Source organism: Triticum urartu, chromosome 2 (genome assembly GCF_003073215.2).
Source record: "Triticum urartu cultivar G1812 chromosome 2, Tu2.1, whole genome shotgun sequence".
Lineage (NCBI taxonomy): Eukaryota > Viridiplantae > Streptophyta > Magnoliopsida > Poales > Poaceae > Triticum > Triticum urartu.
In genome coordinates, this window is record NC_053023.1 from 250,005,329 (window position 1) to 250,149,507 (window position 144,179).

Consider the following 144,179-nt stretch of genomic DNA (forward strand, 5'->3'; position numbering starts at 1 on the left):
GGGGTTCATTTCGGGCTGCTGCCGGCCCATGAGCTGTTCGACACGTTTCAGGCCCAACCTACATCGTGATTGCATGACGGCCCGATTATGTACCGTAATTTTACGGTTTGGCCGGTTTACTGCGAAGACAAGATATATATACAGTAAAATAACTGCAGCATCATGAATAAGAAAAAACCTAGACTATACAATAAAGAAATTATGGCATATTACATCCACTGGGCATCAAAGTTTGCCACTATGATAATAAAGCACAAGCAGACAACCGATTACATACACTGGGCATGAAAGATCGCCACCAGTGCAAATAAACACGCCGACAAAATAATATACAAAACCGACAGCACTTCAATAGAGTTCAGGAAAGGTTAGCCCTGCTGGGGAGCAGCAGCGCAAGCAGCTGAGAAAGATGATGAGATTGCGCTTGTTCAACACTTATATCTTCCTCACTCTGAAAGATAAACAAGCAGACAGATGACAGGTTTTGCACATAAAAGTATCAGTGCCGACAATTCATCACATTTCTTACTGACGAATAAAGTGACACACTTTAAATTTGCATTAACATAATATGGTATTGTTCAGGTCAAGACATGACAGGAAATGACATTGTGAAGGAGTTGGCAACTTCACGACACCACTGGATTACAGATCAAGAACTCATAAGTATCAATGGTTAGTGTGCTGTCAATTTATACCATTTCAGATTGGCAAATAAAGAGACGATTTAAATAATAGTAGAATGATATGACATTGTTCATAGTTAAGACATTGCAGAATATGTCATTGTGCTATAGTGGGTAGGTTCACCACACCACTGGATTACGGATGAAGAACAGAAGCATACATGCAGTGCAAAAGAAGATCACTTGCTCTGTATAGTTTAATTTACATGGTATGAAGAAGGAACTTGGTTGTACAACTGAAAACTTAAATTGAGAAAGGATAAACTTTTGTTTATGAACTACGTATAATAAACTTTAAACAAGCAATTTGATGCAAACACCAAAAATAAACAGCTGTTGCAGTCATGCCTAACCAAATATATACAACAAAGTTTGAAGGCTTAAGATGGACAAACTTACATTATTGGTGAAGACATGCTCTATAAAGGCCTTGTCCATGCTGATGGGGGGGGGGATTCAAGAAGTTTACCACAGAATCTTCTTCAAAAGCATTGCCTTTATTCTACATTTTGTTAAGAGTAAATATAGATGTGATAATATACGAAAAAATGGAGAATATTTAAGATAAGATGAAGAGTGATGCTACATAACCAAGTAGCTATAAATGTAAGTGCAGCGATACAGGCAAAAGGTACAGCCAAGAGCAATGCACAACTAAACTTCTTCAGTACCAACCTTATGGTAAGAGTAAATATAGATCTGATATGTAGAAAATGGAGGGCAAAGGAAAATAAGCTGCAGAGTGATGGTACATGAACAACTACCTGTCATTATAAGTACACTGATAAAGGACATCATGTACTTACAATAACAATGCAGAGCTAAAAAAACATTGGCATTGGATATATTCTACACTAATGTAACCATTCATACAGATCAGATAATTTGGAGCAAACAATTGATAAGCAAGCAATCATGCATATTGCTGTCACATAATGAACCAGGTATGTATGCAAGTACAGTGATATAGGACAACAGGTACTAACAAGAGCAAAGCAGCGGGCAACATATTTGCGGTATCCTGTCGTTCTTGTCAAACCGGAATTCTTCTTCGAGCAGATTTCCTGCAAAAAAGATCCGTAGGGCACATGCAGAAAAGTAGAAGTTCAAATTGTCATGTGATTTCATAGACAATACCTCATCCCGGGAACGAGACCAGTGCATAACAAGGTTTTTCCATTCAATGTCTTCTAAATTTAGCACAGGAGACTTCACCGGAAATTCGTTTATAGACTTGCCATCAAAGTGTGATTTCCTCAGGTAACACCGATACTGCTGCAATGCTTCCTTGAAAAGCACAAGCAAGCTTTGCTCGTCATGACTATCCAGATTGACCCTCGCCTAGTTACAACAATGTAATGTAAATCATTGATGTGTTCAATCAGCAGAAAACAGGAAAATAATAACCATGAATAATAGCACTTACATGTAAGTTGGACAGGAAGGTGTGAAAATGGTGTTTGTCTTCACAATAATCTTCCCATGATGGGAATATATGCACGTAGTCCCTAACAACATTGAAAGCATTGTCTTTTAAACTGGGAATAAATGGAATGGGATTCCAATCTGCAGGAATTAGCCGTCTCTGCAATTGGGATAGGTCTTTGGCCGGTGGACTTGCTGTACTTTTTGCTGGAGTGGGATTTTTCTGTGGTACAACTGGTGCTATGGCAAATGAAATCGGTATACCTTTTGCTGGAGTGCAGGTCCTATGTGGTGGGGCTAGTGGCATGGCCAGTGAAGTATGGGTACAGTCTGCTGGAGTCGGTCCTACGTTTTGTGTCACTGGTTGTACAGCCAATATTAGTGGGGTGCTATCTGATTTCTCCGGCACCACCATGTTTTTCAAGGACTTTGCTGGTGCTCCTTCAGGTTCGGCAATCACCCTCTTCCTTTTTGATGTCTGATGCACAAGAACAACATTTGAGTGGAAAAACATGGTATGATGACAGATGGAATATGTATTGATAATGGATGGGCATGGCATCTCGACATATATGATGAGTAAACTAAGCGGATGGTGGTGCAACAAAGTAGAAGAAATGCAAGACAACATATGCAAGATACGCGCTATCAATAAAACCTTGCCAAATTAGAACATGCACCTTGATGGGCGAACAGGACATGCCATCTGCCTTTGACTCCTCGAGGTTAGAATAGTCATTAGGATGATATTCTGAACAAGAATCAACATGTGGGGAGCGTACGAGTTTCATTGCTTCCATAATGGCACTCAATGCCTTGCTGCCAATTTTGTAAGTCATTGCAGTGTTCCACTATATTCTTCTGATGCGCAGATTCTGATATTCACTGTAATTGCGTATAATATCTGAGAACCATGAAAACATAAATAGTTGTGAGCTTATCTTTGTAATGCAGATGATATTCTAATATAGGGGCGCCCCTGTAAACACTTGTGTGCTATCACTGGATTCTTATGAGAGAGCTCATGTGTGCTGTAATATGGTGCGTGCATTTATATAATCTGGCACAAGTACACAAAAAATAGGCTCCAGAAGTAAGGATAGCTGGCAGATGATAGGTTCATAGTATACTGTATAGAGAGTTTATTGCCAAACCATGATAACAAGAGCACACAACAACTAGGCAGATCATAGGGGCTGTTTGGTTTTAGGACTAGCATTGCCACACTTTGCCACACATTTTTGCCAAACTTGACTAAGGTTAGTTCATCAAAATGAGAGCCACAAGTTGGCAAGCCTAAGGGAATCTTGCCACACTTTTTGTGTGTATTCCATGTGGGGTCCAAGTGTGGCTTGCCTAAGATGTGGCTTGAACCAAACACTCACCTAAGTTGGTCAAACTTGCCTAACCTTAGGTGTGGCAATCTTTGGCAAAATTAGTCACAAACCAAATAGCCCCATAGTGTACATAACAGGGGTACACCATAACCAGGATATATAAATCGGGAAAGTGGAACTGGCTGGAAATTACGGTGTTGTATTGCCGCTAGTAATTGAAAGCCTATCGATCACGTACAGGCCAGCTCTATCAGCTGTTGACTGCAGATGTCCCTGCTCCCCTTCCTGACAAGGAACATACTGTGCTTCCCATACAGAACACCGCACGGGCCGCCGACCGAACCATCGGCCCCACCGCCTGTGTTCCTCCGCCACCCCCACCCCCACCCCACCCGCGTCGAGTTTTCTTCGTTCGACGAGGCCCCACCACCGCCCCCCACAACCACCGTCCCCACCCGAGCCCCTTCGATCGCACCGGCGAACTCCGGCGAGCTCTGAAAAATCGACTGACCCAATTTTGAAATTTAGTCTACTGTGATTTAACTAGTATGGAATATAAAAGGGGAAAACCATAAGCATTGCGAGTACGGTGTTGAGCGTGCCATGGCGGATCTGAAGGTGCAAACCAGACAAAGGCAACTTCGCAACCAAGACAAGAAATCAGAGTAAAGCAGTGGTGATCTATTTTCTTGCTGTGATAAATAAGTTGAGCAGATACGAAAGAGTATCGCCTCTGGTGCGGTGCCGTGTACGCATCTGCTGAGAATTTGACGGTGCTGCGGTAGCGATGGCTGTCGGCGGCGTGGAAGCAGATCTAGGAGGGTAGACGGTGGCGGCGGGGCGCGGTGGACAAGACGGTCGTAGGAGCGGCGCCGGCAAGGTGGACGACGGCGGGATGAAGCGAGAGGACGGAATGCAAGGATCCCGGTCTGAAGCCATGGATGAGAGAGGTCGATCTCTTGTAATGGATGGCGGCGTCGGGGTATCAGCTCCGGCATGGTGGAGAAGGACGGCGGTGGATGGGGTGGCGGACGGCGGCGGACGGAGGAGGGTGGGGTGGAGAGGGTGTTTTGGCGCCCACGGAGTACGAATGGGGAAAAGGGAGGTAGAGAGGAAGGGGGAACCATGTATTCAGGGCACGCTTGTCTCAAATGCGAGGAAATTTACAAACTTAGCCCCCGTTTCAAATTTCTACTACATCACAGCAACACTAGTCGGTTGGGGATAGGACGGTAATCTCGCATACACCGAATATTTGCCGACGAGAGTTTGTTTTTGGCGCCCACCGTGTATGAATATGAATCGGGGGGGGAGTCGATTTCGGCCGAGGACACACTGTGTTTTGGCGCCCACCGTGTATGAATCCGGGTGAGAGGCGGTTACATCATGTTTGGGTGAAATGACAAACCTACCCCTATCGAGACCTATAGAAATCCAGCATATAGGCTTTGCGTGGCAGGGATAGGCAGTAGTGATTTCCATCTCGCAGATTTTGGTTTCAGGCGGTTACTGCGACTTTCCCCCCTTCGTTCAAATTTTGCAGAGTGCACGTTTACCGTGCCAACTCAATTCGAATCCCGTTTGTATTCTATTTTTTTTCGGGCGGGATCCATTTTCAATTGGAATTACATTCTATATACATCATTTTTTATATATACTTTCAAAAGCACAACACCATTTATACATAAATATGGTTTACAAATGGCATGGTCTCAGATTCATAAGGTTGTATCCATCAATTTGGATTTTCAAATATTTGAAACCACTTTATGTTGAAATCCAATGTATGCATTCCTCACTAACTGTCTCCAATTAATGTGTGTTTCATGCAGGTTTTTTTACTTCTCAAACATGTATAATGTGTTTCACACACGCAACATATAGTGTAATCCCGTTTAGACATTAATTGCATATAAACCATGCATTGTTTGTAATTGAAGAATCTATGGATCACCAATATTGATAAACTATACAACATTACACGTGTGCCCAAATTCAAATGAATATGCATGTTTGATACACCAATTTGCGTTATGATATTATCGATGTCATGATCTCCAGTTTAAATATTTGAATCCCCTTTAATCCAGATATTCGTCTCATATATCTATCACTCATGCTTATATATGACTGTCTCTCTGGACCTATACGCGTTCATCGTCTCTCAGGTATCTCTCATGCTACCTGTATGTCGACAATGATCTTTTATCTTCGTAACACACTAACGATACTCTCTCCCTCGACCTTCATCACTCTATCTCTCTCTAAGTATATCTCGCTCCCTGCTATGTGTCTCTAACTATGATTCTCCATGTGGAATCTCTTTCTCTCACACAAACACAAAACTTTGTCTCCCGGGGTCTCATTTCTCTCTAATATTCCCATGTGTGCACTCGCACACCCCTCATACAGAGATGTCTTTCGCTCCTTTGATATGAGAACCTACGACTCTTCCTCTTCAATATCTCTTTCTCACACACAAACACAAACTCTGTCTCCCAGGGTCTCATATTTCTCCATTGTTCTCTTGTATGTCGCTCACACACACACCCTCTCTCCCTAGAGATATCTTGCGTTCCCTCGTATGTCTCTCTAGCTATCACTCTCGTTGTGAAATATCTTTCTCTCCCGCAGACACAAAACTCCGTCTCTCTGGATCTCATTTCTCTCTGATATCTGTTTGTATGTGACTCACACGCACCCTCTCTCAATCTCTCTCACACCCACACACATAACCCAGCCTTCTGATCTACTCGACTCCTATCTCTAACGCACACTAGGTAGCATCTTTATCTTTCTATTTATCTATTTCTCCATCAACCTTCTTTCTCACCCTCACTCTTGATTCCTATCATGCACATTACATATGTTTCTCTCTACATGCAGTCAAGTGCCCTCTCACACACATATATAACTTCACCCTTTGAACCACCCGACGGTCATCTCCAACACCCAAACTAGCGGATGTCCCTCTAGCTAGCATCTCCATCTCTGTATCTATCTGTAGTTTCTCCGTCAACATTTCTTTCTCGCGCAGAGTCTTGCTTCCTATCACCCACACTATATATGTCTCTCCATACATATGCATTTATAGGTTGGTCTCTTTTGCACAATCGTCGCGCCTCACTCCCTCTGCTCGCCATAGATGCATGCTCCAGCCCACGCCACTATCTCTTAAAGACAAAAACACATGCTCAATTGTTGGGACTTCTTCCATGCATTCTCACATGCATGCATATTGTCATACCGATCCGTCTCTCCCATGTCGTTGTTCTTATGACTTATGTCTTCTTTCTTTTATCTCGATCATGCGCGCGTGCACACACACACATACCACGTATACATGTATACCTCTCACACATGCACGTTCAAGGTCTCTATGTCTCCATACGTAGTTAACTACCCTCAATCCTAACGCCACATCGAATCGTTCTCCTCTTTTGTGCACATAACTTCCGCCTGGATGGGTAAAACACACACTCACACTTAACAATCTCCTTCTAGCTACCCCCGCCTCTCACTCTTCCCCTATATCCTCGAAACCAATAAGACCATCCCTTAGTTTAATTCCCGCCTACATGCACCATCGATATATAGTAGTCTTCCTCGGTGTCTCTCGAACAAACACGTTCTCTCGAAGTCGACTCCTCTCACGCGCACACACCTTCTCTTCCCTCTCTACGGGCATTTTCTCTTTCGCACCCCATCGTTGGTGGCCTCTGCCATACACATCACCTCTCTATGATGAAAGCCATGCACACTTAAATTACATCCGCCATAGAGGACCCCGCGACACACACACACACACACACGCACGCTCCCCCCCAAAACACACACACACACACACACTAAGACTCCATCTCTCTCTCTCTCACACACACACCCAGAGACAAACACACACACACACACACACACGCATGCCCCCCACACACTAAGACTCCATCTCTCTCCCTCTCTCTCTCTCACACACACAAACTAAGACTCCATCTCTCTCTCTCTCCTCTCTCTCTCACACACACACGCACACACACACACACACCCCACACACACACACTAAGACTCCATCTCACACACACATGCTCTAGGCGGAGCATTTGTTCCTACCACCCTTCATCCAACCTTACCCGTATGATAAACAATCACCTTTATTTACTTGCATAACATGGAAAAATTCCACTTTACTTTAGTAGTCAGCAAACTTATCATCTGTACCCTTATAAAAAAACGAGTTGGTGGTGATGGTGTGTCTGCCATCTTGTAATACAGACCGTATGATCTATATCTGAGGATAGAAAGCAAACTATGATAATTTTAGAAAAGATACCGGCACCTCTCTCCACATCATTATCTCTCGCAACCTCATTTCTCACCAATTAAAAAAGGAATAAGTCTCTGGAACAATCTAGCATGCATGGTGGCCGCTGCCGCCTGCCGGCGCCGTCCATCCCCATGCCTCCACCCATTTCGACCACCAGTCACCACCACGCTCCACTCCTCCTCACCTTATCTCTCATCTTTCATTTTTTCGATGACATTCTCGAGATACCAGTTTTCCGATAAAATTCTTGAGATATCATTAGTTTTTACACATGGGATTACTCCTGCATGGGTCAATCACAACAGGTGTTCTATAAAAAAATGCATATTGATGTTCTGTGTAATGCATGAGAATCTTGCTTGTAATTATATAACGCAAATCACGAGCAGGAAGTGACATTTTTTGACACAACCACGTTAACATGGCCACGTAAATCACTAGATAAAGTAAATACCATTATACTTATATCCCAATGCAAAAGGTTGAGTACATGTCCAAAGAGTAGAGTCGCACACACGCACTCTGTATCTCAGAATCTCTCTCTCACACACACACACCAGTTACGTGACGCCCACTTAAGCAGACACGTATGTTACAATTTGTGCACCCGCAGGTACACGTGATGCTGCGCATTTATTTAAGCCGGAAGGTGAACCCAAATAGTAGCTGAATTCATTCCCCTCCCGCCACCTCTTCTCTGGTCGCCGTCGCCCGGTAGCCATGGGCCGGCTGAAGGTAACAACATACGCCATACTCCCGCCGGAGCGACGCTTTAATATGGAAATTTTAGTGGTCATGCATGCATCTTTTTGTGCTAGCACTCCTATATAAGGGTTGACCGGTCGCTTCCCGCGAACGTGCGCGGGCGGTGGAAGAGGAAGGAGAAGGGAAGCGTGCTGTGGAGTAACGTTTTTTTACCACAATTTCTTAGGAAACTGAGTGCAATAATTGAGTAGTTTTGCAAACTACCAGTACTACACCTGAAACGGTTCAAAACCTATACTCCCTTGCCAGCGCGCGCTTCCCACGTGAAACGGTCAGCGTCGCCCTGGAGCGTCAGTGCCGCATTAATGCCCGGCCAGAGCGGAGGCGACCTCTCACTAGCGCCGGCTTTGAAGTGGCGCGACGGCCGAGAGAGCGCCGCTTCCCGGTGCACGTGACTGCTCTGCGTCGAGACTGGCCATAGGCCCTGTTTGGATCCATGGGTTAGAGTTAGTTTGAGCTAGTTGGGGCTCAAATAGCCCTAAACTATCCAAGCATGAGGGTTTAAATTGGAGCAAGTTGCACCGAACCCACCAAAAAAACTATCCCACCCAAGAGGTGCTAACTGGAGATAGTACTCATTGGGACCACTGAAAAATCACTTTTCTCTCTCCATGAAGTGCATTTATTGTCAATCTAACCCTGTCACCCAAACACCTCTTTAGCTACAGTTAGTTCAGGGTTAGTCATGAGTTAGTCTAACCTCTAGCTAAGTTAGAGTATCAAACAAGAGCAGTATAGGACATGCAAGTTGCTCAAAGCATACATGCAAATTCGTACATGAAAGGATTTTTTTATTTTTGAAAACGGAACATGAAAGGAATTTTTTTAGAATGCTCTTGGCATGTCGCTAACATGTGATAGTTAACCGACCTCAATAGATGGCAGAAACGCCAGCCCGCCGCACTTTGATAGAGACGAGGAGGGAGAAGCGATACAGGCTGCTGGATTACTAGAGATAGGTGTCGCACAGAAGCCAAGAAATATGGTGATAGCGTGGGTTAGCCATGTACTAGTATGATACTACACTAGGCTGCCGTGTTTCATACTCTTCCAGTCCACTGTGGAGATGATTGGTTAATTTTATATCGCTGAATAATATTAAATATTACGAGTGCAGACGCTCCACCACGAGGTTCCTTGCTCCTTCTCGGTCGTCCGGAATCTATGTTCTTCCACTCTATTTTTTACGTGAGCTTTTTTCATCCTTTTGCCAACACGCGAGACATCTAGCGTCAAGGTGCACGTGTTATGCAAGGATCGTTCCATCTATATGAAGAACACGTGGGACTGGAACTATGATACGAACATGTACCCAGGAGTGGACGTACGAACCTGAGTAATGTAGCGCAGTAAGTGAAGTAGAAAGGCACAAATGGTATGAACATGCGTGGCATATAGGGTGTGTTTGGTTGCGTTCTCGTCTCAACATAGTTGTTCCCTCTTCATGCATGCTCAACTCAACACCCCTCTTCATGCATGCTCTCTTCATGCATGCTTCTAGTGTATTTGTGCTAAACTAGTGTGGACTCATGCACCCTCCATACACTCTACCAAACACCCAAAAGTAGGTCGAGAAGGGAACTCTTGGGCGACATTTGTCTCTTACTACGTACTACCACTAAATGTTGTACGTGCAATGCACGGTGATGTTATGGAGTACGTGCCTAAGTACTCTACTACTACTATATTAGTTGGAGGCACATATTAACTTTTATATTTGTTTACGTGTATGTGCCCCGAGACCTTCCAACTAGACGTGTCTTTGTCTCCAGGTCGCACTTTGTATCGTTCATACCACTAAGTACTACTACGTGTGGTCTCCGACCCAGAAGTGGAAGAAGTGGAGACGCTCTACCACGCTGTTTTTTACGCTGGGCTCTACCACGCTGTTCATGTCCCACTCCTTTCACTGACGTGTGGGACATCCAGCACGTGCTGTGTTTGGCACCCTTCGTCGTAAGAGTTGAAACGCTAGCATTCATCAGAAATAAAAAATAATTATAAATCGGCAGTGATACTATTTTTTTGCGAACCAATCAGCAATGATACTATACCACGCGGTTTCCTTGCTCCTCGATATCGGAAAGAATACTTCCGTTCGCCAACATGTGGGACGTCGACCATCCTGGTCCACTTGCCATGCATGCAAAACTCCAAGGGAGTCACCCAGGTCGTCTCGCCGCAGTAACAATGACTAATGAGCCGTCAAATCACATGCCCACTTCCCACTTTGAAGTTGCTTGGACGAAGGAACCATCATGACTTCATTGAATTCCGCTTCTTGAAGAAAACTACTGTACCAGCAGTACCGCTAGCTACAGTAGTTACTCCAACAGAGGCCTCCTTTCGTTCATAGGATAGGAATATGAAAATCATAGGAAGTGAGATGACATGCATCTCAATTCCTATAGAGAAAGAGATGCCATTTGATGCTTAGGATAGGAATTTTTCCATTTAGTCTAGGCTAATGTACTAGTAATTTGCTCTAAAAACTATAGTAGTAACTAGTAGTACTGGTACATGCTCGTACTCAGACACACACACACACACACTAACTACTAGTACTACTACTTCTCACATGCTGGCCAGACGCCGTCGTTCTCCTTCCCGGTTTTGTCGGCGACACCCCACCGTGCTTGGATCTCCACCGACCTCTCCGCAGCAACGCGTGCGTCCTTTTCTTTCTTGCGGCGGCAGGCCTCTCTTTTCTTGAGTGCTTTCTGACTTTTCCGCTCCCTCTGTGCGGCTTTGGTCGCCTCTTGATCTACCGCCCATTCGGCCTTGGCATCTTCAAATTCTTCCCACATAGTTGTGAGGTCGCGAGCAGCGATGAACTCGGCACGGCGGGATGCCATCGCTTCCCTACCATTTTGTGTGCGGTCGTGGGCGTTGAGGAACTCGGCGTGGCGGGATGCCATCGCTGCCTTACCGATTAGTGTGCGGCGCGGTGGCATGAACGACGCTTGGTGAGAGCTCTGGGGTGGAGTGGCCAGAGAACCGTATAGTGCATTGGTTTGTCAAGAGCTCAAGGACAGAAGACGAAGCAAATTTGGATTCCCCTTCAATCCTGGTCATTTATTACCGAGTAAAATGCATTGGCGGTCATCGAACTTGTCTTGATAGCTCACTTTGATCATTGTATACGAGATATGGTGATTATACGGTCACTGGCTCAACGTATAGCTCCGTATTTGTCTGGTTGACCAGTCAAACAGTCCGCATGTGCCTCATCAGCTCGTGTTCTTTATCTATCTATGCGGGCCTACCTGTTAATGGAGAAAGAAATACTATAAAAACCAAAGTTATGCTAGAGTCCGGACCACTTCCGGAGCCCGCTCTCACCGCCCTGGCCCCTCAAGACGTCAGCTGCCCGCCGCATGCATGCATAGCAAGTAGTACTCCTTATGTGGAGGAGAGAGAGGCATTGACAAAGTCAAGGAGTGGGCTCTGCAAGAGCCCGTCTCTACACGTGCTCCTAGGTATAAAAAAATAATTCTAAAAAAGGCATAAAAGCAATTGTGTCTTAAAAAAAGAAAGGTAAAAAACATTTGAGAGGAAATAGATAGAGAGAAAGTGAGAAAAAGCTGTAACCTGGGCATTACATGAGGAAGGAGGGAGTGGTGCACATGCCAAGTTCACTGGGCTGCCGTGTTTCACACTCCTCCGTCATAACAGTGGAGACAATAGCTTTCATCAAAAATAAACAATGAATACTCGTTGCTCGTCCTCTATATAGGAAAGAATACTTTCATTCGCCGACATGTGGGACATCGACCATCCTGGTCCACCTGCCATGCACAAAATTATCCTGGTCTACCCCGGTCGTATCGCAGGCCCAACCTTTCCCAATGTAAGTTGTTCGGACGAAGGAACCATCATGGCTTCGTTGAATTCTGCTTCTTCAAGAAAACTTACTGTACCCGCAATACTGCTACCACACGCGAAGACTGGACGGCACTGTACCACTTCATATCACTGAAACCCACTAGGGCAAACTAGCCCGCCTAGGTCATCTATTTTGGAACGGAGGGAGTACGTCTCTGCACTGCTATGATTTTGTGTTGCATGTCATATCACCGAAACCCACTAGGCCAAACTAGCCCGCCTAGGTCATCGATCGCTAAGCTACAATTTTAGGAGCTAGGGCTATTGGTCGATCGACGAGGGATAAGTATAAGCGTACCACGAGCTCATCAGCCCCAACGTTTCTCTTCGGTGAGTGTTTTGCAAGTACTATAGCTCGCACAGTAGCTAGCCTACTAACACCAAGAATCATCAAACAAGCACTGCTAATATGATAAACAGTTCAAACTTACATCTAATCATGCCATATATTACATCAAAAGCTGGTGAGGATACATCTGTTTCCATAACTCGGAGAGGGTTCGCATGATTCATCGCATGATTCACTATCAAACAAAAGTAGCAAGATCCGCCCACACAAGACAGTGCACTAGCCCTAAGATGGTTTGATAACACGCATCGTTCTGGTAATTAAACACATGGCAATGCAAACTACCCTGAAGGATTAGCGTGACCAACTATTTCTTGTCATCGATCTCTCGGGCAATGACCACAACACGGACAACGGCATGGGAATCGATTTCTGGGGCGATGTATGCAGGACTGACCGCGACATCAGAATCGATCTCTAGGGCAATGTCCACAGGATGTACAGCGGCATCGGAATCGATCTCCGGGGCGATGCCAACAGGACGGGCCACGACATCGGAATCATCAAGGACGTCCACCGACACCTGCACAACCTTAACATATTGGCAAGCACATTGCAAATAATCAAAAACCATAACTATGGTAATAAGCCATTATTTTTTACCTTGTGCAGCTCACCGGGGGATCTCATCCCTCCGGGGGCCATCTCCTCGTCCTCAATGGGGCCCATCACCTTGCCAGGGGAATACTGCTTCTCAACGGTAACTATCTCCTCAAACTCGGTCTTGAGCCTCACATAGGTGGCAATCAGAGTTCCTGGGGTAGGCACGGTGGGGCCCTTGCCGTTCTTCCAACTTCCTTTGAGGAGTTCGTCCGCCAACGTCCTCAACTCTTTGGCCAATGCTTGTTTCTTGGAGTTCTTCGTCTCCATGGGTTGGCCCGCCAACATGGTCAACTCGTTGGTCGGTGCTCGCTTCCTGGAGATCGCTGTCTCCAGTGGGTTGTCCGCCGGCAACTCTTTGCCTAGTGCTCCAGGATCCATCAATGAACTGACAAACAAAAAGCAATCGAAAGGAAACCACAATCGCAATGAAAACGGAAAAAGAATAGGATGTGAGAATCGGTCGGTGCTTCGCAAAAAGAAGATTCTTGGAATGAAAATATAGCAGCATAACTGATTCGCCCACCTTTCCTTCGTCGGTACAGAAGAAAAATGGCAGAAGTGAGTAGCCTGGAGTGAGGTTTTCTTCAAGAAAGGGAAGAAAGGGCTTGAACGAGCGTTCCAGTGAAATGATGGTTGCTTCGTCCAGTCCAACTTGGAGGCCACCTTACCACTACTAGTAAAGGTGTGGGTTTTGTGATATGACGGGTCATGATGGCCACACCAGGGTTACAGGTGAGTCTCGACTGTAGCACCTCGCTGTGATTTGGTGGATGGCACGCGAGCCCGGATGTTTTGAAATGTCCCGCATGTAGATAGAGCGGCTAGTCATATAGGAGTGCTCAATATTGTGCACCGCGACCAAGGCGGAGAGGAAAACAAGAGAACTACGTAATTAATGCATGAATTTAATTAGGGTAGTTTTGTAAAGTACGAGATACATTACTCCAATCGCAAAATGCCTTGGTTCATGAGATTTGAGATTTGAGCCCTATAAACCGGAAGGGAGGGAGTACTGCACACGGTGTATTCTAGTCACTTGTTGAAATCTCTAGAAAGGCAAATACTCCTTTCCGGTTTACAGGGCTATACTACTCCCTCCGTCTAGGTGTGTAAGTCATCTTACGAAAACGAAATAGTCCCAAATCACTTAGGCACGGTGCATTAACTTCTACCTTGTTTCTTGTTTCTTGACATATCAACCAATAAGAGATGAGAGGTGTGCATGCTTTTAATGACTTGCAATGGCTAGTTCATTACATGCAATGCTATTAATTAGCAAATAAACATTGGTGACCCCAGGAGGAAACGGTGCTAAGCGCGTGGACCTATGCAGAATGAGTATCAACCAATGGATAATGGAGTTTAATTGTTAAACAATAGCAATTTTGTCTCATGCAAGAGCCTGGCTAGTACTCCAAGGAACTGCACCACGCGAGCGTTCGCAACTGCCATGTTCGGGTTGCGCTTGGCTCTTCGCCTCTTCGAGAAGACGAACAATAATGATGTTACTCCTACTTATACAGTATCGAATCCACTGCTGCATGTCCGTCCACCTCGTGCGGGAGGGATAGCGAAAGCTTCAACTTATTGCTCCTGCCTTTGCGTCCATGACAGGTGGGCCCAACAGGTGGTTGGCCCTCCTGTCATGCAGCCAAAGGCAGGTGCAGTTAAGGCACCGGAGCTCAGTCCGCGAGGGAGAGGGCATTGTAGTAATCAAATTTCTCGTTATTGTACGAGTTGATGAAGATAGGGGTTGCTTGCTTGCTAGGGTTTCTCACTACGTATATATAGGCCGGAGCCTCCGCGCTTGCTTGCTAGGGTTGCTCTATTCACACACTCTCATCCTCTCCAGATTTAAACAATATAGGGGTAGTAACACTATCTTTCTCCCTTCAAAAAACACTCGCTTTCTATCCTCACCGCTGGTTATAGATCCGGACGTATCCCCCTCCGCCGGTGAAGGGGAGGAGGGGCAGCGTTTAGGCCGTCGTCGACAGCGAGGGAGGAGACCCACTGCCGGCCGCACCGTTATCTCTGGCCAAGCACCGGCGCGGGAGGTCCTCCGATCCCTTCATCGTTGCCTGTGGGCGGATCTGGCCTCCCGCCGCCCACCTATCCACATCCCGACGACCTTCAGGTATATCTTCATTCAAAACCGCCTTAGCTCTACTTCCCCAGCTTGCTACGTCGCTGCATGTGCATCATTTTCTACCTCTCAGCCCCTCTCGATCGGATGGTCCAATGTCACATATTTTTCTTCTTCTATTGTTAGAGGTAAAGCTACTTCATGGAGTCGAATCTTGTACTCCCTACATCCGAAAATACTTGTCATTGAAATGGATGTATCTAGATGTATTTTAGTTCTAGACACATCCATTTTGATGACAAGTAATTCTAGACGGAGGGAGTACTTGGTTCAAACAAGAAATAAAGTGGGGGTGGGGGGAATTTAGTATGTACATCGGACTTGGTACAAACAAGAAGGAAAGGGGGTGAAAGTAGTACAGACTGGTCATCCAACCGGTCTCTTGGTCGAAAAGGGAAATATAGGGGTAACGTTGTACACAGTGGTATGACCAGGACTAGATTTGCTATCCACACATAGGAATAGGTGGCTAGAGTGAACAAAAATGGGACCAACCCAGATATGTTTCTTGGATATTTGTTTCTCGGGGCAACAAACTATGAATCACCACTTTATGCCCCTGTTTACATACATGGTGCTGGACTGCTGGTGCACCCACTGTTATAAGCCATGACAAGTTTAGCCAAATGTTTTTGCCTGTAATTGTTTGATACTCTGACTGTTTCCTGTGTGCCTTTTTGTGCAAACAGGGATATCCAATTCACCTGGTTGCTGTTGTGACCTTTTGGTGCACTGCACAAAACTCTTCTTAAAAGAAGTGACTTTTGTGCTGTTTAACTGGAATGTCAGAATGGAACAGTTGGTTCATTTTGGTGGAACTGCACAAAGGGAGATCTGTGTTCCAGTCCTCATCATCCATATTGGCGCCATAACCTTGCTTTAGGTAAGAATGATATTTAATGCATGTGTTCATCTCTATTTTCCGACTGCCATGAGAAAATAATGCTGTTTTTTACTAGTACACTTGTACTCCCTCACTGACAAAACCAATTCTGAATTAGAAGGCCAATCATGTACTTGGTTTCACCAACTGGTAAGGAGAAAGAGAAACAAAGCATGAAGAGGAAGAAGAAGAATAAACAGTGCCAAGGTGATCTTGCTGAAGCCAGAGGCCTCAGTCGAGGCCATTCAAGGGCTCCGGCAACGACTACCTTACATGTGAGACGATCCTCCAGGGAGCCCTTCCACTTCTGCTGTCTCACTTAATTAATTAGGAGTACTTAAGTACCACTAATTTATTACTGCCTAATTTTCCTGTTGGAGTTAAACAAATCTTTAGTAGGACCCTATGCTGAATCATGTACGTGTGTATGTTTGTCTATGGAGGTGAATCATGTGGTGGAGAAGGGAGGGAATATTATTAGTGTCATGACATAATAGTGCTATTGTTTTGCATGTCAATTTATTGCCATTGGTTCAATGAGGCAATGTTTTGCATATTATCCATCATGAATTTGACGCTACTGGTTGAGTAATATGCTAATGTCTTCCTATCCTTTCTCACTAAGCTAATGAAGGTTTCACCTTGTTCCTACTTGTGCAAACAGGGATCATGTTGTGCCAATCATACATTAAATGGAACTACACAAGACAATACAATGAACTGTATCCCAGCCAGTGCTTTAACTCTGCTGGAAGTTCTTGATAATCTTTCGATATAATCTCAGCACTAGTAAACAAGAGTGATTTCAACCATACATTTGAAGTGCACAAAAATATATACTATTGTGTGATTCCAGCGAGTGCTTTATCATCTCTTACGGGACTACATGAATAAGCTTTTTTTCTCAGGTTGGTACGGGCCTAAGGCCTGCATCCATATTAGTTTGCTGTCATCTCTATTTGTATCGTGCTACTGTCATGAGAAACTCCTTTATCTTTGCACGTTAAAGTTTTGCAACCTATGATAAATGGCAATGCTTTGAGTGTTGAGTTGAGCTAATTGGCACTGATTAAATAAACTAATACCTCTCTTTAAGCAAGACTACTATGTTGCTAACTTTACCCATTAAGATAATGAGGGTGCTTCTATTTGTTAGTGTATGTTTCATAAACTAGTCCCACTATTACAGTAATCTCACTCTCTCAATATATGTGCCAACAGGGATGCTTGATTTTGGTGGAACTGCACAAAAACTTTGGGTGCTTCATTGCCTCGACAGCTTCCGTCCTTTCCTGTCAGTCGCTAAACTCCGCATGCTTTCTTCCTTTGCTGTCAGTCGCTTGGCTTATCTCGGCTTCCAGTCAAAGGAAATAGTAATTGATATGCTACCTCACACAGGTTGGTACCGGTCTTTATCCTGATTATTGTGCCTGTCATATGTATTGGTAATTTGGTATTGTGCTACTATTTGCCAATTTCATAAAGGAGTAATTTGGAGCCTGAACTCGCAGGCAAATCATTACATCGGGTGATTTCAGTAGAACTGCACAAAATGATCAGATGGATAGGTACTTATGCTGCTGCTATGTACTCCAAAGTTCACTCAGACAAGCATCGATGTTGACAAGAAGTGCCTATATTCATTTGAGTATCAACTGGCGTGAACCAATTGTCAAACTCCAAGTGTTAGGAGAGTGAACGCCAAAAATATTGCTTGATGCATAGCCCAGAAAAACGCAGTCCAGTCTTTGGTCCCAACTTGTGCCTTTTGGTTATCGGCACATATGGTAGCGAACTATATGGCATGGAGTCTAAAGATTCCAGAAAAGTTGGTTGACACGTATATTCATCTGGCACTTAATCAGTCTGCACGCCAAGGATGCTCCATTTCAGTTAAACTGCACAAAAAATTTGGGTGGTTCATTTTCTCAACCGCCTCCTTTCTCGTCTTCAATGTAGAATTTTGGCGAGATACCGGACCAAGATGACCCAGTAAACTGGTTGGATGGAAGTAGTGGCCAAGTTGCTCAAACCTCCCTCGGCACGAGGCCACTATTTGAGGATAAACCTACAAGCAAAGTTCAGATTGTCTGTGCTGCCTCTTATGTACTCGAAAGTTTACTCGTACAAGAACTAATTTTAGCAAGAAGTACCTCCGATTGAACACCATTTACCAGTCTGTACCCTAGGTAATTAAAGTTCATCCATGGATCATATTGGCTGTCATCTCAATCATTTGGATGCATAAACATACTGAACATGTGTATATCTGAATCTTTTTGTAAATTATGTTTGAATATTGTCGTGTGATCTATCAATCATTTGGATGCATAGATATGCTGAGCTTGTGTATATATGAATCTTTTGAGTTGTTGATTGTGAATGTTGGCTATGGATATGAATGTGTCCTGTGAACCTGAGTTTGATATGAATGTTTACCTTTTCTGTTGTATTTGTGTGTGAACTTGTTAGTATGCCTACTGTGGGGTATAAAACGCAGGTCTCTTATAAAAGTAATGCTGTGTCCAATTTATGTTTTCCCTTCTAACCACATTATATATATTTATATTATTACTATTATCGTATATTTTATAGAGACTTATATATACATTATAAAAACATCCAAACTTATAAAAGTAAATGTTTAAGGGAAGTTGGCAAGGAAAATCCTGGTTGTTTCTGACTCATAGGCAAGGAAAATCCTGGTGATTGCGTACAAAAGCTTGCGAAGATTTTAAGGACCAATTTAATAATAACGCGCTCATTTTTATTTTGAGCAATAACTCGCTAATTTCTTAATTATATATATATAATGTGCCTCTCCGGTTTATTATTTGATATTAATTGCTCCTTCTAACATAACATTATACTCCCCCGTCCGAAAATACTTGTCATCAAAATGGACAAAAAGGGATGTATCTAAAACTAAAATACATCTAGATACATCCCTTTTATCCATTTTGATGACAAGTATTTCCGAGTGGAGGGAGTATATATAACGAGCCCACCTAATACGTGTATTCCAAGGAAGTGCAAATGGGCTGGGATTTCTTAGAAAATATAAATGGGCCTGATTAACGCGAAATTATTTGTTCACCCAGCCCAGCAAATGGACTATACATTCTAGAAAACATGGGTTAAATATATGCCACATTTTTGCAGGCTGACATGTGGGCCAATAGGTCGAAGCCTACGCAGGGCGTTGTCAACTTGGTCAACAAATGATTGTGTCATCCACATCCATTGGATTTATATCCAACGGCCGACATGCACCTTCAATCTCTCGTCTTCTTCCTCCAGCATCGTCGGGACCGCCTGGTCCGGCCTCCGGCGATTAGCGGCTCTGCTTAGCACGCATCGCTGCGAAGCGCTACCCCACCGCCGGCCAGGCTATCCCTCCACTCCTCGACACCTCCTGTTATTCTCCACAGACTACAGCCCCACGCCGCAACAGAACCAGTTATAACCCTTCTCCTCCTCTCAATCTATGACTCGACTGCCATGTTTTCCCATCTCCGAGTCATTCCTGTCCGGGGCATCGCCGTCGTCCACCGCCTCGCTGCGTTCGGTGAAGCGTCGTCAACAAACGAGAGTCATCGGAAGAGGACTTTACGTGGAGAGCCTGACGGCTGGGACCCACGAGGTCCATGGTCGCACGCAAGGAAAGTTCCGCCTTATTAAGCTAAAAAAATGTTTCCTCCACCTGACAGCTGGGACCCACCGGTTGTATCTTCGCACGGAAGGAAGTGCCTCCTTGTTTTGCGAAAAAAAATATTCATCCCGTTGACAGCTGGGACCCGTCAGATTTGGTGACTGACTTGTGGGCCTACTAAGCGGACGTGTACGCACGGCTTTGTCAACTTAATCAACAAATGATTCTAGCAGCTGGACAGTTGGATGTTAATCCAACAGCCGTGCTCCTTCTTCAACCTCTGTTCTTGCTCCTGTCTCCCGTGGGCGGCACCGCGGCTGTGCTGCCGCACACCCGAACCAGTGAAGTTTCCCACTCCTCTCCATTTGTGACTCCACTGCAGCTTAATAAATAGTAACGTCTTCGGTTTAGCCTGGTTTTCCGTAGATTAACCAGGCAATTCTCTTCTTCTTAATTAATCGACGAGGCAATTCTTTTGCCTCCGTTTCGAAAAAAATAAATAGTAACGTCTAACTGAGCCAGTTAGTTAGATGCGTACACTTGGTGTAGTAGGATCTTTATTTAGTTTGATGCATACACTTGTTCTTTTTTGGTAGCCCTTTTGTAATGATGGCTGATGTTTGGTTTGGAAGAGAGAGCTACGTCTTCACTCTTCTGGCCTGCTTACTGCTTCTGTTGCACCCCCAGCCCTGGTTGCTGCAGCTGCTGTTTTCAATGTACAATCAGTAGTATATTTCGTCTGTTGGTTGAATAAATGTGTTGTTAGAATGACAAACACAATGTTTTGGAAGTCGTTGCACGGTTCGATCCTTTAGTGCCCCGTACCGTACGTAGCGCATACTATTTATCATACGGAACACATTTTTTTTGAAACTCGAAACACATTTTCCACTTGTTGATAACATGCATCCCACTGATGAAGGCCCAATAGAGAAGCCCATAATTAACTGGAAGGGAGGCTCTCACATGAATCCGGCCCAGGTACATGCTCATGGTCCCCTAAACATAAATAAGTAAATAAATAAACAAATAAAGCTAAATGCTCATGCACCAGTTCTTTGGGAAAATAGGTAGCCCGGTATTTCTTTTTGAAGAATACCCAAGCTAGGCCTATTTGTTTTCTCTGAATTACTGGGCTGCAAATCTTTCAAGATGAGGAGGGATGCATTCCGGCCTGGCTTAAGAGTATGGTCAATGTCTGTTAAAAGTAATATCAAAAGGGGTTGAAAATTCCAAAAAAATTATAGCAAATGGGATATAAGTTTCTTTTTTTGTTCTTGTTCTTCACTGATATCTTATACCTATTTCATTGGATTTAACATGACATAGTACTAATTTATTTTTAAATTTGTTTTAGTATGGCTATTAATTTTCAGATTAAAATATTTCGTTCCCTAGCAAAAATTTGCGAATTTTGAAAATTTCCCACATATTTAGTTAATTTTTTGACCCTGGTACTGACCAGAAAATGGCCAGCAATTCTAAAAATGGAAAACAGGCTGCAATAAATTCCATATGAATTAGAAAATGAGTAAAAATATAAAAATAATAGCAAATGGGCTGTACACACCACAGATTTCGAGGCTAACTTGTTTACGCAAGGCTTTTCAATGAACACACGATTCAGCAGCAGTTAGTGTTGGATGTCCATCCAACGGCCGACGTGCTTCTTCAATCTCTGATCTTCCTGCTCCAGCCGCCTAAACTAGCGTCGATGGGACTGCCTGCTCCCTCCTCTTGTGGCCCGCTGTGATGCCGCGCAGGCTTCCCCGTCCCACCCTACTCCCTCCGCTGGCCTGGCCGCACGCAATCAACTGCCTCCTTATTACGCGAAAAAATGATTCCTCCCACTGACATCTGGGGCACACCGGTTGGGAGGCTGACCTATGGGCCTACTAAGTTGACGCATACGCAGGGCTTGTCAACTTAGTCAACAAACGATTCTAGCAGCAGTAACCGTTGGATTTGAATCGAACGGTCCTGCTGCTTCTTCAATCGCTGCTCTTCTTGCACCAGCTGCCCAAACTAGCACCGGGGAGACCGCCTGCTCCCGCCTCCAGTGGCCGGCTATGCTGCCGATGAGGCCTCATCGCCCCCTACTACTCCCACCGCTAGCCAGGCCATGCGGCGACGGCAGCCTCACACCGCAGCCGAACCAATGAACCCTCGTACTCCTCTCCGCGTGGGCATCCACTGCCGCGTCTTCCCTGACTCCGCGTCATCCCCTTCCTAGGCCTCGCCGTCGTCCACCGCCTTGGTGCTCTCGGCGTGGTGTGGTCAACGTGGTCAATGACATTCCATCCGAAGAGTACTGTACATGGAGAGGCTGACAGCTGGTCCACGGCCACACCCCAGTTTTTTTGTGATTTTCCAAGTAAGTCGCTTTGTCAAGCCTGTTGGGCTGCAAATCTTTCAAGACGAGGAGAGCTTTCATTCGGCTGGCCGAGAAAATGACCCATCAGTAATGAGAAATGGGCTATACATTTTTAAAACACATCAAACCGGCAATTAGTTTCAAATATCATTTTTTCATTTTGAGATTTGAAATTACATTAATTTTTATGCGTGGAGAATTTGTTGGATTTTATATTGATATACATTTATTTTTAAAATCAGTTTGAATGTGAGTCGAAATTTCGGGATTAAAAACAGTTCGGATCGCACCGAAATATGCAAAATTTCGTATAATTTTTTAACCGTGGCCACAATATGGGCTGTAATGCTAACAAAAAGAACATGGGCTCCAAAAAAAACCTTAATAATTAGCAAATGGGCTGTAAATTATTAGAAATAATGGCAGATGGGCTGTATGCTGTTTTCCATAGATTTGAGGCTTTCCTAAAAAAAGGTTGACGCACAAGCAGTGACTGTTGGATGGCCATCCAACGGCCGTCGTGCTTCTTCAATCTCTGCTCTTCCTGCTCCAGCAGCTCAAACAGGCGCCGGCGGGACTGCCTGCTCCCTCCTCCCCGTGGCCGGCTCTGCTGCCGCGCAGGCCTCACCACCCACCATACTCCCGTCGCTGGCCTAGCCATCCCTCTACTCACCCACACCTGCTGTTATTCTCCGGCGACGGCAGACAAACCAGTAAACCCTCGTACAGTCGTACTCCCCTCCGCGTGGGAAACAACTGCCGAGTCTTCCCTGCCTCCGTGTCGTTCCCTTCCCAGGCCTCGCCGTCGTCCACCACCCTGGTGCTCTCGGCGCGGCCTGGTCAACGTGGTCAACGGCCGACATGCATCTGAAGTGGACTTTACGTGGAGAGGCTGACAGCTGGGTCCACGGCCACACGCAAGGAAATGCCTCCTTATTACATGCAAAATAATGATTCCTCCACCTGACATCAGGGACCCACCGAAAGGGCCTCTATATTTCACGAAAAAAACGTTACCGCCGCTGACAGCTCGGACCCACCAGCTATATCTTCGCACGCAAGGAAGTGCCTTCTTATTACGCACAAAAAAATGAATACTCCCCCTGTTAGCTGGGACCCAGTATAGTGGCAGGCTGACTTGTGGGCCTACTAAGTTGACAGGGACGGAGGGCTTTGTCAACTTAGTCAATATGCATGATTCTAGCTCCAGTGACCGTACGATGTCCATCCAACGGCCGTAGTGCTTCTTCAACCTCTGGTCTTCTTGCTCCAGCCGCTCAAACCAGCGCCGGTCGTGCCTCGTGCTCCTGCCTCCCGTGGCCGGCTGCGATGCGGCGGAGGCCTCACCGCCCCTACTACTCCCACCGCTGGCCAGGCCATCCCTCTACTCACCCACACACCCTGTTATTCTGCGGCGACGGCAGCCTCACACCGCAGTGAACCAGTGAACCCTCGTACTCCTCTACGCGTGGGCATCCACTGCCGCGTCTTCCCCGGCTCCGCGTCGTCCCCTTCCTAGGCCTCACCGTCGTCCACCGCCCTGGTGCTCTCGGCGCGGCGTGGTCAACGTGGTCAAGGAACAGCTTTAATCGGACGTGGACTGTATGTGGAGAGGCTGACAGCTAGGTCCACGGTCGCAACAAGGAAGTGCCTCCTTATTACGTACAAATTTTTTTTTCCTCCACCTGACAGCGGGGACCCACCAGACGGGCCACCGTATTTCGCCCCCCTGACTGCTGGGACCCACCAGCTACATCTTCGCAACCAAGGAAGTGCCTGACAGTCGGGACCCACCTGGTCGAAGCGTACGTAGCATTGTCATTTTGGTCGCGAATGTGTACGTACATATATACTGGTGGATGTAGAGGCGCGCACGTGTCGTAGTAGAGGCGGCCAGGGTGCAAGAAATAAAATACGGCCATGTATGTGTACATACGAGCGGGGTCTCGAACGCCTACTCGCGCATACATACAGCCAGGGCTCGTGTACATGGCTGGATCGGAACGGAGAAACAACGTCGTCGTCGTGTTCATGGGGAGGCAACGAAATGCGTCGTGTTCATGGGGAGGCAACAGAATGCGTCGTGTTCATGGGGAGGCAACATAACGCGTGGGAGGCAACCGGCTGGGTCGGAACGGAATGCGTGGTCGTGTTCATCGGGAGGGCTTGGACGGAAGAGGCGATGGAAACGAGGCCTGGCGTACCGCAAAACGGAGGAAACGGCCTTGTGTTCGACCGGCCATGTTCGAAACGGGATCCTGTTCATCGGGTGGGGTCTGGCGTACCGCAAAACGGAAGAAACGAACCTCCTACGGTCGAAACGGGGGTCCTGTTGATCGGGAGGGGTGTGGCGTACCGCAAAATGGACGAAACAGACTTGTGTTGGAGCGCTACGGTCGAAACGGGGGTCCTGTTCATCAGGAGGGGTGTGGCATACCGCAAAACGGGACTCCACGGGATACTGTTCATCTCCACCGTTGACCCCCTCCAGCCTCCACGAGCTACTGTTCATCCACCGTCGACCTCCTCCAGCCTCCACCTGCGACTGTTCATCCACGGGCTCCTGTTCATCCAGCCTCCACCGCGCGCTACTCCACCGGCTACTGTTCAACCAGCCCTCTCCACGGGCTTCTGTTCAACCACCCCTCCATGGGCTACTGTTCATCCTGCTCTCCACCGCCTACTGTTCATCCAGCCCTCCACGGGGTGGTCCTGTTCATCCAGCCCTCCACGGGGTCCTGTTCATCCAGCCCCAACCGGCTCGATCAATCGGGGTCCTGTTCATCCAGAGGCAACACCACGGGGTCCTGTTCATCCACCCCCACCGGGAACTGTTCATCCAAACCCCCCCACAACGCTCACTGTTCATCCAGAGGCAGCATCGATCGGCTTCAACTAGCAGCAGTAGCGAAGGAATCGCTCGATCGGGTTCAGTTAACAGCCATCGATCGATCGCTCGGGTTCAGTAACGCGTAGCCTGCAGTGCAATCGCTCGGCTTCAGTTAGAGCCAACGCCCCGCACACACGCGCGTACGTGTACGAGAGAAGCGCGCATCGCTCGGCTCCCGACCTCCCACCGTAACCGGGAACTCCCCGAAATTTCCCTCGCCCTCACTTCTACCACGGTTTTTTCCGTCATGGACGGCCCAAAGAATGTCATGCAGCTGCGTCTCCGGCCCGCTCAAGACGAAAAGCCCATTTTCTGTCATGATTTTTTGTCATAGAAGTAGGATCCCACCACATCTATGATGATACCTGGTTTTGTCACAATTATCGTCATAGAAGTGTCATATGTATGACAGAATTTTTTTCGTTCAGCCCAGAATATCAGGGATGTGTCTTTTTTTGTAGTGGAGGCTCGGCCCCTCGCGAAGGTCTTGAGTGTTTGCTGGTGAAGATGGGCCGTACGGGGCCGCTGACGGAGCCACGCCGCGGGCCGCAGGCAGGCAAGTCTAGGGACCCCCATTCCCAGAACGCTGACAGTAGCCCCCAGGCCCAAGGCGCGCTTGGACTTGGCTTTGAGGCAAAGCCAAGGGGCTAGTGAGGAGTGTCGCGGGCCCCAACAGCCTGTGGCCTTGGTTGACACGTGGCGATTGATGGGACGTGGGCGTCTCCGCTTCCCCATGCCGCCTCGGCAACTGCCCGACTTGATGAGTCCCTACTGCATGCAGAAAAAGGTCATTATTACCTTTGATCATGGAGGCCGGTGGTTGACCTCCTCTTGGCTATAAATGGGAAGGGGGCGGATCCCCCGTCACCCATCTCTTCCTCCACTCCTCTTGATTCTTCCTCTCCCTTGCTTCATTGCTAGTAGCGACACTCATGGCGCCGGTGAAGAGGTTCTTGGCCGCATAAAGGGGAAGGCCCGCCAGGAGGGGCCGGCGAAGAGGTTCTCAGCTGTAGAAAATGGCAAGGCCCGCTAGGAGGGCCCCGACTCACCGCCACCCAAGAGGGTGCATGGTCGCCCGCGTAAGCACGCCGCGACCCCCACAGTGGCCCCTCGCGGCTGCGGCGGCGCCTCCTTGCGCGGTGGGAGTCGCCCAGGTCGTGACAGTCCCATCGATGAAGTGAGGTGCGCCATGGTTACGCGGCCTCCTCGGTCGCGCTTCCATTCGGCGGAGGTGATGCCGGAGTTCATCATGTGGTCAGAGAACCTGGCTGGCACCTGGCTTCAGCTCTCGCGGTTCTTTGTCAGCGAACTGCCGGCCGTAGGCCCAGGCGGCCTTTGGCTACAGGCGGATGGCTGCTGCAGCAAGGCTTCGTGGGTCGCGGTGGAAGTCTCCTCCGCAGGCAACGCAGCCCTGGCCCGCGGCTGGCAGACATTTGCTCGCGGCGCGGCCTGGGCAGGCAGTGTGCCCTCCACTTCAAGTACGACGGCGACGCGACCCTCTACGCGAGGGTATTTGGGGAAGATGGTCACCGCATTGGGTGCTGCCCCAAGGACAATGACGGTGACGAGGTGCTCGGCCTTGGCGACCGCCATGAAAAGGATGAAGGTGGCCTCGTCCTTGGCACTGGCCACGCCTCGTCCAGCTACGACGGCTCCTCCTCCGACGACAGCTCCAGCAGCGGCGGCTATGACCAGCCGCCACGCCCGCTTCGAGGGTTGCAGTGGGTTGTCTCATCGCCGCGCTCCAGTGAAGCGCGAGGAGGGGTCTGGCTGATCCTAGGAGAGTGCCATGGACCCATCCTCGCGAACTGCTGCGGGGGCACGCGCCACTTTTGTTTTGTTCTTTCCTTCCTGCATTTAAGAAGAAACAAGTATGGGCCCTGCAGGGGCGTGTAATGAACCATGATTTCCAAGTCGCTATGTTATGTTTATCGTTCCTGCGTCGTGTTGTAGTACCAGTGTTTTATGTGGGCGTGTAGAGATAACTTAGCTTGATGTGCCTGAAGTAGTTTCTGCCTCGTGAGGCGCGCATTTCCCAGTGCCTGGCGAGGCCTCCTTTACTCAGGAGGCGTCTAGGAACTGCAAAAATTTGTTAGGATACTCTTACTCTTTCGAACCCTGGTCGCAGGCGCAGCCGGCCATGACCTAGCGCTTCGCATTGTAGTACCCGAGGGGCACGGATTGAGAGAGGCGCACCAGCTTGCGAGCTCGGGCGAGGGTGCCTCGCGAAGAACAGGAAAAACACTCACGAGGGCACCTGTCCAGCCCCCTCGCGAGACATGCGAGGGAGAGCACGGGTCAAAACAAGGAACGAAAGGCAGAGACGGAGGCAAAAGGCGATAGAACCAAGTCGGCAAGGAACACCAGAAAGCAAATTTTTAGTAAAGGGGGGCAAGCCAACTACGGAAACCAAATGAAACCGCGTCCGGCACCTAGTCTAGTCTTCTCACCAGCGCGGAGCTAAGTGCTGCCACTAGGACGTGGGAGGGAGCCCCTGAGGCCCGAGGGCGGCACTCCTGAGACTCCGAGGCGTGTACAACCCCACTCATTATTACGTGAGAGTGTCACGAGCGGAGATCTTCACAGGCACGGGGCCTTGCTTCACAAGCGCTGGGCCTTGCTTCATGGGTAGAACTTCTGGAGGTGCTGGATGTTCTAGGCATTCTGGATGGGGATCCCGTCCTGTGTCTCTAGGCGCGCGGCGCCATGCCTGGAGATACGGGCGATCCTAAACGGGCCCTCCCACATGGGCGAGAGCTTGTGCAACCCTTCCTCGGAGAGTACCTGCCTTAGGACGAGATCGCCCACCTCGGGCGTCCTGTAGCAGACGCTGCGATAGTGGTACCGTCGCAGCGCCTGCTGGTTCCTTGCTGCTCAGAGCGAGGCTTCACGGTGGCGTTCCTCCCCCAGCACAAGGTCCATTCCTCGCATGGCGTCCTGCTGCGTCTCATCAAATGCCAGGACCCGCGCGGAGCGATGCTTGACCTCGTGAGGGAGAACCGCTTTTGCTCCATAGACAAGGAAGAACAGGGTCTCGCCTATTGGCTTGGTGGCGGTGGTGCGGATGGACCACAACACAGACTGGAGCTCATCATGCCAGCCCTTGCCGCAGGCCTCAAGTTTCTGCCTGAAGGTCCTGGTCTTGTGGCCTCTTAGGACCTCCGCGTTGGCGTGTTCGGCTTGACCATTGCTCCTGGGGTGTGCCACTGAAGCGTAGCAGATCTGCGTTCCAAGGTTAGCACAATATGCCTTGAAAAGATTGCTAGTAAACTGCTAGCCATTGTCGGTGATGATGCAATTAGGGACCCCAAGCCGGCTCATGAGACCCTTGATGAACTTGACCGCAGATCCGACCGGGTTGGTGCGGACGGCTTCTACCTCCGCCCATTTGGTGAACTTGTCGATGGAGACATAGAGGTAGCGGTAGCACCCAGGCGCTCGAGGGAACGGGCCTAAGATATCCAGCCCCCCAGACTGCGAACGACCACGAGAGTGGGATGGTTTGGAGGCCCTGAGCTGGCTGATGGATCTGCTTGGCGTGGAATTGGCAGGCCTCGCAGGACTTCACCAGCTCGGTTGCGTCGTTGAGCGCCGTAGGCCAGTAGAACCCACTGCGAACGCCTTGCCGACGAGGGTTCGTGATGACGAGTGGTGCCCGCAGTCTCCGCTGTGTATGTCAGCCAGCAGCTCGTTCCCTTGTTCCATGGAGATGCATCATAAGGAAACATCATTTGGCCGCTTCCTGGATAACTCACCGTCCTGGATGCAGTATGCCATAGCCTGTCGGGCCACGCACGCCGCGTCCTTCTCCTTCTCCGGCAGCGTCCCTTGCGTCAGGTATTCCTTGAGCTCCTTGGTCCAGCACCCCTCCTGAGGCTCGAGCACCAGGAGTAGGCGCGCTTCCGAGGTCGGGCCGCAGGCCGGGGCTCCCGAGACAGGTGGTTGGGGGAGCTCCTCCCGAGGCGGCGCTAGCCCCGAAAGAGGAGGTGCTACCGACGGCTTGAAGAGCCGCTCCTCAAAGACGCCAGGCTCTTGGGGTTGTCACTTGGAAGCCCTTTTGGCGATGTCGTCATCCTCCTTGGTGGTGCCATGGGGTACGTGCTGCAACTCTAGACCCAAGGAATGCTTTTCCATTTTGCGTACCTCCGCGAGGTATGCCTCCATGTGCTCGTCCTTCGGCTCGTATACCTTGTTGGAGAAGTTGACGAGGAGCTGCAAGTCGCCCTTGATAGTGAGGCGCTTCACCCCCAAGGCCACCGCGGCCTTGAGGCTGGCGATGAGGCCTTCATACTCCGCGATGTTGTTGGAGACCTTCTCGCCCTGCTGGAAGCAGAGATGCATGGCGTAGTAGAGCTTGTCCTGAGTAGGTGAGATGAGCACTGCTCCAGCCCCCGCGCCCTGGCGTGCGAATGCACCGTCGAAATACATGACCCAGCCATCTGGTGCTTCACTTCCTGGCGAGAGGGATCGGTCCTCGCCTGCTTCAAACCCCGGGGCATTAGTCCATTCTGCCACGAAGTTGGCGAGCGCGGCCCCTTGATGACCCTAGTTGTGCTGAACTCCAGCTAGAATGCTTGCAGCTCGATGTTCCACCGGTGACTCTCCCAGTAGCGTTGGCACTCCTGAGTACCCTCTCCAGCGGGTAGGCTGAGACGACCTTGATTGGGTGGCCTTGGAAGTAGTGCTGCAGTTTATGTGAGGCCGCCAAAAGTGCGAGCAAGAGCTTCTGGGGCATGGGGTACCATGCCCTTGCATCCCACAGTACCGTGCTGACCAAATACACTGGGTGCTCGACAAGGGCGGGAACATCGACGGGGCTTGTGCCTGCCGGCAGTTGGGGCGTCTCTTGAGATGACGAGACCCTAAGAGCCTGATCGCCTGCTGGGGCCTCTGCCGGCCCGCGAACGCCGCTTTGGTGGGCCTGGTCACTCGTTGGCATTGCTACAGCCCTTGCGGTGCCCTTCGGGTCTTGCATCACCTCGGTTGGTGGTGCGGCGCAGCGCATCAGCCCCTTGGCCTGACGCTCTTCCCGAACCGCCACTAAAGCTGCGCTAGCGGAGTAGGGAGTGGTGGCAAGGTAAAGCACCAGAGGCTTGAGAGAGCGAGGCGCCACCATCACCGGGGGACTGGTCAGTATCTCTTGAGGTCTTGAAACACTTGGTCAACTTCTGGGGTCCACTTGAACGGGCCCTTCTTCTTCATCAGCTTGAAGAATGGCATGGCGTGCTCTCCTAGCTTGGAGATGAAGCGCCCCAGTGAGGTCACGCAGCCTGCAAGCTTCTACATCTCCTTGAGAGTTTGTGGTGGGCTCATGTCTTCTATCGCCTTGACCTTCTCAGGGTTGGCCTTGATCCACCTGTGGGACACGAGGAAGCCTAGTAGCTTGCCGGAAGGGACACCAAACACACACTTCTCCGGGTTGAGCCGCTAGTCCACCTGGCGCAGGCTCGCGAAGGTCTCCTCCAGGTCCTGAATCAAAGTTCTCGCCTCCCGAGACTTCACCACAATGTCGTTGATGTAGGCTGCTGGCCCAGGGCGATGTGCATCAGCCGTTGGAAGGTTGCGCCTGTGTTGCGCAGCCCGAACGACATGCAAGTGTAGCAGTACACCCCACATGGGGTCAGGAAAGCCGTCTTCTCCACATCCTCTACTACTATCTTGATCTGGTGATAGCCTGAAAACACGTCCAGGAAGCACAACAGGTCGCATTCGGCGGTGGAGTCAACGATCTGGTCGATGCGCGGGAGTGGGAACAGGTCTTGGGGACAAGACTTGTTAAGGTTGGTGAAGCAACACACATGCGCTCCTTCCCACCTTTCTTCGGTACGACGACGGGGTTTGCCAGCCACTCGGGGTACCGAACCTCGCGAATGACACCCGCTGCCTCCAGCTTGCGGGTTTCCTGGACGATGAAGGACTGCCTCTCTGTGGATTTTCGCCGCACCTTCTGCTTCACGGGGCACACATTGGGGCACACCCTCAAGTGATTCTCGATCACCCCTCTTGGGACCCCCACTAGCTGCTTGGGTTCCCAGGCGAATACATCCTTGTTCGCGCGTAGGAACCTCACCAATGCCTCCTCTTGATTTGGGTTGAGGTTAGTGCCTATGGTGAAGGTGGCTTCTGAGGACCCATCTTCCTCGACCGGCACCTACTTGGTTTTGGCCCGATCTTGAGTAAACAACTGCTTCTTCTTTGCTGGTGCGGCCTCCTTAACCCTTGAGGTGGCCTCGTTGGCCGGTCACGCTACCGCGGCGGTTTTGAGGGCACACTTGAGCGCCGCTAGAGCCTCCTTGGTATCTCCAACTATGGTGAGGACGTCCTTGCTCCCGGGCATCTTCATGAGGTTGTAGGCCGGATGGGTTGCCATCATAAACTGAGCCAGAGCCAGATATCCGAGGATGGCGTTGTAAGGAAGGCCGATGCGGGCGATGTCGAAGTCGATCAGCTCGGTGTGGTAGTTGTCGCGGGTGCCGAAGGTCACACAGAGGCGGATCTGCCCCAAGGGGCTGGCGGAGCCGCCGCTGTAACATCCCAAATTTTCAATTTGGAATGTTATACATAAGTCATACATGCATATCATATTTTATTGCATTTCATTTTATGATCCTCGAAATTCTAAGCAACTCAAGGACCCTCGGAGAGAGTTGAGGATTTCCCCTCGTTCTCATATTTGAGTTTTATCAAATATTGGAACAAGGATCACTTTGGTTTTAATTATTTTCTCTTCATAAATATTTCATATCAAAATATATGAGAGGAGATAATATGACTTCTCCAAAATAAATGAAATATTAGAGGAAAAATATTAAAATCAAAAAAGTTATTTTATTTGGGTTTATCGCTATTTTATTTGAATAAGGAAAAATAAGCGTTTTTCGAAATTGCATTAGAGGCGCAAATAAAGGTTCACCTTATCCGGTGTATTTTTAGAGGACAGGGAAAATTTATTTCAGGATTTTTGTAGTCCGTTTAGTATTTCTTTTCTTTGTTTTTCTGCATGGAGAATTATTTAAAAAAAAAGTCAACCGCCTTACAGGGCCGTGTCCAACTAGGACACTGCACCCGACTGGCCTTTTTAAAGCCAAGGCCCGAGACGCCCAGCCCCAAACCCTAGCGCCTTGCCCCGCCTCAAAATCTGCTCCACCGCCGGATTCGCCGCTGCTGCTGCCGCGGAGCCGCCTCGCCCCGCGGCCGACTCTGCGCCGCCGCCGAGCCACTTCGCCGCCGCCGCGCCGCTTCGCCGTCGCTGCCCCGCCGCCGACCCTGCCCGCCGCTGCCTGACGCCGCCTCGCCGGAGTGCCGCCGCCGTCTCGCGTCCCGAGGTCGCCGCCGGTTTCGTTAGAAAACTGTTTGGTTTTTTTAGAACCCACGGTTTTTATTAAGATCAGTTTTATTCCGGTTTAGTTGTTTAGCGAATGCCTGTTCGTACGTTCGTTTTAACAAACGGTTTTCACCCATTAACCGCAGATAGCGAACGTTTGTTCGTTAGCCTGTTCGTCAGTTTTCTTTTTCCGGGGTTTTTCTGCGATTATTCTCGATCGCGATTTCTGCCCTGTTCTTAGATTTAGTTTATCTTTTCGCTCGTTTATCGGAATCAGGCGATTCAAGCGCCTAGATCTTCGTCTCGAAGCCCTCTTTCTATTTAACCCACTTGAGCAAGATTTTGGTACTGTAAAATTTGAATTTAGTCCATATTAGTAATCGGATCTTGTTTCTTTCGCAGTTTGAGTTTCGTTGCTCCGTTTGATTTGATTCTTTTTGCAAACCGGAGTTCTTCAGTTGAACTTTCTGGTTAGATCTTCTTATTTGAGGTTGACCCATGCATCCTTGCTTGATTGCTTATGTATGCTATTGTTTTTTTGCGATAGAACACCCGGAGTGCGAAGCGTGCTACTACGAGTCTTTAGGATTTGCAGATCATCAGCAAGGCAAGTAACACTTTGATCATACCCCTTTATCACCCAGTTTTTATGCATTAGTTTCAACCTTCACACATTGCATGAGTAGGATTTCTTAACATGTGGGTCTGGGAAGTAGATAATGAGGTAGAACCTATTACCTGTTTTATTATCAAACCCTTGGGAGTTACTTCTGCGTTATGCTTATATTGCCATGCTATGCTCGTAGACGTGGATTGGGTTTGAGCGTATCCATGACAGATGTGAGATGTTAATCAATGGTTTAACTTAAGGTGGCAAATTTAATACACATCTGGGTGGATTGCTTGTAGGCACCTGGAGAATCCAGTGTTGTCCTAGGATATCCAGGAGTACCCGTGAGATCATCCTATGGTCCGCCACCCAGGCTCAAAGGGATCTTAAGACTATTCATGCTAGAAACTTCCGTGTGCAGCCACAAGCCATTATGGGCTCTGGCATAGTTGAGTAAGTTGCGTGAGTTCTTGAAGAGGTGGACTAGCAGATGTAGGGTATTGTAGGTGTACCGGTCCACCCGGAGTAGAGAGCAAATGCTTCTGAAAGATTGTGTCTCTGTCATCCGTTTCTCAAACACCATGTAGTGTGAGAAATCCAACGGAGGAGATCAAGCCTTGTGGGGAAAAGTGTGCAAACCTCTGCAGAGTGTATAAACTAATCATGGTTAGCCATGTCCCCGGTTATGGACATCTTGAGTATCTGGTTTATGGATTATCATATGGCTCTCATCACTCTAAATTAACTTGTTGGGTTGATAGTTACTTTTAATTGGTATTGAGTTGGAGGAACCTTCTCAATGCTGTTCAACTACCATGATAGTTAAATAAAATATATTCCTTTGTTGTATGGAAAAATTGGCTTTACGCAAAACATATTAACCATACAGCCTCCACCAGCCATATATGCATGTAGTGATAGCATTTATTCTGTTCATTACTCTCCTGTGTTACATTGCCAGCATAATCCATGTGCTGACCCGTTTTCGGGTTGCAACGTATCATGTCGCAGACCTTTCAGACGAGGAGTAAGACGCGATAGGTCGTTTGTCATTGAGGGAGTCCTGGACTAAGGGGTCCTCGGGCGTCCGGCTTGTTATCCATGGGCCGGACTAATGGGCCGTGAAGACATGAAGACCGAAGATTGCACCGTGTACGGATTGGACTCTACTTGGCGTGGAAGGCAAGCTTGGAGACCGAAGATTCCTTTTCATGTAACCGACTCCATGTAAACCCTAGATCCCCTCAGTGTCTATATAAACCGAAGGGGATAGTCCGGAAAGGACAACACACATATACTCATTACCATATTCATAGGCTAGACTTCTAGGGTTTAGCCATTATGATCTCGTGGTAGATCAACTCTTGTAATACTCATATTCATCAAGATCAATCAAGTAGGAAGTAGGGTATTACCTCCATAGAGAGGGCCCGAACCTGGGTAAACATCGTGTCCCCTGTCTCCTGTTACCATCGATCCTAGATGCATAGTTCGGGACCCCCCTACCCGAGATCCGCCGGTTTTGACACCAACATCGGTGCTTTCATTGAGAGTTCCACCATGCCGTAGACAGAAGGCTCGATGGCCCCTTCGATCATCAGTAATGACATTGTCTAGGGAGAAACCTTTCTCCCTGAACAGATCTTCGTATTCGGCTGCTTCGTACTACGGGCCAACTCGTTTGGCCATCTGGAGCAGATCGACAGCTACGCCCCAGGCCATCAGGTCAGATTCGGAAGCCTGAATTACATCACGGATGTCCGTGGAGATTTGATCTTCGACGGATTCGAGACCGCGGCAACCGCTCCCCATCGCCTCGATGAACATGGCTTAATCCTATCATCGGGCTGCATCCAGGAGATATCTCCTGCAACAACTCTGGCCTTAAATCCGGAGCAGATCAAGTCACCCGAAGACGGGAAGCTCGACCCCATCATGGGGGCTACCGATTCCGCGGTATCCGCATCAACGGAACCTCGGACTCGACTCCGATGTCGAACTTCGAACCCTACGAGCCCGCGTATACCGAATTCGATCGGTTATCGATCCTCAAGTTCAGCGCCGCAGATGTCTTGCAACACTCGCCCATGGGTGACATACTAAACTTGCTAAAAAACCTATCACTTGCAAGCGACCCGTCGCCGAACTATGTTCGGTTCGAACTTTCTTCGGACGATGGAGAATTTTGTTTCCCACCCGCCGCCCACCTCGTAGCCACTATTGAAGACCTAACCAACACACCCGACCCCGCTCCGAAGACATCGACGGTGTGGACGACGATGAGGGGCAAGGCCAGAGCTTACTACCCGTTCGACACGGGATGACCACTTCCTGGTATGACGTGTGTATGATAGACACACCTTATGGCATTCTCGACGATGACAAGGAGGATCCGGTCATGAATAAACCACCTAGTACACATCCCGGACACCGGCACCATAGGTCACATCACCCAAGAGAAAACACTGCCAGCACCAGAAAAGATGATACTCCGACCAACAAAGACCTCGTGGAGGTAGAATCCGAGCAGGATGAACAGGAAGGCGTGCAAGACAACTCTGGTGAACAGACCACATATGGGGACTCGTAGGATAATAATTATCTCCCACTCCCTGAGGAAGAGGAGATCCTCGGCAAGGAAGATTTTATCATGCCCAATGAACCTCTCGAGCAGGAGCGCTTTAAACGCCGGCTTATAGCCACTGCAAGGAGCCTAAGAAAGAAGCAGCTACAGCTTCAAGCAAGCCAAGATTTGCTCAATGATAGATGTACTGAGGTATTGGCTGCCGAAGAATACGGCCCTAGCAGCCCAGTCAAAAGCCACCCCAAGAATAGGCGGCTCCCTCAATATGATGGCAGGGCAATACCACCATCGAACAATGCGGCGGGCCGACCATAGTTCGGTCCAGACAAAGCAGCAGCGCAAGCAGAGCACCATACCAACCCATTCGACCGTCAAAACAAAATAGCTCGGGGGAATACTTGCGATATCAGCCAATACACAGAGGGAAGAGCAGGACGCACACGATCGACGTACATATCACATACCCCGACCGACGATGATGGTCGCCTATTCAGACGCTATAAAGCCGACCATGCCCGGACCGAACACCGTAAACGGAACCCGCCGGAGGTGCTTCATAGTGTGGCCCGACATAGAGGAGCCGCACACCCTCGCTCCTTCACTAACAAAGTAATGGAGCACGCATTTCCAGATGGGTTTAAACCCATCAACATCGAATCATACGATGGAACAACAGATCCCGCGGTATGGATCGAGGATTACCTCCTCCATATTCACATGGCCCATGGAGACGACCTCCACGCCATTAAATACCTACCTCTCAAGCTTAAAGGGCCAGCTTGGTACTGGCTAAACAGTTTGCCAGAAAATTCCATTAGCAGCTAGGAAGATTTGGAAGACGCCTTTTGAGACAACTTCCAGGGAACATATGTCCGGCCATTATACGTCGATGACTTAAGTCACATTGTCCAGGAGCCTGACGAGGCAGCCAGGGAGCTCTGGGCCAGATTCTTAGTCAAAAAGAACCAAATTATTGACTGTCCGGACACAGAAGCCCTTGCGGCCTTCAGACATAGCGTCCGGGATGAATGGCTAGCGCGTCACCTCGGCCAGGAAGGACCCAAATCCATGGCAGCCCTTACCGCTCTAATGACCCGATTCTGTGCGGGAGAAGACAACTGGCTTGCTCGTAAAAGCAACGACGCCAGCAGCCTGGTCCCCTCTGAAATCTGAGATGGCAACGACAAGCCACGACGAACCGAACACAACAGTCACAGTAATATACGCGACACAGCGGCGAACGCCGGATTTCACAATCCGAAGCCCGGTCAACGGAAGAAGCCACTAAAGGCAAACCAGGATGGACCATCCACCCTTGACAGGATATTGGACCGACCTTGTCAGATTCATGGTCACCCTGATATACCAGCTAATCATACCAACCGAAACTGTTGGGTCTTCAAGCAGGCAGGCAAGCTTAACACTGACCACAAGGGGAGGAGGCCACCAGGCTATAAAGACGATGGATCGGCTCGACAGTAGAACGCTAGGGGCCAGAAATAGTTCCCCTCCGATGTTCGACCACTCCCAAAATGCAAGTAGCGGTTCGTCTTCCGCCACCCACGTAATGTACTGGAAAAATTCGCACCATGCGCACATCACTACGCATTCAAGATACCATGGGCATCGGTGGAAGCACAATACAGACCACCCTACAAGCATTCTCGTAACGTTTTTTATCTGCTTACTCTATTTTTCTGTATCATCCCTAAAGAACAGGTGACCAGCTGGACAACATCTACAACAGACTCTATCGGAGTTCGGATCCGTATGCTCACCCAAGGGGCTACTTCCATTAAGGATTCCCCTCCCCAAGGACGGGTGACGCATACGTGCAACAGGAGGTCCAAAATAACTTTTTGTGGACCATACTCTTTATTCTGAGCCTGTAATATGCCCTTTTTCCTATGATCCCGACCCCGAGCAAGTCAAATAGTCGGGTTCACGGTTTCTTTTACTTTTTTATATTTTTATTATTATTATATATATACATAAATTTATCGTTGGCACATCGCTCCGTTCTCAGTAAGTCTCATCTGAATCGATCTTTCATACTCTTTCAACATTAAGTACGGCCTTAACGGCTGCTCTGCAGATACACCTCGGCATACCCTGCCAGGGGCTCGGCATGGGAACGAATGAGCTGCCAGTAAAAGTCTGAACAACTCTGTAGCGTACTTCGGCGTCGCAAGTTTGGCCTTATATGCATCAGCTCTGAATCATTGTCTTGGGTCAATAGTTGGGTTGCCCGACTCCTGTGTTTGCTACCCTATGTTTTGCTTTATCGGCTAGGGTAGTAAAGGGAGAACTACTGCGATTGTGCCCTGGCCTAGAACGGATGAGCACCTCAGTAGAGAAAGCCGAAAACTGACTGTCATGAGGCGGCGAGAGCTGGTCAACCACTTGACGACTTATTGGAACCTTAGCGATTCTCTGTGTAACACGAAGGATCTTTTTTGGATCAGATATGCAAGGCACCGCATGCCGCATACACACCAGGGGCTATGTCGTAGCCCCACCATAAAACTCCTATGGTTAAGTGAAAGTGTTAACGCCTTATAGTCTGATTGCCTGGTTCGCCACATTATCACCTCCTTCATGGACCAAGACGTTGGATAAAGAGTGATTAAATGCTTTGCCAAACACCCCCGTACTTCCTACGAGGGGGCTGAAGCCGACGACTGGAAAACTTTTAGATTATATTAAAACAACTGCAAAGGAGGAATTCAAGCTTTCGAGCAAAACATAAATAGATTAACCATAAAGTTGTCTTTTACAATCATCATACACCTCACTCGAACATTATGTTTTTTGAGCATTGACCCTCTATCAAGCGGGCGGCCTCCAGGACGTCTTCAAAATAGCTCTCCGGTTCCGGATGGTCCCTGCCTCTAGGAGAACCCTTCGTGACGACGAAGATGGCCTTCATATTTCCCCAGAACGTCTTGACTCGGGCAAGGGCCATCCGTGCACCTTCAATGCACGCTGATCGCTTAGCAGCATCGATTCGTGGCACCACGTCGACAAGCTTCTGCACCAAACCGAAATAGCTACTCGGCACAGGCTCAGTTGTCCACAACCGGATCACAACATCCTTCATGGTAGCGCCAGATACCCTATGAAGTTCGGCCCATTGGGACATCTGTTCATTAAGCAGCAGTGGGCGCTTAGACGCACCGAACTGTGACCAAAAAAGCTTCTCCGTTGCATATCCAGCTCGCGCTTGGTAGTACTGCGCTACATCTGAAGAACTCTTCAGCAAGTCCAAATACTCGTCCGCAGAACTCCACACTTGGTTCAACTAAGCATAGTCTGGGTCGCCAAACTTAGTCTGCAGCAGAAAAGGCTTTCCAGCCACTATCTCTTTTGCCTGCTGAACCTCCTCACAGAGTGCTTTGGACTCTGATCGAGCTTCTCTTGCTCCTCTCGGGCCTTGTCCAGTTCAGCCGTTAAGGCTTCATTCTCCTTCACAAGAAATTCACAGCGGCCAGTGGCATTTTCCAAAGCGAGTGTGATCATGGATACCTTCTCCTCGCCCTGGCATAGCGCAACTTGTTCGGCCTTCAGTTCAACCGATGCCTCTTTAGCAGCAGCATCACTAAGCCGGACCTGCTCCTTGGCTCGGACTAGCAACGCCCGAAGAGCCTCCACGACGGCGGCACCATCTGCATTGTATGCACATTTAATATACAACACTTTCCCGCGTCAAGCACACTAGTGTAAAGAATGCTCGAAATACATACCTTGCGAGTCATCAAGACACCTGTTGATCAATGCAATGTCATCCTCTGCAATATCTAGCTTTTGCTGTAGTTCGTCCACTTCCGTACTCTGGGCAGCCACAGGAGGGGCAGTAGCCTGTATTTCAAATTAAACCAAGGTTAATACCTGAGCATATCTCTTTGATCCTCCGATCGCTTCCTTCGGAAGACAATCCGAGTCTCAGGGGCTACTGCATATACAACAGGTGCATTCTGTCAATAAAATTCAATTGACAAAACTACATCACAAACCTCAAAACCTCTCAGAAGGCTCGTAAAGGCCTCGTTCAATCCACTCTTCGTGGATAGAACCCTTTTGACCACTGTAGCCATCAAGGTACGGTGCTCTTCTGAAATGGATGACCGTCGTAGCAAGCCCGTCAGCGTGTCTGGCGCTCCTGGGTCTTTGGAAACTGCCGCCGGAGTACAACATTCCTATGAAGGAACCCGCTTACTTGCCTCGAGAGTCGTCTCCGGCTATAAACCGTACGGTTCGGAGACACCAGTCTTGATCCCGGAACCCCGAGTGACAGAGACACCGCCTTTGGGTAACACCTCCTTCGCTTCCTGTACTACTTGGTGTTCAGGAGAAGCCCGTCGGGACGATACCTCGGTATCATCTCCCCTGTAGGGCGATGAGGCCGGAGGAGGCGTGCCACTCTCCATCATCTCTAGAAGAAGATCTCCCAAGGAGGAGGACAATTGAGAAGCACCAAGCTTTAGCCTGTGTGGATGAACATATATCGGACGATTACTTCACTAATAGGAAAAGAATGAGGTGCGCTTAAAGTACCCCAGCCTCGCTTACGGTCTGCCTCGAGGCTCATCCTCATAATCAAACTCTACGGCAGCCTCACTCGCCCGGCCCAAGCCGCTCGACGACGGCGTTTTTCTCTCTTGGAAGCCTTCCCCTCCTGATCTTCGGAGGCAACCCTCTTCTTGCCCTGGAGCGCCCCCTCTGCACTCTTGCCCTTGGGCAAAGGGATTTCGTTTCCCTGAATGCAGCCACCTGGTACGGTGTCGGAATCAGCATTCTCGTCAGCATGTCGGTCGCAAGGCCTTCAGGAAGGGGCGTCGGACACCAGATTAGCACCGCTTTCTTTATCCAGTCCTGTACAGGGATGGATTGTTCAGTATCTTGATTAAGGGATACCTGAATGGAAGGTGCTCGGATATCGAGTACTTACCAAAGTGCCCGGATGATTGCAGTCAAGGCCAACGTCTTCGGTGGTGTCCGGCCATTGCTCTTGCTCCCCGAAATATAACTTCCACATTCCTTCATGTGTGGTGCCAAAGAAGTGCTGTAGAGTCCGCCGCCCTTCTGGGTTAAACTCCCACATACGAAGAGGCCGCCGCTGACATGGCAGGATCCGGTAGACTAGCATTATTTGAACGACGTTTGCAAGATCGATGCCCTTCTCGGTAAGGCTTCGGATGCGACTTTGCATGGTCTGCACTTCATTAATGGATCCCCAGTCCAATCCCTTATTGACCCACGAAGAAAGCTAAATTGGAGGGCCGGGTCAGAACGCAGGTGTTGCCGCCCACTTGGTGCCTCGCGGCTCGTTGATATAAAACCACCCCTGCTGCCATGGGTCGGAAGATGTGGTGAAAGATCCTTCGGGCCAAACAACGCCGACCAGCTTGCCTATTATGATGCTGCTGCACTCTGCCTGCTCCTCTTCTGCCACCTGTGGCCTCACATCAAAGGTCTTGAGCGACAAACCAAAGTGCGGAGGAGTCCGGAGTAAGGCCTCACACGTGACGATAAATGTCGAGATGAGGAGAATAGAGTCTGGGGCCAGATCATGAAAATCTAGCCCATAGTAGAACATGAGCCCTCGAACAAAGGGGTTAAGCACGAACCCTAGCCCATGAAGAAAGTGGGATACGAACACTACCCTCTCACCAGATCTGGGGGTCAGTATGATTTGCCCTTGTGCCGGAAGCTGATGAAAGATTTCCGAGGTCAGTTACCTTGCTGCACGGAGCTTCGCAATATCCTCCTCCGTGACAGAAGAAGCCACCCACTGGCCCTGATGGTTGGATCCGGACATGACTAGGGCTAGTGGCGATTGGAACCCGAGGGTTGGAACTTGGGGTGGCCGGGGTTGAGGAAGGAGCAAGTGCAAGGGAAGAAAACGAGATTGGATCTCTATATAAAGGCCCCGAATATTGGGCGTCTCCCCCAGGGTCTCTAAACTTACCTATCACCAAGGAGTTGTACCCAGGAGATGGTTGGGTTACCCACGCCTGCATTAATGAAAATCCCGTAAATAAAGGGACACGATCTCTGACGAGACGAGCCAGTAAAACCGCACCCCGAGACATGGGGCGGTTCGCTAGCTGATGGTTGGAAACAGCAACCGGGCAGGCATGATACGATGTCATGAACAGTTATCAACAAGTTGGGCTCGCGGGGTGTTATATTTTCTACCATTATATACACAGGTCCGGATATACTTACTTCGTTCGAAGACTATTCTGGAGTTCGGAAGGATGGAACCCGCCATGCAATGCCGAAGACAAATTTTCGTGCCGGACTCCTCGTCATTGAAGCCAGGTTTAGGGGCTACTGAGGGAGTCCTGGACTAAGGGGTCCTAAGGCGTCCGGCCTGTTATCCATGGGCCGGACTGATGGGCCGTGAAGACGTGAAGACCGAAGATTGCACCGTGTCCGGATTGGACTCTAGTTGGCGTGGAAGGCAAGCTTGGCGACCGAAGATTCCTTTTCATGTAACCGATTCCATGTAAACCCTAGATCCCCTCGGTGTCTATATAAACCGAAGGGGATAGTCCGGAAAGGACAAACACATATACTCATTACCATATTCATAGGCTAGACTTCTAAAGTTTAGCCATTACGATCTCGTGGTAGATCAACTCTTGTAATACTCATATTCATCAAGATCAATCAAGCAGGAAGTAGGGTATTACCTCCATAGAGAGAGCCCGAACCTAGGCAAACATCGTGTCCCCTGTCTCCTGTTACCATCGATCCTAGACGCACAGTTCGGGACCCCCTACCCGAGATCCGCCGGTTTATATTCCGTTGGAGTTGATGGACTCACTTTATCTTCCAAGCATTCCGCTGTTATCGCATTAGATGGCCTTAAGCCATATTTATTGTAATAAGTTATCTCTTGAGACATTCGATGTAATAAGTGTGTGATTGCCACACTATTATAAATCCTTCGAGTACTGTGTGTGTCAGCATTAGCGATCCAGGGATGACACTGAAGCACGGAGACTTGACCGTTTGAGGTCGGGTCGCTACAAGATGGTATCAGAGCCCACGCTGAATGTAGGACATGACCACTAAGAAAAGCCATAGACCACTCTTCTCTACTTATTTCTGACTCCTCTCCATTTTCTACTCTTTAGGATGGCGGATACGAGGAACAAGTTTGCACAACCGGATGAAGACACACCTTTTGGACGATACTTGAAGGAAGTCACTAAGTACCTAAACATTGGAATACCAAGCTTCACCGGGACCTACACCGCCACACTACCAGAAGAGGAACATTGGTTGATTCGAGTTCAAGTTCCAGGAAGGACATTCACGCGAGTCACTAAACCCATAGTGTTTTCCTTTGATGCACCCACCTAGAGTCTAGGCAAGAGTATGGCAGCCCACGTTGCCATAGGACATATTGGAGAAGTCTACAAACAGGAGCCGAAGGACACTATCTACCAGATATGTGGGCGCCGAGATGAGCAATGGGAGATGATCAGCACCAGGAAGGACAAGTCCATTACAGCTTTCATCCAGGAATTAAACCATCATATTCATCGTCAGGAGAACCAGATGTGCGCAAGCATGATAGATTTGAAGAAGGCGATGATCAGGTTCACAAAGTTAGAAGAGGAGCTTAAGTCTACACGCGATGGATATGAGGAGGAAATGATGATACTTGTGGAGAGGAATGACGACATGACAAGGAAGCTAGGACTTTTCATGGGAGAGCCCGCGCCAGGAGGAGAAGACGACGAACCCAAGGATATTCATTCTGAAGACTACATCATCATCGACGACACCGACTCCGACCCGGATAGTAGTGATGATGACTATGAAGACGAAGCTGGAGCGGATATCATGGAGTCTTCCACCGATCAAAATTTCTAGTAGACCACCATACTAATAGTAGTACACCCCCATGTAAATATTAGTAGTCTGAGCACTATAACGATAGTTAGACCGACTGTCTGCCCTTGCTTGATTGATTGAGTGATATGATATGATTGTGTTTGTCTCATGTGCATATGGGTAGTGTTTTCTCATTAGACCTCATTCTATTCTAATCTCTTCCCTCTAAACCCATCAGATGCCTCCGAGACATGACCCCGGTTTTGCTTTTCCAGAGCTCACTCAGTTGGTCCAACAGCAGAATGCCTTGATGCAGTTGTTAGTTCAGAACCAAGGCAACAATAACAACAACAACAACAACAACCCACCGCCACCACCACCAGTTGACAACTTAGCTCGTTTTCTGAGGCTGCAGCCGCTGGTGTTTTCTAGTAGCACCGAGTCAATAGTTGCTGATGATTGGCCGCGCAGGATTGGAAGGGAGTTGACCACCACAGGTTGCACAGATGCGGAGAAGGTGCGTTTTGCCACACACCAATTGGATGGACCAGCAGCCGCATGGTGGGAGAATTACACAGCTACTTTTCCTATAGCCAATGTCACTTGGGAGCAGTTTCAGCAAGCATTCCACACAGCCCACGTATCCACTGGAGCTATGAGCATGAAGAAGCGTGAGTTTCACAACTTACGCCAAGGGAACCGTACTGTAGGCCAATACATGGAGGAGTTTAGTAAGTTATCCCGCTATGCTCCAGATGATGTGGCCACGGATGCCGCGAAGCAGGAGAAGTTTATGGAGGGGCTGAATGATGAGATGAGTATGCAGTTATTGGTGGCAACATTTAACAACTACCAGGAGTTGGTAGATAAAGCTCTCATGATCGAAGGGAAGCAGCAGCAGATAGAGAGCCGCAAGAGGAAATATGGACAAGGGAAGTACAATTCAGGAGCTCAGCAGAAGCCTCGCTTTACCCCAAACTTGGGAGGGCTTACCCATAACCATGGAGGCCACACTCACAATGGAGGAAGTACCCATAATCATACTGGCCCAAGGAATGGGAATGGGAATGGAGCAAGCAGCAATCAGAACCGTTCCAATCCAGCCACACCCGCCAAGAGGGACCTCAGCCACGTTACTTGTTTCAAGTGCGGGAAGATTGGACACTATGCCACGGAGTGCACTGAAGCGAAGAACGGAAATGGTAATGGGAGCTCTGGGAAGAAGCCCAATCCATTTACCAAAGGACAAGTGAACCACGTGAACGTGGAGGAGGTTGAAGAACAGCCAACTGCAGTTATTGGTAAGTTTTTAGTTAAGTCATTTACTGCAATCGTTCTTTTTGATACTGGTGCATCACATTCATACATATCAAGGGGATTTGTGGATAAGTATAAGTTGCCCACTAGAATTCTTAAGACACCTATGCTAGTAACCTCACCTGGAGCCGAGTATATGGCAAGCAGTGGATGTTTTCAGATGCCATTAACCATAGGTAGTCATGTTTTCCCCTCTGATTTGATAATTTTGGAGTCGCAAGGATTGGATGTGATACTAGGAATGGATTGGCTGTCGATGTATGGAGGAAACGCCGATTGCGCCAGTAAGTCAATTATGCTCACCACCCCGGAGGGAAAAAGGACCAAGTATGTATCCAGGCATTCGCCAAGGAGAACCCAAGTACATTCTCTCATGGGAGTTGTTCAGGAGGAAGTGCCTATTGTGAAGGATTACCCAGATGTATTTCCAGAGGAGTTACCAGGCATGCCACTAGATGGAGACATCGAGTTTTTGATAGAGTTGTTGCCAGGAACCGGGCCTATATCAAAGAGACCATACCGGATGCTCGCGAATGATCTGGAGGAGATCAAGAAACAGATTAAGGAGTTATTGGAGAAAGGTTACATCGACGGAGCTCATCACCATGGGGAGCCCCAGTGTTATTGGTTGAGAAGAAGGATAAGTCCCTAAGAATGGTTGTTGATTATCGGGCATCGAATGAAGTGACAATCAAGAACAAGTACCCACTGCCAATGATCAATGATCTGTTTGACCAGCTGCAAGGAGCTAAAGTGTTTCCGAAGATCGACATGCGATCGGGCTACCACAAGCTAAAGATTCGAGAAAAGGATATACCTAAGACAGCTTTCACCACAAGGTATGGGCTTTATGAGTATACGGTTATGTCATTTGGATTGACTAACGCCCCTGCCTATTTCATGAGTATGATGAATAAGGTGTTCATGGAGTTTTTGGATAAGTTTGTCGTGGCGTTCATTGATGATATTTTAGTATATTCAAAGGATGAAGAGGAACAAAAGGAGCATTTGCGTTTAGTTCTAAAGAAACTTAGGGAGCACCAGTTGTATGCCAAGTTCAACAAATGTGAGTTTTGGTTGAAGGAAGTTGGATTTCTTGGACATGTTATATCAGGAGAAGGTATAGCAGTAGACCCCACCAAAGTTCAGTCGGTCACTACTGAGTGGTTGGCACCGACCTTAGTTGGTGAGATCCGCAGTTTTCTTGGACTCGCGGGATACTATCAGAGATTCATTGAAAATTTCTCTAAGATTGCGAAGCCCATGATGACGTTGTTGAAGAAGGACACCAAGTTCCATTGGACTGAGGAATGTGAAGCAAGTTTCCAGGAGTTGAAGAAACGTTTGACTACAACCCCAGTGCTGATCCTGCCGGACATACGCAAGGATTTCCAAGTGTATTGCGACGCCTCTCGCTTAGGACTTGGAGGAGTACTTATGCAAGACCGAAGAGTTGTTTCATATGCCTCTCGACAACTTCGACCGCATGAGTTGAATTATGCCACACATGACTTGGAGTTGGCAGCCGTAGTGCATGCACTCAAGACCTGCAGACATTTTCTTATTGGGAACCATTGTGATGTGTACACGGGTCATAAGAGTTTGAAGTACATTTTCACACAGAAGGAGTTGAACCTCAGGCAAAGGAGATGGTTGGAGCTTATAAAGGATTATGATATGAAGTTGCACTATCATCCGGGAAAGGCCAATGTCATAGCAGACGCATTGAGCCGAAAGAGTTATGCCAATACCTTAGTAACAGGAGGATTGCTAAAAGGAGTTAGCAGAAGATTTCAGGGAGCTACGTTTAGAGATTGTTCCTAAAGGTTTTGTTACAACCATGGAAGTTCAGTCGACATTGTTGGGAAAGATTTGAGAAGCCCAGAAGGATGACAAAGAAATTGTCGAGATAAAGGAGGAGATGATTGAAGGCAAAGCCAAAGGTTTTCGTGAGGATGAGCACGACACCTTGTGGTTTGAGGACCGTATTTTTGTGCCCAATAATGCTGAGATCAGAAAGTTGATATTACAGGAAGCTCACGACTCAACATACTCGATACACCCCAGAAACACCAAGATGTATTTGGATTTGAAGGAGCGTTTCTGGTGGACTGGAATGAAGAAGGTTATTGCCGAGTATGTAGCTGTATGTGATGTATGCCATAGAGTGAAGGCTGAACATCAGAAGCCAACAGGATTACTACAACCTATGCCGATACCCGAATGGAAGTGGGATAAGCCTGGCATGGATTTTATCACCGGATTACCGAGGACCCGATTGGGATATGATTCTATCTGGGTAGTAGTGGACCGCTTGACCAAAGTAGCTCACTTTATCCCAGTGAAAACCACATATACAAGTGCAAAGTTGGCCAAGATATATATGACCAGGATCGTATGTCTGCATGGAGTTCTGAGGACCATGGTATCAGAAAGAGGAACACAGTTTACTTCAAAGTTTTGGCACCAACTGCACCAGACTTTGGGAACCAGGCTGGAGTTCAGTACAACTTTTCACCCGCAGACAGATGGACAGACTGAGAGAGTCAATCAGATTCTGGAGGACATGTTGAGAGCTTGTGCACTAGACTACGAGTCTAGTTGGGATGATAATTTACCCTAAGCGGAGTTCTCGTACAATAACAGCTACCAGGCCAGTTTGAAGATGGCACCGTTTGAAGCCCTGTATGAAAGAAAATGCCAAACACCGTTGATGTGGGATGAAGTTGGAGACCATTAGTTGTTTGGACTGGATTTGATCAAAGAGTCTGAAGAGAAGGTTAAGCTGATTCGAGATAGACTGAAAGTAGCTCAGTCCAGACAGAAGAGTTATGCAGACTCGAAACGCAAGGAGGTAGTCTATGAAATCAGAGACAGAGCATATCTGCAAGTGTCACCTCTGCGAGGAGTTAAGCGTTTTGGAGTTAAGGGAAAGTTAGCCCCGAGATTTGTAGGACCGTACCATGTTCTGGAGCGTATGGGAGAGGTTGCCTACAAGTTGGAGTTACCTAAAGGACTGTCTAGAGTTCATGATGTGTTTCACGTTTCCCAGTTGAAGAAGTGCCATGCTGAGATGGCAGCTATTCCTCTGAGAGATACAGTGCCCCTGGAAGCACTTCAGTTGGACAGTGATTTGACGTATGAGGAAAAACCAGTCAAGATTCTAGAGTTTGCCAGTCGAGTTACCCGCAGCAAGGTTATCAAGTTTTGCAAAGTTTAGTGGAGCCACCATACCGAGGACAAAGCCACCTGGGAAAGAGAGGTGATCTACGCAAAGACCACCCGGACCTATTTTCTAGCCAACCCAAATCTCGAGGGCGAGATTCAACTTAAGGGGGGTAGGTTTGCAGCATCCCAAATTTTCAATTTGGAATGTTATACATAGGTCATACATGCATATCATATTTTATTGCATTTCGTTTTGTGATCCTCGAAATCCCAAGCAACTCAAGGAACCTCAGAGAGAGTTGGGGATTTTCCCTCGTTCTCATATTTGAGTTTTATCAAATATTGAAACAAGGATCACTTTGGTTTTAATTATTTTTCTCTCCGAAAATATTTCATATCAAAATATATGAGAGGAGATAATATGACTTCTCCAAAATAAATGAAATATTAGAGGAAATTTTTTAAAATCAAATAAGTTATTTTAGGACAGGATGTTAAGCCCTGCACTGCCATCGATGAGGGTCTTGGTGACTTGGACATTGTTGATGATGCGTGAACAAAGCATCGAAAGGGCGCCAGCAGTTGCGGCGCACTTGAGCTGGTCTGACGAGCTGAAGGTAATGGCACACTTGGACCACCTGAGCGGGTGCGTGGCTTCGAGCCTGGGGAGCGCCGCGTTCACCTCGTGGGCGAACTGCTTGAAGATACGCTAAGAGGCTGGGGCCTGGGCACCACCCAAGATGCAGGCGATGGCGCGTGACTCCTAAAATCCCCCAGCCCCCTTGTCCTAATGATGGTCATCATTCCTTCTAGGTGGAGGCGGCAACGATGGGAGGCCATCGTTGCCCTGGGGGCGGTCCTCACAAGGCTAGTCTCTCCAGGCGCCCTCGCGAGGTGGATCCTGCTAGTGGTCCTCACGAGGCTGGTCACGCCACTCCTGGTGAGGGCTTCGGTCGTCCCAGCGTCCTCTGCTTTGCCCTCCTCCTCGTCCATAGCCTCGGTAGTTGTGCTTGGGGCGTCGACCGAAACACCCATCGCGGATGGCCCTGAGCTCTTGACAGTCATTGGTGTTGTGGCTGTGCATGTTGTGGAAGGTGCAGAATGGGCGGCTGGCCTTGGATGACTCGGGGTGGTCACGACCATGCTTCATCTCTGGCTCTGTTGCGAGCATGGAAGCCCCCTTGTGTTTCACATCCTTGGCCTTGGCCTTCTTGTCTTCTAGATCGGTAGCTGGGAGCTCGGGGAGGGAGAGACGCCCCTCCTTAGCTCTTGTGCACTTGGTTGCCATGTTGAACATCTCCAGAGCTATGCATAGGTCTTCGTGGATGGCAAGCTCCTCCTTCATCTCGACGTCGGTGACGCCGTCGAAGAACGCGGGGATGATGGCCTCGTCCGTCACCTTGGGGATCTTGAGGCGGACGCTATTGAAGCGCTGGATGTACTTCTGCAGGGTCTCCCCTGGCTGCTTCTTGATGCACCACAGGTCACCTACGGCCGGCGGGCGGTCACGAGTGCCCTCGAAGTTGGAGATGAAACGCTCGCGCATTTCGCCCTAGGAGGAGATCGATCCCGAGTGAATAATGGTTTGTCTTGTGTGTCAACATGCATTTAAAATGGTTATGATGTAGTATGATAGGATGGTATCCTCTTCTAAATGATTCGAGTGGCTTGACTTGGCACATGTTCACGCATGTAGTTGAATCAAAACCAACATAGCCTCCACGATATTTATGTTCATGGTGTTTTATATCCTACCCATGTTTGCATTCAATGTTAATTAATGTCAAAGCATATTTATGACCGTTGTCACTCTCTAGTTGGTCGCTCCTCAATCTATTTTCTAGCCTTCACTCGTACTAAGTAGGAATACTACTTGTGCGTCCACTTCCTTAAACCCAAAGTTGTTCCATACGAGTCCACCGTACCTACCTATATGTGGTATTTACCTGCCGTTCCAAGTAATACTGCTTGTGTGTGCACTTCCTTGAACCCAAAGTTCTTCCATATGATCTTTGGTAAGTTACTTCTGTCGTTGCTACTGTTACAATTATATTTGTTGATCACTATAAAGAATTTAAAAGATACCAGAACCAAGACGTTCCCTCTAAAATGAGGGGAGGTAAGGAACTTCCATCTAGATGTGCAATTGATTCACTTCTGTTTTGAGTAAAATTGAAACACCACCACCTGCTATTAATCCTGATATGTTGCAAGTAATTGATGATGCTACTTCTGCTATGAATGATGCTTATGATGATGCTAGTACCTTGCTTGATGATAATGTTCCACTGGGTGATTTTCTTGATGAACAACTTGCCAGAGCTAAAGAGATTGAGAATGTTGAAACTGACGATGTCTTTGAAACAGAAAATTTTGAAACACCTATTAGACCTAGCTCTCCTGGATATGAATTGCCTAATATACTTGAGGGTTATGTTATGGATGGAGAGGTAGCTAGGGGCTTTATTGCTTGTAACCATAGAGATGATCTTAAGAAATTACTATACAAGTGAAAAGAAAAATCTTTGCATACTAGAATGCAATATGATCCTAAGTTTGCTACTTCACCTATCTTTGTTATTGGTAAGGATTATGAATTCTCTGTCGATCCTAAGTTAATTACTTTGGTCGAATCTAATCCTTTCCATGGATATGAAACTAAACTGTTGTGGCATTTCTTACAAAATTGAATGATATGGCCGCCCTATTTGCTCACGAGGAAAAAATACACTACCACTATATTCTTAAGTTGTTTCCTTTCTCATTAGACAGTGATGCTAAGATATGGTTTAATTCTCTTTCTCCTGGTTGTGTGCATAGTCCCCAGGATATGATTTCCTACTTCTCTGAAAAATATTTTCTTGCTCATAAGAAACAAGCTGCTCTACAGGAAATATTTAACTTTGTGCAAACAGAAGAAGAGAGTCTCCCACAAGATTAGGGAGGCTTATCCAATTACTTAATGCTTTACCTGATCATCCTCTCAAGAAAAATGAAGTACTTGATATCTTTTATAATGGACTAACCGATGCTTCTAGGACCACCTAGATAGTTGTGCTGGTTGTATTTTCAGGGAACAAACTGTCGAACAACCTGACGAACCACTACTGAAGGATGCTGCTAATGCGACACTACAATCAGAGACCCTTCGACGAAATTGTGTGCGATTCATTAATTGCAAACAGTGATGTAAAAACCCGTCAAAAATATTCAAAACTTTTGCGAAGGAGGATACATCAAACACGGTTTAGATTTTACTTACGTGTGCGATGCCTGTCAAACGGTTAATCCAATAGAACTATTTTCGATGAGGCGGAACAATAGAAACAGGCAGCCAGATGAAAGCGTGAGCGATATATGGCATACAATTCAGTCGAATTGACTGTTTGTGATGAGGCGGAACAACAGAAACGGGCAACCAGATGAAGGTGTGTGCGATTGAGGGAATACACTTCATACGGATGAACTGTTTGCGATTAGGCAACACAATAGAAATGGTCAGCCATATCAACGTGTTTGTGATTGACGGCATACACTTCACACAGATGAACTGTTTGCGATTAGCCACAACAAACAGAAACAGTTAGACATATCAATGTTTGTGCGCTAGATGGGCACACATTCTAATTCAAAGATGCGTGTGCAATGGTAATAACGAGCGCGCACTGTTGTTGGAACAAGACATGTGCTGACATCGCCTATTACGGTGCAGCCTATGGTGCAAATGCTACGTACGCAGCCACGAAAGCGTGCCCACGTTACGCCGTCTAGGAATAGTGTCGCACTTAGAAATTATAGAACCGTCAATAAATTTTGAGCATGTGTCCCATCACATTCCAAATTACTACCATGCTATATTTAATTGCAAACCTATTCACACCGATCAAAACCCAAACAGTTTCCCACTTAGGAGCGTATTAGTACTCAGTTATAAATACTACTACTCCGAGATGACTGCACATTCCTCCTCAACTCCTCATCCACAAAAACAAAAAAGTGATTCAATCGTCATTCCCTTGCGTCTGCCATGGCCAGCGTGAGTTCTGGGTCAAGAGATTACTACCAGGGAGAGGCGGACATGGAAGCGGAAGCATGAGAGATGTCCCGCCTCTCCACGAAAGCACCCAACATGTCCCGCGGCGTGGCCGTAGCAGCACAGAGGTCCCGTCGCGCCGCCGCAGTAGCACGAAGGTCCCGCCATGCCGTCGATGTGGTAGAATGGTCCGGCCATGTCACGGATGCAGCAACGATGTCCCACCGCGCCATGAATGTAGCAGAGTTGTCCTCCCGTGCCGCGGCGGACTGGGAAAATGTCTCATGGGAAGGCGAGGACTCTCACAGGCGCATGCGTGCTATGCTCGATGACCTGATGGGTCGGATCTCTAACTGGATGAAGCAGCAGGATGAGACGAATGCCTCATTTGAAAATGATACCAGTGTCATCCGGGGACTAGGGGAGGACAAGGCGAAGCTCTGCTCTGAGCACAACCTGCTAAGGGCGAAGATCACCGGAATGACGAAACAACACAAGGAGACCACAGCCTTGTTACAGAGGACTGGCATCATCATCAAGAAACTTATGGATGAGAATGCCATGCTCCACATCAAGCGCCAAAGGTTCATGGAGGAATCCATGGATGCTCTCAAGCAGGATCTTGAGGACACGAAAGAGCTCATCGCCGCTCGCCACGGGAACTAGTCTACGCGGCCTGCAAGAACGCATCAAGAAAGTAGAGATCAGCGAGCCAGATCGTTGTCTTCTTCTTTTTCCCTTGTGCATTTCGGGCGTTGCAGCATGTGGCTTTTTTGATTATCTTCCTTAATATGTAAGACATTTATTATCCACTATCATCGTCCTTATATTCATCAGTCTTGCTATAAGTCATAGTCGATGCTATATAGGTCCATCGGATCTTACATCAAGATCCGTGCACAACTTTCTTTTTAGATTTTCATTTTTCTCTCTTAAATCTCAATCGACTAAGACATAGCCACACCATGAAATAGGGGCTCGGGCACCATTAATGAAGACGTTGGGAGGGATGTGGGTGGTGGATAGAGGTCAAAGGGCTCTACTCCCAATGAACACACACAGGGGTCTGATCGCACGCCTCCCATACTCAAATAGCTACCCCGCACGGGACCTTAGCCAATAAAAAAGGGGACACGTGGCGGCACGTAAATGGTAAGTAGAACGCCCACAGTTTTAATAATACTTGTGTTTCCGATTTTTAACGTGATAGAACTTGTTCCAAAATGACTTTGTTGATTGTTAATGTGTGCATCTTCGCAAATCAGACAAAAATTTTACCACAACATGTTGGTGCCATGTCATGACACCATGCCAAGTTTCATGATTTTCTGGTGAGTTTTGGATTTACGAGAATTTTAAAACCAAGTTTCTCGATGTTTCCGGCCTAGCCAAGATGCCCAGATGTTTGAATTCCATTCCCATTTCTTGCATGGGACCTAAAAATTCACCCAAGTACACATAAATGATTTTTCAACTAACTTTGGCACACTGGAGCATGTGCTTGTAGTTCAAATTTGAATTATGTGCATTAAATGCTGGAAATTCAATTAATTTATAAAAAAGGCCAAACAAACCCAGAATAATTCCAAATATTAGCACGAAACTCCTATTTGGTCTAAGCTTCATGTGGAAAAAAATCAAGGTGGGAGAAGGCAGTGTATGTCGTTTCGCACACGGAGGTGATACGTTCCCTCTCGGAACCACGAGCCTTCTTGAGAGAAGCTCCGGTTTGCAAGAAGCTTACTCCAAAGCTTGTCCCAATTCGTCCAAAAAAATACCACAACATGTTGGTGCCATGTCATGACACCATGCCAAGTTTCATGATTTTCATGCGTGTTTTGGATTTATAGGAATTATAAAACCAAGGTTGTCAATATTTCCGGCCGAGCCACGATGCCCAGATGTTTGAATTTCATTCCCATTTCTTGCATGGGACCGAGAAACTTTGGTGCACTGGAGCATGTGCTTGCAGTTGAAATTTGAATTATGCACATTAAATGCCTATAAACTAAATTAATGTGTAAAAAGGCCAAACAAATCCGGAATAATTCCAAAGTTTAACACAACACTCATATGGTTCTATGTTGCCTCTGTAAAAAATCAAGGGGGGAGGTGGAGGCAGCATATATCGTTTCGCACACAAAGGTTACACGTTCCCCCTCGGGAACCACGAGTCTTCTTGAGAGAAGCTCTAGTTTGCAAGAAGGTTATACCAAAACTTGTATAAATTCGGCCAATTTTTTAGCACATCATTTTGGTGCCATGAAATGACACCATGCTAAGTTTCATGATTTTCAGGCGAGTTTTGAATTTACAGGAATTTAAAATACCAAGTTTCTCAATGTTATCGACTGAGCCACGGCGCCTATATATTTGAATTTCTTTGCCATTTCTCTCATGGGACCTAGAAATTCATCGAAGGACACACATGTAATTTTCAACCAACCTTGGTGCACCGGAGCATGTGCTTGTAGTTCAAATTTGAATTATTCACATTAAATGCACAGAAACTCAATTAATGTATAAAAAGGGCCAAATGAACCCGGAATAATTCCAAATTTAAACACCACACTCATATAGTTCTATGTTTTTTTTTTGTAAAAAAATCAAGAGGGGGCGGGGCAGCGTTTGTCGTTTTGCACACAAAGGTGGCACGTTCCCTCTCGAAACCACACGCCTTCTTGAGAGAAGCCACAATTTGCAAGAAGCCTATGCAAAACCTTGTCCCAATTCGACCAATTTTTTTACCACAGCATGCTGGTGCCATGAAATTGACACCATGCCAAGTTTCATGATTTTCAGGCGAGTTTGGGATTTATAGGAATTTAAAAACCAAGTTACTAAATGTTTTTGGTCGAGCCATGATGCCCAGATGTTTGAATTTCATTCCCATTCTTGCATGGGACCTATAAACTCACCCAAAGACACACATGTTATTTTTCAACAAACTTTGGTGCACTGGAGCATGTGCTTGTAGTTCCAATTTGAATTGTGCACATTAAATGCCTAGAAGCTCAATTAATGCATAAAAATGCCAAACGAACCCGGAATAATTCCAAATTTTAACACGACACTCATGTAGTTGCATGTTCACTATAGATAAATGTTCTAGCAATTTAAACACCATCGATTCCCTTCGTAACACCATTTGTCTTTCAAAACATAATGAAAAAAAAATCAGGTATACCACAAATAGTTTACTAGCAAGAATCGTGTGGGATGCGATATAAAATATTTTGGCGCACCGTCTTGTCTAGCTTACGCATGAAGCTTCGTTGTCTATAGTCCACCGCCCGTGCTTGAACCACACTTGCGCGCTAGTTTCTTGCGGCACCGAGCGAAATTTTTCTGCCACTATGGAAATATCTATCTCCCGGCCACCTTCCTCCCACCAAAAGCCACATTTCCACTGTTCCTCCTTGCTTTCCAAGTTCAAACCTTCACTACTACTTACTGGCAGCTCATCCTCCTCGCCGACGACCCTTCTTCTTGCAGTGCTGCCTCCTGGCCAGTGACCCTTCTTCTTGCAGCGCGCCTCCTCGCCGGTGACGCTTTTTCTTATAGCGCCGCCTCCTCGCCGCCGACCCTTCTTCTTGCTGCGCGGCCTCCTCGTCGGTGACCCTTCTTCTTGCTGCGCGGCCTCGTCGATATGGTCAGGTAATCCACACCCCACCTGCACCATCCTCCTCCTTCCTCATCCCACATGCCCTGACCAATGGTGCGACACCTTCCTCCAAAATAACTGGCCCTGTCCTCCAGTTAAGCGCTGCCCACAGCCATTTCGCAAGCAGTATAACGTGGAGCTCGGTAGCATCTGGCAGCGGAGAAGAAAATCGTGGCCGCACGTGCAGACGAGGTCGCTATGGCTGCCATGCGTGCCGATGGCTAGATCTTGGAGGAGCATCTCGCCTTTGAGGCCACCACCGACATCGCCACACGGTTGTCTACTTTAAAATACAGTTCGTGTTTTTTTCTCGAGGCCATCGCCAGTGCCTTCTAGTGATTTGTCCTCTGTAATGTTAATATGAAATCTAATATTCTGAAATGGAATGTTCAGTTAACAGTTTGGTCCAACAATTGCTACATTTCATAGTACTGTTCTCAAGCATTACTTGTTTCGTTAATTGTCTTATCTTCTAGTACATTTTTCTATTCTGCAATGTCATGCTCAGTTAACCATTTTTTTTCACTTGGTCTGCAGTCCATTTAACTATTTGGTTCAATTCTGCAATTTGATTTTCATGTGTTGTGGGTACAATTCTATATTGTTATGCATGGGAGAAATAAATCGAATTTGGTCGTGCTCAATAATACATATTCTACTGATAGCATGTCAACTCCCAGTTAACCTGATCAAGATCTTCCTTATATGTGTTGCAGGGAAACAATGGGAGACACAGCGGCTTACCATCGAGGTGTGCTCATGCATGGTCCTTTCGCTAATAGCATATTATTGTGCAGTTGCAAGAATCATTCTAATATTTAGGTTTCTTACAATTTGTTCTTGCACATGTAGGTCCTTTTGTCAGAGGCTTAGACCCATAGTTTGACCCATTTTGCATATGGGTAAATGAGATGTCCATGAATATCAGTCAAGTCAAGAGACCCAGAAAGATTGTTAGGATGAAGAAACTTGCGACGAATAACAACAAGATCTTTGTTTGCACAATGAAGAAGACATCAGTCAACTATCGGATGGTACTAACTCTTTTACCTTGTTTTTCCCCTTGCGCCATTTCAAAATTTATAACAGCAATTTATGCATATCTTTGTTTTAGTACTTTTCAAAGCAGTTCACCGATGATTACCTCTCAAACCACCTGCATGGTCAAGAGGCGAGGAAGGTGTTCATTCAACACCCACGGTACAATATTGAAGTCTTCTTGAAGAGGACAAAGGTTGGGCGAGCAATTATCCATAGCCACTGGTCTAAAGTTGCAAGGATGTTCAACATTACTGAAGGCTCAATATCCGCCATCCACTTCTGAAGTTCCCCAAATGAGATTCATCTGTTTATTTACCATGTATGATGCTACTTTTCCAAAGGTTTTCGATGTTGCATGTGAAACTTGGTGCTGTTGTGTAATGGCGTAGCTAGCTATATCCCTCTTTGGTGTAACTGAGTGCTGAAGCTATCTGATGTAATTCAATTATGAAATCCTGGTTGCTGTTATACGTATATGATATATCTTGTGTGTTCTATAAGAAATGTCAATTTGATTACTACATGGATTATCAATACTAGGATAATTACCCTGCTTATTGGAGATTTCTATTACAGATGGTTGCTCAGACAACACCATGGACGATGAACTCAAACAACCCACATGATTTCTAGAAAGTAAGTGTGTTGGGTCAACTAACAATCACACACGGCTTCCGACACATAACCTTTTGCGTTAGGCCACCTTGCACAAACCTTTCCACGCAAAAAACTGTGTGTGATATACATACGAACGGAAACATTTTTCTAGGATTCACTATGTGGGATGTACATACGAACGAAAATGATTGGGCTTTGATGCCTCGCCCGACCGCACACGAGCTCATTTTGCCCCCGCCTGTGTGGCCGGAGGGCCTATCCACTACAAAAAAACACTTCCGTGATGATACGTGTTTGTCACAGTAGGTCACGTTTTCTGTCATGCATGTACATCCATGACAAATTTATGACAGAATCAAGATAGTCATACCTGTGCTGTCGTAGAAGTGTTCCATGACATTACCAAAATTATCATCATGGAAGTGTCCACTTCCATGACGATAAATCACGCGTCACAGAAGTGCTTTCGTCAAGGGTGACCGACACGTGGCATCCACCTAATGGAATGTCGTTAAGCTATCGGGTCCGGTTTTGGATCCGATAACCCGTTAACAGCCCCGACCAATGGGGATTTTCCACGTGTAAAATCATCATTGGCTGGAGGAAACACGTTTCGGCTCACTGTTGGGACAGATGTCATCCACTCATTGGACCCAAAGCGCCTATGATACGTCGACATGTGGCACGACCCAACAAAGGCCCATTCTTGTGAAAAGGCCGGCCCGTTTGACTTGGTCAAAAAGTGGCGGGCCGGCCCACGGCATGCCTGTTAACGGCATGTTCGCATATAGCCCATTTACAGCCCGATAACCCAGGGCCCGTTTACGGCCTATCCGAATTAGGTCTAGTAGCGTCATCTGGGCTGTCCAATATAATTCGAGCCCGTTTTAACTTCCGTCCCATGTATGGGCCATGATGTCTTTTGGCCCACATGAGGCCCTTAGTAACCCTCGGCCCATTAACAGCCCATGGTAAAACTGGCCCGTAATGAACAATGTATCACTTTATACCCATTAACGACCCATTATTCCGTTAGGCCGTTTCCAGCCCGTGTTATCTTTCGGCCTTCTCAGGGCCCATTTATTCTTGGGCTCATTTCCAGCATTCGTTTACTCTTGGCCTGTTACTGTCATTTTCTGCTTCTGGGCCAAATACAGCCCGTGTTTACAGTCGGCCCGTTTGTGGCCCGTTAATATGTTGGGCCGTTTTCACAGCGTCATCAAATACGGCCTATTAACGACGGACCGTTATGGTCGGCCCATGAACGGACGACTTCAACTCTAGCCTATTTACGGCCATAATGTGGTCTATTATTGGCCCATGTTTGGCCAATCGATCATACGGCCCGTAGAAGGCCCATTGATGATACGACCTGTAAAAGGCCCATTGGGTCTACGCCTCATAGAAGGCCCATTGTTTCTACGGCCCTTAGAAGGCCTATTGTTTCTACGGCCCGTAGGAGGCCCATGTTAACTATAGTAAATATGTAGCCCATTGTTAAGGTGGCCTAGTTTTAAAAAATAGGTTATTGCGGCCACTAGGAAACCGCGGAAAAATAACTGCACTAACTACAAGAAAACAAATAAACAAGACAACGGAAATAAATAAGCAAGCAACTTACGTTAGGCTATCATGGCTATTACACATATTACATCCACTGGGCATCTAAGTTCGCCACAAGTGCAAATATAGGGAACAAAGCAGCATATAAACGCCGCGGCAAAACAAGTCCTGAACTGAAACCACTTCAGAAGAGCTCAAGAAACAATATCCTGGGTGCCCATAATGCTGGCAAGATGCTTAGAAAGCTTATTAACTTTCTCTTCTTTGGCGCTTAAATCATCCAGCACTTGCTGTTGCACCAGAAAGTATGCATCTGAATTCTGCAGGGACTTCCTCAGTCCTTTGGCTTCCTGTCGCATAACATTTGATCGATGTCTTTCAACTTGAAGTGGAGACTCAAGAAGCCGAACTGATTCAGGCAGCGAGTTCGAAGAGCTGGTGCCAGCAGTAGTATCCAGTAACTCGAACACTACATCAAGACAGGACTTTGGGGTTGTCTCAGTGTCTTCGATATAGTTTTTTATCAGCTTTCTTGGAGAATAACAGGGATGTCTCACTATCTTGAACCTGATCTGCATTACTTCCTTTACCATTGCATAACGGGGTACTCTTCTCCAATATTTTATCCGCGTTCTAAAGGAGAAACAAACAAACACATCACATGTTTACAATGTAGTATATGAAACTCCTTTTGGTAATCCAGTTCAGTAGTAAGGTGGACGGGATAACAGCATGAAACAAACATATATGTATGTAGTATGGTCACTACATGGTCTATATCATTCTAGTTTATGTTGCCAAATCAAGATAGATACAGTTCGAATCATATCTATTTAAGACAAAGCAGCATAGACAGAATATAAGTGTGGGAAACTACACAACAATAACAACACTTGTAATGTGCATGGCATGAGAACATAACTGTTTATTCAATTGAAACTGAAACCAACATAGAGCAAGTTACAACAGGAAACACGTTAAAGAAACAGGTTTAAAACATACCTGTTGCGCCATTCGAGTTTCAATTGCATCCTTCAAATTTGAAATTAGTTGGTATGAGTAAATACAGTGATGCAAGAGCAAAGTAGTATGAACCATAGCTACGAAACCTGACCTGAGAAAAATTCTTCTTCTGCTTTAAGCGTTGACTTGGGGTTCGGAGTGGTGGTCCTCGTGCTTTGGGCACTGCAGTTGCCTTACTAATTGCTCGTGTTTGGGTGCTCTGTGGTGGAGACGGTGCCGTGTCAACGGGAACTGGGTTACTATCTGCTGGGGTTGGGGTTAGAAGGGGTGTAGCTGGTTCTCTGTCCAACTGGGTAGGGGTACAATCTGCGTGAGTCTTGGTTATGTCTGGTGTGGCTAGTTCTTGGGCAAGTACAACCGTGGTTCTATCTCCATCGACAGGTAGCACGATATTTTCTGAAGACCGTGTTTTTACTCCCACAGATACTGCCATCACCCCCTCCAATTGAAATGGCTGATAAACAAGAAAAGTAATTAAATGTACAAACATTGTAAGATAGACAGGTGCAATGGATAGTAGGGAAGAAAACAGGGCATGAAATAATTCACATTTATGTTGTCTAACCAAACAGAATAGCATGACATAATTTCAAATATATGATGGCTAATTAAACAGGATAGCATGACACAATTTCGCATGTATGATGGCTAACTAAACATGAAAGAATGACATACTTCAAAATATGATGACTATGTAAACTGGATGACATGATATAACTATATGATGTGTCTATTAAAGTGGTTGGCATGCCATAAATCACAAACATGCCCTCGATGGAAACATGATGGCATGATATAATTCACGGATAGAATGACATAATTCAAAATATGATGACTATGTGAATAGGATGAGATGATATAACTATATTATGTCTTTAGAAAATGGGTTGGCATGCCATAATTCAGATACATGTTGTCTATGTAAACATCATGGCTTGATATAATTCAAATATATGATTTATATACTAAGGAAGTGAGCAGAGGGCAATCGCATATATGATGTGCCAACTAAGGAGATGGCATTCAATATTGTGTATATGATGTAAAAACTAAGCATTGCAATACAACATATGCATGATATGAGTAATATAACCCTGCCAAGTTTGAGCATACACCTCAGGGGGATAATAGGACTGGTCATCTGCCTCTGAATCCTCCTCTGAAGAGCTATCTGTAACCAACAACATATCTGCTTCACCAAGTAGCATTGTCTGCTCTGAAGACCTTGTTTTCACTCCAGATTTCTCCATCACAAATTCAAATGTCTAATGCACCGGAAGAGCAGTTGAATATACAAACATTGTCAACAAAAGCAATGAGAAATACAAAAAAAGGACGACATGATATAATTCACATATATGATGCTTGGCTAAACATCATGGCATTGCATAATTCACATATATAATGCCTTGAAACAATATAACATTGCATAATTCACATATATAATGTCTTGCAAAAAGATGGCATTGCATAATTCACATATATGGTATTTAGACACTAAACAAGTGGCATTCACACAAATCATGTCTAAACTAAGCAAATGACATAGCAAAGCAAGACACCATACACATGATATGAGCAACATAACCCTGCCAAGTTAGAGCATGCACCTCTGGGGGGGAATAGGACTGGTCATCTGTCTCTAAATCCTCCTCTAAGGAGCTATCTGTAACCATCAAGACATGCGCTTCGTCAGATAGCATTGTCTGCTCTGAAGACCTTGTTTCCACTCCAGATTTTTCCATGACCATGTCGAATGGCTGATGCACAGGAAGAGTTATTGAATGTACTAAAATTGTTGACAAATTTAACACATAATAAAAAAATGATGTCATGATATAATTCACATATAAGATGACTGGCTAACCAGGGTGTCACTGCAAAATTCAAACATATGATGCCTAGCTAAACAAGATGGTATTGCATGATTCACATATACGATAAAGGAACTAAATAGATTTCATTGACACAAAGCATGTCTAAACTAAGCAGATGACATCTTTGATGTATACAGTGAGCAATGCAAGGCACCATATGCATGATATTACCAACACCAGCATGCCAACTTAGAGCGAAGACCTCATGGGGTAAATAGGAGTGGTCTTCTACTTCTGAATCCCCCTCATAACAGTTATCTTCCTCTTGATTACGATCCGAAATGGGTGGAGGGGGGTTGCCATTGCGCCCACCATGGAGCGACATTTGCATGAAATTTTATTGCCACGCAAGCCTCGTCTATTTTGCTCTACATGTTCAGTTCCATTGTGTACAATAACTGACATGCATAGGAATAAAACATAGTGAGATTATGTAAGGAGTGCGTGCACAAATCCAGAGTGAAGGTAGAAAAATGTGGATAGACCCAAAACCAATGATAGCAGGAAGATAATAGCTTTAGTTAAAAAATACAGATAATGGCTCCTTTAATGTTTGTTTGCACCCAACATGAAACTCATAGTAGACACCCAAGATTAACCAGATAGTAGAAAGATAGTACTAATTGTTGCCCCAATATGTACCCCACAACCATTTAAAAACTCAAGTTTCAGCATAAGTTTGGACCTGAGTCGGAGTCTAATAGGTGAACACGACGATAACGTAGCATGTCATTATATTAAGCGATGCATAATGTAAGCAGACACGGAAGAGTGCGACCTCTCTTACGGACCCATGTAGTCCTCAAGGTCATCTGCTCAGTTGATGATGGTAATGCAGTTGTCGTGGCTGTCGGCGACAGGGAAGAATATCTGAGGGGGTGAAAGACAGTCTGGAGAGCGGATCCCTGCTGTGGTGACCCTTCCATCGTTGGAGCAGCTGAGCTGGGGTGGAACACAGCACCGCAGGAGCAGGACAAACCGCACAAGGTTTTCTTTGACACATATCTGTAACAGAAGTAATTGTGTAAGGGCTTGTTTGAAATTGAGGATTCTAACAATGCAGGGATAGGAAATAGACAAGAATAGGATAGGAATGCACGTGCAAAACAGAGAATTAAAAAACACAGGATTTCTGCCAATCTGGGTGTTTGGTTCACAAGAATTGGAAGATCACAAGATGCAAAGAAGCATGGTGAGATTAAGTCAAACCACAAGAAGTGTACAACCTCTTTGGTGAAGCCATGTAGATCTCGGCGTGACTGGGTTGGCCGGTGAGGATGCTCCGACTGACTTGGCTGTCGGAGGAGGGGAAGAAGATCTTATGCGCCTGGAGATGGAGCCCGAGGTACTGCTCCGCTATGATGGAGGGTTTTGTCATTGGAGCAGCTCCGATGAGTTGTACGACGCCGAGGCTGAAGCAGGACAAGAGAGACAACGTTAACCTAAGTGGAATTCTAATAGCATCTCCAATAGATGACGTAAAATACATAACCACAAAGTGCTAGATGTATACATCAGCCGCTCATCTCTGAACTTAACTATCGAAACTAAATTTAACTGTCGAAACTGAACTTAACTGTCGAAACTAAATTTTGTTGTCGAAACTGAATTTTACTATGGAAACTAAACGCACTAGAGGTGAGGCTACAAGTCAGTCGACTGACATTTTCATCTCTGGTCAGTCAATTTTGTAGCCGTTGGATACGAAATCAAGGGCCTGCAGTTCATCTTCAACCTCGACCCCCTGAGCCGCCAGCCACCACCAGCCAAATAGCCGCCCCCGCTGCCCGTGGCCGGTGGTGCGTCGCCCCGCCTGCCCTGAAAACACTCCCCACCGCCGATCCGCCGCCGCCCCGGCCATCCCTGTAGCCCCCCTACCGAGCTTTTTCTCCGGCGATCCCCACGCCACCGCCCCACCACCGTCGGCGACCACTGCCCCCACCCTGAACCCTAAGATAGATAGTGGGGTACCTCTCCAGCGAGCACCCCTCCCTACTATGACTGGTTCTTCCTTAACTCCGGCGAGCCCCCCACCCCCTGAAAATCGACTGACCGAAAAGTCGATTCAGTCAACAGAAGTGTAGCTAAACCAGAGCAGGATCACAAGCAAGAGCAAGAACGAGAGTAGCAGCGCAAGCAAGAGCAAGAGTAGACCAGACAGGGGACCGAGAGCAAGAGCAGAGCAGCTACGCAAGTGAGAGCTAAAGCAGCAGCAACTCCTACTGATGTGGATGTCGCCACCGAGGGAGTGACGCCGTGGAGGAAGTGGCCGGCGATGCCGTCGTGGATGGTGCCACTCAGTGTCGGCTCGGGACCGAGCGTCGGCAGCACCGTGAGATTGAATCAAGAAGAAAAGGCGGTGATTAGTGTACAACCTCTTTGGTGGCGCCGATTAGGCCGCGACTTCATCCGAGGAAACGGTGATGATGATGCTCTTCCGGTGGTGCAGGTGAAGACGACGGTGTGGGAATGGAGGTGGCGCGAAAGGCGAGGGGAACGTCGGGGCAGCTCCTCGGAGGTGGAGGACGGGGCGGCTAATTCGGCGGGACGACCAGATCGATGATGGATCCTCATCCGGTACAGTGGATGAGGGACGTCGAGGTGTTCCTGTGGACGACGTTGTCGGGGAAGAGCCTCCGGCTGGGTGGCGGACGAAGGAGGGTGTGGAGCTTCGCGGGTTTTGCCGGCCACGGTGTATGAATGGGTGGGTGGATGGGATGGGAGTGGGGAACCATGGCTTAGGGATACACTTGTCCGAAATGTGGGGTAAGTTACGAAAGTACCTAAGGGAGTCCTGGATTAGGGGGTCTCCAGACAGCGGGACTATATCCTTTGGCCGGACTGTTAGACTATGAAGATACAAGATTGAAGACTTCGTCTCGTGTCCGGATGGAACTCTACTTGGCGTGGAAGGCAAGCTAGGCAATACGGATATGGATATCTCCTCCTTTGTAACCGACCTTGTGTAACCCTAACCCTCTCCGGTGTCTATATAAACTGAAGGGTTTTAGTCCGTATGACAACAACCATAACATACAATCATACCATAGGCTAGCTTCTACGATTTAGCATCTCCGATCTCGTGGTAGATCTACTCTTGTACTACCCATATCATCAATATTAATCAAGCAGGACGTAGGGTTTTACCTCCATCAAGAGGGCCCGAACCTGGGTAAAACATCGTGTCCCCTACCTCCTGTTACCATCCGGCCTAGACGCACAGTTCGGGACCCCCTACCCGAGATCCGCTGGTTTTGACACCGACATTGGTGCTTTCATTGAGAGTTCCTCTGTGTCGTTGCCGTTAGGCTTGATGGCTCCTACTATCATCGATAGCGATGCGGTCCAGGGTGAGACTTTTCTCCCCGGACAGATCTTCGTATTCGGTGGCTTTGCACTGTGGCCTAATTCACTTGGCCATCTGGAGCAGATTGAAAGCTACGCCCCTGGCCATCAGGTCAAATTTGGAAGTTTGAACTACACGGCCAACATCCACGGAGACTTGATCTTCAACGGATTCAAGCCACAGTCGGGCGCGCCGCACTGTCACGATGGGTATGACCTAGCTCTGCCGCCGAACAGTACCCCAGAAGCCGCACCCACACCAGCTCCAACCGTTAGCTCGGAGCCAACTGCGCCAATCGAGGACGGGTGGTTAGACACCGCCTCAGGGGCTGCAGTCTCAACGGCGATCGAGCCGAACACCAGCCTAACCCTCTGCGCAGCCCGTGACTCCAAGGTGCCGGACTCTTTTTCGGACTCCGAACCGCCCGCGCCCCTGCCAATCGAATCCGATTGGGCGCCGATCATGGAATTCACCGTCACGGGTATCTTTCAGCACTCGCCCTTCGGCGACATTCTGAATTCACTAAGGTCTCTCTCTTTGACAGGAGAGCCCTGGCCGGATTATGGCCAATAGGATTGGGATGCGGACGACGAAGAAATTCGACGCCCACCCACCAACGACTTCGTAGCCACTGTCGATGATTTAACCGACATGCTCGACTTCGACTCCGAAGACATCGACGATATGGACGACGATGTAGGAGACGAACATGAACCAGCGCCTATAGGGCACTGGAAAGCCACCTCGTCATATGACATATACATGGTGGATACACCCAACGAAGGCAATGGCGACGAGATAGCGGAGGATGACCCCTCCAAGAAGCAACCCAAGCGCCGACGTCCGCGGCGCCGCTCTAAGTCCCGCCAAAGCAAAAGTGGTGATACCGGCACAGGAGATAATAACACTCCGGATAGTGCCGAAGACAACAACAATCCCCTCCAGCAAGATTTAGAGCAGGAGGATGAAGGAGCCAGCTCTCCTGAGAGAGCGGCAGGCGGAGAGGGGGAGAATGAAAATTACATGCCCCCCTCCGAAGATGAGGCAAGCCTTGGCGATGATGAATTCGCCGTACTAGAGGATCCCGTCGAACAAGAGCGCTTCAAGTGCCGGCTTATGGCCACGGCAAATAGCCTGAAGAAAAAGCAGCAGCAGCTTCAAGCTAATCAAGATCTGCTAGCTGACAGATGGACTGAAGTCCTCGCAGCCGAGGAATATAAACTCGAGCGCCCCTCCAAGAGTTACCCAAAGTGCAGGTTACTACCCCGACTGGAGGAAGAAGCGTATGATACGGCTGATCGGCCACCTCGTGGCCAATAGAGAGGCAATCCAGCCAAAAGCTCAGCCTCCACCCCAACGCCATTCAAATAAAAAGGCATGGGGAGATATGCCAGACCTGCGAGACATATTGGAGGACAAAGCAAAGCATGCAAGATCGATCTACGGATCACGAGGGCGCACTACTCTGCGAGACAACAAACGTCACGCCGGATACAGTAAAAGCAAATCCGGCCAGGCCGAACATAGCGGGCAAGACCCATTCAAGCTGCGTCGTGACATAGCCCAATAAAGAGGCGCCGCACACCCCTTATGCTTCACAGACGAAGTAATGGAACATCAATTCCCATAAGGTTTCAAACATGTAAATATTGAATGATACAACGGCACAACAGATCCCGCAGTATGGGTCGAGGATTTCCTCCTCCACATCCACATGGCCCGCGGTGATGACTTACACGCCATCAAATACCTCCCACTAAAGCTCAAAGGACCAGCGCGGCATTGGCTTAACAGCTTGCCAGCGGACTCCATTAGCTCTTAGGAAGATCTGGAAGCCACATTCCTCGACAACTTTCAGGGCACTTATGTGCGACCACCAGACGCCGATGACTTGAGCCACATAATTCAGCAGCCAGAAGAGTCGGCCAGGCAATTCTAGACTCGGATCCTTACAAAGAAAAATCAGATCGTCGACTGTCCGGATGCAGAGGCCTTAGCGGCTTTCAAAAACAACATCCGAGACGAGTGGCTAGCCCGGCACCTTGGTCAGGAAAAGCCGAAATCTATGGCAGCTGTCACGACGCTCATGACCCGCTTTTGTGCGGGAGAAGACAGCTGGCTGGCTCGCAGTAATAACATATCAAACAAACCATGGTACCTTAGATACCAAGGACGGCAATAGCAGGTCACATCGCAACAAACATAAGCGCCGCATTAACAGCGAAAATACTAAGGACACGGTAGTCAATGCCGGATTCAAAGGCTCTAAACCCGGTCAGCGGAAAAAGCCATTCAAACAAAGTACGCCGGGTCCGTCCATCTTGGACCGTATACTCGATCGCTTGTGTCAAATACACGACACCCCAGACAAGCCAGCCAATCTCACCAACAGGAATTGTTGGGTGTTCAAGCAGGCCGACAAGTTAAATACCGAAAACAAGGACAAGGGGCCGCATAGCGATGATGAGGAGGAGCCCCGGCAGCCGCACACTGGAGGACAGAAGAGGTTTCCCCCGCAAGTGCGGACGGTGAACATGATATACGCAACCCACATCCCCAAGAGGGAGCAGAAGCGTGCGCTCAGGGACGTCTATGCGTTGGAGCCAGTCGCCCCAAAGTTCAACTCTTGGTCCTCCTGTCCGATCACCTTCGATCGCAGGGACCACCCCACTAGCATCCGTCATGGCGGATTTGCCACACTGGTCCTAGACCCAATCATTAACGGATTCCACCTCACTCGAGTCCTTATGGATGGCGGCAGCAGCCTGAACCTGTTTTATCAGGACATAGTGCGCAAAATGGGTATAGACCCCTCAAGGATCAAACCCACAAAAACGACCTTTAAAGGTGTCATTCCAGGCATGGAGGCCCATTGCACAGGCTTAATTACACTGGAAGTGGTCTTCGGATCCCCGGATAACTTCGGAAGCGAAGAGTTAATCTTCGATATAGTCCCGTTCCGCAGTGGTTATCACGCGCTGCTCGGGCGAACCGCATTTGCTAGATTCAATGCAGTACCACATTATGCATACCTTAAGCTCAAGATGCCAGGACCTTGCGGAGTTATTACAGTCAATGGAAACATAGAGGGCTCTCTCCGAACCGAGGAGCACACCGCAGCCCTCACAGCAGAAGCGCAAAGCAGCCTCTCAAGGCAATCAACCAGTTCGGCGCTTCAAAGCCCGGACACCTTCAAGCACGCTCGGAGTAATCGGCAAATAGACCACCTGGCGCGATCTGAGCTCGCGTAGCAATATGGCGGCCACCCCAATCCTAGCCTAGCGGTGACACTCGTGCCGCGCGTACATAACTACGCATTAAAAATACCATGGGCATAGATAGGCAGGGGGGCCACAACTGCGGCACGCCCCAACACGCTGCTTAAACCGCACTAGGGGCTTCCCGCTTGGTTTTTTTCTTTTTTTTCCTTTTTTTCAGGACCTTAATCTCTGGAAATACTGTCTGGTAGCACTATTGCTGAACACATGATGCAGCAACCAAGGAGGCAGACAGCTACGTCATACCACCGAATTCCCAGGTGGATTACAGTAACGAGCGAAATATTCGATTTAATATCATTCCTCAGCTTGTCCTACTCTTTGCTTATCGCACTATATGTATCACTCTGTCTTAACGCAATTTTTTGAATAAAAATGCATGACATTACGATTATCATTGCATTCTTGTTATATAAATACATATATCTTTGCGTTCATTAATGACGCCTTGCAACCGTAGACTTTGGTACGGCCAATACACCAGGGGCTTATGTACCCCACAATGTGGTGTAAAAAGTCCGAACACTTTCACAAGTGCGGCACCCCGAACTTATAGCATTATATGCATCAACTCCGAATCATGTCTTTGGTCAAATGTTGGGTTTGCCCGGCTCCTATGTTTTGGTACCTTACGTTCCGCTCTATCGGCTAAGGTAGCGCTAGGAGAACTACTGCGATTGTGCCCCGGTTCTACTGGGTTCAGCACCTCAGTAGAGAAAGCTAAAACTGACTGTCATGATAAGGCGAGCGACTGGTCGCTGTTCGGCGAGGTTTTTGAGTCCCTAAAGACTTATGCCGCTTAGAGCGAGGGGCCGGCCCTGTCCGGCTTAAAGGCGTGTATCGTGCCCCGAATTTGGCCTTCCGAATACCAGGGGCTTCACCGAAATTCAAAATTATAGAATTCTATGGCTAAGTGAGAGAGATAAAGCATTATTAGTCCGGTTGCCTTGTTCGCTGTGCTGAGCACCTCCCTCGAAGGACCCAAACATGGGAACAAGAGTGCTCAGGTTTATCCCGAACACCCCAGCACTCGTGGCATGGGGGCAGAAGCCGAGGACTAGCCATCTCTCAGATTAGATAAACAGCCAAACAGAAGGTAATATTTTAAATTCAAACAAGCATTGCATAACGCATATGAAACAAGTTTTCATAAATACAGGATAAAACGAGCAAATCTCGCTCAAATATTACATCTCTTGAAAACTCGTCCGCGATGAGACGGGCACCCGGCAGAACACCCTCGTAGTACATCTCTGGGTGGCGGTGCTCCTTGCCCTCTGGTTGCCCCTCCTTGATCAGCTTCACGGCGTCTAGCTTGACCCACTGCAATTTCACACGGGCGAAAGCCCGGCGTGCACCTTCAATGCAGACAGATCGCTTGACGACCTCCAGCCGTGGGCAGGCATCCACAAGCCGCCTCACCAGGCCGAAGAAGCTGTTCGGAAGGGCGTCGCCAGGCCACAGCCGAACTATAAAGCTCTTCATGGCCCAATCGGCCGCCATATGTAGCTCGACCATCTTCTTCAGCTGGTCGCTCATTGGCACCGGGTGTTCGGCCTCAGTATACTGAGACCAGAACAGCTTCTCCATTGAGCTTCCATCCTCATCCTGGTAAAATTGTGCGGCATCAGACACGCTGCGGGGCAAATCTGTGAATGCTCCTAGAGAGCTCCGGATTCGAGTAAGTAATCGGTAATTTACATTTACATGCTTGCTTTGCATATAGAAAGCCTTACCCGCCGCTATCTTCTTCATTGCGTCGATCTCTTGGAGGGCCTTTTGGGCTTCGGCCTTGGCACCTTTTGCACTCTCGAGGGCCGCGGCAAGCTCAGACTCCCGCGTCTTTGAGTCAAGCTCCAACGCCTCGAGCTTCACCACGAGAGCCTGGAGCTCTTGCTGCACCTCACCCACCTGAGCCTCGTGCTTCTCTCGCTCGGTGCGCTCCTTGGCCGCTTTATCTTCGGCCTTGGTTAGCGCTTGCTTCATGGTCGCCACCTCGGTCGTGGCCCCTGGCAAATATTCGATGATCCTGTCATTTTGCAATCGTGTCTTCTTTTATATATACATATCTATAGACAAGGTATTACTTACCCTTGTTCTCCTCAAGCTGCCTCTTGGCAAGGCCGAGCTCTTTCTGGGACCCCTCGAGGGCCTGCTTCAGTACGGCGACCTCCGTAGTTAGTGCGGCGGACGCCAGCAGCGAAGCCTGCATATGCATATTGACACACTTATATTAGACTCCTGCGATATTATTTGATCCTCTGTTCGGCTTTTCTTTGTGAACACCGAACAAAGCATCAGGGGCTACTGTCTATGCGGTAATGTTCCTACTACATTTTTAAAAACACTTACCTTGAAGCCTGTTAGAAGGCTGGCACAGGCTTCAGTCAATCCGCTCTTGGCGGACTGAACCTTTTGGATCATCGCACTCATGATAGTGCGGTGCTCCTCGTCGATGCAGCAGATTGTCCGACGCCTCTGGATGGACAGAGGTCGCAGGCACAGGCGTCTTGCCCCTCTTAGAAGGAGGCCGCCTACCCGAGCCTGGAACCGCTGGAGGTTCCAGCGCGGTGTTCGGCTGAGGGCCGAACTCGGAGCTCTCAGGGGCCTCGTCCCCTCGGCTCCCGGAGTCCGGAAGGTCGCCTTGAGGTGCCTCCGGGACTGTCTCCCCTCGATCCGGTGCCTCTTGAGACAACACCTCGGCATCGTCGGCAGGATGATGGGAGGTGGCGGTCGGGACTAGATCGCTATCCGTGTCCGACAAGCCCAGGGAGCCGTCCGACGATACATCGATACTGGCTCGTGGCGGCCTGCATAATTGTGTTCGGCGTTAGGGAAAGCAGTGCGACAAAGGAATTCTATGAGTTACTCTGGTATCCGAATACTTACGATCTCCCTGGGGGCTTGGCCCTGGGCAACCACTCGTCTTCACCTTCGTCGGCGGCGGTGGAACTGTCCGGAAGGAGAGTCCTTCCCTTCTTGGACCCTTCGCCCCCCCCAGTTGGGGCGGCCTTCCTTTTCCTGTCTCCCCCCAGTCGGTGGGGGAGCATCTTCTTCTTCCTCGTCTTTGGGGGAAGAGTGCGCCGCAGAGTCATCGGACGGTGAGTGCGACGACGCCTGGCATCGGGAACTCTTCCGGGTTCCCTTGGCCTTCTTGGTCTTCTTCGACACCGTATAAGGGGCCGGAGTCAACATCTTCGCTAGAAGAACATCTACGGGGCCTTCGGGCAAAGGAGCCGGACATTCGATCTGTCCGGCCATCTTCTGCCAGTTCTGTCAAAGGTATGGGAGTTTAGATCCCGCATAGAGTCAATCTATAAAAAATAAGTATCCTGTGAAAGGTAAAGCAGCTTACCGCACTAGCTTGGCGCTTTGCGCTTAGTCCACGGTCCTCGGCGAGAGAAGGAGGGACCTCGGCGCCCTTGAACAACACCTTCCAGACATCCTTGTGCGTCGTATCAAAGAGCTCGCTCAGAGTCTCGTGCCGGGCCGGGTCGAACTCCCACAAGGTAAAATCCCGTTGTTGACACGGGAGGATCCAGCGGATGAGCATAACTTGGACTATGTTGACAAGCTTGAGCTTCTTGCTTGCCATACTCCGGATACATTTCTGGAGTCCATCCAGCTCCACCGACGAACCCCACAACAAGCCCTTCTCTTTCCAAGAAGTGAGCCGTGTAGGGAATCCGGATCGAAACTCAGGGGCTGCCACCCATTTGGCGTTGCGCGGCTCGGTGATGTAGAACCACGCCAATTGCCATCCCTTTATTGTCTCCACGAAGGAGCCTTCAAGCCATATGACGTTGGGCATCTTGCCCACCATGGCTCCGCTGCATTCTGCTTGTTGGCCTCGTACCACCTTCGGCTTGATATTGAAGGTCTTTAACCACAGGCCGAAGTGGGGCCGGATGCGTAGGAAAGCCTCACACACGATGATGAATGCCGAAATGTTGAGGACGAAGTTTGAGGCCAGATCATGAAAGTCCAGCCCATAGTAGAACATGAGACCACGGACGAATCGATGGAGGGGAAACCCTAGTCCATGGAGGAAGTGGTGAAGGAAAACTACCCTCTCATGAGGTTCCGGGGTAGGGACGATCTGCCCCGCAGCGGACAGCCGATGCGCGATGTTCGCGGCTAAGTATCCGGCTCCGCGCAGCTTCTTGATGTCTCCCTCCGTGACGGAGGAGACCATCCACCTGCCTCCCGCTCCGAACATGGTTGGAGAAGGTTGAGGTGGGAAGTGTGGACTTGGGCACTAGAGCTCGAGTGTGCGAAAACGAATGAGCGAAGGAGGAAGAAGGCATGGATAGAAAGGTGAATCCTTATCCCTTTATATGGGCGGATGAAACTAAGCGTCCCCACTTGCCTGGTAAAACTCGCTTATCCCCCAAGTGCCGTAATTGATGGCGCGGTTGGGTTACCCACGCCCGTATTGATGAGAATCCCATAATAAGGGGACACGATCTCTGCTTTGACAAGACGTGTCAAAAAACTGCCTCGCGTTATGTGCGGGGCTGGTTGAAGGGAACAGTTTGAATAATCACCGGGCCATGACATAACGTCATGCTGCCAAAACAAGCCAGCAAACTAGATCTGCGAAAATATTATTCTCTCTATGGTGGAATATGGAACTTATTTTGCAGGGTCAGACACTATCCTAGTATTCAAATTCTTCTATGATGTATTCGGAGAAGGAACCCGCCTTGCAATGCTGAAGACAATACTGCGCGCCAGACTCATCGTCATTGAAGCCTGGTTCAGGGGCTACTGACGGAGTCCTGGATTAGGGGGTCTCCGGACAGCCGAACTATATCCTTTGGCCGGACTGTTAGACTATGAAGATACAAGATTGAAGACTTCGTCTCGTGTCCGGATGGAACTCTACTTGGCGTGGAAGGAAAGCTAGGCAATACGGATATGGATATCTCCTCCTTTGTAACCGACCTTGTGTAACCCTAACCCTCTCTGGTGTCTATATAAACCGAAGGGTTTTAGTCCGTAGGACAACAACCATAACATACAATCATACCATAGGCTAGCTTCTAGGGTTTAGCCTCTCCGATCTCATGGTAGATCTACTCTTATACTACCCATATCATCAATATTAATCAAGCAGGACGTAGGGTTTTACCTCCATCTAGAGGGCCCGAACCTGGGTAAAACATCGTGTCCCCTGCCTCTTGTTACCATACGGCCTAGACGCACAGTTCGGGACCCCCTACCCGAGATCCGCCAGTTTTGACACTGACAGTACCCCCATCGATTTGAGGTGGTTCTTTCGGTTCAGGGGTATCACGAGCATTTCACGTGTCGGGATTTCATAGGAGGTGGGAGTTTTCGCGCGCGTTGTAATTTTGGAATAGCAAGGCGCGGGTTGAGATGGAGGGAGTTGTCGGAGCAAAACGAGACAAAGATATATCTTAAATATTTCGGGCTAACAAGGTGCGGGTTGAAATTTCTGGACAAGCCTAACGTGTACTATACCAAATCAATTCGCACTACAAATGTCATTCAAAACTTTGAATTCATGTTATGTTCAATTAAAATATTTCGCTATGTGTATAATGCATGCAACCTAATACTCAAATGAACGTTTTAGTGCATTCCAAACGTATATACTACCGCTTCAATATGAACTAAATTTGAATTCCTTTCTCTATTTGAATAAGATCTACAATAATGATTGTTGTGAAGTGAAAGCATTTGAATTCGTTTCTCTGTTTTAATAAGATCTACAATCGTCATTATTGTCAAGTTAAACCATCGTTTGTGTATTTTCTTCACAGCACACCACATGATTAGTGTCGAGTTACATATGAACTATGTGTACTATATGAAATCGAACTCGATTTTTGAATCCACTTCATGTTGATTTCAAATCATAGTACATTTCAAGCTCTAGCTAGATCTTCAGAAACTAAACCATGCCTCATATGTATAATGTGTTTATCACATTATGTATGGTGCCCCGCCCCTACGCCTACAAGTATTTAGATGTGAGTTGCAAACACCACACATTACCACAAATTCAAATAAAATGTGAGAATGTTCGATATATAGTATTGTTTAGATTGTTCGATATTTAGTTGTAAGCTACAAACTCCACACATTATCACAAATTCAAATAAAATGTGAGATTGTTCGATGTATAGTAAGGTTTGGATTGTTCGACATTTAGCTGTGAGTTGCAAACGCCATGCATTATCACATTATGGTATAACATGTGCAAAACCACAACGTGTATCAGCGCTATATTCATGCATGCATATGTTTAAAACACTATGATCTCCTATTCAAATATATGAATCCACTTTAATATCAAATTATGATCTTTGTTAGTCTCTTACACCCACACAATCCTCTAACCTTTGTAGCTACCACTAACTTTCTCTCGTGCATGCACACGCCCTCCTTGCCCTCCCCCTCCCTCAGCATTCTATTCATCGCGCACATTCATTTTTTTCTTTAGGTCATTCTCCCACAGTCTCCACAACTCCTTTCCGACACACACTGGTCGATAAACCTCTCCAGCGATGTCTGCCTACAACATACACACGCACCTTCAATCTCCTCCTTTATTCGTCCTTGCCTCGTGTCTCTCATACGTTCCCACACAGGTGCAAACTCTCGCCCCTCTTTTCATCGATCTCACAACCGCACACTCCTCCCCCTATCTAGCTAGTAGTTGGGCCTCTCGCACCACCTCCTAGCTCCATTCTCTCTGTCTATCCGTCTCGCCGTGCCTTATTTGCCTCTAACAAATGGCATACACCGACCGATCTCCTGCTATACATATAGCTAGCTAGGTCCTTATAACTCGTTTTTCCCCACGCGTCGATCAATCTACCTCATTAGTTATGTCTCTCCCTTCCTCCGACAAAGAACAATTGATCTACCGATCTAGTTATGTTTGCTTACCAAACACATGGTTCCCCTTCGTCATCCATGGATGTGTCCCGACAGATCTATCACGCACAGGCACACACAGAAACACGTCCCCACTCTTATTGATAATATTGCAGTTCCACCCTCAGTTTGTCTAGTAGGACTCTCCCACCATCTTCGAGAAGCAACTCCATCACCCATCCAGCACTATACCCCTCTCCCTCCCTCTGTCTCTCCTCTCTCTCTCTCTATCCCATCCTATTTCCCGTCCTTCAGTTATGTATGGATGTTGACCGATCTCCCTCAAGACATAGCTGGGTCTCTCCTTCTGAACACATATACGAGTCGTTCTACCTCTATAGTTAGGCCTCTGCCTACCCCTCCCCCCACCCCCTTCCACACACACACACACACCGATACATCGAGCGCTCTAGTCATGTCTCCCTGCCACACACAAACTTGACCTGTGCCCTCTGACATTCCGGTAGCTAGGCCAGTCGCCCTATATCTTTGACTTGCACACACACACACACACACACATAATTTTGATGGCTCTTTTCATCGATCTCACACCCACCAACTTGATCCTCTCTTCGACTCTATCGATATCTATGACCCCTCCCTCTCTTCTCGTGGATCGCCCGACCCTCTATATATGATATGGATAGGCCTCCATTTCACACACATTGCATGAAAATTTTTGTTTGAGATGTCATCGACACATATTCCCACAAATACATTCACGAAATCACCCCCCCCCAAAACAAAAAACACTCACAAACGCACAATCCATTTGTCTAGGTTTGTATCGCTCACACACACCCACGTAGGTGGGGGACGTGCACGAAGAGAAGAGGTGCACGCACGACGCACGTACTCCCATCTCTTTCCCAACCTCACCCGCGCGGGTACACGCTGGAGCTCATTTCTATACAAAAGGCAGCCCACGTGGTAATTTGACACGTGTACTTGTTGTCCACTAGATGGAGGGAGGATCGTCTACCACGGGTGAACAAAAAAATTGCGACTTGACGTGTTATGTTAAAAAAGAGGCAAACCATGTGGGGCCCACATTAGAGGCAATGCTCTATACACTGGAGTACTTTTGATGTGTCCCATCAACTCGCAGAACGAGGAGAAGCTTGCTTGTGCGCCATCTCCCCCTCCCACAGGCGCGGTGGCACGCAGGATGAGGTGAAGCTTGCTTACTACGCCTTACGCCCGCTCCCTCGCCAACGCGCACGGTGGCTTGCAGGACGAGGAGAACATTTTACTAGTACTCCCTCTGTTTACTCCTCGTCCGTACCTTGGTTAGAGAGATTATCATATTGTTTGGAATATGTCCTTTAGTAGATTTCAATATGAACTACTAGTACATACTCCAAACACTGATGTATATAGACGTATTTTATAGTGTAGATTCACTCATTTTGCTTCGTATGTAGTCCATATTGAAACGGACGTAATAGTACACACTCTCCCTCACCCCTCGACCCTCGCCACGTGGTGGACGTGCAACAATTCATTCGGTCTCATATAGCCAGAACGATATATACTGCAGTACCATTATTACTCGACTACCCGAAGAGGCGAAGAGCCAATCGCAAGGTTAATAGTTTGGAGATGCCAAGCGCAAGGTTTATAGGAGAATGAGTAGTAGATGCCGCTTCATTTATAAATATTTTTTTTCTTTAATGGCACATAGACAATATAAATAGGTTCATATGGAGAGAAAAGGAAACTGCTCCACTATATACATAGGCAGGACGAGCCTACATGGTTGCTTGTTGGGGTTGCTCTCTTTAGTTTTCGCACTCTCTCGCACAAAACCACTGTGGCCACGTCTCTAACATCCCAGCGGAGGGGTGGATGCTTAGTGCAGATGCGGTCGCCGTCGCCGATGTCGAAAACCCACTGTCGGCATGTCCCGATCAGGGGTCCCCGCTGTCGGTGTCAAAACCGGCGGATCTCGGGTAGGGGGTCCCGAACTGTGCGTCTAGGTGGATGGTAACAGGAGACAAGGGACACGATGTTTTTACCTAGGTTCGGGCCCTCTCGATGGAGGTAAAACCCTACTCCTGCTTGATTAATATTGATGATATGGGTAGTACAAGAGTAGATCTACCACGAGATCAAGGAGGCTAAACCCTAGAAGCTAGCCTATGATATGATTGTTGTATGATGAAGTTGTCCTATGGACTAGAACCCTCCGGTTTATATAGACACCGGAGAGGGTTAGGGTTACACAGAGTCGGTTACAATGGTAGGAGATCTTGAATATCCGCATCGCCAAGCTTGCCTTCCACGCCAAGGAAAGTCCCATCCGGACACGGGACGAAGTCTTCAATCTTGTATCTTCATAGTCCTGGAGTCCGGCTGAAGGTATAGTCCGGCTACCCTAACACCCCCTAATCCAGGACTCCCTCAGTAGCCCCTGAACCAGGCTTCAACGACGAGTCCGGCGCGCAGATTGTCTTCGGCATTGCAAGGCGGGTTCCTCCTCCAAGTTCTTCATAAAAGTTTGTAAACACCAAGAGTAGTGTCTGGCTCCGCAAAATAAGCTTCCACGTATTGCCACAGAGAGAATAATATTAACACAAATCTAATCTGCTGACGTATTCCGCAGCGTGACATCACACTACGGCCAAGCCTTTATTCAAATCGTTTTCACTTCTCCACCTTAATGTGTTTTGCAAGGCGGTTTCCTTGGCACGTCTTGTCAAAGCAGAGATCGTGTCCCCCCTTTTACAGGATTCTCATCAATACGGACGTGGTAACCCAATCGTGCCCGTTAGCACGTTTCCTCGATTAAAGGCGAGTCCCAAATGGTTACGGGGAGGGCTCCTGGTATTCAACCTCTTATAACGAGACCAGGGCCTTACTCCTTTTCCCCAATCTCAAAACAAGTTCGCCCGTCGCCTCGAGTTCCAACACCCTAGGCTCCAGATTCTAGGCGCTTTGGACCTTCGACAATGTCCGGTTCCGACCTTCAAGGCCGATGGATGCCCTCCTCCGTCACGGAGGAGGACGTGCTAAAGTTGAGAGAGGCTAAGTTCTTGACCGTCGAAATTTCGCATAGGTTGCCTGCTCAAAGGGAGGCTATTCCCAGTCCTCAGCCCAGTGAGAGCGTAGTGTTCATGTCTCACTTCCTTCTGGGGTTAGGCTTCCCGATGGATCCCTTCGTGAGGGGGCTGCTGTTTTATTACGGGCTGGAATTTCATGACTTAGCTCCGGAGTCCATCCTCCACATTTCCTCATTCATCGTTGTGTGCGAAGCGTTCCTCCGTGTTACTCCTCACTTTGGATTATGGCTCAAGACTTTTGGAGTGGAGCTGCAGATGATCAAGGGACGGCACGCAGAGTGCGGAGGCGCTGTCATAAGTAAGAATGCTGATGCTCCATGGCCCGAGGGCTCCTTTCAAGAGGAGCTCGGCTTGTGGCAACGAGAGTGGTTCTATATCACCGCTCCCAGGAGCACCAAGTGGGTGGCGCCTCCTGCCTTTCGCTCTGGTCCCCCATCACGACTAGCGTCATGGGTCAACAAAGGATTAAATTGGGGGTTATCCAAAGACGTGCCCCTGTTACAGGGCCGCATCAGGGATCTCTTAGAAAGAGACCTCAACCTGGTCAAGGTGACGCAGGTCATGCTGATTCGCCGAACACTGCCCGGCAAACGTCGCTTCCTTCGCCTGTGGGAGTTTAATCCGGAGGGACCACGAGCTCTCTAGCATTTTATGGGCGCAACGCCCGTGGAGATGTATAAAATGTTCTTCGGATCACAAGCAATGTGTCCGGATTTGACCGAGGACACAGGCCTAAGCCGCAATCGCCCGGATACCCAAGTAAGTAACCTTGTGCCCGGACTTACTATCCATATAATCGTCATAAACTTGCCCCTTAAAAGAGCTGTCCTTTTAAACAGGAGTGGATAGCGAAGGCAAAGCTGATCAGGTGTCTGGATCCCCTTCCCGAAACCAGGCCGGATACCATGCTTGTCAGGATGTTGAAGATAATGCCTTTGGAGGGAAGTAAGTGGGAGGACAAGGGAACTATGGCCTCCTCGAAGGAGGCTGCTCCGAAGGGAGGAACCGACAATTCCTCTCCTAAGGGGAAGAAGAGGGCCGCCTCTGACGACCCGGAGACCATGGCCTTGAAGCGGGGGAGAAAATCCTTGTCAGAGGGTCCGACGCCGGGGAGTTCCTCGGCCGAACTACGCCCTCAAAGGGATCAGCCCTCCAGCGAGCTGTAAGTAGAGAGAGGTTTTCCTTTTGAGGGATGAGAGAAATCCTTGATTTATATCTGAGAAGATTAACCGAAATTTTACCTTGTAGCTCGGAGCTCAGCCCTTCTCAGCAGAGCTCGTCTTCGGGGGATCTTCTTCCGGAGATGATGGAGAGCGGGACGCCTCCCCCTGCTGTACCGCCTAGCGAGGCGGAAGACCCTGAGGTGTCGTCACGGAGGGTTTCTCTGAATACGGCAGGGGCGGAAGATAGCTATGTGGCCCCCCAAGGTTCTCCGCGTCCGGCCTTCGAAAGAGGCCATAGGACAAGTGCGGCACCGTCTGGTGCTCGGCCGGAGTAGCTAAAGATTCTGCTGGGGCGAGCTTCTATCTCAGAGGAGCACCGTGCATTGATGGGCACGGTGATTGAAAGGATTTCATCCGCAGAAAGCGGACTGCATGAGGCCGTCAAAATTTTACTGACGGGTTTTGAGGTACGTTAGATAATGTACGCTTTGGTCAGTTGCGCATAAGTGAGATGCGCCCTGTGTAGATAGTAGCCCCTGAGACTCTGCGCATTGTCAAGAAATGACGGCACGCAGAGGATCATAATCCCAGGTCTAAGATGTCGCCTTTGAATGTAGGTGGCGAGGTGTCCGGAATCAAGCCGAACTGATGATTTGGCTGAACTAAAGCGGCAACTGGACGTGGCAGATGCCGACATCGCGCTTGTCAACAAGCGGCTTGATGAGGCTCAAGGTATGTAATTCCTCAGGCGGCATCATGTAAGAGGAGCTTCATGCCAGTGTCTTACAATGTTTGTGCTTGACGCAGATGGTACGGCCGCCGTGGGGAATCTTAGGGCAGAACTTGCCCGAGCTAAGGAGCAAGCCAGAAAAAGCGATGTGGCTGCCGAGAAGGCCCTTGAAGAGCTGAGAGTCGAACAGGCTGCTCACTGCCGAAGCAAAGAAGAGATGGCCGAGATGGCCGAGAAGTTAAAGAGCACTGCAGACCGTTGGAAACTTCTTGAGAAAGAAGACCGGGCGAGACAGACGGACTTAAAGAAGGCCGTTGCTGATGCCAAGGATGCTCGCTCTGCGATGAGAGCTGCGAAGGAGGAGCTGCGTCAGGCCGAACAGATTGCGGCTGGAAAGCCCTTTATGCTACGGAGGAAGTTTTGCGATCCGAAGTTTGCTCCGTTGGACCGGATGTGGAGTGTGGAGGACACCTATCTGGATTTGGCAGCAAGTCCTGCTGATGCGACCAAACACTTTCGAGATCTAAAAGATCGCGAAGTGGAAAAGCTTTTCTGGTCACAGTTCCACAATCCAGAGCATCCACTGGTAGTGGACGATCGCCTGGCTCAATGGGCCGAACTGAATAGATTGTCCGGACTCGCCATGAAGTACGTCATGGGTCATCTGTGGCCTGGGAGATCGGAGCCGAAGAGTTATTTCAGCTTGGTGCAGCAATTCCTTGATGCGGTGCCGCGTATCAATGCGACGAAGAGGTCAGCATGCATAGTGGGCGCACGGATGGCTCTTGCCCGTGTCAAGACATACTGGGCAGAGATGGAGACCACCGTTGTTGCGTCCCGAGATTCGGACAAAAGCCGAGTACCCTCTGAGCACTATTTTCAGGAAGTCCTTGAAGGCGCTCGTGTAATAGAGACGCAGTGCTCGAAGGATGCTATGTTATGATAGCATTTATAAAGCAATATTTTGATAAATTGTAGTGGCCTTTTATACTTGTGCCTTCAAGTATTGGGAACACCTCCTGTGCGGCCGTTTTAAGATATATATATATATATATATATATATATATATAAAATCTAAAAGATGGCGGTCGTTGGCTTCAGCCCCCACGCACATAGTGCGGGGGTGCTCGCAGAAGACGCATTTTCACACTTAACCCAACGTCTTGGTCCTACAAAGGAGGTGATAGCGCAACGGGCCATGCAACCGGACTATAATGCTTTAACACTTTCACTTAGCCATAGGAGCTTGACAGTGGGACTATTTAGGTAGCCCCTTGGTGGCGACTGCACTCGCCCGAGTTCGGGGCGCGTATGTGCCTGGCCGAGAAACGGCCCTTCGTTAAAAAGGAGGAATCCTATAGATTCCGATAGGTCATCGGGTGCCTGACTAGTCTCACGCTACATCATGACAGTCAATTTTCGGCTTTCTCTACTGAGGCGCCCGCCCGGCCTAACCGGGGCACAATCGCAGTAGTTCTCCTGGTGCTACCTTAGCTGATAGAGCGGAACGTAAGGTAGCCGAACTCAGGAGCCGGGCAACCCAACATTTGACCAAAGACATGATTCGGAGCTGATGCATATAATGCCAAAACCCGCGACGCCGAACACTCCCTAAGGTGTTCGGTCTTTATGAGTGCGGGCAAAACAACACTCTTTATTAAAAAAGCCCCTAGTGTCCAGGTACGCGCAAAAATTCTGACGTGGCCACATGCCAAGACGCCAGCCTCCTCCTTGGTTATATCAGAGAAAACCAGGGGATATGTAGCAACAAGAGACAGTAAAAAAGGTTTACGCAGGGTCTTAATCCAAAAAGAATCCTTAGGATGGGTACCTACTGCACGTCTGCGCCTATGTCTCTGTTGTGCCGTATCCTGGACGGGCGCCGCACGACGTTCATCTGCGAAAGAGAGGAACTGAGTTGAAAATGGGTCGTGCCGAACAAAAGTTTAAAATAAGCAAAGTATAAAGTAAAATATATAGAACTGAGCTTTATCGTCTCTTATTGTATATGTACGAAGCCCCTAGTGCGGGGGTAGATGGCCACTAAGCCTGCATCAATGATGATTTTGTACCAAACTCATCTATCCGTGTTCGTGGTCTTTAATGACCTATTCCGACATTTTTGGCCAGTGAAGCCATTTTACTGTGGGGCTGTCAAAGCGGCCGCACAGTCCTCCGCTTGGGGTAGGGGCACATCAATGCTTCCCCTTCAAAGAGATGATGCCTCGTGGACAGGGCATCTTAAGTGTTAGAGATGCATAATGCGGTGTTGCGTTAAAGCGGGCGAAAGCTTCGCGTCCTAGTAGTGCTTGATAGCGACTGGAGAATGGGACGATGTGGAAGGTTAGCTTTTCGCAGCGGATGTTATCGGTAGAGCCGAATATAACTTCGAGCTGGAGAAAACCCATGCAATGGGTGTCCGGACCAGGCGTGACCCCTTGAAAGGAGGTTTTGCTGCGGTGGATTCTTGCTGGGTCTATCCCCATGTGGCGGATTGTGTCTTGATATATCAGGTTTAGTCCACTGCCGCCGTCCATAAGGACATTTGAAAACTGGAGTCCGCCAATTATTGGATCGAGTACCAAGGCAATCCAGCCTGCGTTCCTGATACTTCTAGAATAATCAACCTGATTGAAGATGATTGGTTTTGACAACCAATGGCGGGACCCCTTTGGGATAGGTCGTGTGGTGCGTACCTTTATGGGCGCCGCACATTTTGTTATGTGAAGTAAGTTTACTGTTTTTACTTCTTGTGGGAAGTTCTTTTGTTTCCTGGTGCTCTGCTTTTGGGGTTCGTCCTCGTCTTCGCTTGGTGTGTCGAGCCCCTTGTGTTCGGCGTTGAGTTTGCCGGATTGTTTGAAAACCCAACAATCTCTGTGGGTATGGTTAGCAGGTTTGCCGGGAGTACTGTGTATTTGACATATCCTGTCCAGGATTTTGTTTAAGTTGGATGGATCATCCCTGTTATCCTGGAGGGGTGGCTTTATCTGATTCTGTCGTGAGCTTTTGAATCCGGCGTTGACTGCCGTGCTCTTCGGACTTTTTTCCTTAGTCCGTCGATGGTCCTTGTTGCGTCGCGATTTTCCATTTCCATCCCTAGTTTTGGATGTACTTGGGTTGTTAGGGCTGCATCTTGCCAACCAGCTATCCTCTCTTGCACAAAAGCGGGTCATGAGGCTTGTTAGTGCGGCCATTGTTCTTGGATTTTCTTGGCCGAGGTGTCTGGCGAGCCATTCGTCTCGGACGTTATGCCTGAAAGCTGCTAAGGCTTTGGCGTCCGGACAGTCGACTATCTGATTCTTTTTAGTGAGGAATCTATTCCAGAATTGCCGAGCTGATTCTCCGGGCTGTTGAGTTATGTGACTAAGATCGTCTGCATCCGGAGGGAGGACATAGGTCCCTTGAAAATTTGCTCGGAAAGCGTCCTCGAGTTCTTCCCAACTTCCGATTGTGTTTTCAGGAAGGCTTTTAAGCCAATGCCGGGCTGGCCCTTTAAGCTTAAGGGGTAAGTATTTTATGGCGTGGAGGTCATCTCCTCTAGCCATATGTATGTGGAGAATATAATCCTCAATCCAGACTCCAGGGTCTATTGTTCCATCATATGCCTCTATGTTTACGGGTTTGAATCCCTCTGGAAATTCATAGTCTAGGACCTCATCGGTGAAACATAGGGGGTGTGCGGCACCCCTGTGTGCTGGATTCTGATGATGGCTTTATTGCATTGCTTACGAGAGCTTGCTTTCTTGGCCCGTAAATGGACCTGACTGGGCCCTAATGCGAATCCTTAAGTGGGTCGCATGCCGATTTAAGTGCGGCGCCGCTTGCCGCTTTATGCTGGCCATGGGGTCGTCTATCCGACCGTGTGGCTTTCTTATTTTTTGAATGCGAGGGCTCTAGGGACTCTTCGTGGAATTCGGGCAGTAGCTTTCTCCTCGGATAGCTTTTAGTGCGGCGACTGTCCCCGTATTTATCTGCGGTATTGATTACTTTGCTCCATCAGATCTTGAGTGCATCTTCCGCCGTTTTTAGCTTCCGCTTCTGCTTTTTCAGGCTGCGTGCTGTTGCAACGAGCCTCTTGTGGAGATTCTTCTGCTTCGTGGGTTTATCCGGCGTAAGGTCGTCCGGAGTGCTGTTTTCGCCGGGGGAGGGATGTTCGGTTTCTCTATCCGTGTTGCCCTGTTCGGACGGTTGCTCTAAGGCCTGCTCGTCGTCTACCGGCTCATCCTGCTCTATGGCTGGGTCTTTATCGAGGCGGGGCTTGGGTCGGTGTTTACGCCGACGCTTTGATTGCTTTTCGAGGGATTGGTCCCCCGTTCCATCCCCCTTTTCCTCGTTGTCATTTCCTTTAGGGGGTATCCACCATGTACACATCGTGAGATGGGGTGGCTGTCCAATGCCCTATGGGCGTTGGCTCATCTGTATCTCCTGCATCGTCATCCATGCTATCGATGTCTGCGGAGTCAAAGTTGAGCACGTCGTTTAAATTGTTGACAGTGGCTACCAAGTGGGCGGTGGGTGGGCTTTGAATTTATTCATCGTCCGTATCCCATCCTCGCTGACCGTAGTCCGGCCAGGGCTCTCCTGATAAAGAGAGAGACTTTAGAGAATTCGCCCTATAGTGAGTCGTATTACAATTCACTGGCCGTCGTTTTACAACGTCGTGACTGGGAAAACCCTGGCGTTACCCAACTTAATCGCCTTGCAGCACATCCCCCTTTCGGAGTTCGGAGAGGAATCCAGCTCCTTGGAGTCACGGGCCGTGCGGAATGCGGGGCTGACATTCGGCTCGATCGCCTTTGAGATCGTAGCCCCCGAGGTGACGTCCAACCGCTCATCCTCGATTGGCGCAATAGGCTCCGAATAAAGGGTGGGAACCGGTGCTTGTGCGGCGTCCAGGGCACTGTTCGGCGGCAGAGCTAGATCATGCCTCTCGACACAGTGCGGCGCGCTCAGCTGTGGCTTGAATCCGTCGAAGATCGAATCCCCACGGGTGTCTACCGTGTAGTTTAAGCTTCCAAACCTGACCTAATGGCCAGGGGCGTAGCTTTCGATCTGCTGCAGGTGGCCAAACGAATTGGCCCGTAGTGCGAAGCCGCCGAAGACGAAGATCTGTGCAGGGAGAAAAGTCTCACCCTGCACCGTATCGTCGTTGATAATCAAAAGAGCCATCGAGCCCAAAAGTGACGACACAGAGGAACTCTCAATGAAAGCACCAATGTCGGTGTCAAAACTGGCGGATCTCGGGTAGGGGGTCCCGAACTGTGCGTCTAGGTGGATGGTAACAGGAGACAAGGGACACGATGTTTTTACCCAGGTTCGGGCCCTCTCGATGGAGGTAAAACCCTACTCCTGCTTGATTAATATTGATGATATGGGTAGTACAAGAGTAGATCTACCACGAGATCAAGGAGGCTAAACCCTAGAAGCTAGCCTATGGTATGATTGTTGTATGATGAAGTTGTCCTACGGACTAGAACCCTGCGGTTTATATAGACACCGGATAGGGTTAGGGTTACACAGAGTCGGTTACAATGGTAGGAGATCTTGAATATCCGCATCGCCAAGCTTGCCTTCCACGCCAAGGAAAGTCCCATCCGGACACGGGACGAAGTCTTCAATCTTGTATCTTCATAGTCCTGGAGTCCGGCTCAAGGTATAGTCCGGCTACCCGAACACCCCCTAATCCAGGACTCCCTCACCCGCCATTCTCTCTCACAAAGCCGGTGAGGTTGCCTTCGTCCATTGCTCACTGCCGCGACGTGGGCAATTGCCTCCTCCCGCCGCCCTCCTCTAGGTTGAGCTACGTCCCGACATCCCTCAGGTACAACTCCCTTTACAGCCGGCTTGCACCACTGCTCCAGCTGCCCACATCACTCTATGTGGATATTTCTCTACTTCTTTGCCCCGCACATACCTCTACTAGCTTCGACGTACTGTATTTGTGATGAGTTTATGTCTCATCAACTAGTCCCAGTAATCTTATTCTAATCACGCTTCTTCAATTTCTTTGCCACAGGGATGCTCATCTCGATTTAGGTGAAACTACACAAAATGATCCGATGGTCAAAGGGTTGCAAACTTCATTTCTTAGGATGCGCCGACGTTGATAGAAAATTAAAGCCTGGTTAGGGTTTACGGATCAAGGGGTAGGGACTGCATGGATCATTTTTTTCTTTAGTTGTCTTTGTTTAAATGGCTAGGGACTGCATAAGTAGTAGTATTGTACGCCTTACGCCCGCTCCCTCGCCCACGCGCGCGGTGGCTCGCAGGATGAGGAGAAATTTTTACTACTCCCTCCGTTTACTCCTCGTCCCTACGACCTTGGTTAGAGATATTATCATATTGTTTGGAATATATATGTCCTTTAGTAGATTTCAATATGAACTACTAGTACATGCTCCAAACACTGATGTATATAGACATATTTTAGAGTGAAGATTCACTCATTTTGCTCCGTATGTAGCATAAAGTTGAGAAACTTATTTTGGAACGGAGGGAGTACATATTTGCTATGATCTATCAATCATTGAGATGCAATAGCATGCATGTTAGTCTCCTTTGTATTTGACGAAATGTTGCAACGAGAAACCTTGGACGCAAGATACATGTAATAGAAGATGGAAGCTTCATAGCATTGTACTATCTCGCTGATAAATTACAGTACGTACTATACAAGTACTTCCTCCGTTCCTAAGTATAAGTCTTTGTAGAGATTTCACCATGAACCACATACAGATGTATATAGATGCATTTTAAGTGTAGATTCATTCATTTTGTTCTGTATGTAATCCACCTAGTGGAATCTCTACAAAGACTTATTTTTAGGAACGAAGGGAGTACTATGTAAAGAGTTAGGTGTCGCACGGTGTCCAGAAAATATGGTGATAGTGTGAGGTGGGCCATGTAATCACTGAGCCTGCTTGTTTTCACTACTCTTGCACTCCTCCGCCGTAAGAATGGAGAAAATTGTAATCTAGTAGTACCTCCTTTCGCCAAAAGCATGGGACATCCAGCAGTCCTACCACCTCAGTAATAATGACCAATGAGCCGTCAAATCACATATACCCAGCAGTAAGTTGGACGGACGAAGCAACCATCACTCTTGAATCCGCTTCTCCCTTCAACGCAGGCACCAGTGAGAGGTCGTGTCCGCTCTTCCCGGGCATGAATGCGGCATCGATTCTTTGGAGCGGCGGTGACCGTTTCGGGAGGGAAGCGCGTGCAGGCGATGGAGGCTTTGGGTGGGACAGGATGGTCAGGAGCGGGCGTGGCAGCTGTCCGCATGTCCCTATCGGAAGCCTGGAAACGAGAGGATGTACCGACTCTCGTGGCTAAACTCGTACAATACACACTATCTCTCTGTAGGAGTAGGTCGATCTGTCGCTCTCTCTAACACACACATGCTGTTAAACACACACACGCACACACAGGTTCATAGAATAGGAAAATCATACGAGTGAGAAGCCACAGGAAGTGAGGTACAAATGGAGTACGTACAAGAAGAGAAGAGGTGACGAATATTCCATCAAACCTGGACTAAGGAGTAGTACTCCCTCCATCTAGGTGTTAAGTCATCCTACGAAAATCAGATATTCCCAAAATGTTTAGGCGTCGTCCATTAACTTCGCATCTCAATCCCCTCCTGGCCTCTTTGCTAGCGAGCGTTGTTACTTAGGGAGCGTTTGGATCCTTAGCAAGAACAGCTTATAGCATAGCCTGGCAAAGTTAGGCATTTGGAACTGTTAAAATATGTTAGCTTTTGTGGGCCAGCTAGCTTGGGTGGGCTAGAAAATCCTTGATAGTTCAGGACAGCCAGATCGACTCGCTTCCGACGGCAAACTTCGCGTAGTAGTAACATAGACTAGTAACATATGCATGTTGTACTAGTACAAGTTACTCACCACTATGACCAGCCTAAGCAATGTAACCAAACGCTCCTTACTCTGCCATGTTATCTCCCCTGGAAACCCAATGCATGGAGCGCAACTACGCGTTGATTAGTCAAGAAATCAAAGTCAGCTTGCATGCTAGTTAATACGTGGCCTTGAATGGTAGCTAAAATGGCATCTCTTAGTTGTTTGGATTAGGCTGCCCGTAATGGGAGTATCATACGTAGTATCCTGCATGCCAACTAAGCAATTTTGATGAGGTGGCATAGTATTAAATGAAGAAAGAGAGACTTGGGTATCATATCATGATACCATATCATATTAAATGATGTGCTACTTTGTGTCATGCATGGCAATAAATATAGTCCTCTATGATACCAACATTTGGTACTATGCATTACGGATGTAGTATCATAGACTAGTATCATATGCATGATACTAGTATATGATAATCCCCATTACAACCAGCCTTAATTGTTGCGTTTAGAGACAGAAATCAGGTCTTTGATTGGAGGAATGACCGGTCAAGTTTCTCCTTCTCCTCCAATCTGCTTGCACCTTGGTCTCGTTGCACCTTCTAATGTGACTTATTACACCTAGACGGAGGGAGTCGTACGAGATACGGTGGCACACTGACTTAGGTCGAATACAAGTGCCCAAAATTGTGTGCATGTTATAATAAGGATTCACTTAAAATAGTACGTGAGCGAACAGAGGGATCAATTGGACAGTGCTCCCGAGCAGCAGCGAGATGTGTGAGGTAAGATACACCGCTAGCGCCTTTAATTTTTCTTATTAATTTGTTTGTTTCACCCTCTAACTAGTGGGACCCAATGTACTACGTGGAGAGAGGCAAGGTGACTAAGGCTGCATTATTTCTGCACCACTATGGATAGTCTTACCACCAAAGCCGCATGACACGATTATGATTTAAATCCCAATGACTCCCATGCACAAAAAACATGGCATGCTTATCACACGAATGCAGGAATGTATAAAAGGTTATTTTCCTCTCGTTGAGCATAACGGGAGGGTTGTGTAGCTGGTTAGCTAGTTCGCTCATCAAACTTGAGGTCTCGGGTTCGATAACTACAGTTGAGCATAATTCGTGCCAGGAGGATTCTTTGACTGGTCAAAATGGATGGATACGAGCTATACGATCTCGTAGTGACCGTATAATCACCTCATCATGTATAAGCTACAGCCTCAGCGCTTGTTTTCTAGGGTTTGCACTCTTCACACTCTCTCTAGTATATATTACACGCTGGAGCCTCAGCGCTTGTAGTTGCTCTCTTCACACTCTCTCACCCTCTCCAGATCTAAACAAGACTTCGTTGGCCTCTCTCTCTCTCTCCCCTCACTGCTGGTCTGCTTGTAGTTGCTCTCTTCACACTCTCTCACCTTCTCTAGATCTAAACAAGACTTCATTGGCCTCTCTCTCCCCTCACTGCTGGTCAAAGAGCCAGCAGGATCCGTCTGCCAGGAAGGGAAGGAGGCTTAACACTGTCGCCATCGGCGACGGAGGGAATCCACTACCGGCGCAACTGTTCACTTCCACCCAGCGGCGGCGCGGGCGGGCCTCTGACCCCTTCTTCTTCGCCGTCATACATAGTGTGGGTCGAACGGCCTCCGGTCGCCCACCGAACCACACCCCAAGAACCTTAAGGTATACTTTACTTATTTCACATGCATTGCTCTAGCTGCATGTGTGCTTTTTCCGCTTCTGCACTCGAATCTAGGTGTTGGATCAAATAAGAAAGTAGTGGGGAAAGTTGTATACCATGAATCTAGGACGTGGTTCAAAGAGGAAAGGAATGGGGGAAAGTAGTGGGAAAAGTTGTATAGCATGAATCTAGAACGTGGTTCAAAAAGGAAAGGAAGGGGGAAAGTAGTGGGGAAAGTTGTATCGCATGAATCTAAGACGTGGTTCAAAGAGGACAGGAATGGGGGAAAGTAGTGGGGAAAGTTGTATAGCATAAATCTAGGACGTGGTTCACAGAGGAAAGGAAGTGGGGGAAAGTACTAGTACGGATTGGCTATCCAGCACCTACGTTGGTCGAAAAGGGAAAACAATGACAAATGCAGTACACACATCTGTATAGAACTGATCTTTTGTTTTGGGGGACAAGGATGTAGAGTTTGAGCAGGACTAGGTTTGCTGTGCTCACATAGGGAAAGGTGTCTAAAGATAACAAAACTGGGACCAACACAAATATGCTCATTAGTTGATGGCTCTTTGTTGCAACAGACTGTGCATCACCCCAGTACATCGGTAGATGCACATGGTGCTGGTGTGTCCACTGCCCCGTGCAACTCTTTAGCTGTTATTAATCTAAGACCCTGTTTGGTTAAAAACTCCTTAGTCCCTACCTGCTTGGTTCCAGGGACTAAACATGGACTAGAGGTTATTAAATGACATGCTAAAAGACCATGTTACCCCTAGTAATGAACTAATAGAGACAAGGTGCGATGCATGGCAGGGGCAACTGTTGGAGAATGTCCCAAAAAGACTCTCCCTCGGGGTCTTCTATCTTTAGTCCTGAATGACCAATTTTAGTCCCTAAAGTCCCTCATGTTTGGTTTAGTGGGATTGACACGGAGTTTTTTTAGTCCCTCCACCAAAATGTCCCTGTAAACAAGCACCCTCTAATAATGCCGCTTGAAAATTGATGCAATGCCACAGTTAAAAGCAAATTACATGTTTAACAAATTTTATTGTTAATATAATCTCTCTGTTAATATTAATCAATGCCACCGTTTGAGAAATGCTACTGTCTTGCTTTCTTTCCCATTTAGATAAGGTAGATGCTTCTTTTTGTTGGCTTCTGTGTCATCCACCGTTATTGGCCACTAGTTGTTTCCTTTGCTCCTCTGTGTAAACAGGATTATCTACTTCACCTCGTTGCCATTGTGACCTTTTGTTGTACTGCACAAAACACTTTTGTTTTAAGAGTGTTTTTTGTAGTTCAACCAAAGTATCACACCAACAACGTTGCTTGATTGCTTGATCTTAGTGGAACTGCACAAGAGGAGATCTTACTTCCTATCCGTGTTGGCAAATTTGGTTCAGATCTTGTTCTTGTGAGTTGTTTGAATTCTGCGTCATGAGAGGTCAGTACTAGCCTTCTTTCACATGATTCTGCAGTGTGCTTTCATATGTTGTGCTACTTGTACGGTAATGTTTCTTGATTTTAGTGAACTGCACAAATGGAGACAAGACTTCCAATCTGTATGTGCACCGCAATATCCCATTGAGGTAAGATAAGGATATTTCACAACTGTTGGCCTGTATTTTACCACTTTCATCCGAAAATTAATGTCATTGTTTAGTGCTATACTTGTGCAACCTAATTGACATGCCAAATCTTACATTGAAGGCGAAGCTTGTCTGTTATTGAACCAAGTGATGAAGGGGAAGAACAAGCGGAATAAAAACAAAAATAAACTCTTGGTGATGCAATGAAGCACTGGAACTGTGATGACAGAAGTAATGATATAGTTTTGCATCTTAATTTATTGCTATGGCTGGAACGAGCAATTGTTTTGCCACTGATTTGATGCCACTCTTAATGTAATACGTAATGATCTCTACTTGTGCAAATAGGTATCTTCTTTGAAGATACCATATATTTTAGTGGAACTCCACAAGAAGACGTTGGAAACATTAATCTAATCGAGGAGTATATAGTAAGCCTGGCCACCACAGTAGATAGCAACAGATGGTTTCGGAGAAGTGCTTCATCTGTATGCTCTACACAATAAGCCTCCTGACAAAGGTTGGTACTCGCCCACTGATTTCATCCATATGGTTGAGCTTTGTCATCTCTATTGGTGTTGTGCTACTGTTTAGATACTATCATCAAAAAGTGGTATTGTCCTTGAGAAGTGCTTCATCTGTGTTGTTTTAAATATTTCCTTTCCTTTTCTCGAGAAAACAGGGATGCTAGCATTTAGTTATCCTCTTGTCTTTGCACAACAGGATAATCCTCCTCTGAAGAAGAATATGGAGTACGTGAAGTGACTAGTTCCGATTATGCCAGGATGAAGAAGCCATGTCTATTTTCTCATCAGAAGGAGCAATTGAAGGATGGTTACATTACCCCCACAAGACCAAACTAACTTCAGCTCAGAAGGACCGACAAAACTCCATTTTCTTGCTGTGATGCGTGAGTACAATGTTGTTCTAGGATTTTTTTCGGTGAGTTCCATTTTTCTAAAAGTGTGCTCTACATGGACCATGTAGGTGCCTGTTCAAACTATCAATTCATAATACAGTTTGCTTTATACTAATCACTTTTTTGTATTTGTTCAAACAGGGGTGCTCAGCTTGATTTCAACGGGAACTACACAAAATGTTCATGAATACATCGAATCATTCATTTCCACCACAAGAAAGGAGGTGCCGATAATTTCAAGGCGTTGCAACATATAAGGGAGAAATCATACAAGCTACGCGCGAATTTGGTTGATTTTGGTGGAACTGCACAAAAAGAACAGCTGGTTTACTTAGCACGAGGTGCCATGTCAATGTTCAAACTAATGGCAAACCCTTCCCATTCCACAATCGTAGGCATTTGATATTTTGGAATGGCAAAACCTTGTAAAATTTTGCTCATTGGTTTTAGCAAGAAGACATGCGTTTGATATTTTTGAATGGGACGCCCTTTGCTGTCAGTAGCATCGATCCATTTTTTCTTTATTCTTTAGTTGTGAAGTAAATATTGGCTCTAACATGTGACTTCCTGATATGCATAATCATCGATTGTTTTGAATGCTCTCTATGTATTACCAGGCCTGTGTGTTTGATTGCAATGTATAGGAAAGCTAAAAAGCTGCTCAAACTCTTTGTACCCTTCTGTTCCTTTTTACTTCGCACATTGTGAAAGTGCATACTTTTTTCTATAATATTGGTCAAACTAGAGATACTTGGACTGCAGACAAAACTTGTATGCAGACTAGAAAGGACCGGAGGGAGTACATGTGAAACTGCTGCAAACGAGGTGATCACCCTGGGAATAATGCTAGTACGTATTGTTTTGCATGTTCATCCAATGCCAGTGATATAGGAATTCGAACTAATCGAAATAAATTCATTCATACACGGTCGGATTTCATTACATTTCATACATTCTTCAACTAAAAAGGGGTGCGCTGGAGGTATAATTAATTAACCGAAGCAACCCACCTATGTCTTGCTGAGCCGATCAGAAGCTTCAGTGACTTAACTGCAGGTGCAGTTGCGTAACTGACATGTGGCCCAGATGCCTGTTGGGCCCACGTGTCAGTCCGCCAACTGCACCAGCAGTTAAGTAGAAGCAGCGTCCTTCTCCAACATAGCTCTCCGACTCCACGTCGCTGCCAAGAAGCTAACCGGCTGTCAGTGATCAACCCGCCTAGCTTGTCATAGCGTTTAGGGCAACTAGGAGCCGAATGATCAGGATCCCCATGAGGGAGTCCTGGATTAGGGGGTGTTCGGATAGCCGGACTATACCTTCAGCCGGACTCCTGGACTATGAAGATACAAGATTGAAGACTTCGTCCCGTGTCCGGAAGGGACTTTCCTTGGCGTGGAAGGCAAGCTTGGCGATACGAATATGCAGATCTCCTACCATTGTAACCAACTTTGTGTAACCCTAACACTCTCCGGTGTCTATATAAACCGGAGGGTTTTAGTTCGTAGGACAACATACACAACAACAATCATACCATAGGCTAGCTTCTAGGGTTTAGCCTCTCTGATCTCGTGGTAGATCTACTCTTGTACTACCCATATCATCAATATTAATCAAGCAGGATGTAGGGTTTTACCTCCATCAAGAGGGCCCGAACCTGGGTAAAACTTCGTGTCCCCTGCCTCCTGTTACCATCCGGCCTAGACGCACAGTTCGGGACCCCCTACCCGAGATCCGCCGGTTTTGACACCGACATTGGTGCTTTCATTGAGAGTTCCTTGGTGTCATCGCCGTCAGGCTTGATGGCTCCTACGATCATCAATAGCGATGCAGTCTAGGGTGAGACCTTCCTCCCCGGATAGATCTTCGTCTTCGGTGGCTTCGCACTGCGGGCCAATTCACTTGGCCATCTGGAGCAGATCGAAAGCTATGCCCCTGGCCGTCAGGTCAGATTTGGAAGTTTAAACTACACGGCCAACATCCGCGGGGACTTAATCTTCGATGGATTCGAGCCACTGCCGAGCGCGCCGCACTGTCACGACGAGCATGATCTAGCTCTACCGCCGAACAGTGCCCTGGAGGCCGCACCCGCATCGGCTTTGACCCTTAATTCGGAGCCAACTGCACCGATCGAGGATGGGTGGTTGGACACCACCTCGGGGGCTGTGATCCCAATAGCGATCGAGCCAAACACCAGCCCCGCACTCCGCGAGACTCATGACTCCAAGGAGCCGGACTCCTCTCCTAACTCTGAACCCCTCACGCCCCTGCCGATCGAATCCGATCAGGCGCCGATCATGGAGTTCACTGCCGCAGACATCTTTCAGCACTCGCCTTTCGGCGATATTCTGAAGACACTAAAGTCTCTCTCTTTATCAGGAGAGCCCTGGCCGGACTATGGTCAGCAAGGTTGGGATACGGACGATGAAGAAATTCAAAGCCCACCCACCACCCACTTTGTAGCCACTATCGATGATCTAACTGACATGCTCGACTTCGATTCCGAAGACATCGACGGTATGGACGCCGATGCAGGAGACGACGAAGAACCAGCGCATATCGGGGCCTGGAAAGCCACCTCGTCATATGACATATAAATGGTGGACACCCCAAAAGAAGGAGATGGCGATGGAACAGCGGAGGATGACCCCTCCAAGAAACAGCCTAAGCACCGGCGTCAGCAGCGCTGCTCAAAATCCCGCCAAAACAAATATGGTGACTCCCGCACGGGAGATAATAATACTCCAGAGAGTGCCGAAGAAAACCCCCTCCAGCAAGACTTAGCACAGGAGGATGGAGAAGCCAGCCCTCATGAGAGAGCGGAAGACAGAGAGGTCGAGGACGACAATTATATGCCTCCCTCCGAAGATGAGGCAAGCCTCGACGACGACGAGTTTGTCGTGCCAGAGGATCCCGTCAAGCAAGAGCGTTTTCAACACAGGCTTGTGGCCACGACAAGAAGCCTCAAGAAAAAATAGCAACAGCTTAGAGCTGATCAAGATTTGCTAGTCGACAGATGGACTGAAGTCCTTGCGGCCGAAGAGCATAAACTCGAATGCCCCTCCAAGAGCTGCCCAAAGCGTAGGTCGCTACCCCGACTAGAGGAGGAAGCATTTAAACCTGCATCACCTGCACTCGATACGGTCGATCGGCCACCTCGTGGCCGCGACAGAGAGGCCTCTCGGCCCTCCACTCAAGCCGCACCCCGTACCAAGGCACGGGAAAATGCGCCGGACCTGAGAGATATGTTGGAGGACAAGGCAAGGCAAACAAGATCGATTTACAGATCGCGTGGGCGCCCCACGACTCGAGACGGTAACCGTCACGCCGACCACAAATTCGGCAGGGCCGAACACAGTAGACAAAGCTCATTGGAGCTACGTCGTGATATAGCCCAGTACAGAGGCGCCGCACACCCACTATGCTTCACAGACGAAATAATGGATCATCAAACCCCCGAGGGTTTCAAACCCGTAAATATCGAATCATATGATGGCACAACAGATCCCGCAGTATGGATCAAGGATTATCTCCTTCATATCCACATGGCCCGCGGCGATGATTTCCATTCCGTCAAATACCTCCCACTCAAGCTTAAAGGACCAGCTCGGCATTGACTTAAACAACTTGCCAACAGAATCAATCAGTTGTTGGGAGGACCTAGAAGCCGCATTCCTCGACAATTTCCAGGGCACTTATGTGCGACCCCCAGACGCCGATGACCTAAGTCACGTAATTCAGCAGCCAGAAGAATCGGCCAGGCAATTCTGGACACAGTTCTTAACAAAGAAAATCAAATAGTCGACTGTCCGTTCGCTGAGGCCCTAGCAGGCTTCAAGCACAATATCTGTGACGAGTGGCTTGCCCGACACCTTGGACAGGAAAAGCCGAAATCTATGGCAGCACTCACGAGACTCATGACCCGCTTTTGCGCGGGAGAAGACAGCTGGCTTGCTCGTAGCAACAATATGACCAAGAACCCTAGTAATTCGGATACTAGGGACAGTAGTGGCAGGTTGCGTCGCAACAAGCAGAAGCGCCGCATTAACGGCGACAACGCTGAGGATACGGCAGTTAATGCCGGATTCAGAGGCTATAAATCTGGTCAGCGGAAAAAGCCATTCAAAAGAAATCCTAAGGGCCCGTCCAGTTTGGACTGAATACTCGACCGCTTGTGCCAGATACATGGCACCCCCGAAAAGCCATCCAATCACACCAACAGGGATTGTTGGGTGTTCAAGCAGGCAGGCAAGTTAAATGCCGAAAATACAGACAAGGGGCTACATAGCGATGACGACGAAGAGCCCCGGCCGCCGAACGATAGTGGACAGAAGGGCTTTCCCCCACAAGTGCGGATGGTGAACATGATATACGCAACCCACAACCCCAAGAGGGAGCGGAAGCGCGCGTTAAGGGACGTATACGCGATAGAGCCAGTCGCCCCAAAGTTCAACCCATGGTCCTCCTGCCCGATCACCTTTGATCGGAGGGACCATCCCACTAGCACCCGTCACGGTGGATTCCCCGCATTGGTTCTAGTCCCAATCATTGACGGATTTCATCTCACTAGAGTCCTTATGGATGGCGGTAGTAGCCTGAACCTGCTTTACCAGGATACAGTGCGGAAAATGGGCATAGATCCCTCGAGGATTAGGCCCACCAAAACGACCTTCAAAGGCGTAATACCAGGTGTAGAGGCCAACTGTATAGGCTCAGTCACACTTGAAGTGGTCTTCGGATCTCCGGATAATTTCCGAAGCGAGGAGTTAATCTACGACATAGTCCCATTCCGCAGTGGCTATCACGCACTGCTCGGACGAACCGCATTCGCCAAGTTCAATGCGGTACCACGCTATGCATACCTTAAGCTCAAGATGCTAGGCCCTCGGGGAGTAATTACGGTCAACAGAAACACCGAACGCTCCCTCCGAACGGAGGAGCACACGGTGGCCCTCGCAGCGGAAGTACAAAGCAGCCTCTCCAGGCAGTTCTCCAATCCGGCCATTAAACGACCGGACACCGTCAAGCGCGCCCGGAGTAACCCACAACAAGACCGCCTGGCATGATCCGAGCAGGCATAGCAATGCGGCCCCAACCCCAGCCCTCACAAAAAGGCGATGCCAGTGCTTCGCGTACATAACTACGCTCTAGAAATACCATGGGTACAGGGGGAGGGGCACCATCACGGCACGCCCGAAACATGGCTTAAACCGCACCAGGGGCTGCCAATTTTTTTATTTTTCTCTTACTTTCAGGACTCCATTCTTCGGAAGGCCTGTTCGGCAGTTCAATTGCCGCACAAACGATGCAAGAACCAGGGAAGCAGACAAGCCACGCCGCATTACGGAACTCCCAGGTGGTCTCTATCACGAGCAATATACCTGTTTCGCATACCTTTCCGCAGCCTGCCCCTGGAACGGACATGTTAAATAGTCCAACCTTTTGCTTACCGCATTATTTGTATCGTTCTGCTTTGATTGCAGCCCTTTTTAATAAACAATGCATAGCTTTTGTCTATTTTCGCATTACTCTTTTTCTATAAATATATGTTCCTTAACGACATGTTGCACCCAAACACTTTGGTACGGCCAAAATACGTTAGGGGCTTTAGTATCCCTCAATATGGTGTGAGAAGTCCGAACACTTTAACAAGTTAGGCACCCCGAACTTATAGCATTATATGCATCAGCTCCGAATCATGTCTTGGGTCAATAGTTGGGTTTGCCCAGCTCCTATGTTTTGGTGCCTTACGTTCCGCTATATCGGCTAAGGTAGCACTAGGAGAACCACTGCGATTGTGCCCCAGTTGAGCTGGGTCGAGCACCTCAGTGGAGAAAGCTAAAACTGACTGTCATGATGAAACGAGAGTTGGTCGCTGTTCGAGAGGTTTTTTGAGTCCCTAAAGACTTATGCCGCTTAGAGCGAGGAGCTGGCTCTGTCCGGCCAAAGGCATGGATAGCGCCCCAAACTTGGTCTTCCGAATACCAGGGGCTTCGCCGAAATTTAAAATTATAGAATTCTATGGCTAAGTGAGAGTGTTCACACATTATAGTCCGATTGCCTTGTTCGTTGGGCTGAGCGCCTCCCTCGAAGGACCCAAACATGGGAAAAAGAGCGCTCAGGTTTATCCCCGAACACCCCAGCACTAGCGGCACGGGGGCAGACGCCGACGACTCGCCATCTCTCAGTATTGATAAATAGCCGCACAGAAGGTAATATTTTAAATTCCAACAGCATTGCTTAGTGCATAAGAACAAGTTTTCAGCGCACAGGACAAAACGAGCAAGTTTCACTCAAAAATTACATCCCTAGAACATTCATACGCCACAAGGTAGGCACCCTTCAGAACATCCTTATAATAATTCTCGGGCTTGCAATGCTCTTTCCCCGGCGGTGGCCCGTCCTTCACAAGCTTCTCAGCGTCCAGCTTGCCCCAGTGCACCTTAGCATGGGCAAGGGCCCTACGGGCACCTTCAATGCAGACGGAGCACTTGATGACTTCGAGCCATGGACATGCCTCCACCAGCCGCCGCACCAGACCAAAATAGCTCCCAGGCAGAGCCTCTCCAGGCCACAGCCAAACTATGAGGCCCTTCATGGCCTGTTCGGCCGCCTTGTGGAGCTCGACCAGTTGCTTTAGCTGGTCGCTCAGGGGCACGGGGTGTCCGGCCTCAGCGTACTGAGACCAGAACACCTTCTCTGTCGAGCTGCCCTCCTCGGCTCGGTAAAATGCGGCGGCATCGGACACACTCCGGGGAAGATTTGCAAACGCTCCTGGAGAGCTCCGGATTCGGGTAAGTAATAAGTAACTCACGTTTATGTGTTTGCTTTGCATAAAGAATGCCTTACCCACCGCTATCTTCTTCACCTCATCCAACTCCTGGAGGGTTTTATGGGATTCGGCCTTGGCAGACTCGGCATTTTTAATAGCGGCCGCTCGCGTCTTTGAGTCATGTTTTTTCATGAGAACTTGGAGCTCTTGTTGTACCTTGCCAACCTGGGCCTCGTACCTCTCCCGCTCGGGGTGCTCCGTGGTCGCCCTCTTCTCGGCCTCAACCAGTGCTTGCTTAAGGGTCGCCACCTCAGACGTGGCCCCTACAATAGCCATGATAATCCTGTCATTTTTTGCAATTGCACCTTTTATATATATATATATATTTAAACAAGGTATTTCTTACCTTCATTGTCCTCGAGCTGCTTCTTGGCACGCCCGAGCTCTTGCTCGGACTACTCAAGGCTTTGCTTTAGTGTGTCCACTTCCGCAGTCAGTGCGGCGGACGCCAGCAGGGAAGCCTACATACGCATATTGACTCCTTTTTGATAGACTCCTGCGAACTTTATTTGATCCTCTATTTGGCTTTTCTTTCCGAACGCCAAACAGGGCATCAGGGGCTACTGTCTATGCGGTAATATTGTTTACACATTCTTTACTTACCTCAAAGCCTGTTAAAAGGCTAGTACAGGCTTCAGTCAGTCCGCTCTTGATGGACTGAACCTCTCGGACCACCGCACTCATAATGGTGCAGTGCTCCTCATCGATGGAGGCGCCTTGGAGCGCCTCCAACAGATTGTCCGGGGCCTCCGGTTGGACGGGGGTCACCGGCACGGTGGGCTTGCTCCTCTTGGAAGGAGGTCGCCCGCCGGACTCTGGAACCTTTAAAGGTTCCAGAGCGGTGTCTGGCCTTGAGCCAGACTTGGAGCCCTGGGGGGTTTTATCCCCTTTACTCCTGGAGTCCGGGAGGTCGCCTTGCGGCGCCTCCAGGACCACCTCCTCCCGGCTTGGAACCTGTTGAGACAACACTTCAGTGTCGTCCACAGGGCGGGGGGAGGAAGCCGTCGGAAGCGAATTCACATCCGACGAGTCCAGTGAACAGCTCGACGATGCGTCGAGCCGGTCTTTGGGTGGGCTGCATAATCATATTCGACAGGAGGGAAAGTTGTGCAATAAAGGAATACTATGAATTACTCTAGTATTCGGATACTTACGATTTCGCCAGGGGCTTGGCCCTGAGCGGCCACTCCTCTCCGCTGTCATTGGCGTCGGTGGAGTAGTCCGGAGGAAGGGTTTTCCCCTTCTTGGACCCTCCGGCCTCCCCAGAGAGGGCGGCCTTCCTTTTATTCTCTCCTCCCGCTGGAGGGGGAGAGGTCTCTTCTTCTTCCTCCTCGTCTTCGCGGCAGGAATGCGCCTCGGAACCGCCGGATGATGGATCCGACACCTCCTGGCGCCATGCACTCTTTCGAGTCCCCATGGCCTTTTTCGCGGCCCTCTTCTCCGGCACCACATAGGGTGCCGGAATCAGCAGCTTTGCCAAGAGAGCGTCCGCTGGGCCTTCGGGCAAAGGAGCCGGACAGTTGATCTGTCCGGACGTCTTCTGCCAATCCTGTCAAAGGTAAGGGAGCTTAGATCCCGCATGGAGTAAAACTATGAAAAACTGATACCCTGTAAAAGGAAAAAACAGCTTACCGCATGAGCGTGGCACTGTGTACTAAATCCGTGATCCTCGGTAGCGGATGCGGGTGCCTCGGCGCCCTTGAAAAGCACCTTCCAGGCATCTTCGTACGTCGTGTCGAAGAGCCTGCTCAGAGTTTGGTGCCACGCCGGGTCGAACTCCCACAGGTTGAAAGCCTGTTGTTGACACAGGAGGATCAGGCGGATGAGCATAACCTGGACTACGTTGACAAGTTTGAGATTCTTGTCCACCAGGGTTTGGACGCATGTTTGGACTCCGGTTAGCTCTCCTTTTTTACCCCACGACAGGCCCGTCTCCTTCCAGGAGGTGAGCCACGTAGGGGGTCCGGATCGGAACTCGGGGGCTGCAACCCACTCAGGGTCGCGTGGCTCGGTGATGTAAAACCACCCCGATTGCCACCCCTTCAGGGTTTGCACAAAGGAGCCCTCGAACCATAAGACGTTGGGCATCTTTCCCACCATGGCGCCTCCGCACTCCGCCCGGTTGCTGCGCACCACCTTCGGCTTGACGTTGAAAGTCTTGAGCCATAGGCCGAAATGGGGGCGGATGCGGAGGAAAGCCTCGCACACGACGATAAACGCCGAGATGTTGAGGACAAAGTTCGGGGCCAGATCGTGGAAATCCAGGCCATAGTAGAACATGAGCCCCCGGACAAATGGGTGGAGAGGGAAGCCCAGTTCGCGAAGGAAATGTGGGAGGAACACCACCCTCTCATGGGGCCTAGGGGTGGGGATGAGCTGCCCCTTTTCGGGAAGCCGGTACGCGATGTTGTTGGACAGGTATCCGGCCTTCCTCAGTTTTTTGATGTGTCCCTCCGTGACGGGGGAGACCATCCACTTGCCTCCCGCTCCGGACATGGCTGGAGAAGGTTGAGGTGGGGAGTGCGGACTTGGGCGCTGGAGCTCGAGTGCGCGAGAATGGATAGGCAAAGGAGGAAGAAGGCGTAGGTAAAAACGTGGATCCTTATCCCCTTATATGGGTGGACGAACATACGTGTCCCCACCAGCCTGGTAAAACTCGCTTATCTCCAAGCGCCGTAATCAATGGCGCGGTTGGGTTACCCACGCCTGTATTGATGAGAATCCCGGAATAAGGGGACACGATCTCTGCTTTGACAAGACGTGCCAAGGAAACCGCCTCGCATGACGTGCTGGGGTGGGGTAATAAAACGACTCGGATAAAGGCTTGGCCGTGGTGTGTCACACTACAGAATATGTCAGCAGATTAGATTTGTGTGAATATTATTCTCTCTATGGCAATATGTGGAAACTTATTTTGCAGAGCCGGACACTATCTTTGTGTTCAAAATCTTCTATGAAGTACTTGGAGGAGGAACCCGCCTTGCAATGCCGAAGACAATCTGCGCGCCAGACTCATCGTCATTGAAGCCTGGTCCAGGGGCTACTGAGGGAGTCCTGGATTAGGGGGTGTTCGGATAGCCGGACTATACCTTCAGCCGGACTCCTGGACTATGAAGATACAAGATTGAAGACTTCGTCCCGTGTCCGGAAGGGACTTTCCTTGGCGTGGAAGGCAAGCTTGTTGATACGAATATGTAGATCTCCTACCATTGTAACCGACTTTGTGTAACCCTAACCCTCTTCGGTGTCTATATAAACCAGAGGGTTTTAGTCCCTAGGACAACATACACAACAACAATCATACCATAGGCTAGCTTCTAGGGTTTAGCCTCTCTGATCTCGTGGTAGATCTACTCTTGTACTACCCATATCATCAATATTAATCAAGCAGGATGTAGGGTTTTACCTCCATCAAGAGGGCCCGAACCTGGGTAAAACTTCGTGTCCCCTGCCTCCTGTTACCTTCTGGCCTAGACGCACAGTTCGGGAACCCCTACCCGAGATCCGCCGGGTTTGACACCGACACCCCACATGACAAACACCTTTCTTCTTGTCATTCTTCTTCTTGAAGTTCGTGTGTTGCACAGCCTTGTTCTTCCCATCAAACTTTGCTTTACCATCAAACTTGCCCTTGTTCTTGGGGCTGGAAGTTCTTCTTCTGTACCAGATTGGCACTAGATCCTCCCTCAATTCCTTGAGCACGTGTGTCCTTTGCTCTCGCCTTTTCTTCCACATCAAGAGTGCCAATGAGATCCACGAAGGAGGAAGCTTAGTGATGATACCTCCGACAACAAACTTATCCGGTAGCATACAACTGAAGTGCTCAAGTCCTCTAGCAAATGACTGTATCTCATGAGCTTACTCAACCACGGAGCGCTCTTCAATCATCATGTAATCATAGAATTGCTCCATGATGTATAGCTCAATGCCAGCAACCAGAGGGTAGCAGCGGTGGCCTTACTTGGACCTGAGCGGCGGCGACCTACCGTGTTCTACTCTTCCTTGTTTTCTGTGTGGCGCAGCCTCGTTGGCAGCGGGGCGGGGCCTCGGCGGAGCCGGCGATGTCCTCTGTCTCGTAGCCGGCGGGCGGTGCCTCGGCAGTGCGGGGGAAATCCCCCTCCTCATTACCGGCAGGGTGGGGCCTCAACGGAGCCGGCGGTGTCCTCTGCCTCATTGTTGGCACCACGGGGCCTCGTCGATGCCAGTGGAGCGGGGACTCGTCGGAGCCGGCATTGACCTCTGGCTTGTCCTCGGTCTCGCCAAACAGCGGCTTGCCCGCTTCATCGCCCCCTTTGTAGGCGACTGCAGCCTCGGCCACCCGCATGCGGTACCGCCAACGCTCGAGGCGGCCCTCGCGGGCGGAGCGGTATGAGTCGAGCAGCGCCTCCTGCTCCGCCCGCTCCGTGATGATCTGCTCCTCCGCCTGCAGGTGCTCCCGGAGGAGATGGTGGTTGTAGGCAGCATCGGCCTGCGCCTCCCGGAACTGCTCCTCACGCTTTTGCCTCACCGTGTCCATATATTGGGCACGGGCCTCGCCGATGGTCATGGTGCAATGCACCGGCGAGGATGGCGCGGAGGAGGGGGTTGGCGCTGAATCGTCGACTACCATGTTCTCTATTGGGACGTCGTCGTCCTCTGGCTTCCTTCTGGCCAGCCAGTCGGCAGCAATGGCAGCCATCTCCTTGTGGCCATCGTCCGCCCGTCCCGAAGAGCGCTGGAGCGTGAGGAAGGATGCGGATGACTGTGGCTATGGCCGGCGCAGCAGTTTATATATCAATGGTGGGCGGCAGAGGGACGGACGTGTGGTGCCGGAGTAGCTGCCTCGGCAACCGCGTATCATTAATGTGGGCAGAAGAAGGATGGACGGACGACACTTGTGTCGTTTGAAGGCGGAGCAATCGCATGGACCGGAAAGTGGGATGGGCGGTGCTGAACGTTTCGGGCGGAAAGCGCGCGCAGGCGAGAGAGGCGGTCTGGGTGGGCCAGCGTAGTCAGACTCGTGCTTGGCAGCGGGTCGGTCCAGCAGCCGGACATGCTGGCTCGCCAGCTACCTCGCCGAGCTGAGCGACGACAATCAGACGATGGGCGTAGCTTCCGACCAGGAGCCGACGCCACTGTCCAGGCCAGTTCATGCCATGTTCACCATAGAGGAGGTGCGGCCGCACTTCGACGCCCTAATGGCGGAAGAGATACCAGTGCAGGAGGACCTGTGTTGCAACCTCCGTCTCCTCAATGAGCACCGGTGAACAAGCGAACGACAATGTCGTCACGGACATGTGGCCGTATGATCCTGGCTTCCCGAATGAGCAATGGGCGCTGTATTAGACCATCTGTAGGGGCCGTGAGGCCCTCTCCATCGTCCTTCGAGTTGTTGCGCTCGCCGTGGTGCCGCCGTCTCACGTTTTCAACATGGTCAACGGACATGAGGATGAGGAGATGACTTTACTTCGAGAGGATGATAGTGGGGACCCTCCAAGGCCATAGCCGCACGTACGCAAGTGCCTCCTTATTAGTATATAAAACTATAATTTTTTTGCTTCCTCCTGGTTTCCTGACATCACGGTCACACACCATTCTCAACCTATGTAGTCAATAAATGAGAGAATTGCACAAGAAGCGGCCGACAGCTGGGACCAAGCAGCTCGAGCAGTATTTGTGCTTTTGAGGTGTGAGCACTGCAGAGTTTTTCTTGAGCGATGTTTAGCCCAGATATTAATTTTTCTCCTCTGAACAACAACGGAAACATCGCTGCAGCTATTAACTGGGCGGGCTGTGGCCCGTCTAGCCCAGGCCAGATATCCAGCCCAGATATTAACTTTTTTCAAGCTGAAAATTGCTAGCCTAGCTATACTTTTTTAGGAATACCCAGGCAAGGTCAAGTTGTTATTCTCCACCCCGCTGGGCCGCAAATCTTTCCTAGGAGGGATGCATTAGGTTTAAAAAGAAATTGGGCTTTAAGAAATAATAAATGGGATGTAATTATAAAAACTGGGCAGTAAATAAAAAAATGCACCAAACACGTAATTACTTTATAAAATATTATTTTTGGATATTGAAAATTTTAATTTCATTAATTGTTGCGAGCGCAATGTTTCATTAGATTTTTACATAATATAAATTTATATTGAAATTGTATTTAATCTGACTAGAAATTTTGGGATAAAAATATTTCAGATCCCATCAAAATGTGGGAAAATTTATTGAATCCTGTTTTGAACGGTTGGTTGAAATGGGTTGTACTTTTAATAAATTGTAAATGGGTTGTAGTAAATTCCATTAGAATTCAAAAATTGGCTGCACATTCTTACTAATCTCAAATGGGCTATAAGTTTTCTGCCACACACTTGTGGCCTTACTAAGTTGACGCGTCCCCTGAAAAAAAAGAGTTGACGCGTATGCAAGGCTTTGTCAACTTATAGTCAACACACGGTTCTAGCAGCAGTGGCCGTTGGATGTCCATCCAACGGATGCCTTGCTTCTTCTTCAATCTCGGATATTCTAGCTTCACCCGCCCAAAAAATGATTCCTCCCCCTGACATCTGGGGCGCACCATTTAGGAAAATGACTTGTGGGCCTACTAAGTTGACGCGTACCAAGGGCTTTGTCAACTTAGTCAATATAAACGATTCTAGATGCAGTGCCGTACGATGACCATCCAACGACCGTCGTCCTTCTTCAACCTCTAGTCTTCTTGCTCCAGCCGCCCAAAGCAGCGCCAGTCGTGCCGCCTGCTCCTGCCTCTCGTGGCCGGCTGTGCTGCCGCGCAGGCCTCACCGCCCCTACTACTCCCACCGCTGGCCAGGGCATCCAACCACTCACCCACACCCCCTGTTATTCTGCGGCGACGGCAGCCTCACACCGCAGCCGGACCAGTGAACCCTCGTACTCCTCTCCATGTGGGCATCCACTGCCGCGTCTTCCCCGGCTCCTAGTCGTTCCCTTCCTAGGCCTCACTGTCGTCCACCGCCCAGGTGCTCTCAGCGCAGCATGGTCAATGTGGTCAAGGAACGACTTCCATCGGAAGAGTACTGTATGTGGAGAGGCTGACAGCTGGGTCCACGACAGCCGCAAGGAAGTGCCTCCTTATTACGTGGAAAATAATTATTCCTCCACCTGACAGCAGGGACCCACCGGACGGGCCACTGTATTTGGCGAAAAAAGGTTTCCCCCTCACTGCTGGGACCCATCGGACATGCCAACGTATTTCATGAAAAAACGTTCCCCCCGCTATCAGCTCGGACCCACCGGAGGTTCCTCCTTATTACGCACACAAAATGAATACTCCACCTGCTAATTGGGACCCACCTTGGTGGGAGGCTGACTTGTGGGCCTACTAAGTTGACGGGGACGGAGTGCTTTGTCAACTTAGTCAATATGAACAATTCTAGCTCCAGTGACCGTACGATGTCCATCCAACGGCCATAGTGCTTCTTCAACCTCTGGTCTTCTTGCTCCAGCCGCCTATAGAAGTGCCAGTCGTGCCGCATGCTCCCGCCTCCCGTGGCCGGCTATGCTGCCGCAGAGGCGTCACCGCCCCCTACTATTTCCACCACTGGCCAGGCTCTGCGGTGACGGCAGCCTGACATCGCAGCCGAACCAGTGAACCCTCGTACTCCTCTCCGCGCGGGCTTCCACTGCCGCGTCTTCCCCAGCTCTGCGTCGTCCCATTCCTAGGCCTCACCGTCGTCCACCGCCCTGGTGTTCATGGCATGACGCGGTCAACGTGGTCAAGGAATGACTTCCATCGGAAGAGTACTGTACATGGAGACGCTGACAGCTGGGTCCATGGCGGCCGCAAGGAAGTGCCTCCTTATTACGCGCAAAATAATTATTCCCCCACCTGACAGCAGGGACCCACCGGACGGGCAACTGTATTTTGCGAAAAAAAATGTTTCCCCCTGACTGTTGGGACCTACCAGCTGCATCTTCGCATGCAAGGAAGAGCGTCTGGGCAAAAAAAATGATTCTCCCCCCTGACTGCAGGGATGCACCAACTACTTCTTCACATGCAAGGAAGTGCCTGAGAGTCGAGACCCACCTGGTCGAAGAGTACATAGCGTTGTCATTCTGGTCGTGAACATGTACGTACATACTGGTCGATGTACAGGCACGCACGTGTCATAGTAGAGGCGCGCACATAGCATGTACATGTACGTACAGCGGCCAGTGTGGAAGAAAGAAAATATGGCCACGTACATACATACGGGCAGGGTCTCGAACGCCTACTCGCGCATACATTTGGCCAGGGCTTGTGTACATGGCTGGGTCGGAACAGAGAAACTGCATCGTCGTCGTGTTCATGGGGAGCCAACCGGCTGGGTCGGAAGGAATGCAACGTCGTGTTCATCGGGAGAGCTTGGATGGAATAACCGATGGAAACGAGGCCTGGCGTACCGCAGAATGGAGGAAACAGCCTTGTGTTCGACCGGCCACAGTTGAAACGGGATCTTGTTCATCAGGTGAGGTTTGGCGTACCATAAAATGGAGGAAACGGCCCTCCTACGGTCAAAAAAGGGGTCCTGTTGATCGGGAGGGGTGTGGCGTACCGCAAAACAGAGGAAACAGACTTGTGTTGAGTGCTATGGTCGAAACAAGGGTCCTGTTCATCAGGAGTGGTGTGGCGTACCGCAAAACGGGACTCCACGGGATACTGTTCATCTCCACCGTCGACCCCCTCTAGCCTCCATGGGCTACTGTTCATCCACCATCGACCTCCTCCAGCCTCCACCTGCGACTGTTCATCCATGGGCTCCTGTTCATTCAGCCTCCACCGCGCGCTACTCCACCGGCTACTGTTCAACCAGCCCTCACCATGGGCTCCTATTCAACCACCCCTCCATGGGCTACTGTTCATCCAGCCCTCCACTGTCTACTGTTCATCCAGCCCTCCACGGGGTGGTCCTATTCATCCTGCCCTCCACGGGGTCCTGTTCATCCAGCCCCAACTGGCTCGATCGATCGGGGTCCTGTTCATCGAGAGGCAACACCATGGGGTCCTGTTCATCCACCCCCATTGGGAACTGTTCATCCAAAACCCCCAGCAACACTCACTGTTCATCTAGAGGCAGCATCGATCGGCTTCAGTTAGCAGCAGTAGCGAAGGAATCGCTCGATCGGGTCCAGTTAACAGCCATCGATCGATCGCTCAGGTTCGGTAACGCGTGGCCTGCAGTGCAACCACTCGGGTTCAGTTAGAGCCCAACGCCTCACACCCACGCGCGTGCGTGTACGAGATAAACGCGCATCGCTCAGCCCCGACCACCCACCATAACCGGGAACACCCCGATATTTTCCTCGCCCTCACTTCTACCATGGTTTTTTCCGTCATGGACGGCCCAAAGAATGTCATGCAGCTGCGTTGTCGGTGTTCTGGGAACGGGGGTCCCCAGACTTGCCTGCCTGCGGCCTGCGGCGTGGCTCAAAGGGGGGCCCAGCACGGCCCATCTTCACCAACACAGACCCAAGACCCTCGCGAGGGGCCAAGCCTCGCGGGGCGAACAACGCGGAGCTTCCTTAGGCACGTCCTCATCAGGCTGGCTCGCGAGGAGGCGGAGAGATCAAGGCGGGGTACCTCACGAGGTGCCCGTGACGCAAGCCATGACGACCAAAGGCGCTAGGCGGGTGCCAGCCCACGCAGCATTCTCCTTTCCTCTTTGGTGCAAAGGGAGCAAGCCCAGCCGCGGAGTACCGAGGCATCAGGCAAAGGTTGCCATTTCGGTGCAACAAGACCAAGACTAGGAGGACTGCAAGACGGAGGTCATTGTGGAGCCCAAGACGGCGTCACCACCAGAGCTTTGTGCAGGAGAAGACTACTTTTGTCAGGATAGCTGGTACTAGCTGTCCCCCTTCAAATTAGCCCGCCATTGTTGGCTCCCTTCCCGCTCGATATTTGGGAAGAGGACCAGGGCCTCTATAAATAGGACCAACCACCCACAGAATAGGAGAGGGACGAGGGAAGAGAAAAAGACGAGAGAAGGAAAAGAGAAGGAGGGAGAGAGAGAGAGAGAAGGGTGACTGAACTCCTCCCAGCAGTTCATCGCCCCAGCCAAGAGCAGACCCTCGCGAGGCTGTTCTTCCTTGTATTGTTCATCATCATCAGCCCAAGAGGCAATCCACCACGCCACACACTGGAGTAGGGTATTACACCACAACGGTGGCCCGAACCAGTATAAACCATGTGTCATTCGTGTTGTTCTTTCCATTGCTTAGATCTTAGCGAGGCGGAGGGGTGCAGGTAGGTAGGAGGCGAAATCTCCGCACGCACCCCAGTGTTCGAACCTCAAGGGTCTGCCGGAACCCGAAATCCGACATTTGGCGCGCCAGGTAGGGGTGTGCCGGAATCCACCTTCTATCGCTTCGTGCCCCGTTGCGTCGTCATCACCATGTCCGGCTACCAGGCGGGCAACCCAGATCCATGGGCGGCGTGGCCCGCCCGCGCAGAGCCGCTCGCCTCGGGCGACCCCGTGCCCCAGGCAGCTCGCGGTCTGCAAGGCGCTGCGGGCCGCGGGCGACGCAGACAGGCTTCAACAGCTCTCACACCGCGGCAGGCGTGGTCGGCAGCAAGGGCCTCCAATCACGCCGTGACCACGGCACCGTACACCCTCCAGGAGCAGGCGAACTCAAGGGCCGCGCTCACGGTGGCCCGAGAGCTGCTGCAGTGCAGGCTGCTGGAGGGCGGCCGTGACGTGCTGCTGGAGCGGGTGGCAGAGCTCCTGGGCTTCGCCGCCTCGGGGGCTCACCCCTTCTGCACCCAGCTCCCATCTCAAGCCCAGGGCGGCCTGCGCGGGGGCTCCGCGCGCGCCCGCGGGCTCCAAGGCTACTCCAATGCCAGCGAAGCTGTTAGCACCGGACCGGCGGCGGCGCTGCCCCCGCTCCCAGTCCGTGAAGAAGAAGGACTCGACGCGACCCGCGGCCCCAGTGGACAGCCGCGCTGCCACCCCACGGTGGGCGCATCAGGCAGGACTGCGTGGCACGCGGAGCACTACGGCGTGGCCTTTGGGATGACGGCGCCAGAGGAATACGTGCCCCTCATGATGGACCAAGGACACCCTCACGAGAGCGAACAAGGCTCGCTCCTCAGCCCAAGCTGGGGGGACGAGGCACTAGAAGCTAAGCCTTTCCAGGAGCCCCGGGACGGTCCCACTGGCCACGCTGGAGGCAACGATTATCGGGTACCGCTAATTCTTCAAGAGCAGGCATACGCTAACCATGGATCGCAGGAGGTGCAGGTCGCCATAGCGAGCAGCTGCCCTGCTCCCACAGTCTCCTACCCCTCGGGAGGAGGGCGCAGGGGGCTGCAGGAGAGGGGTCGAGATCCGACATCACCACCGCGGCGTTCGGAGCAAGGTGTTCTCAGGAGGTAGGCCCTCTGCTGGGGAGGTGCCTCAGGGCCTGCCCCTAGCGGAGGACCCGTGGTCGTCGGGGGAACCGCTGGCGACCGCTCTACCCCATCGGCGGCGTCCTGGTTTCCAGTCGTCGTTGATGGCACTAGAGTGTGGCGCAAGGCGGGGCCCTCATCTGGCGATATGAAGCAAGGCCAGTACCTGTGAAGAAGGCCCGGTGCCTATGAAGGTCGTCGCCCCGTGACACTCTCACGTAATAATGAGTGGGGCTATACACGCCCCGGAGTCTCAGGGATGCCGGCCTCAGGCCCTAGGGCTCCCTCCCACGCCCAGTGGCAGCACTTAGCTCCGCGCTGGTGAGAAGACGTCCAAGACTAGATTAGGTGCCGGACGCGGCCTTTTGTCTGCTTTCGTTGCTTTTCCCTTTGGTTGTCGCTTTCCCCCGTTGGATTCAAGTTGGATTCGAATTTGAGATTTGCGTGTGTTCGGGGAAGGGGTGCTTAGTCTTGTTCAAGCAATTTCTCGCGTTTTGGTTACCACTCCGCCTCAGCTGCCTCCCCTCGTGAGCCCCTCGCGAGCCGGGTCAGGCCTAGCTTGCGCGCAGCCCAGACTGCCGCCGCCGCATCCTCTCGGGAGGGTGTTTTGCTGCAGGTCCTACGGATCCAATCAGGGAACACTCGGGACACCACAACCTCCCACAGGCTACCTCAGGGCCACCACGGGACCAAGGTAAGCTAGCCGACCAGCGCGTCGCTTAAGCCGACCACTTGGCGCGGGCGCATGGGCAATGTGGCGACTACTAATATGATGAACACAAGTTTTACATAAGGGGCTCCCCCTCCCAAATGCTCTCACCGCCATCAGGCCAAAACCTGAGTTCTATTCATGCAGGGCAAGGAAGTAGGAACGATGCACAATCAGTCGGATAAATCCCCCAATGCATCCTCAGGAGCACCACCCAAGCCGCTGCTGGCGTCGCTGAACTCACCATCGCTGTCCGCGTCACCGCCAGCGGCGTCAGGGCCGCGCACCGCACCGCCCTCGTCGGCAGCCATGATCACGCCGTCGTTGTCTGAAGCGAAGGCCCTGATAAGAGCATCCACATTGTCTTCCACCCAGTGCGCCAGGTCGCCTCGGACGGCCTGGGGGACCGGGGCAATGGCGGCGTCGAAATCGAAGTGGGGATCCATGTTCTGGAGATGGCTGAAGACGCGAGAAAAGGCATGCCCAAGCAGGGCGCGGCTCCTCTCCTCCACCAACCTGTCAGCCCTGACCGACCGCGCCTCCAGCTGCGTCACCACGTTAGTGAAGAACTGAAGATTGTCAGCGTAGTTGACTACATGCGGCTCGCCAACAGCCGCCTCGCAGATGTTGCCCAAGGCTGTGTTGGCTCTCTCCCGGAGCGTGGTGAGCATGGGGCCGTGCTCATGCTCCAGGATCCGCCGCTGACGTATCTCATCCGCATTCTGGCGCGCGACGGCCTCAGCCTCCTCTACCCGCTGGCGAATAAGGAGCACCTTGGCCTGGGAGGTGGTTAACTCACCTTGCGCCACCTCAAGGGCGGCCTGGAAAGCATCGGCCCGCCGTGTCGCCCCCTCCAGCTTGGCTCTCAAGGCAGTAGTCCTGCCTTCAGCCTCGGCCCGGATTTACCCCAGCTTCTCCTCGAACTCGTGCTCGAGGTTCAAATGCGCCATCACCACTCGACGTCCGACCTCCTCCAGGACACGGGCTTCCTGTGCAGCGACATCATCCTCCGCCTGCATCACCAAGCACTCCCTCGTCTCCAGACGCTCGTACTCGTGGGTACGTTCGGCGGCTTCCAGCGTCAGCGCCTCCTCATGCTTCTGGAGCTCTGCTGAGTCGCCAGAGGCCACCTTCATCGACGCGAGGGCTGCCTCGCGCAGCTCCACCTGCTCCTCCAGTGAGTGGCACCAGGCCAGGAGCTCCCGAGCCCGCTCCTCCACTGCCGTTCGCCGCCGGTCAGCTTCCCGGGCCTCCTCAGCGGCCCAAGATCGAGCCTCCTGAGAGGCCACCAGCGACGCCTTGGCCTCTGCGTCGTCAAGATCGCGCTGACGGCGCGCAAGGGTGATGGCGCCCTCCAGCTCGTGCCTCTCTGCAGCCAGGCGCAGGCCCTCGGCCTCAAGGCGCGCGTCTTCATCAGCAAGCTCCTCACCAAGCAGGCTTACCGCGTCAGCCGCCCTTCGAAGGAATCCTTGGCGGAGAGCGCGACGCTCCCAAGCGCGCTCGAGCACGTCTTCCACGCCATCATCTGCCCCAAGCAAGCGCCGGGGGCCACGAATAAGCCCCCCCTCCGGGCTGGGGGCTGGGGGCTGGCACCCTTGCGATGGTCGGGAACGCCGCGCCAGAAGCCCGTCCAGGGGCCAGCCCGTCCCCAGGTGAAGAGCGCAGGGAGCGCCTCAGCCAATCGCAGTCCACGACCATGCGAGAAGCCCACGGCAGGCTGGCTATGCCACGAGAAGGCCTGCGGAAGAGGATCGCGAGGTGCGCAGGGCCACGATGCACCTTGGGATGGTCTGCCTCTTCGATCGCCCTCACCACAAGGGCTCTGCTGCTCGGGGCGCTTGAGGGCGATGGAGGGGGCGAAGCCAAGGTGGACGGCACCTCAGCCGTCTCCGCAAGCTCGGCTGGAAGGGGCCTGCGGAGCAAGGGTCAGTAAAAGCAACAGAAGGATCGGGAGCTGGGAAAGGAGAAGGCTTACTCATTAGTGGCGAAGTACTTCCTACGCTTCAGCAGGCGACAAGGGTAATCGTCGCCCAGGGCCTCCCTTCTCTTCCGGAGGGCCTCAAAGTCCACGCGGAAGCGGCCAAAGAGTTGGGCGCAGGGATCAACCTGCGACGAAGATGGAGCGTCAAGGCGATCTGCGTCAGGGGCGCCTGCCTGATGCGCGCTGCCAATCGCCTCGCCAAGGGAAGCAGCCGGAGCCTCAAGGGCCTCAGTCGCAAGTGCTGAGGGTAGCTGCTCGTCACCCTCAGCCTCAGCGGCATGGGCCCCGAGAGCCGCTCCCTCATGAGCATCGCCCGGCGCCGTCACCCCGCCGGGAGCCCCCTCGGCCTCTGGCGCCTCATGCCTCCCTGCTCCGCCGCTCGAGGAAGAGCCGCCTTGGCCGACTGGAAGGGCGGTCACCACCACTGGGTTCTCGCGAGGCCCCTGGAGGCCGGCGGGGCGCGACCCCCACTCATCAAAGATAGGCATCTACTTCACAAAATCGCCCCTGCTCTGGCAGAGGTACAGCAAGGCCCCTCCCTGCTGGATGCTGCCACGGTTGGGGTCCCCAGTCAGGGTAAAGAGCGCTGTCCTCAGCACTTCAGGAGTCAGGTCCTCTTCCTGGAGCCTCATACGATCATCGCGCCCACTGAAGGCCCACATCCGGCGGGAGTGGCGCTGGAGAGGAGCAATGCGGCGTAGCAGGAACTCCTTCACCACCTTGGGCGCTGTCATGCCAAGCGACCTCAAGAACGCGAAGCGGTGCCAGACGAAGACGAGCCGGGGGCTCTCAAGCGTCTCCTAGCCCCAGCCCGAATTGGGGACAGCAGGCGAAGTTGGCTTCGATAGCAGGGGGCTGGGCACCCCTGCGTCCACATATAGCCATCGCTCACGGAACCCAGCCGCGGGCGGGGGGAGCTTGAAGTCAATCCCAGAGGCCGCAGTCTCAGATGCGGCAACGAAGCTCACGCACGCCCAGCATTGGGTAAGGTCGACAAGGCACAGCGAGAAGAAGTGGCGCAGCAAGGCAACCGAAGGAAGGATGCCCATCATAGCCTCGCAAACAAAGGCGAAGACCGAAAGGAGGGTGATGGATTCAGGACCCAGATGCATCATGTGGATCTGATAGTGGGAAAGCACGACATTGAAGAAATCAGAAAAGGGAGGAACCAGACCCGCCCATAGGGCGTCAGCGAAATACGGGACCTCGGTGACTATCCTGTCGATGGAGGAGTGGGACGCGGGCCAGGCCGTCGTCCTCCCGCATTCGTTGAAGATAGTGGCCAGAGCCGAGCTGACCTTGCCTAAGCCCTCGGCGGGGGCCGCCAACCGCGGCGGACCAGGCGAAGGCACAGGTTTCTTCCCTCTTCCCTTCTTCGTCGGGGCCATGGCGATGGGAAAAGGGGGGGATTTCGAGATTGGGTCGAAAACAGAAGCTGGAGTTCGAGCGGAGGAAGGACAGAGGGCACTCGAGCGACAGAAAGGGGAGCGGCTGTGTACAACTACGAGTCCTCCTAGCATGGCGCAAAATCAGGGGGGCATGGGGGAGCAGTGCCGCCCACGTCCAATCAACCGCTACGCGGCGCCCAAGGCCGCAGGCTGTTAGGGCCCGCGGCGCTTCGCTGTTGCCCTTCCGCCTCCCTGCACGGCCAAGTCCGGGCGCGCCTTGGGCCCGGGGGCTACTGTCGGCATTCTGGGAACGGGGGTCCCTTGACTTGCCTGCCTGCGGCCTGCAGCGTGGCTCAAAGGGGGGCCCAGCACGGCCCATCTTCACCAACACAGACCCAAGACCCTCGTGAGGGGCAAGCCTCGCGGGGCGAATGACGCGGAGCTTCCTCAGGCACGGCCTCATCAGGCTGGCTCGCGAGGAGGCGGAGAGATCAAGGCGGGGTACCTCACGAGGTGCCCGTGACGCAAGCCATGACGACCAAAGGCGCCAGGCGGGTGCCAGCCCGCGCAGCGTCCTCCTTTCCTCTTTGGTGCAAAGGGAGCAAGCGCAGCTGCGGAGTACCGAGGCATCAGGCAAAGGTTGCCATTTCGGTGCAACAAGACCAAGACCAGGAGGACTGCAAGACGGAGGTCATTGTGGAGCCCAAGACGGCGTCACCACCAGAGCTTTGTGCAGGCGAAGACTACTTTTATCAGGATAGCTGGTACTAGCTGTCCCCCTTCAAATTAGCCCCCCATTGTTGGCTCCCTTCCCGCTTGATATTTGGGAAGAGGACCGGGGCCTCTATAAATAGGACCAACCACCCACAGAACAGGAGAGGGACGAGGGAAGAGAAAAAGACAAGAGAAGGAAAAGAGAAGGAGGGAGAGAGAGAGGGAAGGGTGACTGAACTCCTCCCAGCAGTTCATCGCCCCAGCCAAGAGCAGACCCTCGCGAGGCTGTTCTTCCTTGTATTGTTCATCATCATCAGCCCAAGAGGCAATCCACCACACCACACACTGGAGTAGGGTATTACACCACAACGGTGGCCCGAACCAGTATAAACCCTCTGTCATTCGTGTTGTTCTTTCCATTGCTTAGATCTTAGCGAGGCGGAGGGGTGCAGGTAGGTAGGAGGCGAAATCTCCGTGCGCACCCCAGTGTTCGAACCTCAAGGGTCTGCTGGAACCCGAAATCTGACATGCGTCTCCGACCCGCCCAGGACGAAAAGCCCATTTTCTATCATGATTTTTTGTCATAGAAGTAGGACCCCACCACATCTATGATGATACTGGGGTTTTTCACAATTATCGTCATAGAAGTGTCATTAGTATGACGGAAAAAGTTTTAGTTCGGCCCAAAATGTCACGGATGTGTCTTTTTTTGTAGTGATCCCCGATGGTTTCTGGGTCGTGTGGGACGGACCCCCCGATCGCACACACTCACTAGGCGACGGTTTATAACTCCGTTGCGGAAAGGGGGTAAAAACCGTTTACGTAGCATGTCTCTACACTAGTGAACTATTGAATACTATATTGACTAATGATAATGATTGGACTCTTCCCGAACCACCTCCTAAGCCAACTCCGAAGAAGAGAGGTATTCTACTTCTCAGTCCTGGAGATATGCAAGAGGCAAAGAAATCTATGAAAGAAAATGGTATTAAAGCTGACGATGTTAAGAATTTACCACTTATTGAAGAAATACATGGTCTTTATACCCCGACATAGGTAGTGGAGGTAAATTCTCTTGCTAGATTTGATGAAGGTGATATTCCTTATACTAAATATGCTAGTCAATGCTTGGATGAATTGGATAACTTCATTGTTAAACAAGAAAAGAATTAATGCATATGTTAGTAGATAATTGAAACGAAATTCTTATATGATTGAACACTTGAGTGACTTTATGTTTAGAACTGTTAATGATGTCAAGGGTGTAAGTAAACATGCATTCATGATAAAACCTCAAGTAGAGAAAGTTCTCAAAGCACAAAATGATTTACTTAATGAGATGAATAGTAAGATGAATGATAATGTTTTTAGGTTTATGACTAGGGTGATAAAATGACTCAGGAACCCTTGTATGATGAAGGCCATCCCAAGAGAATCGAACAAGACTCTCAAAGAATTAGTACCGATTCACCTAGTCCATCTCAAAATAAAAAGAAAGATGATACAACTTTGCATGCTTCTAGTGAACCTATTGTAGACACACTTGAGTATCCACTTGATATTTCTATTTCTGATGTCGAAACACAATCTGGTGATGAACATCAACATAGTAACAATGATAATGATGATGTTCAAGTTCATACTCAATCTAGTAATGATAATGATGTGGAGAGAGAACCTTACATTGATCTTGATAACCCACAACCTAAGAATAAAAGATATGATAAAAGATACTTTATTGCTAGGAAACATGGTAAACAAAGAGAACCTTGGGTTCAAAAACCCATGCCTTTTCCTCCTAAGACTTCAAAGAATAAGGATGATGAAGAATTTGAGCCCTTTGTTGAAATGCTTAGACCTTTCCTTTTGTGTTTGCCTTAGACTGATATTTTGAAAATGTCTCCCTATGCTAAGTAAATGAAAGATATCGTTACAAATAGAAGAAAGATATCGGAAGCTAAAATTTCCACCATGCTTGCTAATTACACATTTAAGGGTGTAATACCAAAGAAACTAGGAGATCCAGGAATACCAACTATACCATGCTCCATTAAAACAAACTATGTTAAAACTACTTTATGTGATTCAGGAGCCGATGTTAGTGTTATCCTCTCTCTTTATATAGGAGACTTGATTTGAATAAGTATTCACCAACTAAAATCTCTTTGCAAATGGCCGATAAATCAACTGCTATACCCACCGGTATTTGTGAGGATGTGCGTGTCGTAGTTGCAATGGTACTATCTTAACGGACTTTATTATTCTTGATGTACCATAGGATGACAGTATGTCGATCATCCTTGGTAGACCCTTTTTGAAGACTGCAGGGGCTGGTTTTGATTGCAACAATGGCAATGTCACTTTTCATGTTAATGGTAGTGAGCATACGGTTGATACCTCCATTTTGCATCATGCTTTTATATCGATATTTATTGCATTATGGGTTGTTATTACACATTATGTCGCAATATTTATGCATATTCTCTCTTATTTTACAAGGTTTACATAAAGAGGGAGAATGCCGACAGCTGGGATTCTGTGCTGGAAAAGGAGCAAATATTAGAGACCTATTCTGCACAGCTCCAAAAGTCCTGAAACTTCACGGAAGTTATTTTTAGAATATATAAAAAATACTAAGCACAAGAAGTACCAGAGGGGGGGCACTCACCAGCCACGAGGGTGGGGAGCGCGCCCTACCACCTGGGCGCGCCCCTGCCTCATGGGCCCCCTGGTGGACCTCCGATGCCCATCTTCTGCTATATGGAGTCTTTCATTGAGGAAAAAATCATAAGAAAGCTTTCGGGACGAGACTCTGTCGCCACGAGGCGGAACCTTGGCAGAACCAATCTAGGGCTCCGGCGGAGCTGTTCTATCGGGGAAACTTCCCTCCGGGAGGGGGAAATCCTCACCATCGTCATCACCAACGCTCCTCTCATCGGGAGGGGCCAATCTCCATCAACATCTTCACCAACACCATCTCCTCTCAAACCCTAGTTCATCTCTTGTATCCAATTCTTATCTCTAAGTCTGGGATTGGTACCTGTAGGTTGCTAGTAGTGTTGATTACTCCTTGTAGTTGATGCTAGTTGGTTTATCTGGTGGAATATCATATGTTCAGATCCTATATGCATATTAATACCCCTCTGATTATGAACATGAATATGCTTTGTGAGTAGTTACGTTTGTTCCTGAGGACATGGGAGAAGTCTTGCTATTAGTATTCATGTGAATTTGGTATTCATTCGATATTTTGATGAGATGTATGTTGCCTCTTCTCTAGTGGTGTTATGTGAACGTCGACTACATGACACTTCACCATTATTTGGGCCTAGAGGAAGGCTTTGGGAAGTAATAAGTAGATGATGGGTTGCTAGAGTGACAAAAGCTTAAACCCTAGTTTATGCGTTGCTTCGTAAGGGGCTGATTTGGATCCATATGTTTCATGCTATGGTTAGGTTTACCTTAAAACTTTTGTTGTAGTTGCGGATGCTTGCAATAGAGGTTAATCATAAGTGGGGTGCTTGTCCAAGTAAGGACAGTACCCAAGCACCGGTCCACCCACATACCAAATTTTCAAAGTACCGAACACGAACCATATGAACGTGATGAAAACTAGCTTGATGTTAATTCCCATGTGTCCTCGGGAGCGCTTTTCTCTATATAAGAGTTTTTCCAAGCTTGTCCTTTGCTACAAAAAGGATTGGGCCACCTTGCTGCACTTTATTTACTTTTTTTACTTGTTGCTCATTACAAATTATCTTATCACAAAACTATCTATTACCTATAATTTCAGTGCTTGCAGAAAATACCTTGCTGAAAACCGCTTATCATTTCCTTCTGCTCCTCGTTGGGTTCGACCCACTTACTTATCGAAAGGACTAAGATAGATCCCCTATACTTGTGGGTCATCAAGACTCTTTTCTGGCGCCGTTGCCAGGGAGTGAAGCACCTTTGGTAGGTGGAATTTGGTAAGGAAAAATTTATATAGTGTGCTGAAATTTACTGTCACTTGTTACTATGGAAAGTAATCCTCTGAGGGGCTTGTTCGGGGTATCTTCACCCCGACCAGTAGAGCAAAGAGTTGCTCCTCAACCTACTCAACCTACTGAACCTACTGAAAATGAAAATGTCGTCTTTGAAATTCCTTCGGGTATGATAGAAAAACTGCTAGCTAATCCTTTTGTAGGAGATGGAACATTACATCCTGATGAACACCTAATATATGTAGATGAAGTTTGTGGATTGTTTAAGCTTGCAGGTATGCCCGATGATGTTATCAAGAAGAAGGTCTTCCCTTTATCTTTGGAGGGAGATGCATTGACATGGTATAGGCTATGTGATGATATGGCATCATGGAACTACAAACGATTGAAATTGGAATTTCATCAGAAGTTTTATCATATGCATCTTGTTCATCGTGATCGCAATTATATATATAATTTTTGCCCTCGCGAAGGAGAAAGCATCGCTCAAGCTTGGGGCAGGCTTAAATCAATGTTATATTCATGCCCCAATCATGACCTCTCAAGAGAAATGATTATCCAAAAAAATTATGCTCGGCTTTCTGATAACAATCGCACCATGCTCGATACTTATTGTGCTGGCTATTTTATGATGAAGACTATTGAATTAAAATGGGATTTATTGAAAAGAATTAAACGCAACTCTGAAGATTGGGATCTCGACAAAGGTAAGGAGTCAGGTATGACACCTAAGTTTGATTGTGTTAAATCTTTTATGGATACCGAAGTTTTCCATAAATTTAGCACTAAATATGGACTTGACTCTAAGATAGTAGCTTCTTTCTATGAATCTTTTGCTACTCATGTTGATATCCCAAAGGAGAAGTGGTTTAAATATCATCCTCCCATAGAAGTAAAAGTAGTTGCACCTATTAAAGTTGAAGAAAAGACTATCACTTATAATGATCCTATTGTTCCTACTGCTTATGTTGAGAAACCACCTTTTCCTGTTAGGATAAAAGATCATGCTAAAGCTTCAACTATGGTTCGTAAAAGCAATATTAGAACCTATACACCTCCTGAGCAAGTTAAAGTTGAACCTAATATTGCTATTGTTAAGGATCTCTTGGCTGATAATATTGATGGGCATGATATTTATTTCTGTGATGAAACTGCTAAATTGCTAAACCTTGTGCTAAAGATAAACATAGACCTGTGGTAGGCATGCTTGTTATTTCTGTTAAAATAGGAGATCATTGTTATCATGGCTTGTGTGATATGGGTGCTAGTGCTAGTGCAATACCTATTGACTTATACAAAGAAATTATGCATAGTATTGCACCTGCTGAGTTAGAAGATATTGATGTCACAATTAAACTTGCCAATAGAGATACTATTTCACCAATTGGGATCGTTAGAGATGTTGAAGTCTTGTGTGGGAAAACTAAATATCCTGCTGATTTTCTTGTTCTTGGTTCCCCACAAGATAGCTTTTGTCCCATTATATTTGGTAGACCCTTCTTAAACGATGTTAATGCAAGGATAGACTGCAAAAAGGATGTTGTTACTATTGGTTTAGGTGATATGTCTCATGAGATCAACTTTTCTAAATTTCATAGACAACACTATGAAGAGCAATTGCCTAGTAAAGATGAAATTATTGGTCTTGCTTCTATTGCCGTACCTCCTAGTGATCATTTAGAACAATATTTGCTAGACCATGAAAATGATATGTTTATGAATGAAAGAAGGGAAATAGATGAGGTGTTCTTTAAACAGGGACCTATTCTGAAACACAAATTGCGTGTTCATATCTTAGGGGATCCTCCACCCAAGGGCGATCCCTTATTTGATCTTAAACCATTGCCTGATACTCTTAAATATGCTTATTGTCACAGCCCTAGCTCAGCCCCTGTTGTCCTTGCTTGATCTTGTTGCATCATGTTTAAATTTTATTGAAAGTTGAATTGGGGAAAGTGGAAAGCCTCAGAAGTCTTTTACAAAAATGATCAACATTAAAAATTGTTTCATATGAGCCCAACAAAATGTTCCTGCTAACCTCTGAAAATATTGGCAAGAGCTATAACTCAAACCAATATTTTTGGAATCACAGAAATAATTATTCTTGGGCCTTTGAATTAAATCACTAGCTATTTGATTTGGGTTTATATTTCTATAAAATAGATATATGCCCAATAATTTTGAAAATTTGCATGTGGCTCTGAACTAGTTTCCTAAGTCCACAGAATAATTTTTAGAAGCATAAAAATTGGTTTGTTTGAAAACCAAACTCAAAACAAACTTCAAAAAATAGAAAACAGAACAAACAAAAAAATAGAAAAGGCAGAGCACTTACCTGGCCTTACCTGCGGCCCAGCAAGCCGGCCCAGCCCAGCTGGCCCCTGCCAGTCATCCCTAACCTCTGCGAGTAGGCAGAGGCGGGACAGCGTACGCGCGCGCGAGGCGCCACGCCTCCTCCTGCTTGCCGTCGAGCCCCTGGACGCATGGGTGAACGCCCCAGCATCGTCCCGAACCGCTCGACCCCTCTCACTCTCCCTCGAGATCTCTCCTCTCCCCTAGTGCTCCCTCTCTCATTAGCCCGAGCGCGCCCGCCGTCGCCGCTTGCTGCCACCGCCCTCTTCGGCCACCCCTATCTCCACCGCCTCGTCCAGCAGCACCGCCCTGGACCAGAGCTTCTCCAAGTCGAAGACCCCGAGCGCGGGAGCAGCCCATCGTCGCCATCGAGCTCGTCTCCATCCTCTGCACCAGCAGTCGTCGTCTTCGATTCGCACCAACCCGACCGCGCCCGACCACGCCGACGACGCCATCGGACGCGCTGTGAGCACTCGCGTCATCTTCCCCTTCTCCCCTGGTCGCGCTCGCCCTCTAGGCCGTAGCCCTTCCATGACCGAAAGCTTGCTCGCCGCCATCCATGTCGCTGTCGTGGCGAGAGCCCACGCACGTCGCATCCGAGGACACTATCGTCCTCAGCACACTCCCAGGAGCCCAGAACTGTCGTCCGTTCAACCTTGCATGCACCGTAGCATCTTAGTCGTCGAGCTCGTACTCCGGCCGCCACTGCGAGCTCGTCTCCGGCGAGTATAGGCCACCCCAGCCACTATCGCTTGCCCAGTTGGATGCGGAGCACCTTCAGCTACCCGTAGACACAAACCACACACAAAACCGAGCCCCGTAGCTGTTTTCCGGCGAGTTTCCGCCGCAGTTGAGGTCGCCGCCGGCCGAACTCCGGCGGGCTGACGTGGTCGCTTAGTTAGGCGCTAATCACCACTAGTCCCTCTCTAATCGACACTGACAGGCGGGCCCCGCAACGGGTTAAATCCCAGTCAACACGGGATTAACTCCCAATTAACAGTGAGCCAATGAAATGTGGGACCCGGTCATCAGGTTTGACCTGGTCAGCGTCAGTTGACTCGCTGACGTCATGCTTGCACAATGCTGATGCTATAAATCATTTTCTGGATTTAAGTTTATTCAGGAAATTCCAGAAAATGCCCAAAACTTCTAAAAATCTTAGAAAATTATCTATAACTCCAAATGAAAAGATTTATATATGAAAAATTATCAGAAAAATTCAAGGAATCCATCTGTACCATTTTCATGAATGTTTGAACAATGTTTGTCCTCTGTTTTGGACAAAACAAATAAAGGGCATTTAAATAATCATATATGGAGTTGGAATTTGAATCATGTATTCAAACCAACTTCATTTAAATCATAGCTAGATGCATTAGCTCAAATCACAACATATTGCCATGTCATGATCATGCATCATATTGTGCATTGCATTGATTATATTCTTTCTATGTTTGCCGGTGATTGTTCCCCCCGATAGACGTGCTTCTGACGATGAGTTCGATGACACCGACGAAGAGCTATAATATCTTCAGAAGTGCCAGGCAAGCAAACCCCCTTGTTCATTCCGATACAATCCCACTCTCTCGCTCCTGCTCTCTTTTACTGCATTAGGACAACAACGTTTCAACTGTTTTATGCTGCGGTAGTTGAACCCCTTTCCTCTGCAAGACCTGTCATTGCCACAGTAAATAGATGAAAGCCACTAGCATGAGTAGGAGTTGTTTGAGCCCTGATGTGCCCAGTCATTCATGCTTGTTGTCATGCTTGCTACTGCTTATAGTTGAGTCAGGTCTGATTGATCGGGGATGAATTGGAATGGTGATGAACATGTCCTACTGTGTGCGAGCTAAATGTGTGAACACGATTTGGTAAAGGTAGCGGTGAGAGGCCTTGTAGGAGTACATGGTGGGTTGTCTCATTGCAGCCGTCCTCGGGAACTGAGTTCTGTGTTTGTGATCCATGAACAGTTACTACCACACATTGGGTTCCGGTAACTCGGCCCCTCTCGTCTTATTAATCAACTTGATCTCTGTCCAGGAGTTGCAACTAGTTTCTAGTGTTTGTAGGTAGTGTTAGTAGTCTACCAAGTGGCACCCGGTACAGGTGGGCTTGGGACAGACTACGCACAGTAGCACGGTGTACCAAGTGCCACCCAGATGGTGGGCTTGGAAACCCTTCCCACATCGTTTGGGCCGTGAGCGACACCCCGGCCGGATCTCCTTGCGGATGGAACCCGAATAGGCGATAAACCTGGACTAGAGACTTGTTGGTTAGTCAGGTGTGGCCGACACCCTCGCCTAGCTTCCGCTTGAAGGTTGCCGAGGTACATGACGTGTACAGGGCGATAAGTGGTGAGAGCGTGTGTGAAGAAGTACAGCTCTGCAGGGTTATCATTATCTATTCGAATAGCCAGAATCCTCAGATATGGAAACTTGGACCCCTTGCATAGTTCATAGACAAGTGGAACTAGATACTCTAAAATGCGCAAGATAAGCGGGAGTGCTATGGATGGCCTTCTCGTAAGAAGACGGGAGCGGATCCATAGTGGAGTATTGATATGGTGAATATGTGGACTCGTGTGCGCCACCTCAAAAGAGTTGCTTGCAGTCATAGTTCAGGTTAGCCACTGAGTCAAAGCTGGCTTGCTGCAGTTAAACTCCACTACCCCTTTGTTGATACTGATGCATATGTAGTTAGTTCTGATGTAAGTCTTGCTGGGTACATTTGTACTCACGTTTGCTTAATTTATGTTTTCGAAGAGAGACTTCAGTCTTGCTAGTAGTTCCACGTGGACTTCGACGTTTAGCTTGTTACCTCAGCTACGATCTTGTACCCTTGGGAGGGTCTTGTAGATAGTCAGGCTTCTGAGCCTTCTTCATTTGTAGTTGTCTGTACTCAGACAAGTTAAGCTTCCGCATGTGCTTTGACTTGTATGCTCTGAATGTTGGGTCATGAGACCCATGTTTGTAATATCTTGCCCCTCGGGGCCTAATGAATAAATACTTGAGTCGTAGAGTTATGTTGTGATGCCATGTGGTATTTACACCTATCGAGCATATTGTGTGTATGATTGAAATGCTTGGTATGTGTGGGATCCGACAACCTAGTTGTTTATCCTTGGTAGCCTCTCTTATGGGGAAATGTAGTCTTGTGCTTCCATGAGCCATAGTAGTCCACTACAGCCCGGTTCACCGGAGTCCTGCTAGCCCAGCACTACTGCTCTGGAACACTTGACTGGTCGGCATGTGATTCACTTCATTCCTATGTCTGTCCATTCGGGGAAATGCCATGCGGTGACATCCGGAGTCCTGCCTAGCCTGCTACAGCCCGGTTCACCGGAGTCCTATTAGCCCAATGCTACAGCCCAGATTCGCACGCTGCTGACCGACATGCTCGTTGTTGATTCATGTATGCCTGTCCCCGTAAGTTAGTGCCACTTTGGGTTCACGACTACATGTCGGCCCGGGTTCTCTGTCATATGGATGCTAGCGACACTATCATATACGTGAGCGAAAAGGCGCAAACGGTCCCGAGCCATGGTAAGGCGACACCCGTGGGAATACTGTGTGTGAGGCCGCAAAGTGATATGAGGTGTTACCGGCTAGATTGATGTGACTTGGAATCGGGGTCCTGACAGCTTTGGTATCAGAGCCTGACTGCCTGTAGGATTACCAAGCCAAGCTGGTCGAAGTCGTGTCTAGAAATGCTTTAGTTATGTAAGGGAATTGATTGTGGATGGGAACGTAAGGCTCTTTTACTCCTTATTCTGACCTTCTAATCTGAGTCAACCTCTTCTTTTCGACGGGGGTTAAGAACTAGGCTTCTCTTCTATCTCTCAGGATGACGTGTTACTAAACCGTAGCTGCCTAGGATTGTTGAGTTCAAGACCCAGTTCAGTTTCTACTACCTCCGTGTGATGACAGTTGATCTCAGAATCTTGATATTGTGATGTTGAGTGGTTATGCCACCATTATGCGGGATGTCTCAAATCTTCTTGAGCATTTACAGCCGTTATGCTACCCGAGTCATCCCAGGTCACTAAATAGTATGATGCAGTTGCAAATCCTTTCTTCCGTTCCCGATGTCCTTTTGGTCAGAATAAGCACACTAACCGGTGCGTTGAGGTACTCTATTGCCTCGGTATATATGTTGGGGCTATTATTAGGACCCTAGGTGTTTTAGGGAGTCACCCAGTAATCTAGCCATGTTTTGTGTTCCCGGTGTGATGATTCTAGCCACCATCCCCGAAAGCATCTTGTGATTCCATTTAGTTAGTAGGCCTTCTATTTCTGGGTTTTGAACCCGAGATTCACCCTACTTACTTCATGTTGATAGTGTTTGCTTGTTCCTTTAGGATATTAGTAACCTTTGTGATAGTCGTCGAGGTATGTGGTATTTCTTTCTTCCAAATACCATGAACTGCTTATGGTAGAAGTTCTTGTGAACCAAAAGATCACAACCAGAGTGCTCTTGATGAGTTCTTCATTCATAATTGTGATTCTGCCAGTTCTACCTTTCTGCATGGGTTATCCGGAAGAAATATGTTGAACTCGTTCAACATACTAATCTATGCATCCACAACTCAGGAAGTTATATGTCCCTTTGAGTTGTTCCTCTTTGTTTGTATTTTGACCTCCGTCAATCATTTGATAGTCAAGAGTATGAGTGCATTCGTTCATGGTGCCTATTATTCTTGTGGTCTATCAAGCCATCCTATTCGAGAATGACTAGGAGAAACAAACTCCAGAACCTCATCCATATCTAGGATTGGGTCAAAGTAATTGTATTCTGCAGATCAAAATGCCAATCCAGCTTTTGGTCTATTCTACCCTGAAGTATTACCCACTTTATGTCAGGAACATCATGCGAATTGCACCTTCTCTTTTGAATTCTTGACATAGTGATACTTCTCGCCATCATTATTCATTCCTCGGTGTCGTGTTGTCGCAACCGGAATGCCGACAAGTGAATCGCCAGGTGTGAAATCAATACTCCTAGCAACCGTGTTGCTTGGTAGTTAACGGACAATAATATCATTCTTAGCGTGTTGGATTTTGGACCACTATTCTAAGATTGATTGTGCTATCTAGTCCATTTTCTTGGTGCACCCTTCGATCAATGAGTTAAGATTGTGTCAATCCCTCGCTCTTCTGATCACATTGTTTTGCCTTGAAAAGCAAGATTGTTCCCGAGCTTAGTAACATATCGGTGGTTCGTGATTTTCTGAATATCTTCTCGGAAGTGTTACCAGGTTGTCACCTGACCGCTATGTTGAGTTCGCGATCAAGTTGGTTTCTTGTAAACCACTCCTTCTCCAAGAATCCGTGATGGATACCCCTGAGCTAGTTGGTTAAGCTAAACAACAACTTGGAGAGTTGGAAGATAAAAGCTTACATAATTTACTTCGTTTCAAAGGGATATCCTTGTGTTGTGTGTTAGTTGAAGAAAGATATCTTCATCGATTGGTCCCTGTGATCAGTTGTTGGGCCTATTATCTTATCCAGTCTTTGATTTGAGCAAGGGCTATCGTCAAATCAAATCAGAACCAATGATGCTCGTACTCGTGGTTGTTTTCTCAAGCATACACCATTATATCCTTGGGTCTGACCAATACTATCATATTGTTCACATAATTATGGAATTCCAGTTATATGGAAAACTGGATAAATTGTTGTTGAGCCCATCGACAACATCCTTATTTTCTCCATGATTTTGCTGGACATTAAGCTAATGTTGGAAACTTTGTAAACAATGCCTTCGAGTCCCGTCCTTGAGGTGTATGTTTGGATGAGAGAAGTGACTTCCTCTAATTCACGTGTATCTGATGTAAGTTGCCGCCGTGAATTTGAGAAAGTTTGTTTTTGCTTCCTTTGGAATCATCCCAAGTCAGTCATGCATGTGCACAGTATTCTATGGTTTGATAGACTGATCATCTCCATTCCATATGTATTCCTAGCACACAAAGCCACTGATTGATTTTGTTTAAGGATAAGAAGTTCAAATGCTATTCCCGAATGGCCCAGATAGACATGCACAAGACTTCATTATCTCAATGATGGTTCCCAGCCAGAACTCGGTAGTGTTTTATTATAAGACTACTATGTGGTCAGGTCATGCTTGTCTAGGACAGTGTGTTCACATGTATGTAGCAGAATCAGCTCATGTTTTGGAGCTTGCTATCGTAGTTCATTTCTCGAGAATCTCGCAACTCCATCTCATCGAATTGTGTTGCAAACTTTCTTTTCCAGACATGTTGTCTGAATTATCCTGTTACCAACCAGATTTGAATCTCAGGCAGATATGATGGTTGAAACTTCTTCCAAGAACTATGATATAGATTCCAGTGAAGTGGACGCACCTAGCTGGAAGCACTATTATTGTAGTATCTTGATTAAGCCGTTTGGTCACTTCCCATGAGGATGTCGTATGACTTATTCCACAAGTTGTTCCTTATGGAATTTTGTGCTCCCGAAGTCCGACCTTTACTTGGTGGCCATGTTGATGCTTTTAAGCATTGACCGTGGTACCTAGTACATCAAGGAGAACATTAGAAGCGGAGTGCTAAATGTCTCTCGGTCGATCATCCAGATTTGCTTCTTTGGCATTGCTAAGGAAAAATCTGAGAAAGTGATGTCCTTCTTTGCATCTGCATCCTCCATCACCGTTTATCATGGTAGTATGATGTGTTGCCAGGATCCTCGGCACGGATATTGGTAAAACTTGTTGAATATGGGAATGCTCAAGTTCTTGAGAGCAGGCGAAATCACTAGGACTTATCGTCGGCATTAATTGGGATATGCTTTCAGTTTCCTCGGTTATGCTATAACCTTTCCGGTAGTGCAATCTCTCTCTACTGTTGGGTTCTCCCCAGTTACTAGAATCAATCCCAACATTTTCATTTTGTCCCCAGCTTGCACCCACCATTGTGCCCTTTCACTATGATCCGCCTTCTCAGCAGTTGTTGTCCAAGATCATCTTCAAAAGCGGACCTACCATGGGTCCCATCCATTTTCGATGATAAGCAAAACCATCCATTACGTTGTCTTCAACAAGGTAGTCCACATCATCCATTCTAGCCCGAGCGTGTCGTTCTTCCGTACTCCGTCAAACGTTCGTTCGTAAATTGCCTTAGGCTGGTATAAAGAGTTTCAATGATCCTTGTATCAAAAGTAATTCTTTTTGCCACTTAAGGGGATAATTCTACGAGTCACCTTCCTTAAGGTATCACATTACGAAATTATGGCAAATATCTCCTTGCTACTTTGAAATTCATGCTCCATCTTATTCGAGTGGGGAATTGTAGCCTGCCAAATTGAAACCTCGTCACTTGTTTCTTTCCTCCCCTCTCGATATGTGTTTTGTTTCTCAGCTCGAGAGATGTTCCCACATCTCACCCCATAAGTTGATCGTGAGTTGTTCGATCTTCGAAAAGATCGATTCCTATAGAGTTTCTTCCATCGTCATTGCGTTGGATGAAGATCTAGAAGGCAAACAAGATCAATTTGAAGCAATGAATCAACATCTTCGATGAGGGCAATTGGATCATGAAGATCGTGTTAGCTTTATGACCCCTCTGTCTTCTTACCTCACGTCTTGAATCTCGAGACGAGATTCTTGTTTAGTGGGGGTGAGTTGTCACAGCCCTAGCTCAGCCCCTGTTGTCCTTGCTTGATCTTGTTGCATCATGTTTAAATTTTATTGAAAGTTGAATTGGGGAAAGTGGAAAGCCTCAGAAGTCTTCTACAAAAATGATCAACATTAAAAATTGTTTCATATGAGCCCAACAAAATGTTCCTGCTAACCTCTGAGAATATTGGCAAGAGCTATAACTCAAACCAATATTTTTGGAATCGAAGAAATAATTATTCTTGGGCCTTTGAATTAAATCACTAGCTATTTGATTTGGGTTTATATTTACTATAAAGTAGATATAAGCCCAATAATTTTGAAAATTTGCATGTGGCTCTGAACTAGTTTCCTAAGTCCACATAATAATTTTCAGAAGCATAAAAATTGGTTTGTTTGAAAACCAAACTCAAAACAAACTTCAAAAAAATAGAAAACAGAACAAACAGAAAATAGAAAAGGCAGAGCACTTACCTGGCCTTACCCGCGGCCCAGCAAGCCGGCCCAGCCCAGCTGGCCCCTGCCAGTCATCCCTAACCTCTGCGAGTAGGTAGAGGCGGGACAGCGCACGCGCGCGTGAGGCGCCATGCCTCCTCCTGCTTGCCGTCGAGCCCCTGGACGCGTGGGTGAATGCCTCGGCATCGTCCCGAACCGCTCGACCCCTCTCACTCTCCCTCAACCTCTCTCCTCTCCCCTGGTGCTCCCACTCTCATTTGCCCGAGCGCGCCCGCCGCCGCCGCTTGCTGCCACCGCCCTCTTCGGCCACCCCTAGCAGCACCGCCACGTCCAGCAGCACCGCCCTGGACCAGAGCTTCTCTAAGTCGAAGACCCCGAGTGCGGGAGTAGCCCATCATCGCCATCGAGCTCATCTCCGTCCTCTGCACCAGCAGTCGTCGTCCTCGATTCGCAGCAACCCGACCGCGCCCGACCTCGCCGACGACGCCATCGGACGCGCTGTGAGCACCCGCGTCGTCTCCCCCTTCTCCCCTGGTTGCGCTCGCCCTCTAGGCCATAGCCCCGCCATGACTGAGAGCTTGCTCGCCGCCATCCATGTCGTTGTCGTGGCGAGAGCCCACGCACGTCACATCCAAGGACACTATCGTCCTCAACACACTCCCAGGAGCCCAGAACTGACGTCCGTTCGACCTCGCATGCACCGTAGCATCTTAGCCGTCGAGCCCGTACTCCGGCCGCCACCGCGAGCTCGTCTCCGGCGAGTATAGGCCACCCCAGCCACTATCGCTCGCCCAGTTGGATGCGGCGCACCTTCAGCTACCCGTAGACGCAAACCACACGCAAAACCGAGCCCCGTAGCTGTTTTCCGGCGAGTTTCCATCGTAGTTGAGGTCGCCGCCGGCCGAACTCCGGTGGGCTGACGTGGTCGCTTAGTTAGGCGCTAATCACGACTAATCCCTCTCTAACAGACACTGACAGGCGGGTCCCGCAGCGGGTCAAATCCCAGTCATCACGGGATTAACTCGCAGTTAACAGTGAGCCAATGACATGTGGGACCCGGTCGTCAGGTTTGACTTGGTCGGCGTCAGTTGACTCGCTGACGTCATGCTTGCACAATGCTGACGCTATAAATCATTTTCTGGATTTAAGTTTATTCAGGAAATTCCAGAAAATGCCCAAAACTTCTAAAAATCATAGAAAATTATCTATAACTCCAAATGAAAAGATTTATATATGAAAAATTATCAGAAAAATTCAAGGAATCCATCTGTACCATTTTCATGCATGTTTGAACAATGTTTGTCCTCTGTTTTGGACAAAACAAATAAAGGGCATTTAAATAATCATATATGGAGTTGGAATTTGAATCATGTATTCAAACCAACTTCATTTAAATCATAGCTAGATGCATTAGCTCAAATCATAGCATATTGCCATGTCATGATCATGCATCATATTGTGCATTGCATTGATTATATTCTTTCTGTGTTTGCCGGTGATTGTCCCCCCGATAGACGTGCTTCCGACGATGAGTTCGATGACACCGATGAAGAGCTATAATATCTTCAGAAGTGCCAGGCAAGCAATCCCCCTTGTTCATTCCGATACAATCCCACTCTCTCGCTCCTGCTCTCTTTTACTGCATTAGGACAACAACGTTTCAACTGTTTTATGCTGCGGTAGTTGAACCCCTTTCCTCTGCAAGACCTGTCATTGCCACAGTAAATAGATGAAAGCCACTAGCATGAGTAGGAGTTGTTTGAGCCCTGATGTGCCCAGTCATTCATGCTTGTTGTCATGCTTGCTACTGCTTATAGTTGAGTCAGGTCTGATTGATCGGGGATGAATTGGAATGGTGATGAACATGTCCTACTGTGTGTGAGCTAAGTGTGTGAACACGATTTGGTAAAGGTAGCGGTGAGAGGCCATGTAGGAGTACATGGTGGGTTGTCTCATTGCAGCCATCCTCAGGAACTGAGTTCTGTGTTTGTGATCCATGAACAGTTACTACCACACATTGGGTTCCGGTAACTCGGCCCCTCTCGGCTTATTAATCAACTCGATCTCTGTCCAGGAGTTGCAACTAGTTTCTAGTGTTTGTAGGTAGTGTTAGTAGTCTACCAAGTGGCACCCGGTACAGGTGGGGTTGGGACAGACTAGGCATAGTGGCACGGTGTACCAAGTGGCACCTGGATGGTGGGCTTGGGAACCCTGCTCACATCGTTTGGGGCCGTGAGCGACACCCCGGCCGGATCTCCTTGCGGATGGAACCTGAATAGGCGATAAACCTGGACTAGAGACTTGTTGGTTAGTCAGGTCGTGGCCGACACCCTCGCCCGGCTTCCGCTTGAAGGTTGCCGAGGTACATGACGTGTATAGGGCGATAAGTGGTGAGAGCATGTGTGAAGAACTACACCCCTGCAGGGTTATCATTATCTATTCGAATAGCTGGATTCCTCGAATATGGAAACTTGGACCCCTTGCATAGTTCATAGACAAGTGGAACTGGATACTCTAAAATGCGCAAGATAAGTGGGAGTGCTATGGATGGCCTTCTCGTAGGGAGACGGGAGCGGATCCATAGTGGAGTATTGATATGGTGAATATCTGGACTCGTGTGTGCCACCTCAAAAGAGTTGCTTGCAGTCGTAGTTCAGGTTAGCCACTGAGTCAAAGCTGGCTTGCTGCAGTTAAACTCCACTGCCCCTTTGTGGATACCGATGCATATGTAGTTAGTTCTGATGTAAGTCTTGTTGGGTACATTTGTACTCACATTTGCTTAATTTATGTTTTTGCAGAGAGACTTCAGTCTCGCTAGTAGTTCCACATGGACTTCGATGTTTAGCTTGTTACCTCAGCTACGATCTTGTACCCTTGGGAGGGTCTTGTAGATAGTCAGGCTTCTGAGCCTTCATCATTTGTAGTTGTCTGTACTCAGACAAGTTAAGCTTCCGCATGTGCTTTGACTTGTATGCTCTGAATGTTGGGTCATGAGACCCATGTTTGTAATATCTTGCCCCTCGGGGCCTAATGAATAAATACTTGAGTCGTAGAGTTATGTTGTGATGCCATGTGGTATTTAAACATATCAAGCATATTGTGTGTATGATTTAAATGCTTGGTATGTGTGGGATCCGACAACCTAGTTTTTTATCCTTGGTAGCCTCTCTTATGGGGAAATGTAGTCTTGTGCTTCCATGAGCCATAGTAGTCCGCTACAGCCCGGTTCACCGGAGTCCTGCTAGCCCAGCACTACTGCTCCGGAACACTTGACTGGCCGGCATGTGATTCACTTCGTTCCTGTGTTTGTCCCTTCGGGGAAATGTCACGTGGTGACATCCAGAGTCCTGCCTAGCCTGCTATAGCCCGGTTCACCAGAGTCCTGTTAGCCCAGTTCTATAGCCCGGATTCGCACGCTGCTGACCGACATGCTCGTTGTTGATTCATTTATGCCTGTCCCCGTAAGTTAGTGCCACATTGGGTTCATGACTAGTCTTGTCGGCCTGGGTTCTCTGTCATATGGATGCTAGCGACACTATCATATACGTGAGCCAAAAGGCGCAAATGGTCCCGGGCCATGGTAAGGCGACACCCGTGGGAATACCGTGCGTGAGGCCGCAAAGTGATATGAGGTGTTACCGGCTAGATCGATGTGACTTGGAATCGGGGTCCTGACACGTATCTTGATGAACAGAAGATATATCCTGTTATTATTAGTGTTAACCTTTCAGAGAAGGAGGAAGAAAAATTATTGAAAACTCTGAAGAAGCACCGTGCTGCTATTGAATATACTCTTGATGATATTAAGGGCACTAGTCCCACTCTACGTCAAAACAAAATAAATTTGGAAAAAGATGCCAAACCAGTTATTGATCACCAACGACGACTGAATCCTAAGATGAAAGAAGTGGTAAGAGAAGAAATACTAAAGCTCCTTGAGGTAGGTATAATTTATCCCGTTGCTGATAGTCAGTGGGTAAGTCATGTCCATTGTGTTCCTGAGAAGGGAGGTATTACTGTCGTTCCTAGTGATAATGATGAATTGATTCCGCAAAGAATTATTACAGGTTTAGGATGGTAATTGATTTCTGCAAATTAAATAAGGCTACTAAAAAGATCATTACCCCTTACCTTTCATTGATCAAATTCTAGAAAGATTATCCAAACATACACATTTTTGCTTTCTAGATGGTTATTCTGGTTTCTCTCAAATACATGTATCAGCTGATGATCAATCTAAGACTACTTTTACTTGCCCTTTCGGTACTTTTGCTTATAGATGTATGCCTTTTGGTTTATGTAATGCACCTGCTACCTTTCACAGATGCATGATGGCTATATTTTCTGATTTTTGTGAAAACATATGTGATGTATTCATGGATGATTTCTCCGTTTATGGACCCTCTTTTGATGATTGCTTAAGCAACCTTGATCGAGTTTTGCAGAGATGTGAAGAAACTAACCTTGTCTTGAATTGGGAGAAATGCCACTTTATGGTTAATGAAGGTATTGTCTTGGGGCACAAAATTTCTGAAAGGGGCATTGAAGTTGATAAAGCTAAAGTTGATGCTATTGAAAAGATGTCGTGTCCCAAGGACATCAAAGGTATAAGAAGTTTCCTTGGTCATGCCGGCTTTTATAGGAGGTTCATTAACGAGTTCTCAAAAATTTCTCGGGCTCTGACTAATTTATTACAAAAATATATACCGTTCGTCTTTGATGATGACTGTGCAGAAGCATTTGAAACACTTAAGAAAGCATTAACCTCTGCACCTATCATTCAGCCACCTGATTGGAACTTACCTTTTGAAATTATGTGTGATGCTAGTGATTATGTTGTAGGTGTTATTCTAGGGAAAAGAGTTGATAAGAAACTAAATGTTATTCAATATGCTAGTAAAACTCTAGACAATGCCCAGAGAAATTATGCTACTACTGAAAAAGAATTCTTAGCAGTTGTATTTGCTTGTGATAAGTTCAGACCTTATATTGTTGATTCTAAAGTAACTATTCACACGGATTATGCTGCTATTAAATATCTTATGGAAAAGAAAGATGATAAACCTAGACTTGTTAGATGGGTTCTCTTGCTACAAGAATTTGATTTGCATATTATTGATAGAAAGGGAGCTGAGAACCCCGTTGTAGACAACTTGTCTAGGTTAGAGAATGTTCTTGATGACCAACTACCTATTGATGATAGTTTTCCTGACGAACAATTAAATGCCATAAATGCTTCTTGAACTGCTCCATGGTATGCTAATTATGCTAATTATATTGTTGCTAAATTTATACCACCTAGTTTCACATACCAGCAAAAGAAAAAGTTCTTCTATGATTTAAGACATTACTTTTGGGATGACCCACATCTTTATAAAGAAGGAGTAGATGGTGTTATTAGACGTTGTGTACCTTAGCATGAACAGGAACAGATCCTACGCAAGTGTCACTCGGAAGCTTATGGAGGACACCACGCTGGAGATAGAACTGCACATAAGGTATTGAAATCCGGTTTTTATTGGCCTACTCTCTTCAAGGATGCCCGTAAGTTTGTCTTATCTTGTGATGAATGTCAAAGAATTGGTAATATTAGTAGACGTCAAGAAATGCCTATGAATTATTCACTTGTTATTGAACCATTTGATGTTTGGGGCTTTGATTATATGGGACCGTTTCCTGCCTCTAATGGATATACACATATTTTAGTTGTTCTTGATTACATTACTAAGTGGGTAGAAGCTATTCCAACTAGTAGTGCTGATCATAACACCTCTATTAAGATGCTTAAAGAAGTTATTTTTGCGAGGTTTGGAGTCCCTAGATATTTAATGACTGATGGTGGTTCACATTTTATTCATGGTGCTTTCCGTAAAATGCTTGCTAAGTATGACGTTAATCATAGAATTGCATCTCCTTATCACCCACAGTCTAGTGGTCAACTAGAATTGAGCAACAGAGAGCTTAAATTAACTTTGCAAAATACTGTTATAGATCTAGAACAAATTGGTCCAAGAAACTTGATGATGCATTATGGGCCTATAGAACTGCATATAAAAATCCTATGGGTATGTCTCCGTATAAAATGGTTTATGGAAAAGCATGTCACTTATCTCTCGAACTAGAATATAAGGCTTATTGGTCTATTAAAGAGCTCAACTATCATTTCAAACTTACCGGTGAGAACAGGTTATTTGACATTACCTCACTTGATGAATGGAGAACCCAAGCCTATGACAATGCCAAATTGTTTAAAGAAAAAGTTAAAAGATGGCATGACAAAAGGATACAAAAGCGTGAGTTTAATGTAGGTGATTATGTATTGCTATAAAACTCTTGTTTAAGATTTTTTGCAAGAAAGCTACTCTCTAAATGGGAAGGTCCTTACGTTATCGAGGAGTTCTATCGTTCCGGTGCCATAAAAATCAACAACTTTGAAGGCACAAATCCAAAGGTGGTGAACGGTCAAAGAATCAAACATTATATCTCAAGTAATCCTATAAATGTTGAAACCAATGTTATTGAAACCGTAACCCCGGAGGAATACATAAGGGACACTTTCCGGAACGTTTCAGACTCCGAAAAGGAATAGGTACATGGTACGGTAAGTAAAACGACTCCAAAACAGTTCTAATGGCAATTTTTCTCCATTTTGGAATGTTTAGAAAAATAGAAAAATAAGAAGCAGTTCGGGAAGGACACAAGGGCTCCACGAGGGTGGAGGGCGCGCCCTACCCCCTGGGCGCGCCCCCTACCTCGTGGGCACCTCGTGCACTCTACGGACTCTGTTTTCTTGCATGTTACGTATTTTGGTCGGTAAAACTTCATTATATAATCTCCCGGAGGCTTTGACTCATGTATCACACAAATATCTCTCGTCTTTGTTTCGAACTATTTTTCTGACAGATCTAGGTCATCATGTCGTCTTCAAGTGCCCGCAAGGACAGGTTCTTCAAGAAGGTCATCAACCCCTACCACGCGGAGGTGCTGCAACACCCTCAAACCATTGAGATGCATGAGGGGTTGTTGCACATCCGCGATGTTGAGGGACCAAGGAAGACCGGAAGCACGGAGGCAAGGCTCGAGGCATTGGAGTAACAAGTTTTCAAGTGCCAAGAGATGGTGGAGCGTGGACTCGAATCCAATCACATTATGATCACGGAGTTCACCAACAACCACAAGCTAGATGTCAAGGACATTGGGGAGGCCATCTTCAAGCTTCATGAGAAAATAGAGCACCTCCAAGCCCAGCTCTATGACATGCAAAATCAAAACTGTGAGTATGAATATATATTCAAAAGGATGAGTTTGGCTACAGATTTGAGGACTCAGGAGACTCGATCATCCTTCTATAATGGTGAGCCTATGCCTTGGAAGAGGGATGACAAGCCTACATCATCAACAACTCCAACTCCTTCACCGGCAAAAGAGATATATTCACATGGGTATGGGCACTCCCCTTGGCAACTGCCAAACTTGGGGGAGGTGCCCCGGTATCGGATCACCATCACCTTCATCTTTACTATTTTTCTTAGTTCGATACTTTTGATAATATTATGATCTAGTAGAATAAAAGTTTTTAGTATGATCTAGTTTTGAGTTTTGCTTTATGATCCCTCTATGTAATCGAGTCCGTGAGCTATATAATAAAGATTAGTGTTGAGTCAAGGGCTTGTTGATTTTGCTATGATCTTGAGGGAATAAAATAAAAGAGAAGAAATAAAAAGAATAAAAGAGATCATATGGATCTTATGGAGAGTAATGAGCTCACATATAAAGAGTATGATGAATAAAATTTGTTAAGAGTTGACAAACATAGTTTTGTTCATCGTTGCAATTAATAGGAAGTAATAAAGAAAGAGAGGTCTTCACATATAAATACACTATCTTGGACATCTTTTATGATTGTGAGCACTTATTAAAATATGATATGCTAAAGAGTTGACGTTGGACAAGGAAGACAACGTAATGGGTTATGTTTACTTACATCTAAGATAAATTCTATTGCCATGGATCATCCAACATGGTTGAGCTTGCCTTTCCCCCTCATGCTAGCTAAACTCTTTGCACCAAGTAGACATACTGCTTGTGCTTCCAAATACCCTTAAACCTAGTTTTGCCATGAGAGTCCACCATATCTACCTATGGATTGAGTAAGATCCTTCAAGTAAGTTATCATCGGTGCAAGCAATAAAAATTTCTCTCTAAATATGTATGACTTATTAGTGTGGGAGAAAATAAGCTTTATATGATCTTGTGATGTGGAAGAAATAAAAGCGACGGACTACATAATAAAGGTCCATATCACAAGTGGCAATATAAAGTGACGTTCTTTCGCATTAAGATTTTGTGCATCCAACCATAAAAGTGCATGACAACCTCTCCTTCCCTCTGCGAAGGGCCTATCTTTTACTTTTATCTCCCACCTTACATAAGAGTCATGGTGATCTTCACCTTTCCTTTTTACATTTTATCTTTTGGCAAGCACAATATGTTGGAAAGATCCTGGTATATATGGCTAATTGGATGTGAGTTTTCATGAACTATTATTGTTGACATTACCCTCAAGGTAAAACGTTGGGAGGCAAAACTATAAGCCCCTATCTTTCTCTGTGTCCGAATAAGACTTCATACCCATAAATATTGCGTGAGTGTTAGCAATTGTGAAAGATTAAAAGATGGTTGAGTATGTGGACTTGCTGAAAAGCTCTTATATTGACTCTTTCCTGTGTTATGATAAATTGCAATTTCTTCAATGACTGAGATTATAGTTTGTTAGTTTTCAATGAAGTTCATGATTCATACTTGAAATTGTGGTTGAATTGTTACTCTAGCATAAGAGATCATATGATAATAATTATATAAGTTGTTGTTCTAAGAATGATCATGATGCCCTCATGTCCGTATTTTATTTTTATCGACACCTCTATCTCTAAACATGTGGACATATTTTTCGATTTCGGCTTTCGCTTGAGGACAAGCGAGGTCTAAGCTTGGGGGAGTTGATACGTCCATTTTGCATCATGCTTTTATATCGATATTTATTGCATTATGGGCTGTTATTACATATAATTTCACAATATTTATGCCTATTCTCTCTTATTTTACAAGGTTTACATAAAGAGGGAGAATGCCGGCAGCTGGGATTCTGGGCTGGAGAAGGAGCAAATATTAGAGACCTATTCTGCACAGCTCCAAAAGTCCTAAAACTTCATGGAAGTTATTTTCAGAATATATAAAAATACTGAGTGTAAGAAGTACCAGAGGGGGCCACTCACCAGCCACAAGGGTGGGGGGCGCCCCCCCTACCTCGTGGAACCCTTGGTGGCCCTCCGATGCCCATCTTCTGCTATATGGATTCTTTCGTTGAGGAAAAAAACATAAGCAAGCTTTCGCGACGAGACTCCGCTGCCACGAGGCAGAACCAATCTAGGGCTCCGATGGAGCTGTTCTGCCAGGGAAACTTCCCTCCGGGAGGGGGAAATCATCACCATCGTCATCACCAACGCTCCTCTCATCGGGAGGGGGCCAATCTCCATCAACATCTTCACCAACACCATCTCCTCTCAAACCCTAGTTCATCTCTTGTATCCAATTCTTGTCTCTAAGTCTGGGATTGGTACCTGTAGGTTGCTAGTAGTGTTGATTACTCCTTGTAGTTGATGCTAGTTGGTTTATTTGGTGGAAGATCATATGTTCAGATCCTATATGCATATTAATACCCCTCTGATTATGAACATGAATATGCTTTGTGAGTAGTTACATTTGTTCCTGAGGACATGTAAGAAGTCTTGCTATTAGTAGTCATGTGAATTTGGTATTCATTCGATATTTTGATGAGATGTATGTTGTCTCTCTTCTAGTGGTGTTATGTGAACGTCGACTACATGACACCTCACCATTATTTGGGCCTAGAGGAAGGCATTGGGAAGTAATAAGTAGATGATGGGTTGCTAGAGTGATAGAAGCTTAAACCCTAGTTTATGCGCTACTTCGTAAGGGATCAATTTGGATCCAAATGTTTAATGCTATGGTTAGATTTTATCTTAATACTTTTCTCGTAGTTGCAGATGCTTGTGAGGGGGTTAATCATAAGTAGGAGGTTTATTCAAGTAAGAACCACACCTAAGCACCAATCCACCCACATATCAAATTATCAAAGTAGCGAACACGAAGCAAACAAACATGATGAGAGTGACTCGATGAAGTTCCTGTGTACCCTCAAGAACGCTTTGATTATGATAAGAGACCGTTTTGGCCTATCCTTTGCCACAAAAGGGTTGAGCTACCTTGCTGCACTTTATTTACCATTACCGTTACTTCCTCGTTACAAATTATCTTGCTATCAAACTACCTATTACCGACAATTACAGTGCTTGCAGGAAATACCTTGCTGAAAACCACTTGTCATTTCCTTCTGCTCCTCGTTGGGTTTGACACTCTTACTTATCGAAAGGACTACGATTGATGCCCTACACTTGTGGGTCATGAAGACTCTTTTCTGGCACCACTGCCGGGGAGTAAAGCGCTCTTGGTAAGTGGAAATTAGTAAGGAAAATTTATTACTATGCGCTGAAATTTATTGTCACTTTCTATGATGGAAAACCATCCTTTGAGGGGTTTGTTCGGGGTATCTTCACCTCAATGGGAACCACAATTAGTTGCCCCTCAACCTACTGCGCCTATTGAAAATATTGTTTATGAAATTCCTTTGGTTATGATAAAACAACTGCTAGCTAATCCTTATACAGGATATGGAACTGAACATCCTAATATGCACTTGATATATGTGGATGAAATTTGTGGATTATTTAAGCTTGTAGGTTTACCATGAGATGAAGATAAGTATAAGGTTTTCCCTTTATCTTTTAAGGAAAAAGCATTGACATGGTATAGGCTATGTGTTGATAGTGGATCTTGGAATTGGATTCGACTGAAATTGGAATTTCACCAAAAAATTTATCCTATGCATCTATTTCATCGCAATTGGAATTATATATATAATTTTTGGCCTCGTGAAGGAGAAAGTATCGCTCTAGCTTGGGGGAGGATTAAGTAAATGTTATATTCATTCCCCAATCATGAGCTCTTAAGAGAAATTATTATTCAGAATTTTTATGCTCGGCTTTCTCATGATGATCGATCCATGCTCGATACTTCTTGTGTTGGTTCTTTTATAAAGAAGACTATTGAATTCATGTGGGATCTTTTAGAAAGAATAAAACGCAACTATGAAGATTGGGAACTTGCTGAAGGTAAAGAGTCAAGTATTAAGCTTAAGTTTGATTGTGTTGATCTTTTATGAATAGCGATGGCTTTCACAAGTTTAGCACTAAATATGGACTTGACTTTGAGATAGTAGGCTCCTTTTGTGAATCATTTTATACTCATGTTGATCTCCCTAAGGAGAAGTGATTTAAATATCATCCACCTATTAAAGAATAAATTAAAGAACTAACAATAGCTAAAGATGAAACTATCATTTACAATGTTGATCCAGTTGTGCCTACTGCTTATATTGAAAAAACACCTTTCCGTTTTAGGATAAAGGAACACGCTAAGGTTTCAACTGTGGTTCGCAAAAGTAATATCAAAGCATCTAGACCTACAGAACAAATCAAAGTAGAACCTAGTGTTGCTATGGTTAAAGATCTCCTGGTAGAAAATATTGATGGGCATGTTATTTACTTCTATGATGAAGCTACTAGAATTGCTAAACCCGATGAAAAAGATAAACATAGACATGTTGTTGGCATGCCTGTTGTCTCAGTTAAAATAAGAGATCATTGTTATCATGGTTTATGTTACTTGGGTGCTAGTGTGAGTGCTATTCCTTTTACTTTATATCAAGAAATCATGAATGACATATCACCCGCTGAAATAGAAGACATAGTTGTTACTATTAAACGTGCTAATAGAGACACTATCGCACCACTTGGGATTGTTAGAGATGTTGAAGTCTTGTGTGGGAAAGTAAAATATCATACTGATTTTCTAGTTCTTGGTTCCCCACAAGATGATTTCTGTCCCATTATTTTTGGTAGACCTTTCTTGAACACCGCTAATGCTAAAATAGATTGTGAGGAAGAAACTGTCGGTGTTAGTTCCGTTGATGAGTCCCATGAGTTTAATTTCTCCAATTTTAGTAGACAACCTCATAAGAAAGAATTACCTAATAAGGATGAAATAATTGGTCTTGCTACTATTGTCATGCCTCCTACTGATCCACTAGAAGAATATTTGCTGGACCATGAAAATGATATGCATGTGCATGAAATAAATGAAATAGATAAAAATTTCTTTGAACAACGACCTCTGCTCAAACACAATTTCCCTATTAAAACTCTAGGAGGTCCTCCTCCACCTAAGGGTGATCCTGTGTTTGAATTAAAACAATTGCCAGACACTTTCAAATATGCTTATCTTGATGAGAAAAGGATATATCATGTTATTATTAGTGCTAACCTTTCATAACATGAAGAAGAAAGATTATTGAAAATTCTGAAGAAGCACTAAGAGCTACTATTGGGTATACTCTTGATGATCTTAAGGGCATTAGTCCCACTCTCTGTCAGCGCAAGATTAATATGGAACCTGATGCTAAACCCGTTGTTGATCACCAACGACGTTTCAATCCTAAGATGAAAGAAGTGGTAAGAACTGAAATATTAAAGCTTGTTGAAGTAGGTATAATCTATCCCATAGTTGATAGTAGATGGATAAGTCCCGTTCATTGTGTCCCTAAGAAGGGAGGTATTATTATTGTTCCCAATGATAAAAATGAACTTATTCCACAAAGAATTGCCACTGGTTATAGAATGGTAATTGATTTTAGAAAATTGAGTAAAGCAACTAGAAAAGATCATTACCCTTTGCCTTTTATTGATCAAATGTTGGAAATATTATCTAAGCACACACAATTTTGTTTCCTTGATATATGTTTTTCTCAAATAGCTATTTCACAACCTGATCAAGAGAAAAACACCTTTACTTGCCCTTTTGGAACTTATGCTTATAGACGTATGCCTTTTGGCTTATGCAATGCACCTGCTACATTGCAAAGATGTATGACTCCTATATTCTCTGATTTTTGTGAAAATATTGTTGAGGTTTTCATGGATGAATTTTCTGCTTACGGAACTTCTTTTGATTATTTCTTAAGCAACCTTGATCGAGTTTTGGAGAGATGTGAGCAAACTAATCTTGTCTTGAATTGGGAGAAGTTCCACTTTATGGTTAACGAAGCTATTGTCTTGGGGCATAAAAATCTCTGAACGAGGTATTGAGGTATGTCGGTGCAACAAACCCCGGGTCTGTTTCCCAGACCGCACACAGGCCTAAGATCAAGATTACAACGTCCAAGACCAGACCAAGTACAATAGATCAGCTCTTTGAAGAAGCAGAGTGCGGATCAAGAAGACCAAGTCAAGCCAAAGAAGCAAGATACCACTAAGGGAAAACCTCCCTTGCCGGGAGGCGAGCCTGGTGAGGTCGGGTTTACACCGGAAGCAAGCCTCAAGACCGTCCCGGCAGGCCCGCCGGGGCTTACAGAGGCAAACTACCCCACTAAGGCTCCGCCGCACCACCTCATAGCAACAAAAATCATCGATCAGTGCGGTGTCAAGCCCCCAAGTGCTAAGTGGATGTTTCTTACCACATGGCAGCCACTTTCGATGGAAATCACCTCCAAATGACACCCGTCCAGCGACGTGTCATGCAGAAAGGAGAGAAGGTGGCCGAACAGCCCGGTAAGGCTTGCCGGGAAGGCCTTGATGTGACACCAAGTGGCGCATTTAATGCGCTCTGCCCTGTCTGCTGAGTTAGGTATGATAGCATTGTTTGCTATCCAATCAGTACACAATGACTAATTTTCCACCGTGGTGACCCCTTGATCTATAAAAGGAGGCCCATGGCAACAATGGAAAGGATTCAGACCCTTTTACACTCATACGCGCGTAGCTGCCCTCGCCCCGAGGCAACCCTGCCGGGCCAGAGCGCTGCATTTCCACCACAATCCACCATCAATCCACCAAAGCAGGAGTAGGGTTTATGCCTCGAAGCAGCCCGAACCTGGATAAAATCGCCCGTGTGATCTCTGTCGTTTTGTGCGACGCTCTCTGCTCTTTGTGCAATGTGCTCATCCCCCTATCAAACCACAAGTGGCTCATGGCCCCATAGGTGGCTGTGGTTTCCCACGACATCTTTGGCACGCCAGGTAGGTGGGTA